Genomic DNA, 121,896 nt, shown 5'->3' on the forward strand with positions numbered 1-121,896 from the left:
CCTAAACTGGAGCAGGAAAAGAACAGAACGTTATTCTCCAAAAGAACATACCGGTACTCTCCGAACGCTAGCAAAAGCTACTCAGTTATTTTTACTTGGCACACCACCAGGTCCATTTTTGCTAATATAAAGACTGCCCAATTTCTCATTATTCCTGCTTTTCGCCCATCAGGGAACCTGTGTGCTTCACTTGAGGATGGAGACAGACTTTGCTAGTACAGCTGGCCTTGCTTTTTCCACAGAAGGGAGCCGGCTGTGTTTCTTCTGTTCCTTTTCAGTTGAGGGTTTCAAACAAAAGTACACGAGAGAGGAAAGAGTGAAGTAATAAAACCCAGAATTCTTTCACGTTCAGGGAAAGGCATTTCAAAACCATTAGTAATTGACCTGACAACTCCCTCTGCAGTCTTTCTGACCATGCTGTTGTGAAGCAGTGATGTAAAAGCATACAAACTCATTGCAGTTTTATAAATAGGCTGCGAGGTGTAGGAAAAAGTTGGTCTAGCTGAGATTTATGTAACACTGTGTGAAATGGGCACATAGGCAAAACTGCCTACAGACACAATTCCTTCCAGTAGTAAAAATAAAGACATTTTATTCCCCTGTCCTATATGAAACTAGGAAAGAGTTGAAACAGGGAAGCACGCTTTTCTGAAAGTTTGCATTCTTCTAGAAAGCCACAACCCTATACACTATGGTTACCAGATTTTTTTCAAGGAATCCGGGGACACTTAAAAAAACCCATGCTTTATTATTTTAGGAAAGTGTTGCCCACAGTTCTTGACCTTTTTTAGAGGGTGGAACCCCAAAGTTGTCGGGCGTTCACCTTGACACAAGGCAGGCAGAGAAGCCCATCTACAAACACACAAACGCCCAAAAGAAAGCGGTGAGGGGGGGGGGGAGATCGAGCAAAGGCGCACGCTGGTCTTGGTCTTTAAACAGGCATTAAATCACACACACAAGGCTCCATCTCTCTCTCTCTCTCTGTCTCACAACGCAGCACAACTCTTCTCCTCTTTTTCACCGCCTCAGCGCCTCACTCCCCCCCTCCAAATTGGGTGTGCAGAGCCCATAGCAGAAAAGCACCGCGGGCTCTGCACAATTTCAGGGCGAGCGTTGATCAAGGAAGCGAGCCAGAAGGAAGCTCTCTGGCTCGCGCCTCAGTTAAATAGCGCCCCCCCCCCGGCCAGTGGATTGGCTGGCTGGAACTTTGATGTGGCCGTCACCTCCGGTGCTGCTCGCTGCCATGGCGCCCACCATGTTCCCTTGCCGGAAGTCCCCAGGCATAAATCAGGGGACATTAATTAAAATCCAGGGACATTCCGGGGACAGATTTTGTCTGGGGACAGATTGGTGAATCCGGGGACGGATTCCCTGAGAACGTCTGGTAACCCTACTATACACACCTGGGAGGAAATCCAATTCAACTCAATGGGGCATACTTCTAAGTAGACGTTCAATGGGTTGCTGTGTTAAGTTTTTTCCCTGTCCCTGTAATCCCCCCCCCCCCAAAACCCCTATCCATCTATCATGGAGGTTCTGGTAATTTATCCTCCAAATTATGTGGCTCCCCACCACAAGAAACACTGCCACAGCATGATAGTGTATCAGCAATGTAAGAACACATTCACACATTCACAAATCCCTTTGCTTAAAGAAAGGGTGTCTGTTTGTCCTTGGTTGATATTATTGCTATAGTTAATTCTGAATATATCTGATGGTTCTTTGCTAAGAATAATACCCACCACCACCAAAATTTACTTTCAGTGGGACTTACTTCCTAGTAGCTGTTCACAAGATTGAAACCTTAGTAAACTGTACCACACCAACTTTTAATATTGTTGCAAACATCTGGTAAGGTCATCCGTTTATCTCCTTAAATGACCAATGAAACACACATTGTCCACCCTGAATTCTTCTCAGGGCAAGATAAATTTACATAAAAGATATTACAAAATCTAATCTGATACAAAGCTCTCATGGTGAGCAAATATCAGATACCCAAAAGCAACTGCTGATTCTGATTATTCTTTCTAAACACCTCTCAGCAGGTGAGGAAACATATAAATTCATCTTCAGAGAATGACTGCAGTGAATTTGTCACACAAACACAACCATCTAAAGTGAAGGACCTACAAAATGTATTAGAGTGTAAAGATGAGATGCTATCCTTTTTCCTATTTCCAAGATATTAAAATTATTCTCATCCAAGGTGTGTGTATGTCTTTTGTTTAATATCTTATCTTCCAGACATGGTCTGGGACAGAGTTCAATAACAAATCTTCTGTTCCATTTGGACCAGTTACTTAAAATAGGTTTTATAGAGAAACAGATTCCTCGGTATTATTCATGTTTATTCTGGATTTCACATCCAACAAGAATAACTGAATAAATGCATTTTTAGTAAGAAAACACCGGCAAGCACATTTGATGTCTTCCCATATGGTTTGTAAATCAGTGTTCTTGCACACATGCATACTCCCACTGCTGCTCTTACATGGAACATATTTTGTTAAAATAATCCTTCCCCCAACTCTGGCTCAATAGAAATCTCCAATCAAAACATATAAGCCTCCTACAGAATGACTTTAAGCACCACTGGAGCACTGTCAAAAATGTAAGGCATAATTCAATCAGTGGCAGAGGAATCCTTTCTGGCACCCAGGGTGGGACGCTGAGGGGTGGGACAAACCGCCCAGTGGTGCACACACGACGTCCATACGGATTGCACACATGCAGCATCCCGCATGGACTGTGCATTTGTGGCATCCCGTACAGTGTGCGCATGTGCAGCAGCCCACCGCTCGTACGGTGACCATATGGGCTGCTATGCATGCACACTCGGTACAGGCTGCCGCATATGCGCAGTCTGTACAGGCTACCACTCATGTGCCATCCATATGGGTTGCTGCGCAAGCGGCATACCATATGGTCTGCGCATGTGAAGCATCCCATATGGGTTGCCTCTCACATGGCGACCATACGGGCTGCCGCACGTGCGCATTCGGTACAGGCTGCCGCACATGCACAATCCATATGGGATGCTGCACATGCGCATGTGTGGCATCCCGTACAGAATGTGCACGTGCAGCAGCCCGTATGGTCGCTGTGCGAGAGGCAGCCCATACGTATGCCTGTATGGGCAGCGCGTGAGAGCGGCGGCACCTATACTGACTGTGCGCACCCTCGGCTGCTCTACAGCTGGGGGGAGGCAAGAGTCATCTTGTCACACACACACACACACACCAGAGTGGCACCCGGGGCGGACAGCCCCCTCTGCCCCCTCCACTTCGTATGCCCCTGAATTCAGTATCAGCAGATACAACTTGTCTTCTCACCCGGAGGGTCATCTAGTAGTCCAACCCCCACAATGCAGGAATCAAAGAGAAAAATGGAAAATCATATTTATCCATTCCATTTTCTCTGTCCATTACTGAATTACATAGTTCAGTAGACTCATACCAGACCAGTACTGCTAAATAAACTTGGTGTAGTTTTGGATATTATATCATTGTTTCCATGATTAATGCTAACTAGTAAATATGAAGCCATAGTATGTACAGTTTGAAGAAAAGAAGTCAGCTAAACAAAGATTCCCTCTCCCTGTGCATATGGTCACAGGAATAAGCAATATAAAGAGACTTTTGTTTTGATTTTTCTGCAAAGCAGCCTCTGGTGCATTGAATTCCCCTTCTTTCATTTGCCGAAATGAATTTTTGAGTTAGCTGCACAGGATCTATTAGAGGTCAGAGTTTTATTCTGGCTCCTTTCCTGCCCATCAATCATAGGTACAGCCCCTCTATGGACAACCAAGGAACACCAGGTAAAATACATGATCATAGATGTGCAGTTTGCATCATAACAGACTAGCAAATAAATAAAACAAAACTGTATGTATCCTGCCATACAGCTGTGGTGCCATCTGAAAAACCCAGCTGTCTAGCAATGGAGTGGCTACCATTTTGCTCCAGAATACTAAGTCCAGGGTAGCTCAGTCGCTATGGCATGAGACCCTTAATCTCAGGGTTGTGTGTTTGAGCCCCACGTTGGGCAAAAGATTCCTGCATTATAGGGGATTTTCCAAGATGAGCCTTTCAGCTCTGCAATTCTACAGCACAGTATTTTATGCCCCAGACAAGTAGGGGAAAGAGAGGATGAGGAAATTTGATCATAGACTTCCCGCATGCTGCCTGCTTTGGCTCTGTGTCTAAGGTTGTGCTTTCCTTCTTCTACGTTTCTCCCTTTGCTGCTATTGACAGAATTAATGATACGTTCTGTTAGCCTAAACCACACCGAAGTTGCTCCCTCTCTAACGGTCCAAGGCAACTGAGGTCAGCGGAGCTGCACTGGGTATTGCCTAAGAAGGTATTTTGTATGACACAACCACCTTGGCTCTAGTATAATGGCTCAATGTTTCGCTGTAGATCAGTGATGGCCAAACTTGGCCCTCCAGCTGTTTTGGGACTACAACTCCCATCATCCCTAGCTAACAGGACCAGTGGTCAGGGATGATGGGAACTGTAGTCCCAAAACAGCTGGAGGGCCAAGTTTGGCCATCACTGCTGTAGATGATCCTGGCAGGACCTCTGCCCTGACTACTCCTCAGATGTTTCAAAACAACCTACCCTTTTCCTTGACAGAAGGCAGCAATTTAACAAGTACATGCCCAACCATTTGACAGTGTGCAGGCTGCTACAGCACAACATGTTTATTTAGGAGGATATTACTCTTTAATAGAAGAATTGTGAAGGAGTTCGATAAGCCATTCCAAGCCAGTGGTTTAAACAAACACAGCACCCCTTCTCCTGTTCCTTCGTGTCCTTAGCTGATATTTCCATTCAACCCTTGCCTTAGTGTTCTTCACTTTGAGCTTCCAGCAAAGGAATTTGCTTCTGCAATTTTTCACTTGCATCAATTAATGGTTCAAATTGTAAAAAAAATATCAATTTTTCTAAAACGGGAACGGAGCCCAGAATTTTCATTCATGAAGTTACGCATCTTTCTTGATAAAAGAGGCCAGTTCTAAGAAATCCAATTTAGAACTCAAGACATTAAGAGATTGCCATGGGTTATAAGATAATAATGATATTGCTAAGAAGGGTGGGGAGGAACTTCCCTATTAATCTTCCTGCCCTTTCTGTAGAAATGAAACACATTTGGAGCTATTTAGCTTGGCTTTTAAGAGCTTTCCTGAAATAAGAGGAAATGTCTTTCTAAATATTTCAATTTTCAGGATGGATAATTGTTAGTTACATAATGGGAAGAGAAAGAAAGCTACAATCAAATCTGCAATTTGAACAAAGCAGGAATTTGTTTTTAGACATCTCCCCTTCTTACCAATATCCTAACTATATCCTATAGACTTGCAAGTAATTTACAATTATATTTGAGGTCTGGGTCTCATAATACTCTCATACTTTGTAAAATCAAAATGAGGTCGTTTCCTAACCCAGTTTTTCTCATTTCATTTCAGTACATGCAATCCCTCATATGAGATTTATTATATCAGTGCAACTGTTAAGACTTGCCTGCCAAGGGCTCTCTGGCATCAGGCAGTAATATTTTTGTGTGTGTGTGTTTGTGTTTTTTGCTGGGCATTTTGACAGTTTCAGTAGTCCTGCTTTGAGTGGATGTTGTCAGTGCTCATTATTGTGCTCAGTTGGGGTGGATATTTTTGTTTTTGGTGAATTTGAATGAACCATTTTAGGATATTTGTTTCAATTTTTTAATTATTTCCTACTTTGCTGTTCTTGTAAATCACCTTGGGATTCCTTTCTATGACACAATAAATAGATTAAAGTAAGCTCAGCCACAAGGGACACGGGTGGCACTGTGGTGTAAACCACTGAGCCTTGGGCTTGCCGATCGGAAGGTTGGCGGTTCAAATCCCCGTGACGGGGTGAGCTCCTGTTGCTTGGTCCCAGCTCCTGCCAACCTAGCAGTTCAAAAGCACATCAAAGTGCAAGTAGATAAATAGGTACCGCTCCAGCGGGAAGGTAAACGGCATTTTCGTGCGCTGCTCTGGTTTGCCAGAAGCAGCTTGGTCATGCTGGCCACATGACCCAGAAAAACTGTCTGCGGACAAACGTCGGCTCCCTCTGCCAGTAAAGCAAGATGAGCGCCGCAACCCAAGTCGTTTGTGGTTGGACTTAACTGTCAGGGGTCCTTTACCTTTTTTAAGCTCAGTCACACAATAAATACCAGCTTAAGCCATGGAAGAACCTTGACAATTAAATATCCTGCACAACTAAGCTAATGTTATGGAAGCCTTGTATTGTCCAATATAAAGATAGCCCTGGTCAATTCCAAAAACCTACATGAGGATTCCCACTAAGATATAAATGCCTCCACTGTTGATCACATACACATCACATTTAAAGAACTCACTCTCTGAGATTTGTTAGGAGACCTCTCACAGAGCTACAATTCCCAGCATCCTTAACATACAGCTCGCAAAATTATTTGAGGGAAGTCGTGACTGTTAAAGTGGTGTAAGAGTGCTTTAACCTTTGTGACCAAAAATACTCTATTGAACACAGCTAATGTCAAGATGAACGGCTATATCATCTTGCCAATTAGTCTGGAGTCTTTTACATTTCTGAGGCTAGTATTTATTAATGTGCTACTGCAGTGCTGAAAAATTTCCATGATTCACTCTTTCAGTACCACTTTTCCAAGTTTTCCTACTTTCTGGCTTTTACCCTTTTAGATTTGCCACAAACTTCTCCTAAAATGATATTTCTGGTTTTGGTTTATTGAAAAAAGCTGAAGCAGAGCACTTTCTTGAATGAGTTTCTACTTCTGCTGCAAATGATTTCCATTTGCCTGTCAACAATACTTCAATAGCCTCATGAATGGTATTATTTCATCCCTAACCTTTCCTTGTTCATCCAGGAATCCCAGTGAGTCAAGGAAACCCTTTAAAAGCCTTACTCATCTATACAGAAATATAGCCAGACATGACTTTCTGTCCTTATTATGTGTCCTGGAACAGCATTACTCAAGAAACTAGGTTGTGGAATGAAGAAAATAATTGCACAAAGCTTATCGTTGGTTCTGCATGGATGTTTGCTTTTACGTAAAGTGAAAACACAGTTTTCTGTTATTTAAATTAAGTTATAGTTTCGCTTTACAATTAAAAGTTTCATCACTGTGTGATTTCACAAGAAAGCTTCAACTTAGCTACTGCTTTCAGAAGACTATGGGGAGATGATTTGGCTAAAATTGAGGGAGCCAGGCAGTGGAACTTAACTGAGGGTTCCCTAATGCAATAATCTCACATCTGAATATACCCTATGTCTTACGTCTTTACAAAATGAATAGATGGGAACCCTATTTGAAACAGGAAGTACATGAACATGTTGTAGAACTCTCCTTCCCCTACTACCCCTTGCAAATTTCCATTACCCCAACATTTAGGGGAAGTTTAGACAGATGTAGTTTACCTTCCGAATGTTTACCCTTTCAGGAATATGGCACTCCCCTCTCTCGAGTGGACATTGGTGTCGATAGAGAACAGGGGCAGAATATTTTTCTAGTCTGGAAGTAATGTTGGGGGGGGGGTCACATGACAATGCTTGGTTGGAGCCAGAAGCCAAAAGTGGATGAGACCATGGATGATGGAATTCATACCTACATTCTAGCCATGCAAAATCCAAATGTTTCTATAAACATGCCCCTTTCCATTTCTGAAACAAGCAAAAGGCTTTATCTACCATAGTTCAACAACACATTTCAGCCGTGATCTTTGGGTGAAGTGTGATATAGAAATTCAGCAAACAAACAAACCAGTTGAAGAGGACATGTAACAAGGCCTGTGGAAGGTGCATGGCTTGGGAGTGTTCTAAGGAGTGGAGAAACCAGCGTTGTTATCCATATTCTGCTTCATGTAGTGTTGCTTCCAAGTACTTTTTTATCATAAGCATGTGACAAAGGAAAAGCAGGCAAGAATGAGGTATTAACAATAAACATGGAGTAGAGGAGACTTAAGTGATGGAATGAGCACAGTGAAGCTGAGATAAAGCTGTTCAGTTTCCTCCTCCAAAATCATCTCATCAACTGCACTACCATGGATACAAATGAGAGAAAGAAAGAGGATGTTTATATATTTCAGTTGGTTTGATTTGGCGGCCAGTTCTGGTTTTAAAACACTTTTGGAACTAGCTGTTTGGTTTACTAGATTTGAGAGCTGGTTTTAGCATCCGTTGCTCCCATTGCTCGGTCCCTGCTCCTGCCAACCTAGCAGTTCGAAAGCACACCAAAAAAGTGCAAGTAGATAAATAGGTACCACTCCAGTGGGAAGGTAAATGGTGTTTCCATGCGTTGCTCTGGTTTCGGTGTTCCATTGCACCAGAAGCGGTTTAGTCATGCTGGCTACATGACCCGGAAAAACTGTCGGCGGACAAATGCTGGCTCCCTTGACCTGTAAAGCGAGATGAGCCCAGAGTCATCTGCAACTGGACTTAACTGTCAGTGGTCCTTTACCTTTACCTTTCAGCATCATTTGACTGGCCATTTGAACTAGCGGTGGTCTGAACTGGCTGGGTTCAACGTGCATCCATGTGCAGCTATGCCCAGATGTTGTTTGGTGCAATTAAAGCTGGCTTGGCATTTCAGAGTGGGGGAAATATAGATTTTTCTTCGCAGAAGGCAGCATACAGTCAACTTCAACTGGATATGTAGCTCTGTGAAATCATCATATGCATTACATTATCAACAACTCCATGTTAACGGGGGAAATGACAATAAAGCATCAGCTGAGCAATGCTTCCAAACAGGAATAAAAAAAATGGGGGTGCGAACTTAAAGGTAGGGTTTTTCTGGAGGGTTTTTCACATCTCTCAGAACTAAACCTTGAAAAGCACACCTATCACCTTGTATTACTGATCCCTCTTTCCCCCTCTTTTGAAATCTTTAATTAGATTGGTGGCTTTAATCAGATTGCTGGCTAATTAGGTCGGTAGCATTTTTGACTAACCATCTTGAAATATGCCAAGGGTAGACATGATGGGGGTGCACAGTTACTGGGAAAATGAAAGGATAAATAAAAGCATTGTGTTGAACAGGTTTAATATTTTTTTCTCCTTAAAACCTACTCACTGCTTTCATGGGGGTGGGTAATGTGTAATTGGGCAGATAGTATTTTACAATACAACTCTTGAAGTAATGAGTTGTGGGTGTGCATGGGAGGGAGTGAATATATCCTACTCTTATATGCAGTCATTTGTCCTTGGCAATTGGGAATTTTACATAAAACAGGATCCTAAGTCCCACATGACTGTTGATCTCAGTTGCAATACTCCAAACTGTTTCAAGAGGAGGGAACACCTTTGAACCATCATTAGGTCTCTCGTAAAACTTGTACCAAAAGCTAAAATGGCTAAAATCAACATGACTAGCTAGCACCAAAGTTTCTCTGCCAGATATACTGCTAATTAAACTACAATGAAAACTACTTTGAATTGAGAGGACAAAAATATCTCAGTTTTCATTTGCACTTCAAATTACGCATCCCCCCCCTAAATTAACAGAGAATTGTGTGACAGATAATATATCATTTTATCTTCAGGATGTCTGGAGAAATTGGCTATTACTATCTATACTGTCAAAAAGATGCACTAGAAACATAAGCAATGATGCTTGAACAAGAGACTAGATGAAAGGGGGAGAACTGTAAGATAATGTAGTTTTGAGACGTATGTTCACAACATAATGCTGTGTTGTATTTTCTAATTCCGGTTGTAACTCATCAGGAATCAACCTGCAATTCAGCAGGATCCTTTGGAGTGGACAACAGCTGTAATTTTGGGGGCACAGCTCCTATTCACCCACTAGGACTTGGGCATGGCAAAACAACCAGTAGACTACAAGCATTATGTCAATGTCATCTATAGAAGGTATCTGCTACCACAAAATAGCTGCCACGATTTATCTGAGAACAGTTACTCCAAACACAATGCAATATTTTATAACAAACATTTATAATCCAGTTTGTAACAAAGAAATCCATCATATAAACAAATGAATTCGTCATACACTAAATAAATATCTCTAAATAGTAGGAATTAACATTTTAAAGTTTTTTTTTTCAACACAGGACCCGATCCGGCAAGTCCTTAATACACAGAACTCCCTCTGCAGTCACCCAGTTCAGTTAATGTTCTATGGTGCAATTTAGTCTGATCAAACAATGTAAATTTAGTCCAAAGGTGAGCACAAATATTTTAGCAGGTATATAAAGGAATAATTAAGACAGACTGCCAGGACTTATTTGCCATCAGAAATGAGCTTAGTTTTTCAAATACTGTGCACAGTCAAATGACACACATATATAGTCAAATTGTAAATTATCTGGAGTTTCAAACAAAGCTTGGCTTGGCTGGATAAATTAAAACAGAACAACATAAGAATGTGCAGATCCTGGAAAGTAAAGGTTTTGGCTTTGACATATGGTTACGCATTTCAATTTGAAGAATTTAGATCAGTAACTGGGGAACAACATAGTTCAGAGACAAAGGACTGAGTCTGTGAGTTCTTCTGCCTTTCAACATCTTGTCTAAATGCCAGAAAAATGAGTGGTGCCTAATCTGACTTCATATAAGGCGATGGGAGTACTGTGATGGACACATCAATCTAATGTGTTGGCTTACCCAGATCTAGCTTTTGCATTAGTGAAGTTTTTGATAAACCTAAACTTTTATTATGCATGCAAGAATCTATGAGAGTGTCATCTGCCAGAAGGTTTTACACCTCAGGCTGAGGTGTAAATGTCAGGGACAAACCCCTAGATGCTAGTTATTTCATGACAGAACCAACCTGGTTTCGATGAAGTGCGCAAGCAATGCAGGGACCAACATGTAGCAACATGTAGATTGTTCAGATCTGCAGGGAGATTCTGAGAGATGAAGGGCAGGGACAGTAAATCATAATTTAAGAAGAGCATCATAGGTCCCCAACACCGAGAAGAATGGAAGATTAAAATATGGCAGAAAATGGCTTTGGGAACCTGGTGATAATATTCAGGGGACAATGTTGCTCTGACTTAAATATTCTAATCAATTCACAATATTTTTCTAGTTCTTACATCTATGTGATGTCTCTCCAGTTACAATTCATGCTGGTTTAAGGGTATCTAGATCAGGCATAGGCAAACTCAGCCCTCCAGATGTTTTGGGATGACAACTCCCATCATCCCTAGCTAACAGGACCAGTAGTCAGGGATGATGGGAACTGTTGTCTTAAAACATCTGGAGGGTCAAGTTTGCCTATGCCTGATCTAGATACATGATTGCTAGGTAGGAGTTTGTCATTTTTAAAAGGAGTTTTGAGGATACACGTTTTAATGCCCATTCCCCTTCATTTCCTTACAAGCCTTATGAGCCCATTCAAGTGTGGCATTTGCTGATTTGTAATTCATTGGAAACTTATGGAAATAGGATCAAAGGTTATTATAACCGAAATAGATACAGATGATACATTTGAACTCATATTGTAAGGGGAGTTGCTTCCTTAAAACATCCATAAATATTATATGCTCAGATTCCCTGTTGTTTGCATTATATTACATATGCATCTTGATATATATTTTTTACATTTCTTGGATATGTCCTCTGGATTCTTAGAACAGTTTTGTTACAAAATATTCTACCTCTCTGTCATAAATGCAGTTTAAAAGAATTTGGGCAAGAAATGGTTTGAAATGGCTATTCCTTTGCTTTTGCAAAATAATAATAATACTAATACTAATACAAAAAACAGGCCTAACATTTTGGTATCTAATTGATTTTCCATTCAGCATTCCACCAATATACCTTGACATTTCTGTATTCTTCAGAGAGAGGTCTTAACACATTCCATTTCCTATAAATCTTCACTAATATAAATATATTGGCAAGAACTTTGACCAGCAATAGTCATTTCATACTTAAATAATTACATTTCCTTTTAAGTTTAACAAGGATTGGTTCAGAATTAATGCACAATTATAAAAAGACAATATTAAGTACCCTTTTATTTCCCTTTGTATCAAGTGCAGTCTTATGAAAGGAACAAAATATAAAATTATTTATATATTAGAGGCTCATTCTAAACAGAGACAAAGCAACATATTCTTGTCTTTGACAAAAAAATATGGTGTGTCTGTACTTTTATTATAAATAACCACACTGTGTCATGATTTCTTCTTGCCAGCAAATGAAGGACATTGGTTCAGAAACCTTCTCAGCATATGTAAATATTTGACTAAGTCATGCTTCCTTGAGAAAACACAGTCCAATTGCATTCAGAGTAGACGGTAATAAGGAGATCATTCGCGTACGACATTTAAGGTTCTTGGTAGCCAGTACCAGTTGCACTAGGAAAGAAAACCCTCAGTTTGTATGTGGTTTTTCCTCTTTTTTAAAAAAATAGAGATACAGTCAGTTATTTGTTTACTTTAAAAATTATAAAGATGAAGAATAATACTGTTTCTTTTAGTTCTCATATAAATTATAAAACTCAAGTTTGGCAGAGTCTCTTTCCCAGAGGAAGCATAAAGCACTTTTGTGGTATCTTCACCAGAAAATATTTGTATCACATTAAGTTTGACAGACATGATGAAGATTGATATGGAATCCTACAGCCCAAAGAGAACATTCTTCTGATGCAGCTCCACGTGACGGATGTGCTCCATGGGATTATTTGATTGCCATGATTTTACTGAGTTTATTGATCAAAGGGAGTAGAAAGACACCACACTGAATCAGTTCAGTAGGAATCTGTAATGTTCCCGACAGCAGACTCTGTTCGTTTGAGGTCAAAAACATATCCTTTGGAAGACAAAAATGGAGTTGTAAGAATGCAATAAACAAAAAGAAAGAAGGAATGAGGTAAAATCCCCTAGGATGGCAGAGCAAGTTAGAATGTCAGGAGAGTGTTCGGTTATACCTGACACCTAAATGTTTTTCTAGCCATATTTCAGCTAGTTGCATGGCAGAGGCAAATGTACTTGCTTTGGACCCCAAACACATCTTGTATTGTTTAGGATCTAGGTTGGGATCACAATGAACTGGATGAAATACATGTACAACTCCCACTTCTTGGCTCCTAAATGCCTTAAGTCCAGAATTTATTACTTTAGTAAAGAGGTCTACATCCTCAAGTCCCCAGCCTTGAATAGAGGTATCAAATCCACCAGCATTCACAAGGTCACTTTTGTAAATGCAGGTAATCCCAAACCCATAGTCCCTCCAAAACCCAGTTTTCTTTGTGAAAACAAAGTTGCTGTCCGCTGGAGGGTTGCCCCCATGTGTTACTTTGGGGTCATACTGACTGAAAATAATAGGATAATAAACCTGTTGTCCTTGAATGGTGTTAGCTCTACACCGCTGGAGAAAATCGGGGGTAAATATCAGGTCAACATCACAAAATAGCAGCAAAGTGTCATTGTCAAACTTAGAGGCGGCCATTTCAAGACCCAAACCTCTAGAGAAAACTCCCGACATTGGAATGACGGTCATGTCTGCCATAGGATACTTCTTTTGATATTCATTGATCAGCTCTGTGTGTTTGCTGGAATCCTGACCAGAATCAGAGTTGAAGAGAATGACTGCCAGCTTTACGTTCTGCTTGGAAATAAGGCAGGTCTTTTCAAAATTCTCCATAAATCTTAGGAATATATCGTATCTCCCTGTGAGAGGGACAAGAATGTGAATCTTCTTGTCACTGCTTCCCCCTATTTCTTTGGTGCCTTGGAATGATGAAAAAATGTTCAGAGAATTAGAAAGGAAGGAGAAAGACTGCATGTCGCTGTTCACGTTTTCTACCAGGCTTCTTACATCCAGCTCTTCTTCCTCTTTGAAAAATGGTTTACTAAATAATTGTTGAAGGTAGGCATGACGCCGAACTGGAACAGTGACTTTTCTTCCTTTGTGCCTTTTATACAAAAGAAGCAAATCCAGAATGTATTCCACACCATGCAAAGGGTCAACCCTACGGTATCCATACTGTATTTCATTGAAGTCAATCAGCCTTCCTCTAGATTTAGAGTTCTCATTGATCATTTCCATTACCTGCATTACAGTATCATCTAATGCTGCCCGCAGGATGCTATTAATACTCTGTCTAGGTGGCTGATTCTCAGCCATTGAGTAAAGCAGCTTTCCAGTCAAAAATTCCCATTCAATGACTTCATTCCTGTCACGTGGCTGAAAGCGGTTGAAAGATGGCATCATTCCAAGAAGCTGGTCATCTTTGTTGATTTCATCGTTACTGAGCTTGCTCATGAGGGCACTTTCCCGGTGAAGCTGGATGGTACGATAACGCAATTCTGAAATTTTACGGGCCAATATGTAATTGTGAAGCCTATACTGATAGGCTGGCCTTTTATTTGGATGAAGTGTAATGGCTGTGTGAATTTTGCTGTTGTGAAGATCTTGTATATAACCCTTCCGGTTGTGTTCATAGTTTTCATGGAACAACTGCTGCATCTAGAAAACAAAAATAATAACTATTATTAGGTGTGTTTCTTCCAGCTATGAGATATCAGGAAAAACAATGACTCACTTATATTAACTTATTTTTACCTAAATAATACGCTGTTCTGCAAGCTTGCTTTTCACCAGTGAATTTTTATTTTTTTAAAAAAAAGTTTTTTCCAACTACAGTATTTCTCTTCACTCACTCATGTAAGGAATAGAAATTATATCTATTTTACAGGAAAATTACTCTATTTTAGAGTACAAATGTGTATATTGGGGAGAAGGGTAAGGAGAGAAGAGGGAACGGGAGGACCAGCTAATCGGTTCTTCTAATCTTAAAATGTGAAAACACTATTTCAAGTACATTTTTGTAAGCGTCCAAGTCTCATATTTGTAGTGACCTATTATTGCTACTACAGTTGGGTAATCGTCTATACATTTCTGTTCCTACTTGTTATCAATTAATCAAAGTTTTAAAGGAAGTACAAAGTATATTAAAAAAAAACTCAGAAGAACAAACGTGTCAAGTTAGGAGCCAACAATCAGAGTGAGTCTAAGACGTATTACATTCAGACATATTGCCACTTGTTTAGTAATGAATTTATTAGAACCCTTCTACTCAACAGGGTCTCATCTCCAAGGATCAAGCAAGAAACTGCCTCTTAAGGGGATAAATTGTCCTCTGACCCCTTTATAGAATCTACAATAGAAAAACACATGAGAGACTGTTTCAAGCTCTGAATGAATGCAAGAACACCATCTGTCCTTGGAAGGAACTTTCGCAAATCTGTCGTCCATGATCTTGGAAGATAAAATGTTCCTCTTTTTGACAGTGCATCGGATTGCCTGTCCCCCCCCCCCCCGAATTAGGGTTGTTCGCTATGCCTGTCATGAGGTCGTCTGCTCTTGGGGCAGGGGCCCGGTAGGAATTTTGTCCATCTGGCTGATTGGCTGGGCCCATTTGGTTTTTGCCTACTGCGTAGCAAATCGTCACAACTTGTAAGGTTGTGGTTAGGCATTGGTTTATGGTTTGTTTGGTTGGTTGGTTGAGGGGCATGGATTGGCTGTGCCTGCCCCTCTAATGCTGCTGCTGCAAGGGATTCCGTTAAAGGAATTGGGGGCTAACTATTGCTTGTCCACTCTGTCAAGGGGGCTCGGGCCATAGCAATGAGCTCCTGGTTGCATTTGGGGTGAGGACAGGTTCCCTGCTCCGTCGCTACCCCCAAGTGTATTCACCTATTCTGACTTTCGCATCGTGCAGAATGTCAGTCTGTCCCCCATGGTGGGGGCAGATAGTCGCAACCAATGCCTAAACAACCACTCTCAAATTTGTATTTTAATAAAGTTGTGGCCAAAATTATGCCAAAAATCTTAAACAAAAAATTCTGTGTGATGTGTGAGTTATTGGGGTGGCCCTGGGGACCTTGACACGCAACTCTGTTCTCCATGTGAATACAAAAGACTCAAGCAACAATGCCAGAGGCAGAGGAGAGGCAGAGGAACAGATTCAGAGACCATAATGAATGGAGGATATTTATGCTAAGCTACTGAATGCACTGAATCCACTTCGAAATTAAGAGCAGTGCTAGCAACATATTTAGGTGTAACTATTATAGCTCAACCCCTTCATGAATCACTGCCTTGTTGTGGCAAAAGGGCTTGAATAACTCCAAGAAGCTATGAGCTATGCTGTTCAGGCCCACCCAAGACAGACAGGTCATAGCTGAGAGTTTAGACTAAATGTGATCCACCTGGAGAAGGAACTGGCAAACCACTCCAGTATTTTGTCAAGGAAACTCCATGGACATAAAAAAACGAGAAGCTTTGAGAAGAAAGTGAGAGTTTCCAAGGCATGCTCTGGTTCATGAGGTCGAACACGACTAAGACGACTAAACAACAGCAAAACAACAATTATAGCTCAAAGAAGAGCAAAGAAAATTTAAGTCCCAGGAACCAGACGGAGGCTCCATATAAAATCTGGTTCACAACTTTTGCCGTGCATACCCTACGGCTGCTAGAGCAATTGCACCTCCTTTAGCGCAGAAAAAAAATTAAGCAATGCTCTAGCTGCACTGAGTGAACCACTATGGCCTTTCCTAGCTTGCCTGGAACAATGCAATTGGTAGAGTCATGAAATCAGATCCCAAGGTACTTGTAAGAATCAACTTGTTCTGAATTATGGCCAGTCATGGCCCAATAATATTTGGCCTCCATTTCAGAAATACCTTTGTTTCCTTATACATAATAATTAGACATTCTTTCCTATAGTAGTCTGCATATCCAGTAAGCAGAGAACAGCCACTACAGAGGTTGTGGCTGCTTGTTTATTACAACAATAAATATTTATTAGCTGCTGATTCAGTAGGACCACACCATCTAGCATTATCTATTCAACTGCAAAAATGATGTTGTCACTTTCTGGGAAAAGTTCACAATACTTTTTCAAGTATGGCATTTCACACTGTTGCACTTTCTGTTTTTTAGTGAGTAAAAAGACTCACATAGTATAGCAGCCTTGCAGGGAGAAGCTAACCAGATATGCCAGAAGAAACAGTGCAATCCAGAAGGAAGCTAAGGAAGGCAAAACTAAACATGGTATTAATTGTGTTAATGAAATTCATGTGCATGCTTTTTGTTACGTAAATAGCAGCTCTGTGGACCCTTGGCACCATAGAAGGTTTGAGTTAGCCTGCTGGCTCTCTCCCTTCCATGGTCCTGAAAAAAAAATCACCTCTCTGAAGCTATTGTTTGCATTTCAAAGGAAGCTCCCATTGGTGCCAAAGGAGGCTTCTCTTCTAGTGCAAACAATAGCTTTCCTGAGGTGATTAATGTTAAATCACTTGCAGAGAGAGGCAGAGTTAAACTGCATCTCTTAAGACCCACCCTGTCCCAAGACTGCTCAGGCTTTTCCAGCTCTGCTACATACACTACAAAAAGCATGGGCATTCATCATCATTATCATCATCAATACTCGCTTTTGGATCATTCCTACTATTTATACAATTGTGCAGTTCTTGATGAATTAATATGAATAAGTTGAACCCCACCAAAAAATGTGGAGCATGTATATGCAAAGTTGTGTGTGCATATCAGGAAGGAGAGTGGCTCAGTCGATAGAGCATGAGACTCTTCATCTCAGAGAGGTGGGTTCGAGTTCCACATTGGGCAAAATATACCTGCATTGCAGCGAGTTGGACTAGATGATCCTCATGGTCTCTTCCAACTATGATTATATAGCATCTTCAATGCTCTCCCTTCTTAGGTGAGAATGTACAGTTCTAGGAAATTTATTTGCCTTGAAAGCAGAGATCCACATCTTCAAAGTATCACCTCCTTAATGTTTTCTCTCTCCTTAATGTTTTCTCTCTCCCTTCACACATGCAAGTACAAGCAAGTGCAGATTATTTTGGATATGGTTTTACCCCTTTGGTGTGTTTTTTAAAAAAATGTACTTCTGAAAAGTTCTGAGTTCTTCTGAACTTGCCAACAGCACCGCCACCACCCCATTTGTGTGATGTCCTTTTGTCTACATAAGTATCAGCACTCGAGACTGAACATCAGAAATAAAGGGAATGACAGCTGTTTTTTCTCTGTTTTGATTACACTTCCCGGCTTTCAGACTACAGTTAAAGCAACTCAGTATTTCTATGGATTATATTCCCATTTTCTCAAATGGGAAATCCTTTTAGCTTTGGGAGAAAACATTATTACAAAACAGAGCCCCGTAAGAAAAAAAAAACACAACGTTTTGAAAGCATTATTAAAAAGAGGACATTTCAAAAACATTTATGCAAACATGCAGAGGGCTGGTACAATGGATTTTATAAGTCTCCGTCCTCCTTTTAAACCATTAGAAACTTTGTTGAAGCACAGAATACACAATGATGCTGGGCCCTTAGGCAATACTGCACCACTACAAATCCAATTCTGGCCTATTGATTTAAGTCAAAAAATGGAATACAATCAAAGGCAATGTAGAAGGCTCCTACAGAGTGCAAAATTTTCTGCTTTTGACTTGTAGTGACCCTTTTACTTCAGTTTAAGTCACATATTTCATTCTAGTAATACATAACAATTTATGTGATTATCTGTAATTAGCAATGATTCATAGTATTTATCCTGAAAGTATATGACTTCTGAGTCCAGTAGAGGATTCCATTGTAAATGGAGCAGGATATTTTAATTTTAAGGTCACAATGCACAATCCATTCTTTGTCCCCCATAGAAGTTTAATTATCTACAACAGGTCAGAGATGGTGTAGTCCATAATCTAATAAACATTTTCTGCAGAATTCATTACCAGTATATAAAAACAAAATAAAAACTGAGAATCAAACTAAAAGCCAGTTCCCTTGTATAAAATATGTTAATCATTAAGTCAAATAACCTAGTTTCCCCCCAGTGTTTGATGCTGAAGTTTAGCAAATCCAAACCACTGTTTAAGTATTAGATTTAAAAAGCAGTCTGTGGTTTGCAGCTGGAACAGCAATGGCAGAAACTGCACAGACAACTCAGAAGACACACACTCTTTGTAGGCTGCTGCGGTTTATGGTTTCTAGCTATATAATATTCCTGAATGCATATTGCTAACTTGTACAATTACGTATTGGCAATATGTATCTGCTTCAGACAAAGCCCGAATGCTAAAGTGAAGCTCCACTTCAGTTTGGTATTTGGACCTCCTCCAAAGCGAACTGGGTTGTCCCTGAAGCAAGGGAAGGGCACTTTGGAGCTTTCTAAGAGCAGCAACTGCTCTGAAGTCCTGCATCAAGGCTTTATAAGCTGTCTTGATTTATGCATTTTTCAATGGGGGCTGGCACCCATTGGGTCTGGTCGGGCAGAAGACAGAAAAGCCAACACTAGATTGCACCAGACCCAATGACTCATTCTAGTCATTGTCCCCATCCTCCTCCCTGTTGAGTTCTACAAGGGCACCACTGAGACCAAGGAGGTGTAAATTGACTTTCTGGACTAAATAGAAAAAGAAGCTCTTCTTTGGAGACAGAGATAACCTGGCCACAGTTACCCAGCATAGGAGCCAACTCCTAGGGGCTGTGGGGGCTTCTGCCCCCACAATAAAATATTTGAGGAGGCTGGCTCCCCACAAAGTTGGTGGCCATTGCCATTCAATGGTGTGTGTGCACTGCATCATGTGATCAATTATGTGGTATGGGGCTTACCTGGGCACCCACAATATCTTATTTGACTCAGCACTCCTGTTACCCAGACTCTGGTAACTTCTAAGGTGGACTACTGCAAAGTGTTGTACACTGGACTACCTTTCAAGACTGTTCAAAAACTGCATCTGGTACAACACAGACACTAACTCAAACTGGTTGTTGTGAATACCTCTTGTCGGTGCTTAACAGTTCCAACAGCTCCTGATACATTTCTAAGTAAAATTCAATGAGCTCTATTGTGGAGATGTCCATTAGACTGGCCAGGAAGTTTCAGCAAGTGCAAAATTTTCAACTTACTCACTGGAGGAGCTGATCGCTACCATGTTACACCACTGCTGAAAGAACTGTAAGGTAAAGGGACCCCTGACCATTAGGTCCAGTCGTGACCGACTGTGGGGTTGCAGCGCTCATCTCGCTTTATTGGCCAAGGGACCCAGTATACAGCTTCCGGGTCATGTGGCCAGCATGACTAAGCCACTGCTGGAGAACCAGAGCAGCACACGGAAACACCGTTTACCTTCCTGCCGGAGCGGTTCCTATTTATCTACTTGCATTTTGACGTGCTTTCAAACTGCTAGGTTGGCAGGAGCATGGACCGAGCAATGGGAGCTCACCCTATCGCGGGGATTTGAACCACCAACCTTCTGATCGGCAAGTCCTAGGCTCTGTGGTTTAACCCACAGTGCCACCCGCGTCCCTGAAAGAACTGTACTGGCTACCAATTACCCAGCTGTATGCTTAATGGATAAATGCAAGGGTTTGAGGCTTAGCTTTAAGGCCCTACATAGTTTATGTAAGATCTGGGTGCTTGAAGGATTTTCTGTGTCTATGACTGATCGTATCTTTAGATGACCCCCTCAATCTGAGGAGGATGGGAGGCAGCTGAACAGATGACATTCACCAATGGATTCCGTGCCCCCCCCCCCCCGAAGGCTTGCCTGGCAACCCATTTTGCTAGCTTTTCAATTCCAGGCAGACCTTTTGCTTTCCCAGGCTTTTTATACATCTACTGAGTTTTACGACAAATAATATTTTGAATATTATTTTAGGGTTGTTTTTGCTCTTATATTGTAAACTTCTCTAGATAATGTTAACCGAATGGCAAAATATAGACTCCATTCTGGTGGCTCCATCTTAGCCACCAAAGGCCAAAGGGTCCCAGCTTACACAGAGACATGCATTGTTCACTAATTTGGGTAGCTGTGTACTGCATGCACTTGCCTGTTGAAGGGTTGTGTGTGTGCCCGTGCACACTCTCTCACACACACAAGTCAATGCAACAGTGTTAACCAGAAGGTGGGTGGTTCAAGCCTGCTCACCCAGGGACAGCTGTGGGCAAAATTCATACATTGCAGGGAGTTGAACTAGATCAGAGGTTCCCAAACATATTTGGACTACCACCCTCTTTTCAGAAAAAAAATATATTACCCAGCGCCCGCCTGGAAATTTACCTTCTTTAAATTACCACTACGACTTTAACTCTATGTTAGGTGTCATTACACGACAGATGAAACATGTGCAAATGCTTCTTCAAAACTGATTAAGTGGACTAGATTAAAAACCCATGGGAAGAGGGGACTGGAGTGACTTCAACAATAACAGCAGGGGAATGAAAGGGAAACTGGAACCATGCTAAAAGTTGTTAGAACACTGTCAATGATATCAAACTTTCTTTGGGAAACTCACCCAGGACTACAAACCAAAACTGTTTAACATATAGCATGGCTTCTATAACAAGATTTATCTTAGCTCAGAATTATTTTTCTTGCATACAGACACATGTTCAGACACAGAGGAGCAGCCAGTTCACAAATGAGGAACCGAACATCATGCCTTCTCTTTCTTCCATTGTTAGCACATAAAAAAATCAAATTAAGATTTTAGCCCTTATGGTGTAATCAAGGAGATTAAGTACAGCTTCCTCCCAGCTGATTTTATTAACATTAAAGTTTTATGATAAATTATGAACATCCCTAGAGCTAAACATCCAATTAAAATAGCATAAGCATGGCAGGATGTCTATTACAATGTTTTCTTAGAAGAAATTTTAATTATATTGCCATTATACTTTTCCAGTGCCATAGTTATGTTTGTTAGGGGATGAGATGAAAATACAGCATTAATTAGCATAAATGTATTCTTAAAGCCTTATAGAGAATCAGTCTTAACCAAAAAAAAAAAAAAAAAAGTAAAATCCAAGCTGGAATTACATGCTTCACAGAGACTGAAAATACCACATTTACAATTCCTCTTCCATCTTAATAGAGAATTAACAGGATGTTATGGATTGTCGCACTGTAAGGGTTATGAATTAGTTGCTACCGCTAATGAACAAAAGAAAACCCACAGACAATACTACATGATATATTAAGAACAGCTCATACGCACCCCACACCTCTTCTGTTTTACAGCTCAGCATATGCCAAAATTATAGGAGTGTTGCTCTAACCTACCCTTGACACAAAGCTGATCTTAATGCAAGGCTGATCCTACTGTGGATGCCACTATCCTGAAAGTGATCTCTCCAACGTCAACTATCATCAGCATATGAGTGACAACCAGTTCCAAATCTTCTGATGACTTCATCCACTGGCTTCAAATAAATATGCTGAAAACCTAAGCGGGGTAGAATGGATCCCTGAGGGCATCCCCTAACATAAATGCCATGGGAGAAAAGTAAAGCCCATTAATACTACTTTGTAGAATTGGCTTTCCTGGTAGGAATGGAACTAAGGAAAAATGGTGATTCCATTCTCCATCCCAGAGGGCCTATCCAGAAGAGTAGCATGGCTGATGGTATTAAATACCACCAAGAAGTCCAGCAGAATCGATTCAGCTGCTTTCACCCAGCTTCTCTGGGTAGAGGTCATCGATTACAGCAACCAAGGTAGATTCAGTTCCCAATATGAGTGAGATTTCAAACTGCACAAATATAGGTATTAGTTTCATCTGGAGTTAGTCAGCAACCACACAATTCAACACCTTGTACAAGAAACATCTATAGCCTTTTAATCTCTCTCTGTGTTACTGTTTCTGTTTATAACTATGGTATGTATTTTGGTTTTGGTTTTTTGCTTAGATCATAAGATGTTTGTGGGAGGTTCTATTGTAGAACTGAAAGATGGGGTGTAAATGTTCTCACAAACTAATCTTTTTATTTTTCCTCTTGGGGTTACATTTTCATTTATGTCCATGTCATTTCAGTCTGAATAGAATAGTCTTAATACATTTTGTGACTCATGAGATGATGTTAGAAGCAATGTAATCCCTAGGCTGATGGTCTAATACAGTAACAAATGTGATCACAACTCCTTGATATATCATAAAACCAGCAATCTTGTGCTTCAGACATTTCCAGTTATAAAGAACTATTGCTCTACTGTATGGTACAAATATTTAACTACATTTAGCTGCACTAGAGATGCTCAATAGAATCCAAGCGATATTAAGTCAGCGCTGAAATCTTATTAGAGGAATACAAGTTGTTTATTAGTCACAGTTCCACATCTGTCATCTTCTACCTCATATTTCAGTGAATGATACTTGTAAATTTGTTGTGGGAAGCAGACAGGATATATCAAAGAAATTTTCCAGTTTCTTCTTTGTGTGCATTACATAGATGTTGCTTAATCAACAAGGTCACTGTATTACTGCATAGAACATCTGGTTAATTCTGGGAATCAAGTTTTATTTCCTCCGACAAATCCACAACCCACATCTGTCAATTTCAAACCATATGGTTAATTAAAACCACCTCAACTGTGACCTTCTAAAAATCCATAGTGTGCACAATAATGAAATCAGTTGAAAAACATTATTTCCAATCGTATCATTTATTTCCTAGATTCTTTTATTCAATATTGACTGGCTCTGAACACTACAAGAAACAAGTGATGATGATGATGATGATGATGATGATGATGCTAATAATACCTTGCCCATTTGGCTGGGTTCCCCCAGCCACAGTCAAGTGATGTATACTTTTTTTTAAACAAATAAATAAACTTCTTTCAAAAGTTTGCACCATTAGTATTCTTTGAAAATCCCTTCCTTAGAAGGTTCACTGTTTCTACCAGGACTCAGTAACATCAGAAACTGAAAATTGTAATTTCCAGAAAAACTGCCAGTAGATTATGGGATAAATACTTTCTGATTCCAAATAAGTAATTTATAATGTAGTAAGTATGTCTGTCTATCTATCTATCTATCTATCTATCTAATCTATCTTCTATCTATCTATCACCTATCTATCTATTTATCTATCTATCTAATCTATCAGCTGTGGGATGAGTTAAAAAACACGCCCAAATCCTCTGTATTATCCCATCTTTTATAGCAAACTCAAGACTTAGGCACCATTTCATTAAAAAGCAAGTTGGTATTCTTTGAAAATTCCTTCCTTAGAAGGTTCACTTTTCTACCAGGACTCAGTAAAATTAGAAACTGAAAATTGTAATTTCCAGAAAAACTGCCAGGAGATTACAGGATATTTTCTGATTCCAAATAAGTGTAAGTGTGTGTGTGTGTGTGTGTGTGTGTGTGTGTGTAGTATTTCTATTCTATTCTATCAATCAATCAATCAATCAATCAATGATCTTTGGTATGAGTTAAGAAACACACCAAAATCCTCTGTATTATTCCCAAGACTTGTGCCACCAGGACTGAAGCCAGAACGGGGTCATGAGAAACAAGAGGAAAGTATCAGCATGCTTGAGAAAACGCTGGGGTTTACAGAAGTACAAAGAATGTTTAAAAAACAGTGGAGCAATGCAAAACAAAAACCAGTCCAACAAGGGCTTAAGCCCTGGGACTGGAAAAGATGGGTGCAATGGGAAGAGTCATGGGGGATCTGTGGATTTTCAAGAGTGCTGGGAATTGTAGCTCTGTAAGGCTTAAATGTTCTGCAAGGAAGGAATGGCAAACTGGAACCCTGAACAGGAGCAGTTCTTTTTAGGAGGAAGGATACACTCCTTTTGCTGCAAGAGCTACTTGTAGAAAATAATTTTCTCTAGAAATAAAAGGCACAATATTCTGGATAGTTTGATGCTAACAGTATGAACCCTTTCAAGTTTACTCATAAATAAGTTTCACTTTGTTCAGTGGATCTTCAGTGTTTGTAGGACTGCTGCTTGAGTGCAGAATTCTCTTCAAAATAAAGCAGTTTCTTCAAAGCAGAAGTAAGGGTCTGAATAATCTGCAAAATAGGCTGAACACAATATAACATTGCCACTGCAAGGTAAATAATTAATTGCAACCCCTTTCTTTAATATAAGCTACACAAGCATAAAATTGAAAGATTGTCACGAAACTGCTTATAGAAGAGAAGTGGAGGAGTAGGACCAGTGCCAACTGCATAAATTGTGCCTGGCCCTGGCAGCAAACCATTACTTTCATCTAACCAGTTATGGTCCAAGCTTACTATGATACTGCACCAATATTATCTTTTTTCAAAATAAATATTTTTTGATCCAATAAAACTGATTTATGTAAGATCAGGCTTTATCTAGGTTAACAAATAGATGGAATTGTATTTCTGTCTTTTCTTTCTAATCTACCTGTGATTCATTCTGTGGTTTGGGACAGGTTCTTTTCATTTCCAAAGTTTTAAGACAGCTTTTGCCACGCCAATATATGTATTTCCATAAAAGTACAATAGTGTAGCAGTCTCTACATTGTTGTTGGGGTTTTTTGGGTCAGGACAAAAATGTGGAGGAATTATGCATTTTGGCCAGTAAGGCAGACATTGATGAGGGGAGAGAGACTTTCTGATGGTCATCAGGCAATGGCTTGTCCACTCGCCTTGCCCCAACTCCAACCATGGGAGCCTTTCCCAAAGCATGAATTTGAAGACAGCAGAATCAGCTGGGAAGGGAAGAGTTCAGGGATATATTTTTTTAAAAAAATAATTTTATAAGTTGTGTGTCCTTGTTTCTCAATTTGATCGTTTTACATGGTTTTGTACGTTTTGTGGTATTTTATGCATTGTGATTTGTTGTTATTTTTAGATTATAGATTAGTAATTCCTTATTGTAACTGATAAGTGTAAACTGCTTAATTATTATTTGCTGATGTTTAATTTTACTGTTTACTATTAGATTCTAATAGCACCTTAGAGACCAACTAAGTTTGTTATCGGTATGAGCTTTCGTGTGCGTGCACACTTCTTCAGATACTAATGGATTCTTGAATATTGCTTTATTTGATATAAGTTGTTTGAAACTTTTCAATGAGTCTTGTGACACCTTAAAAACTAACAACCTTTTTGTGGGATACATTTTTATAGGCTAAAATCTACTTCAATGTTTCTTCTTAATCAGACTTCAAGATGAAACCAGAATTCTGGCATGGGAAATCCTTCATTTAGGACCCTCAGGATGAAATTTGATTTGACAAATGGTTTTATCATGGTTTGATCACAAGCAGAAATTGCTTTGTTATTAATATAATAGTGAAAACCTACGACTTGACAAGAAAATGCAGGACTAAATTTGTATGACTTGTCAGGAAATCTGTTCCATTGGGGTAAAACACTGGAGACAGGTTGGGGCATTAAAATGCAGACTAATTGGGGATTATATGCAGCTCCTAGAATTTAGTATATATTTTTATAATTGCTTTTCACTGCAAAATTGCCTCCAGGCCATTCTCTATTTCAATCGTGCTCAACAGCAACATAGATAGAAAAAGCAACTATGTTTTAATGGTCATTTCCCCATGGAAGATGATTGTGGTTAAGTGTTTATGTACAAATATTCTGATGTATACTGGTTACAGCAGTTAGCATGCTAATTGGGATTATAGACCAAGTATAGAACTATCATTTAACTGAGTGAAAAGGAGCTCCTGGATTAATAATGGAAATGTTATGTAAGGAAGCTTTTGCTGCTGGGAAAGTGTCTTGTTCAACATATACAGATACACTTGCAACAGCAAATATCTAAATATCTATAATAAATAAACACATAAAAAGGCACAGTAGGATGTTCAAAAACTGCTTTTAAAATATTGGCCTCTAGATTTTCTCCATAATTTATGTAGTCTATATTCATCACCCGCATTCTATCCATGCATCTTAAACCCTGAATTACCCCCTTAGCCCCTATTTAAAATTAAGAAACAAAACCACACACATTTTATTATTACTCATGGCTAGGAATTCCAATAACTTCATTTTCTCTGAAATGCCCGGAAAGTGATGCTGTGTCTTGGAAGGTCTATGCATGAAGAACTGACTGCCCATAAATACAGCATAATAAGACAGAGAAAATGAAAATGAAATAGCTTTCACTATTCCTAGTAAAGCAGACATCATCTCCTAGGTAAAAGAAAGCAGGATATGTTCAAGGAAATTTTGTTATCAACTCAATTAAGTACAATCTTGGCATGTGAACAGGCTTCCATTCATGTCTCATACACACCAAAGGTGGTTATTCAGATGGACCCTCCATTCACATGGACTCCTACATTACCACGTGCTCCTTGAGATATCATGGAACAGGTTGGTCTATACATAGAGAGGCTTTTTACTAAGGTATGCTGGACCCAGGCTGTTAGGTCACATAGTACTGTAGTCACAGAACAACTGCTTCAAAATTTGCTGAATATGGCCTTGTCAATTCAAGAGGTGAACTATGCCACTGTGTAAATAGCTTTGCATTTTTCGTGAGTAATTATTTGCTGCAGAAAGTGGCACCTATGAAGGCACTTTTTTGGACACCAATCCAGAATATATTGCTCTGAGAAAAGACACACATGCACACTCACACACATACCCTACAGTGCGGCTCTTACACAGCTGACGGGTGGAGAAAGTTCTTCCATGCATGTCAGCTGACATGCGGAGAAGCAATTTCCGCTACTGTGCACACCAGCTAGTTAGGTGCCTGAAGAGGAGGACACCCTCTTTGGGCTCTGGAAAGGGTCTCCGTGCAAGCCAGAAGGACTCTCCAGGGTGCTCTCCATTTCTGGGATCCACTTCCTGGCACCATGTGTGTGTGTGGTTGTGTACAATTAGAGCACACGTAAATGGGGAGCTGCTTGTAATTCACATAATTGCAAGTCTAATTCAAGAACTGCATTCTTAAGAACCTACACCTATGACTCTGAAGCTCAGCGGCAATAAAATACATTATCCATTCCAATGACATACACACATATACATTCAGCTGGAGGGAAACACAGTCCCTTAACTTGGGTGCTAGAATAAGAAAATTAGTTGCCTTGCTGGGTCAGCATCACACAATCACTGGAGTGCTGGGGGCAGGGATCTAAAATGTGGTGAAGAGCCCAGGGCTATGCTGACGTTTTCAAAGGTTCAGGGGCCCTTGCTCAGACAGTGTGGTGACAGTCATTTTCTCTTGTCTTTGCTTCAAGCTTTGGTCAACTCAGGATTTGTCCATTAAACTTAAAATAAAATAAAAAACAAGTAAACCTTTCTTCCACAATGGAAAAATGTGTGCAACTTAAAAAAAAAAATATTAGAAAAAATTAAATAAACACATTTCCCAGTGATTCCTGGAATTATATTCCCTGTATCACAAGTCACCTCAGAAGATGTATCAAAATTGTACTTTACACTGGTTAATTTCTGGATATGACACGCACTTTCCTTTTTGCTGTGAAGTTAATTATGACAGAGTGAAAGAGAGACTTGGCTATAAACTGGAGCAGTCTCAGAAGAAAGCTCTAAAGTCTTCACACCGAACAAAGATCCTTATATCTGAATGAAACCCAGTGGGGCAAGCAGCCAAAAGAGCAAACATTATACTCTGCTTTTACAGTAAATTACATAATTTCACAGTTACATATTCATCTGAATATATTACATCATAGTGCTGAATAGGTGCTTACAAATCCTAGCCTGTGATGGTATCAATAAGTCTTTACCTGGTTGAATGTCGCAGTTCATAATTTAATGTACAAATAGCAGTATGAAAGATTCATTTTCCCAAAACACATTAGGCTAGCACAACAGAAAGGTTTAAAAGGATTGGGATGCTAACTTAATATCTAGCTGGTGTGTTAATAAAAATGTTTGCTCTATGCTGCTATTGATGGTGGAAGCCACAAGGTAAATGAAGTGTATTTTAAATTAAATTCAAAAGCTGGTCTATTTGATAGAAAAACAGAAGCAGATATTAAACTTACAGGTAACAACGTTTTATAACTTTTTGGGTTTTTATACACTACTGGTGTGAGGGTATGTTCATGTCTTATACCATGATGAAGCCCGTGGTCTCTTTCTCTGTGAGAAACAATTCATTAAAGAGGTATTTGCCACCCTTGGGCTCCTTGGAAGGAGGTGCAGGGTACAAATGAAATAAATAGTAATAATAACAACAACAAATATAATCATAGAAGAATAAAAAGATGAAGACGAAGAAAAAAGGATCTGTCCATCATGTATTGTCCACTGTGAACTGCAAAAACTCTGTAAGATTGCTGTGATTGTTTCATTTTGTTTGTTATAATGTTATGTATTTTGTGTTTTTCTACTGTTAACCACCCTGTGCTCCTCAGACGGAGGGCAGTATATAAATTTAATAATGATAAGGATAATTATAAGCAAAAAGCCAGTCCTACAGATGTATGGTGGGTCACACCTCAGGTAAAGCCTTCTAAAACAGAAATGTCTTTAGTTGGGGTCTAGCCGTCATTATTCAGAGCACCTATAATTTTGCCTACTAATGGCCACTTACCGTCCTCCTGTTGAGCGGTGGTTGAGGCCAGATGTGGCACTTTCACTCTCACCTGCACACACCATGCCATTTTGCTGTTTTTCCCATCACCTTCAACCACCGCAGAGGCTCACAAGTTCCCGCCAAACCCGTCCATTCAAATGGGCCAATTTGTGGCAGCCCAGGGGGGCGGGGCATGGTGAGTGGACCTGAGGGAGGGAGGCTTCTCTCGGGTCCGCTCACCATCTAGTTAGCCCAGCCAACCACTCAGCGCTGCATCTGGTCAGCTGGGATCCAATTGGGGTGCAGTAAAGTGGTGACTCACCCACCCCTTGTTGTCTGTGGCGGTGATAATAGGGTACCCCGTTAGAGGGGTTGGGAGGGAAGTCTCTATCCAAAGAACCAGTTGCACAGGGCTAGCAGGCCTTCAGCGTTTGAGGGCAATCCGTTCAAACCTGTGTTTTGAGATGGATTTACCCCCCCCCCCCCGAATGTCATGCCTCAGTCCCCTCACGGGGGGCTGAGAGGAATACACACCCAATGCCTATGCCAAGGCTTCCTACACCTGAAATCAATGACGTTGTGGCCATTCAAAATCCCAGGCAGTTGCCGTGTCCATTGATTTCCCACTCAGTAGTTAGATGTGCCAGGTGGGAGTTCTGCGGTTTGGCACACAATTGATTCCAGAGAGCAACATTAGTAACCTGATTTTTAGTACAAACCAAGAGCACATCTAGGGCGTCTGGTACTCTCAACAGTGCCACATCTGAGGAGCGCCATTGGCAGGCAGGAATACGTGAGGTGAGGCAGTTCCTTAGGTAACCTGGTCCCAAGTTCTTCAGGGCTCCAAATACTAATAGCAAAACCTTCAAGAGCACCCAGTAGCATAAGGAGAGGCACAGTACCTCCCTCAGGAGAGGCATTATAGGGTGCCTGACAGGATGACCCAGTTAACAACCTGGATATTATACTGCGTTCTGTCCCAGTTACAGCTTCCATGTTAAGCCCAAAGGAAGCCTACATTTGAACCCCATTACTACCGTATTTACTTGAATCTAATGCTCACCTTTTTTGGCCAAATTACATTGCAAAAATTAAGGTGCGCATTACATTTGATGGCACATTTACATACACCAGCAAATGCTTTTTTAGGTTTCAAGGTTCTGAAAATTGAGGTGCGCATTAGATTTGATGGCACATTAGACTCGAGTAAATATGGTATCTTCCACATCAGGTAATTTCCTTATTTGCTGAAAATCTGCCTGGACACCGATTTCCTGCCCAATTCCCAGACATGTCCGGGAGAACCTGGACGTATGGCAGCCCTAAATTATGATTAAGTCATGACTTAACATTTAGGACTTCAAGAACCCACAAACTGATAGTTGAAATATATTTAATTTTGATTATTGCTAAATACTGAGATATCAGAAAGTATGAAGCCATGTAACAAAACCACCAACCCTCTTGCAAGCTTTTGCTGCCAGGTTTCTACATATAATGAGGAGGTAATTTCAATTAAGCATTCATATACTGGTGCTATTTACTCATCAAAGTGCAAGATTACCTTTTCTCTGCTCCTGAGGGTTCAGGGTTGCATTGTAATTACGGTGTCATTTGTTATATTTTTTCAGGTTTATGAAAGGGAGACATGACATTTCGTTGGCAAGTAGCAACAGGAACACTTTTATTGAATAGTTGGTCACCACCATGTGGCTTGAGAGCCTACTTGTGTGTGGAGTTGAGAAATGCAAGTTTACATTCCTGCTCAGTTGTGAAGTTCACTGGCTAATCCTAAGAAAGTTACTGTTTTGAATGCACTATTCTTATGGCACCACCACTGGGTGAGGCCCACAGATGGCCATCATTGACCATAAACATCTGTGTACCAGATCTCTTGCTCAGCCTTCCCAAACTAGAACTAGAACTCATCGCATCAGCTCCAGCCAGCATGGCCAATGGTCAGGGCTCATGGGGCTTATATTCAAACAACATATTCCTGACACCATGATGGGGACAGCTGTTTAGCTACCTGGGAGGAAAACTCAGCACAAATGATATTCCATCATATTCTCTATCCACCAGTCCAATTGCAATTCTAGCATCCATGGGACTATGCTAAGACAGCAATAATTGTGCCACACGGTTGTTCAGTAAAGAAAACCAAGTCAATATTCAGTCTCATTGACTTTCCCCTCTGTTTGGTGTATTTACTGTTATTCTGACAGGTCTCCATGTGCACAGCCTCAGCTGCTGAAAGCACACGGTTGGATTGGGGTCATCATAAAATATCATACCACACACTAACTGATAATTATGTATGACTGAAAAGCTATCCTCTAAACAGGCGTCTTACACAATTGCCTTGATGTCATAAATAATGGTGGGAGGAGGAAGAACTGCTGAAATAAAGCTGGAAGTGTATACCCTTCCTTTTGAAAATGAAGGAAAACATCAAAACTGTTGTAAAAGCTCTAATTGCAGGAATAGAGGCAAACAAGATCTGGAACAATCAGTGCTCTTCACTTCATTTTGTGACTCGAAACACCAATCAAAGGCTTTTACAGTTGAAAGCTTTTATAGACAGACTGCGGTGCACATCAGTTTTAATAAGCATACTTTTATACACTTCATTTTTTTTCATGTTACAAAGCCATAAAGTGTGAGCATAATTATCAATAGCTATTCCTAGCAAAGCACACTATCCAGCAAATGTGTTTTTTAAGAGAGAGAGAGAAGAAAAAAAAAAGAAAAGCAGGAACTATTATTTATGATCATAAAGCTCAATGTTAAAAAGAAAAAAGCTGAATGAACTACAGAAGGAAATGGTTCAAAATTACTCCTAGTCCATCCCCCTAAAATAGAAGTGGGAGACCTTTTTCAGCCCAAATACTGCACTTTGGGAGGCTACATGCCAATGGGAAGGGGGCAGCAGAGACAAAAGTGGGTGGCGTAATTGCATACCTTTCCACATTTCTCCAATGAAAATAGGGACAGCCGATTCCCTGCCCTCCAACATTTCTCTGATGAAAATAGGGAAAGTTGAACATTTTGGGATCAAATCAGAAAATGTGGGTGAGTAGGTGCATCTGTAAATCCAGGATTGCCCCTTTGAAAATAGGGACAATTGGAGGGTTTGCAAATTGATGTGACTGCTACCTTTGTACAACAGGCTATGTCCATTCTTTCAGTCACTTGCCTTTTTGTTCATTAATAGAAGGGGGCCCTTCACATACACAGTTACATGAGGACATGTTTGCTGCGTTGTGCTGCCATGCTTCTGGGGTGTGTGTGACAATATCACAATAACATGGCTGGGGGCTGCTGACTGTTTGAATCTGTACCATTTCTATCAGGACCCGGAGTATGTGATGAAGGCCTCGAAGAGAACAAGCAGTAAACAGCAGAGTCTGCTGTAGCTTTGTAATAAATTGTTGCAGTACTGGAATAACTCTGAGCTGTCCCTGTGTCTCAGAGCATTTTGTCTGAATCCTTAGAGCATCATCTTGAGAGTAGGCAGTGCACATTAAGCTGCACTACATAGATAACCGGAACCTCAGTCAATCAATTGCTGTGCTAAAACAAGCCCTATTCAGTTCAGCAGCTGGCAAACTAGAGATAATTAGGTCATTCTAATGGCAGCTAGACTTTCTAAAATGTTTTTTTGCCCGTCTTTCTGGGCCAATGAGAGCCTCATGCAGCTGTATGAATGAGTTTTGTCAGTTCAGCCAAATTCCTATTTCTGAAACATTTGGCGAACTTGACAGCTCAGTGGTATTTTGGGATATGTTTATTCATACGTCTAAACACCAGTCTATAAACAGCTTAAAAGCTGAATGAGTTAAAACCAGAGTACATATGCCCTAACCAACGTCCAAATTTAATTACATTGATTTCAGAGACTGTGAACTTGTTATAAAAGCTTAGTTACCTCCATCTGTATAGAAGACACTTAAGCATTTACAGAGCAGAACGGTACTACTTTAGAATGCCATCTTGTCTTCAATGTGGAATTTACATACATTTTAAGTTTTCAGGCTATTAGTCTAATACTACAATGCAAAGAGAAATCTAAGCAATGACAAGATGGTAACCTGCCTTTTGAAACCTAGACTTCAATGGGACTTAGAAAATTAGACTTGAGTTTTTTCTAATGAAAACTGATGAGTAGATATAGTCTGAAGTTTAACAACACTTATGCAAGCCCCAGCAAACTGTCCCACAATGGTAACTCCAGAATATCTGGTGCTTCTGCCTTCACCCATTTCTTTTCCCATTGTAAATATCCAAAGGTGCCAAGGTGTGTCCACACAAACAGTAGTCACAAAAAGTGATTCCAAGAAAGGCTAATAACTATGTTGTAGTGAAAAGTTCAGAAATAATGTGATGGTACAGGAATTGTATTGCAGCATGAGTTCATTATCAGAGAGGGATAGCAGAGACCTAGCTACAGGGCACTGCAGCACTATTTCAGCTGCCTTCCTTACAATCTTCTCTTGTCCTATGGCTCAGCTTACAAAACGGATGGCAGTGGTATTTGGACAGGGCTGATTCCAAAACGTTGTAACTACTTGCTAATTTCACATACAGGCACATTCAACTATGCTCCTCCAAAACTCTGGGAGAAAAGGGTTATAATTTCACCTCCACACCTGATATGATCCAGTTAATTGTCAGGGCCCCTTCCAGCTAATATGATTTGCATTTAAGGGGTTTAAGGGAGGAGGGGGAACAATGCACATAAAATGCAACTGAACAAGAACTGACCGGACACTACCACATAACTCTGTTCTTTGGAAGTATGCAATTATAACATTAGAAGAGACACAGAAGAGCATCTAGCCCAACCCCAACTCCCTGCCAGGGGCGCTGACTTATAAAAAATATTGGGGGGGCGGGGGCCCATAACAACTTATAAAAAATATTGGGGGGGCCCAAGACCTCCAAACCGCTGCTGCTGGGGGAACGAAAGGGGCGAGCCCCGGGCTGCCCCAACCTTAAGTGAACCTGTGAGGGCCCGCCCTTTACGGCAGCCGATTGGCTGCCGCCGTGGGCGGTGAATATTAATGAGCTAAGGGGAATCCCCGCTTCTCGCGGGGCTGACGCCAGCCCCGCGAGATTGTTGATGGGTCGAGAGCCCGCAACCCCACCCCCTCTCTAGATCGGGAGTGGCTTTGTTTTAACTCATTACTGAATGTATTTTAAAAGGTAACTATCATCAAACAAGGAAAATAAAAAATACCAACATAATTTTGTGATTTTACAAAGCATAATATAACTAATAATTTTCTTAAATTATTGGGGGGGGGCAGAGCCCCCCCAAACGAATTTTTGAGGGGGCTCGGGGCCCCTCAGGCCCCATGGAGTCGGCGCCTATGCTCCCTGCTCAATGCAGGATCAACAGTGCAGTATGAAACTATGGCATATCTGATAGGTGACTAGCCAGCCTCCACTTAAATAACTTCACTGAAAGAGCAGAAGTCTGTTTCATTATCAAATAGCTCTTTCTCCTAATTTTCAGCCAAAAATTGCTTCCCTTGCAAGTATTTCCAACCATCAATTCTAGTCCTGTCCTCTGTTGCAACAGGTAAAAAGTAACCATCTGCACAAGAGCATTTCAGACTTTTGAGGTCTGTTGTGTCTCCTCTTGTTCCTCTTTATGTAGGAACTTGAGTTTGAGAAGGCCCTCAGCATGCGGCCTCCACATGGTGGTAGATAGCTGCTCTGGAAGCAGAAATAGAGGACATGGGGAGTGGTGTCTGCAATAGTAGCAGATCTCTGATGAGAGCTACACACTGGGGGGAAAACACTATAAATACCGGTAAGTCAGAAATTAAATCGTTAGAACAAAACAAAACAAAAATGCTATGGAAAATTGCTCAGAATTTTTCTTTCTCTCTCTGGCACCATTTGGTGTTGCATGTTTATAATGCATTCAAAACACTGTTTCTTGACTAGTGTAGCTGAGTCTGTAGTCACTCTGCACTCATCAGGACAGTGGGGAAAATGGACACAGAGGAACAGCATAAGCAATGGTGGACTGTCCGGATGCTTCCTTCTGAGCTGGGTCAAGATTCCGCAGTCTCCTCAGAAACGCAAAGCAGCTTAGCCCTTCAAGAAAAGTTTTCCCTTGGGAAGGAATAATCTATCATTATTGGATCCTGGTTCTTGATTATCATCCCTGAGGGTATGGCTTTCTTTATGTCCAGGTTGTTACTCTGCTTCTAAGGATCAATACAATTTTTAAGAATAATGTTATGCCAACGATCACCTAATATACTTAAATAAATAATGAATCTTTATTTTAGGGATTATTAAAAAATAATGCCATTTTGAAGTCTTCTTGCAGACTATTCTTGAACATACTTTGCAAAGCTTTTTATAAGCACTTTTAAAGTGCTATTTATAAACCTACGTTAACAGCAATGAAACTCTTAGAATTCAAGCCACACACAGAGCAAGCTCGAAATGGAGTGATTACCTGGGGCGATTTAAAAGTTAACACTGGCAATCTACTGCTGTTTTCAAATCACTTTGCCATCATTTGCTTTTAGAGAAGCAAACTCTAAACGAACTCTTGAAGAAGTAAAATACTAGACTTCACATATCCAACCTGCCTTCATGCTTCCTGTCACTATGAGAAACAGGCATAACCTTGCCTTGACCCTGTCTAAGGACAGCAGGTATGTGCCCAATTTGCATAGGGGTGAAAGAGCGAAACTTTCACATAGGGGTGAAAGAGCGAAAATGCAATCAGTCATTCATTTGTATCCATTGCCTATCTTTATTCAAATACAAATAAGCCCCTACAGTAGTTAATGGATCAAAAAAGCCATTTTATATCAAAATATATCAAGGTTTCTTTATGCAAAGATTAATATCTCAGGTTTACTTGGTTGCTAATCAAATCATAGTTACCTAATTGGTTATCAAAACTGTACTACGTTTGATGCACAAGAAAAGCAACCTAGGATGGCTGTTTGTCTAATAGGAGGACTACGGTGAAGGAAAGGAATGCTTAAGTCATTTTCACCAGATGAGTTTCTACTCAAAAGTCCAATCCCCCAGATAATTTCCTCCCTGTGAGGAAAGATATGGGTACCCACACATGTTAACTAAAAACATAATAGGACTGAAAGGTGAAGCAGACATGCTCCAATAGTTCTTTTACAGCCCACCACATACTACTATAGCATCACATCTGCCTTCATGTACCTCTCCATGCAGTTAGCTGGTTAAATCAAGATCAGCATGGTTAACCTGCATGGTTTTATGGGGCAAGTAGCAGCAAAAATAAGCCATGTTCAGTGGAATATACCACCATCCCTTGCCCCATGACATATCAAACTAGTCACCTCTAAAGCAGTGTTTGAAACTTTCATTGTTCCAGACGCATTTTGTGACAGGGAATTTCATTAGCGCAAGCAGTTTCTGAGCTCTGGGTGCAGTACTGCGCCTAAGATTTCAGATTAAAAATGCAAAGTGGAAAGAAAGGAGGACCTTTTTCTGCCTCCCCACTTCCAGCTACTCTCTGAAGACTGGAGAAGAGACCCTCTTAAGAATATTAGGGGGTGGGCAGGGAAGGACTAGACCATGTGAAAGATGAACATAGTATTTCAGCTGCAGTTCATTAATTTTCAGCTTTGTATTCTTGTTATAAAAAAGTGTGCCTAGATGTTCCATTGTTGCACCCATAACCTAGGTTTAAGGTGCCATTTATCTCTTAACAATTGTATCTCAGTTTCTAACACTGCTCCAAAGCTGCTTTTCAGTTTAAGAAAAATTAATGAGAAAACATCACACATATCCATGTGTAACTTTGAATTTGATCCTCGGGTTTAGAAGTTTGGGGGTTTTTTTATGTTCGACAGTTGTTATTGTTTTGGCAAAGTGTTCTAAATAAAATCTAATCTAACGCAGTGTGTACTATCATGTAGGAATTTGTCTGTATACATATCTTTCAAGCTGAAATACTGAACACTATATATTCTTGCGCAAGTTGTCTGCTGTGGAACGATGGCCAAGCATCCTGTTTCAAAAACAGGTTGCTGTGAGAAGACAAAAGTCCAACCATTCTCAAGCCCCGAGACCTGTTTCATTAACTCAACTGCCAGAGAGATGGATTTGCAGCTTGTGGAAAGAAATAAAACATTTGGTATCTGCCACCAAAGACAAAATGAACCAATTTTATGGTTGGTGGTTTTTATTTGTCTAGTATTTATTTTTTTAAAAAAAGAAGGTAATAGATCTACTGCTCCCATTATTTTACCAACAGGCAGGCTCGCTCTCTCTCTCTCTCTCTCTCTCTCTCTCTCTCTCTCTGTCTCTGTCTCTGTCTCAAACACACACACACACAGACGAGCTGGACAGACACACCAGAGTAAATAATGTCACTACAGCAATATGGTAAAGAGCTGACAAACCTTGAAAGGCAGCCTAGTAGCTGCAGCACTCATTGCTGGGGGGGGGGGGCTTACTTTCATCTTAGAACAAGTCCAAGAAATATCTGGCTTGCCATCATACTGTGATGTCTGTCTGAGTCGCTAGAGGGCACAAGACTGAGCTGAGACTTGAAAGATATATCCTGCAGCAATCCACTTCATAGCCCAAATGGGTCACTTTGGCAGGGGGAAGGATAGAGACTGAGGCACTGCCAAGACCTGTTGTGGGGTTCTCTTCTCTCTCTTCTGCTTAGCAGGAGGGAGACGGAGAAAGGGAGATACAGTGGTTCCTCAGTTTAAGTACTTAATTCATTCCGGAGGCCCGTACTTAACCTGAAACTGTTCTTAACCTAAAGCACCACTTTAGTTAATGGGGCCTCCTGCTGCTGCCGTGCAGCCGGAGCATGATTTCTGTTCTCATCCTGAAGCAAAGTTCTTAATCTGAAGCACTATTTCTGGGTTAGCGGAGTCTGTAACCTGAAGCGTATGTAACCCGAGGTACCACTGTATCACTATTCTTTGGTGGGAAGCTGTGGTTGGGAGAGAGCATGGTCTAAGGTAGGGCAGATATTGTGAATCTTTTGTGGGTTCAGAAGAAAGGTGTTAGGGAAACTGAGGCGTGAGGGGGGTGCAAGATGGTTGTGAGGGAGAAATGAGGCAGGCAAGTAGGAGATATGATCCTGGAGAGGGAATCTCTAGGGAAGGAAAACTGAGGCATGAAGAGGAAGTTGGCAAGCAGAGAGACACCCCCTAGTAAAAAAAATTAAGTAGTGCAAAAACTGTGACCCCCCCTTTTGTTTCAATAAGAAAAATGGTTGGCAGACTGCATCCTTAGATGAAATATATTTCAATTCTTAGCATGTTTCTCTGAGAACAGCTATTTCTTTCATTTTTATTAAACCTGACATAACAGACCTAAAGTACCAGCTTCGTATTTTCATTCACTAAACATTTTAATCTATGTTTGGTCCTGGCTTTTGTATCACTCAAATATAGAAGTTGATTTCTTTGCATACTGTGGCTCATAGCAGTCGACATTTACATTCTGTAACCCAAGTACGTATGTGTTTCGTATCAAAACCCAAGCCTTTTTATCAATTAGGAAATAAAAGTGGAAAGAGCCTAGCGTCACAAAATTATTTACCGACTCATAAATTCAGTTAACACCAGTGGTACTTAAGAACGCATAGGAACATAATTGATGTCTTCATTTTTAAGTGAATGTATCACCAGAGAAAGCAAATGCATTTTGACTACCAATCAGTGACTCTAAATGGAAGCCAAAGTATTTTTCTCAGTCATGTTTTCTCCTTAGAGTCCAGTGAAAAAAATATGGCAAGACTCGTGGAAGGGCTAGTGAAACTCAATTTCAGATTCCTATTGACATATGTGACAACTGTTCCCTTTGCAGAAACAATGGAACAGAAACCAACACAACCATTTTCATGTTAGAATTAATACAAAATTACCCCCCTATGTACTTTGGGTATACCAATGCATTGTACTAAATCACTCATTGTGTTTTCTGTTTTATGGATCTTTATTCCATGAAAAATGCCTGTAGTGCTACTACCAATGCTGTAAAGGGAAACATTGAAAAAGAATTACCAGATCTACTATACAGGAGTAAAATAAACTTCACTTATAAGAGTAACTTTCACTGACTGTACTGCATCTGTAAAACCTTAGAAATGCTAAAAGAAAATATTATGGTTTTGAGAACATATTGCAAATGCTGCAATATAAGAAATCCACACTGCTCCAATTTGCAGTGCATTTGCTCTACCTAAAGTATAATATATATATTTTTTAGGAAGTGAGATAAACATCAACTCCACTAAATTGACTTCCTTTATGTGCTACAGGCACTGAGATGACCAGTAAATAAAAATCAAACAAGGTGTGCAAATAGGTTACCAAAAGCAGAAAGTTACTCCAAGGGTTCTAGGAAGTTTCAAATATCAGGCTGTGAGTTAACTAGTTCTGAATGAAAATGTGAAAGGCAAGTATCTGCCACTTCCAAAATCTTCACTAATTACTACTGATTTAAGTGTCCTTAAGCAAGCAACATTGGAGCAGCAAGTAATATCAATGACAACCTGATTCAGTTGTACAACATATAATATTATGCTCCATCAATCAGACTTAAAGCATTGCTATGATATTTTTAGTCACACTAGTATCGTATTGGACTGAATATAAGCAACACCTGAATATAAGCCACACCTTTAAAATTGGGGGGGGGGGGAGAGAAAGTCAATACCCAAATAGAAGCCGCTCCCTTAAAATTCCACAGGCACTCACCCATTCCGTTTTACTGTATGTCTGTTTCAGCAACGATATCGTAAAAGCCAATTTTTGTAAGGTCGCAGATTTAAGCCGCACTTTAACTTTTCACGGTCAGAATTGGGGGGGGTGAGGCTTATATTCAGGCCAATACGGTATTATTGAATGAACCACCCAAGTCCTTAGAAACACATTTTAATTCTCTGTGATGATAGAAAGAATGAGTATTGAGAAACCAAGTGTAAATTTGCACTGAGTTTCAGGTCTCCTTTGAGTTCTGAATATAGAACAACAAATTCTGCTAGTCTAATTTGCATTCATTCAGTTTTAAATTAATGCAAAAAAAAAAAAAAAACACTGTAATGAATTGTAACAGTGACAAATAATACATGCTGAATAAAGAGACAAGCCCTGCTGGATGATCACATATCAACTGAACAAGCAGAGATATGAATGAGTCACTGACCATATCCCCCTTTGTGGAATGATTAAACAAACCAGGAATCCTGCAATTAACCATCGTTTTCCATTTTGCCAAAGCAGGAAATTGATTATATACCAGCTTCAGAACAAGGCAGCATAAACTGTGATTTAATGACCTGGGACTCAGCTACACAGGTAAATTTATAGCACTATATATGCGTTATAAAAATGTGACACCAGATGGCACTGTAGAGCAGAGATCTGAATTCAATGAAAATTTCCATTGGAAGCTGTATTTTTTAATAGCGGTTTTTTTCCATAGCATTTTTTTATATCTGTGTAGATCCAGCCCTGGTTTCCTTCAAATAGTTTCTTGGTTTAGATGCAAATAGAGAGCTAAGCCATGTTTAACTGAAAACCTATTGATTTAATTCCTGCTTGCATAAAGGAGGAAAGATGATACAAGGCAGACAAAAGGTGGTTTCATCTCCTGCCTTATTAATGCAGTCATGGTCTCAGTGTAGATAAATGATTACTTATAATTCAGCGTTTCTTAGACAACAGCCTGGCACTGTTATCAACACTGTCTCCGTGTGATTCTCATCAAAGGTCTCAGGGATGAATTCACACAGAGAATGATTATTCTTGGGTGATTCCAGTGATTGCAAGGGGATAAAAGAAGTTGAACTAAAATAGTGGAAATTGCTACCGTAGTGTAGGAATTGCAACTGAGGAATCCAATTTGAACAAGACATCAAACATGTATCCCCGGGGCACTCAGAGAGAACAGTATTTCCTACATCTCTTTTGGTGCCTTTGGGAAAAATAGGTACACAATAGTGATCTAATCTAATTAATTCTTTGAGACATTTGCATAGAAATGGAAGACGTGAACTAGCTATTACACCATTAGTACAGCATGCAGCTCTGTGGTACTTAAGAGTAAACCCAGTTCCTCTGACCTCACAATGTTACATCCTAAAATAAACTGAGCACCTTAAAATAATCAACAGCTCCACTAGTTTCTATGAAACTATCTGCATTGAAAGAGAGAGAGAGAAATTAGCATATGTGTGAGATTAGAGGGAAAATGTAATTTTGTGTAAGCAATAAATCAAACAAAGCCCTCTGAAGTTTCAAAGAGATAACATTCTTGCCAGAAACCAGTGAAAAGTACATCATTTCTGTAAAGCTGCTATGGAAACTGTATCACACCATTTCTAATTAATTGCTATTTTGAAAATAAGAACTTGTCCTTTAGATGTGTGGAGCTATATCATGAAAATATAATTGTAGGAGTTGTCTTCATTGCAATACAGATTTAGAAAGCTCAAATAAAAAATTATAGCTGCCTAATCACCTGTTCATTGTTTTAAGAATGTTTGGCAGTGTGTAACACACCAACTTTAGAAAACTAGAAAAACACACACGAATGTATCTTAATCATCAACTGCCTTTATATAACTTCTTTTTATCTCAGAGTTCTGAAATATATATGACATACCAAGATTTAAAATTTCAACCTTTATTTTAGTCATATTGTGGATTTCAGTTAATTTGGGATGTTTTAATAAGTTGTGTTTTAATCATATTTTTTCTCAATTTATCAGGTGCCAAATGCTCAGGTAGACCCAGCTTTATTTCTTATGTGCTGAAGCCAAAACAAAGTACAGTAGAAGAGTTTCCTTTTGGTTTCTCCAGCATTTCCTACCCCCACTAGTAATCGATTGGCTGCACTTGAACCAGATCCCACAAGGCTGACAACAGCCCCAGATTGTGTTCCTATAGATCCATTCCAGGCATTCGAAGTTATTCAGCAACATCTAGCCATGAGGATGGAAGAATTTTGCAGATCAGTGTTTTCCACTCCTCCTCCTTTAGTGGGTTATAGAATGGATAAAACACAATGCGGAAATTATCGAAGCATCTCTTTATTTTCTGCAGCCAGCAAAATTCTTGCAAGGATCTTAGCAAGCCGTCTAACTATATCCAAGGATATCCTTCCTGAATCCCAAAATGGTTTCAACCTTCTAGGGGTTTGCTTGCCTCTTGTCTGTGATACAACTCCTCCACCTGGAAACCTATGTCCCCACTGTGGAAGGACATGTGGATCCAGAATTGGCCTCCAAAGGCACTTACGGACTCACTGTTGAGACAGTGTTCATGGAAGGCAATCTTACTCAGCTACGAGTGGTCGCCAAAGAAGAAGAAGACTTTAGTAGGTAGAACATCATCAATCTATGCTACTTTAAAGGAACTAATAAAAGGTTAAGAACCTATTTATTCTAAACTAATTCCCCCCCCCCCCAATTCTTGATATAAATGAAAAGCAAGATCCATCACTAAAATTACAGAAGCATATCAGCCCTTTCAATTCTTAGTACAGTGGTGCCCCGCAAGACGAATGCCTCGCAAGACGGAAAACCCGCTAGACGAAAGGGTTTTCCGTTTTGGAGGCGCTTCACAAAACGAATTTCCCTATGGGCTTGCTTCGCAAGACGAAAATGTCTTGCGAGTTCCTGCGGGGTTTCCCCCCTTTTTCTAAGCCGCTAAGCCGCTTATCAGCTGATCCACTAAGCTGATAAGCTGCTAAAAGCCGCTAAAAGCCGCTAAACCGCTAATAGCGCTGTCAGGGGTTCAGAAGGAGAGACACAGGAGGGGGAGCAAATGGAGAGTGAGGAGGAGGAGTACGAGGGGGGCGCAGGCAGTGACAGTGGCCAGAGTTATTCCACAAGCCTCTCTAGCGAATCGGAGGACTCACAGAAGGGAGCGCCGGTGGCCAGAGCAAGGGAGATTCCAAGGGAGAAACCTCAAGAGGGAGGGGCCAGCGGGGAGTCCCTGAACAGCAGCTGGAGATCAGGGCCAGCGTCTCCACCAGAGCGCAGTGGGGAGGGGGAGTCCCAGGAGTCGGGACCAGTGTCCTCACCACCAGAGGGAGGAGAGGAGTCAGGTTTGGCAACACCCACATCAGGAAGCGGGGAAACGGTCAGAAGGAAAGTCACCGGCTGGGCGCGCGCGCCAAGTTCAAATGTACAGGAGCGCGGCACAGCGGGGAGCCCGGGAAGGGAGCCAGGTCCTAAAGCCCGCCGGAGGGAGGGGCAAGACTCAGGAGGCTCCGCGTCAGAGGAGTCCAGGAAGGAGGGAACCCCAGAGGGCAGAAGGACCCAACGCAGGAAAGAGCAGCGCAAGAGGTGGAGCCGGGCTAGAATCTTAAACTGGTGTGGGTGGAGCAGTGAGTCAGAGGGGACTTAGCCGGTCTAGCATTAAGACGTGGGTCTGCGCGCCCAGAGCTTGGAAATGGAAACTAAACTTCAATAAAGACTTTTGTATATAATATCCACTGGGCGTTGGTCCTCTGTGAGCTGGGACCTAGCGGCAGTCCTGACAAGCGCTAATCTGCTAAGCTGTCAATGGGCTTGCTTCACAAGACGAAAAAACCGCTATATGAAGAGACTCACGGAACGGATTAATTTCGTCTTGCGAGATGACTGAACTTAACCCTCAGCAAAATGACCTGATGTTACAGCTCTTGCGTTTGTGACTGAATCAATAAGGCAAGATATGAAACCACCTTTTGTTCACCTTGTATGTAACATCAGCTCTCCTTTATGCAAGCAGGAATTAAACCAAGAGGTTTTCAGTTAAACAAGAACTGAAAAGGTTTTTAAAGGAAACGAATCTGAGCTGTCTTGGCAGTGCTTCCAACTTCTTTAGCATTTATCTGCTGCTAAAGTAGTCATTATAAATATTTCACAAGCCCATCTCTTCCAATTGTATTTTCCACTGTTCCTGACAGTCATGTGCAAAGAACGCTTCACATGATTTCAGATGTTTTACCACTGCACACAGAAAACATCTTCAGCAGCCCAAATGACAAATCTGCTTTACACTTGCTCCAAAGAACATACAACTTGCATTTAAAATTTCATGCCCAAGAGTTCATAAAAAAGCAAGCTAGAGAGTGCCTGAAAAGTAACTATCAAGGCATGTTTAAAGTTGCCTCCATCAATATTTTAGGTAAGCATACTAGAGGACTCTGGAATACAGTTTAAGTGGATGATATCAGCCTATAAGTGACCTGTGATTGCACTTCAGTACATAACTTCCCATCTTTCATTCATGCATTCCAAACATTTTTGAAATGGCAGTTAAATCCCAAGTTTGAACCCAAATGGTGACGAAACCTGAAACTTCTGCCAGTAAGTGACTAGAGAACCCCCTCTCTCTATCTTGCCATAACGCAATTCACAAATTCTCAAAGATCTCTAAAAAATACCAATAGGTGTTTTCCTTTTTTAACAGTTTTCTAAAATATAAATATAGCACTTACTTCTCTGGTGAGCAACTAATCACTTTGCTACTTAATCTGATACAAACATTCCTTGCTGTGGTGTTGTTGTTTTTAAGATATCGCCACCATTTCTTAGATAAGACTATCATTTTTAAAGAAAACCATTGTGCTTCTTAAGCATGGGTAGGCAAACTAAGGCCTGGGGGCCGGATACAGACCTTTCGCCTTCTAAATCCGGCCTAGGGATGGTCCGGGAATCAGCGTGTTTTAAATGAGTGGAATGTGTGCTTTTATTTAAAATGCATCTCTGGGTTATTTGTGGGGCATAGGAATTTGTTGTTGTTGTCCCCCCCCAAAAAAAAAAATATAGTCCAGCCCCCCCACAAGGTCTGAGGGACAGTGGACCGGCTCCCTGCTGAAAAAGTTTGCTGACCCCTTTTCTTAAGGCTGCCATGTTCATACAACTAAGTGATTGTCAAAATATTTATTGGATACCAGCCATAATGGAATAGAAGTAGACATATAACACCTAATAAAGTAGGAAAACACTTACACTGTAATACTTTGCTATTTGAAAATGCAGAACGAATACAGTCTGCTTTTGTAGTATATAGGACAACAAAAGACACAATTATTCTTTATTCTATGTGCAGAGAGTGCTTAAGAGACTGAATGGTTAGAAATACTCAAGATACTTGAATGCACCATAAGCATCTTAACATCTTATAACTATCCATTCATTTCATATGGTAATAACAAGTGAGAAGTGGAATGAAGGACTGAGACCCTTACAATACTGTATCAGCAATAACCTGCATAGTTAAAATATTCCAGTTCCAGTTGTTGAAAAGGAGGAGGAGGCCTTCAGGCAGTGTAAAAATAAACCTAGGAGCTATAGTCTATAATATTTTGTATAACCGAAGATATACAAGCCTAATCTATTGACTGCATAGTTATAAACAAGCCTATGTTGTTCTGCCTGGCCTTTGGCTTGGAGCCAATTTTATTCCCTCCCCCTTTTTCTTCTTTCTTCTTTTTTCCCCTTTCTCCTCCTGTGATGAAGCTGCATTTTAATATTTTATTGTTTCAATATTTTAATGTTGTATTTTAATCTTGTTTTTAAGTTGTATTCATTCAACTTGTTTTTATTATTGCTTCTTAGCCGCCCTGAGCCCGGCCTTGGCTGGGGAGGATAAATAAAAATTATTATTATTATTAAAGCTGCTTCTGCGTGCACCCCATTTCCACAGGAATTATTATTATTAATATATCTATATATACGCATCACTGCCTATTAATTGACTTGTAAACAAACATTTTCCACTAAAAAAATTAGTATGTATTTCAATTTGAATTTATATAAATGTATCCCCAAACTATTAAGTCAAGGTTTCGTCTACATTAAGGTCACTTCCTAAAAGCACCCCGTTTGAAATACCCTGCATTGGAAAATATTTATTCGAAATAGCAAAGCAAGAAGATAAAGTTTGTTTTGATACATTACTGCTTTTTCCACAGTGAATAGATGGGCCATTAGCCTGATCCAGCAAGCCACTCTTACATTCTGATGACTCCTTTTTGTAGCATATAGAACATAAAGAGGCACAACGTTTGTTTGTTCTATATGCAAAGAGTGTTTAATAGACTGAACAGTTAGAATTGTTTCAATTTCAAGGAACTGGAAAGACTATAAGCCCCACAGGCGGGTGGTTTGGTAACCCTGCCTGATAGATCTTTATCATATCTATTGCTCAAAGCTATCCTATTAAGTTAACTGATTTTGTTCTGTATTTCTATCATACAGTAAGTGTCCGGTGTCATAACGCAGTCAGTGGGGGGCAGGGAAATCTCCCCCAATTGCTGTTGGCACACCAGCAACTAATTGCATATCCCACTAAAATTCTTGGTTTATGAGCGCGCACGCGCTCGCGCGCGCACACACACACACACACCTAAGAAACAGAGCTATTTTTATGGGAAATGTCTGGATTTTCCCGGACACTTGCCCGATTTTCACCCAGACACTACTGCCGACCGCAGTATTCCAGATGCATCCGGGAAATTGTGGCCATATGGCAACCCTACTTAAAACAAGCCTTTCTGCCCACAAAAGCACTTTCTCTTCCAGATGATAATTTGGGGACAGGCAGAGGGGAGTTGACAAAAAATAAAATAATGTCTCTTACTTCAGTTCCTACTTGAACACACCTGCATGCACAGTTCTTTAAACAAAAGTCTACATGAGCACATGTAAACAGATATGCTTATGTAAGGAAGCATAGCATAATTAGGCCTGACCTATTTTCTTAGCGCATTTTAAGTTATTGCTAGCTACCCCTTCCTCCCTCTCCTCCTCCCCCTCCGACTGCTTTCATTCCAACAAGTTTCCCCTTCATTTACTGGAGCTTTCTAAACTATTATATGGGTCTGCAGCAATAGGAACTGCTTAAAACTTCCCACCTCTTCTCCACATCAATTAAGAATACCTTTTCAAGTCTCATGAAATGACCTTCCAATGGTTACCATTAGGAAGGGAAGGCAGGAATCTTTGACAAGCGAACAGCTTCAAAAATTGCAAGTATCTCCAGAATCTGTATTCATTTTATTCAGATGAACAGTGAAATAATTGGGTTCACTTGTTCTGCTGTCTAATGCCTGTTCTTTGCGTATGAAGACAGAATATAATCTGCTCCCTGCTCTGAAAATGAGATCTGGGTACCAGCCCTGATGGGTGGAGAAAGAAATGAGGCTTTGTAGTAAAGAGGGCATTGCTAACGAGATTTGTAGCTTATTGTGACAACACTGATGACAATATCTGAAGAAATAATATTTTGGATCTTTTCTAGAAAACATTCAGCATTTAGAAAAACTACCTTTATTATTTTATTAAAATGCTTAGATATCATATTCTACAGTTTTTTAGGATGATTAAATGCAGCCTCTTTTGCAACCACTGAAGTGGGGTGGTGAAACATGAAAGCTTCTCAAATATTCCACTCATGAGAGGGCAGTATTTCATATACATGCCCACTACTATTTATAGCATGGTTTTCGAACAATGCATTTTTTCTGGGCTCCATGAGTTCCTTTTCTCCGATATCAGCATAGAGAAATGCATTAGATGAAATCTTCACTTCCCAAAAGTTATGGAAACAGAACTACTGGGCACATTTATTATGCTACATTTTCCTCTGTATGTATATCTAGTCACATGTTCCTTCCTAAATGTGGTGGCAGAAAGATATGACCCCAAGACCTGTCTCAGTGACCTTGTCAATGTGCAGCTGACTTAGCTGGTCATCACTGTGCTGCAAACTACCACACATGCATGAACTGTGGATATGTAAACTGTAAGGCTGGTGGTCATGAAATATGTGGTCAACAGCACACTTTAAGGGGGAGGGAAGATGTCTGCTATATTTGCCACATGACAGTGCTATCAATATCCCCATGGATATTCCCTCCATTTTCCATCACGTAGGAGTATTCCATGCATGGGTGATAAGATGAAGCATGAACTTATACATGCCTACTTGAAAGAAAGTTCCTCCAAGTTTAATGGGACTTACTTTCAAATAAAAAAATACTGTATTTGCTTGAATCTAATGCTCACCATGTCGGGCCAAATTACGTTGTGAAAATTAAGGTCCGCATTAGATTCAATGACACATTTACATTCACCAGCAAATACATTTTTTGGGGTTTGAAGGTTCTGAAACTTGAGGTGTGCATTTGATTCGATGGCACATTAGACTCGAGTAAACATGGTAGATTCCATCCTTTAATGATGCAACCTCTTCAATTTTATATGCTAAGTAAACACACACATTTGTTAATGCTGCACTTTTTGCATACGATACTTAAAGCCTTTACTGAGCTTTGCTGAAAATTTTGCTGTTAGGTTCACCATTCCTATGCCTTGAACAGAGCAGCTCCTAAAGAAATTGACTCGAAAGATCTTTGGAGTATGTGTTAAACTTGTAGTGATGGATTTCCCATAAATCTGTTAAATGCTGCACTTGTGAAATTGTTCTAGTGCTGTCACACCAACACCAGTATTATTATTATTATTATTATTATTATTATTATTATTATTATTATTACTGGTTTTAAAACAAAAACAAGAACAATTAGACAATTATCCAACACTACATCTAATGGTGTTTGTTCTCTCCACTGACTTTACACCTAAGCTTACACACTGAATGTTCACATTGTTGTCTTTTTAAAAGTTTACAGATATTGCCATTTTAAAAGTGGAACACGGGTGCACTTTCTCCTTGACTTTCCTTAGTACCTATAGCCTAATTTGCTACTAAGTTTAACAATAAAGTGGATTGTTCTTAGAATAAAGGCACACATAAAAAAAATAAGATTATGCCAAACATTTGTTCTCAGCTACTTACATCTGTTGCTTCAACAGTAGCGGAAAAATGGGCCTTTGCCAAACTAACGAGTTACAGAACAAATGATCTGTTCCCACCATCTGCAGCAAATAAGAAATCAAAAGAAGCTGGGGGGGGGGAGAGAGAGAGACTAGCGAACCAGCAATTTTTGTTGTTGTTGTGTGAAAAGGAAAAAACACCCATGGTTATCCATAACAGCAGTCACTCATAAAATTTCCCACCTAAATAAGGTCCAATCATTTTGCTGCCTGAAGCAGAACAACCAATTGTGCCCCTTTCCCACCAGGAAAGTAAATTGTGAGATGGGGAGGGAACTTGATTCGAGGAAATCCAAATGATAAAAAAATTAAAAACAACACAAATTTTCAAACTATGCAGATAAGCATATATAAAAACAATTCAGATTCTAGAAAATGAAATGCTGGGGGGGGGGACTATACACATACAGTGGTGCCTCGCAAGATGAAATTAATTCGTTCCGCAAATTTTTTCATCTAGCGAATTTTTCGTCTTGCGAAGCACGAAATCCCATAGGAATGCATTGAAAATCAATTAATGCGTTCCTATGGTCAAAAAAAGTCCAAACAAAGCCAAATTTGGTACAACAAGAGTTTATTAAGTGCTCTTTAAAGTCACACATACTGTAAAGAGCATTTCAAAATTCAAACCCAGAAATTTTTTTTAAAACAGCAGAGTGGCCCAATGTTCACAGAAAATCATAAAAATGCAGAAAAAAACACAAGCTTCCAGATTCTTGCAAACCCCTCCCCAACTGTTCCCCCAGCCACCCAGCACACAGAAATTCAAATCCAGATTTTTTTAAAAAAAAACAACAGCAGAGTGCCCCAATGGTCACAGAAAATCATAAAAATGCAGAAAAAAAACACAAGCTTCCAGATTCTTGCAAACCCCTCCCCAACACCAAGTCCTTGAATTCCAAACACCCCAACCCAAAATCCAAAACCCCCCAAAAAAGTTTTAAAAGCTTAACATACCAAATGCCTGCAAAAGAAGTTTTGGAAAAGCTTCAAAAATCACCAGAGTCTTTAAAAACCTCAAAAAAAGGCTACTATGTACACTGCGTTCTATGAGTTGCTCCTCGAAGTCAAGTCGCAACTGTATTAACAGTGTTAAGAAAAAGGAAACAAACTTGCAAGACGTTTTCGTCTTGCGAAGCAAGCCCATAGGAAAATTCGTCTTGCGAAGCAGCTCATAAAACGGAAAACCCTTTCGTCTAGCGAGTTTTCCGTCTTGCGAGGCATTCGTCTTGCGGGGCACCACTGTATGCTTGGAAGAAAGCCTCACTGAACTCCATGGGACAGGCAGGAGGCAGGGCAGAAATAGGATAGGGCAGCAAAGTTAAGTATGCCCACAACTGTAGAACTGCCCTATGTGAAACTGCATTAAGCAGGCATTATTTCCCTGCTGATGAAAATTTGGATCCTGAACCTTCTGCAAAAATCAACAAAAGAACAACATTTAAAAGTAATTTTAATTTATGGCAACAGCATATTCTTTCCCTGACAGGGTAGTTGTTGCTTGTTCTTATTATTTTCTCTTGCTACCTACCTACCTACCTACCTACCTACCTACCTACCTACCTACATTTATTTGTTTATTTTTACTGTTTGGATTTTGTTGTTGTTTCAAACATGTGTTTGCTTCTGTTTATGGAAATGCAGACACAAATCACAATAAAATCATTCACAATCTCCTCCTCCCCAAAGTCTTCCAGTGCCTCAAGCAATCCTCTTAATCTTGCATGATGGTTGAGTTAACACTGCTTAAACCACCACATAACAGTTCAGGTGAATCTTATATTATTCTGATGGCTGATTAACCTCCTTGGCCACTTCTCATACCTTCATGTTTAAGTTTAAAACTAAAGATCACATCTTCCTACATCTGAAGGACCATATCTCCCTCTATGAGCCTGCCTGCGCTGTGAGATTTTCTGGAAAGTCCTTTTTCTCTTGGTCCCACTAGCTTCGCAGACACGTTTGGTGAATACAGGTGAGAGGGCCTTCTCGGTAGTTACTTCAAAATTGTGAAACCCCCTTCCACAAGAGGCTAGACTGGTTCTCTCCCCGATTTCCTTTTGCTGGGAGGCAAATACTTCTTTGTTCTAAAAGACTAACTGGCTGTTATCGCAGTCTTCTGAGGATGGGTGTTGTACTTTTGTGTGTGCTTTTAAAGGTTTTGAAATGTTTTAGTGCTGTCCCCCCACCCACCCCCCAGTGCTGTTTTTAAGAGAGTTATTTTGCTTTTGCAAAGTGTTTTGCAGATAAAGTCGCTCAGATTCGGAAGGAGGTAGACTCCACCGTGGGAGCAGGGGAGAGTGCTAGAGTCCTGTCTAGTCATGTTACATGGGATCAATTCCAAGCTATTACCTCCGAGGATGTGGACAGGCTGTTTGGACGAGTGAAACCGACCACCTGACTCCTTGATCCCTGCCCATCCTGGCTAGTAAAAGAGAGCTGGGAAGGGCTGGGCGATGGGCTCTGTGGGGTGGTGAATGCTTCCCTCTGCGAGGGAAGGACAAACCTGGGTTACTGTTCCGGTAAGTCTAGGGAGAGCTCAACAACTGTGGGGTTTGTCTAAAAAAGGCTCAACAACCTTCAGGGTGTCCTGGTTTTTACTTTTTGAAATATGGCAACCCAAAGCACAGTACAGCAGCAAAATGATAACATGATTGGAGAGGGGCAAAGTGGCTGATTGTCTTTTCAGGTCCTTGTACGTTTTGGCTTAGCATGATGTGGTGAAACAGCAACTGTCTTTCTCTACAAGCAAAATAAAAGTTTTCCATCTACTCTGGCTTTTGTGAAACAGATGGTGCTGACTTTTGACTGATCCTTTTTATATATATATAAAAAAAGAACTGCTGCTATTCCTATTTTTGCTTTTACTGTTGCTATGGTTTGTGTTTCACATAGATTCTATGTGGTATCAAGCAATTTACTGTATAAATGAAACTAAAAAAATAATAAAGATTTTGTTCAGCTGGCTGAAGAATATAGCAATGGGAAGTTTGGGTTTGTTGCTTTAAGCCAAAATTGAGTCAATTCCCATACTGTGTCACACCTCATAAATCAGGTAATCCTGTGAATGATAGCCTACTTTCTCTATTAAAGGAAGTATTCACATGAAAGTTGCAGGGAAAGTGAATTACAAAGAACCTTTTTATCTTCAGAGCAGCATATGTTGGGTGTCCATTCCCTCCTATAATATTCATATTCTTGATGAAGCCCTTAACTATCATTATTCAAGGACAGAGGGAAACAATGAGGAATTAATACAATTCACAACAATGACTTTAATTATGTTATATGTGAATGACAGTGTTGTTTCAATTACTGACCCTGTTAATTCAGAAAGCATAATATGAATTTATATTAAATAATCTGGATATAAAGTGAACGAAGAAAAGTTTGAAATATTAACAAATGTATCTTCAGAACAGTAACCTCAAGAGTAAACATCTCTAGAGAATAGAGGGAGAATCTACTACTTAAAGGGATGCGGGTGGTGCTGTGGGTTAAACCACAGAGCCGATCAGAAGGTCGGTGGTTCGAATCCCCGCGACGGGGTGAGCTCCCATTGCTTGGTCCCTGCTCCTGCCAACCTAGCAGTTTGAAAGCACGTCAAAGTGCAAGTAGATAAATAGGTACCACTCCGGCGGGAAGGTAAACGGCGTTTCCATGTGCTGCTCTGGTTCGCCAGGAGCAGCTTAGTCATGCTGGCCACATGACCCGGAAGCTGTATGCCGGCTCCTTCGGCCAATAAAGCGAGATGAGCGCCGCAACCCCAGAGTTGATCACGACTGGACCTAATGGTCAGGGGTCCCTTTACCTTTACCTACTACTTAAAATATAGGATGTTGTTAATGCCACAAATTGATTAGTATTTGTAAGGGTAATAGTTGGCATCCATCTGTCTCAGGAGACATTGGAAGAGTAACTGCAGGCCCGTCTTATCCATAGAGGCTAGTGGTGCAGGGCGCCAGGTTCTGGAGGGCGCCAGGCGAGAGTCCAGGGAACACCGAATGAGCACACTGAGTGAGGGTGTGTGCACCGCTCCCGCCAAGCATCAACTCAGTTTTTTCCCTTTTAGCCTGCAGCCTCCAAATTCTGCATGGTGGCAGAAGGCTAAAAGGGACAAAACCGAGCCAACGCTCAGCGGGAGTGGCGCACGTGCCCTCACTCACTCAGGGCAGGCCCACTCACTTGGTGTGCTGCCTGCCGTGGCCACCGCAACACGAAGCGGCCAGCTGAGCTAAGAGGCGCCGCATCCAGCCTCTGCCTCTTCCCCTCCAGAGGAGCCACCCTCCAGCTGCTGCCTGCCTCCTCCAGCCCTTTGGTCAACAACTCTGGAAAAAGGGGGGCACCGGAGGGATCTTTACACTGTTGGTTTCTATTTCCCTCACTGAGCAGCAACTGCAGTCACAAGACATTGTTTTGCATTCCACAGTCCAAGTTACTGTTGGATTCCCACGGGAATGGGAGACTGGATGTGACGTACACTGGTTTCCTGTTTTTCACTGTTCTCTCGGTTTCTTTGTTAGAGAGACAGTTGCTTCTCTGCTCTCACAGAGGCAAGATGCATGTTTGTATTCTCTCAGCATAGAGTGGAAATAAAGTTAAGAATGTGGCACATACTGCTTATCCTTCTGCTGTGTGGAATACTCTGCTTGGGCTCAAGATAAGACGAGCCTGTATCAGCTTCAGATGGGCCGAAGCTGCTCAAAATCTCACATACACCACAGCGCCAGATATGCTTAAGACGGCCCTGAGTAACTGAATAGTTTTCATAAGGGCAATTATAATCTAGTGGCAAAATTTGATGAAAGAGGAGGTGCTGTGGTCCAAATAGAAAGGCTTTGCAGGCTGAAGCCAAGCAAAAGGATGGCAGTTCCCCATCCCTGAAAGAATCCATCGATATACACACACAATAGTTAGCTTAAAGCAGGATGCATATGCTTCTAGTCTCCTGATCTGAGACGCACTGGAGACACAAAGAGGAAAGGGGAGTGCTAAATCCAAAGGCTTCAGCAAGCTCATTTCCCATAAGGCTAAACAATTGTTCAGTGTGGCTTCTGTTTCGGGAGTGTGTCTATGATTGTCGCTTCAACCAGAAGGGAGATTATGGTAAAGTATTGAATGTGTTCATTAAGCAACGGAGTCAATACAGGTAACCATGTTGTGTTTTATTAAGCTTCTTTTTCCATTTTGTGCATCAATATTATTGGCAGTCAAAATGCATTTTTTAAAAGTGCAGTTCTGTTTTTATTCATTCATTCGCTCATTATAATAAAAAATCCCCCCCAAAAAAGATGTATGAATCATCATAAAATGATTTAGAGTTTCACAACTTCCACTTGTGCAATGAAGTTTCCCCTCCTTCTCATGCCTCCTCCCCTGCAAACCTATACAAATCTGCTCTGGGGGTTCCCAGTTCTCCAACAATGACTCCGCTCATGCAATGACTCTTATGAATTCAAGTCCTAGTAATATTTCAAGTGAGAGACTGCTACAAGACTGCTACAAGAAAATCTTTAAGTGTGTATCTGCCTTACTTCCCACTCAAGAATATTAAATACGACAAAGTTAAATAAAAGATCATCCAGGCATTAAAGAATAAACCAGTTTAGACTAGGATTATAGGCCATAACTGTATTTGCATCATAAAGTTACTCTGAGATTTCTTTAAATGAATGTGCCAATATTCCATGATCACTGGGTTCCTTGTTCTGGTTTAAGCATTATACATGGAGGAGATTCATAATTTAAAAAGAGGTTACTGTGAGCTGTAAGTAAAATCATGCTACATTATTGTGAAAGCTTAGGACAGGTTGCAAAAATTCAAGGAAGTCAGGGGTTCTGTGCTCTCTGAGTTTAGGCAGAGCAAGATGATTTGAATGTTTGTGAATAATATCTGCTCAGCATGAAGAATTATAAAGCACCACCCTTTCAGATTTTCAGGAAAAAAGAGGGAGGGGAAGAAAGAGCAACAGAAGCTAGAAAAAAATGCTCTCACACTTCTTAAAAGATGAGTGAGTTGCAAGGACACCATTCTTGATAAGGCACATTCTTGATAACCCATGGCGCAAAACACTTTCCTTTAAATAACCAGGGGATGCCATCATGTATTTTCTGAGGCCAAGAGACTGATATGCACAGAAAAGAAATTGCAATATGAAGTTTTAAAGCTTGGGAGCATAACATTTTCTCAACATGGAAGCAGCAATGTAGTAAGAGTTCAAGACAAATAAAATAAATCTAATATGCTTATACAGTTGTGCAATCATTATTATATTTACCAATTAATCTCTGACATAAATCTATCAGTTTTGCCCCACTATGGATAAATGATGCTTCTTAATTTTCATCACCATGCCAGCATAGTGATGAAAACTAGAGCATGAATGGTGCAAGTCTTGTTCTGAAGCCAACCAATTGCTGGGTAGTGCACATAATCACGCCTATTATGTGGCAATGCAGGTTGTGAAGGTGGCTCATTTGGCAGCTTGCATATAGAAGTTAAGGGACGCAGGTGGCGCTGTGGGTTAAAGCCTCAGCGCCTAGGACTTGCCGATCGAAAGGTCGGCGGATCGAATCCCTGCAGCGGGGTGCGCTCCCGCTGCTCGGTCCCAGCGCCTGCCAACCTAGCAGTTCGAAAGCACCTCCGGGTGCAAGTAGATAAATAGGGACCGCTTACCAGCGGGAAGGTAAACGGCGTTTCCGTGTGCGGCTCTAGCTCACCAGAGCAGCGATGTCACGCTGGCCACGTGACCCGGAAGTGTCTCCGGACAGCGCTGGCCCCTGGCCTCTTAAGTGAGATGGGCGCACAACCCCAGAGTCTCTCAAGACTGGCCCGTACGGGCAGGGGTACCTTTACTTTTACCTTTATATAGAAGTTATGTGTTTTAGCCACTTCTTTTAGCCACTGTTGATTTTAATTGTCTTTCATATGCCTGTTTTTATCAAGAATGTTAGTGTTTTGTTCTCTATTACTGTAATAGCCTCTTACATTTTTCTTGGTATGCAATTATGTTAAATAATAAATAAATCAGTCCCTCCCATCAGTATTCTTTCTACCTTTTTATACACTCTTTCTTTCTTGAAGACCAGCTACCATGAGAGGCATTACCCGCAACAGGATTACATATATAATAATCCAGATTAGAGCCACAACCTCATAGTCGCCTTTGACTGGACTTAGAAGTCCAGGCGTCCTTTACCTTTTTTATATATATAATCTAGTACATTTACCATAATTCCATTTTCTCAGATGCCAAATACAGCATCTCATAATACTTAAGTCTCTGCTGGCAAGGAGCTAGAAAAAGAGTCTAAGGTTAATTGAATTTCTAACAGCTACCAAAGCAAGTGAACCATTACATAACACCAAACCACCCATTTAAGATTTCATTTAATCTTTCAATTATTAAATTAAGGATAAACAATGCACTACTGGACAATCATTACTGTTGAAATGTGATCTTATTAAACAAGATAGTTTTAACACAATTAACTGCACGGGTAGGGGAATATTCCAGCATTCTAAAAGCTATAGTTTAACAATACAGGAATGAGTTGCAGTGAACCTCTGGCTAATCTGCTCCAAACACCAGGAGAGCTTGGAAGCTTTTGCTTCTGTTTTAGATTCTTTTCTTGACATGCTGCCCGATCCTGGAAAAACTAGGATTCATCTTGACTATGGCAAGCTGAAGCAAATGACTTCAAAACCAGTTTAACCACAATCTATAACCATAGGAAAATCCTTGCCTACAGATCATCATTAAGGAATAGAGACCTTCACCATACCCTGGGGCTCGGATATTGAAAAGTCCAGAGAGCAGTAAAGCACATTTGCACTGAGCCATGGTTCGGGCTTATTGTCACTTGTGAAAGCAGCCGCCATTTCTGTTTAAATCCTGAATTGCAGGGGGTTGGACTAGATGACCCTTGGGGTCCCTTTCCAACTCTAAAATTCTATGATTCTAACAAAGTGCCCTCTTATTTTAACCATTTATAACTCAACGTAATACAGTTAAGAGACAGAAATAAAATTTATTACTAGTACTACTTTATACTTTTCCCACTAAGCTATACCAGAAGTATGAAGGATATAAACTTGCTCACATCTCTTTATTATTAATGCCTGCAAGTAGAAAAGCAAAATCACTTGTACTCTTACAATTATAAATCATTAAACAATGTTGCACTTCCCTTACATAAGTCTGACACATCAGGTGAATTAATCAGAATTTGGTTCTATTCCATTAACCCTGAAAAAAAGATAAACTGTACAATTACCTAAACCCCCGACGTTCGACTGCAATTTGTAATGAAATGCCAACACTGCTTTATTAGCCTCTTTTCTTCAAATCACGAAAACACTTCATTTCTGAAATATTTGCTGCCAGTAAAGTTATTCAAGCAATAATCTTTGTCATATACATTTAAAATGTTTTTCTTGTATCCAATTAATGAGTGAGAAACCTCCACCTCAAAAAGGGCTACAGACTTACAGAAACATGTGTAAACACAATGAAATTACAGTTTAGAACTGAGCGGTCACTGGTAGCTTTAACCACTAGGACAGATTATTTGCATCATGTGACAGTGAGAGCTTTTTGGCTTTTATGTTTAGTTTGTTAGTTATCTGGGAAAGAGTTATAAAGCAGTCAGCCAATATGGTTATGATGGGACATAACTCTATGCCAGGGTTTCCTAAACTGGAGTTTCCAGTTGTTTTTGGACTATAACTCCCATCATCCCTAGCTAGCAGGACCAGCATTCAGGGACGATGGAAACTGTAGTCCAAAAACAGATGGAGACCCAAATTTGGGAAACACGGCTCTCTAGTGTTATATGGGTCAGACTTAGATTCTTGAGTTCATCCATGTCCTTTCTTCCTCCAGCACAGACATGAGATGGGAAGCTTTGTTTTCCATTTTCAGCTAGCTACAGTTACTTCCCATGTCTGAACCTGGCTAGTATTAACTATGTAGGTAAAAGGTAAAGGACCTCTGGATGGTTAAGTCCAGTCAAAGGCGACTATGGGGTGTGGTGCTCATCTTGCTTCAGGCGGAGGGAGCTGGCATTTGTCCGCAGACAGCTTTCCGGGTCGTGTGGCCAGCATGACTAAACTGCTTCTGGCACAACGGGACACTGTGATGGAAACTAGAGCGCACAGAAACGCTGTTTACCTTCCCACCGCAGTGGTACCTATTTATCTACTTGCCCTGGTGTGCTTTCGAACTGCTAGGTTGGCAGAAGCTGAGACAGAGCACCAGGAGCTCACCTAGTCATGTGGATTTGAACCACCAACCTTCCAATCGGCAAGCCCAGGAGGCTCAGTGGTTTAGACCACAGCGCCACCCGCTTCCCACTTTAGTATTAACTATAGTTTAGGGCACTAAAGGCTATCTTATCACTTTCCAGATGTGGTTGTCCAGCTCCTATCAGCCACAACGCCCAATGGTCAGAAATGATAGTTTGAGTCCAAAAAATACTGAGGGCCAAATGTTAGCTACAAGCCAGCTAAACACTGTGGCTTCACACTGATCTAAGTACCATCCACTACTGCTTTTTTTAGCAACGTATGTACTATATAGGAGTTTTATATTATTCTACAAAAGAGAGTAGGACTTTCATGTTGCTGACCAGTGGGAGTATTTCACCTATGGAAAATGAAAATTAGCATTGCGTTAATAATGACAGTAAAAGGGTAATGGTGTATGTCTAGCAATAATGTGAATTATTTGTCTTGCTCAAGCTAATTCTCTTGTGTAACACAGACTGGTAACAACAGATGAGCTGCAGAAATTATATACATGCTATTAAAGTGCTAATGCATTCAAGAAGTAGAAAACACTGCATAGTAATAAAGCTTGCCAAATTGCACTGTCAGTAAGTATCATTTAGGATTATGAACAGTTAATCTTGTGCATATATGTTTGTGTGTATGATATATATATATTCAGCTAGCTAAATCTTGCAATGTAGCTAGCTATAATAAAACGTTCTTTATTCTCCAGGGTGAGGAGCTAACCCTAATGTCCTGGGCCAACTTGCAATTCAGATAATTACATGCTACCTAAGTGTATTACTTTTCCAGTTTAAATCACACTAATCATCCCTCATTTCGACTCCTTGGATTTTGTGCAACTTGCTAGAAAATGCAGGTTTATTTAGTCCCAGAAACATATGGTTTTGCTGTGTTTTATAACCTGGGCTTATCTTATAAATAATGTAGATAGTACATGCAAAGCAATAATGCGATTGTGTTGGGGATTCAGTTGCAAAGACGCATGTCAGAACTAGCCATTTCAGGTGTTATGTTTTGTTTTTAATTGCATGACATTCTCTTTGGGAGGGCTGTGCCACAGTAGCCCCAGGAGGACAGCCTCTACTGGACACCACTCCCTTTGCAGAATTAGGTTTACAGTTTCGTTGTGCTTTGCAGCTGGATGCTATGATGATTGCTATAGCCAGAATCATCTTGGTCCAGCTTAGGCTAGTGTGGCAAATGAGCCCTTTCCTGTGTTGGTGTGTAGACCTGGCCACCACGAGACATTCCTTAGTTGCACCAAAACTGGCTCATTGCAATACACTTTGTATATGGCTAGGTAAAGGTAAAGGGACCCCTGACCATTAGGTCCAGTCGTGGCCAACTCTGGGGTTGTGGCGCTCAACTCGCTTTATTGTCCGAGGGAGCCGGCGTACAGCTTCCAGGTCATGTGGCCAGCATGACTAAGCCGCTTCTGGTGAACCAGAGCAGCGCATGGAAACGCCGTTTACCTTCCCGCCAGAGCAGTACCTATTTATTTACTTGCACTTTGACGTGCTTTCGAACTGCTAGGTTGGCAGGAGCAGGGACTGAGCAACGGGAGCTCACCCCATTGCAGGGATTCGAACTGCCGACCTTCTGATCGGCAAGTCCTAGGCTCCGTGGTTTAACCCACAGTGCCACCCACGTCCCTCTGTATATGGCTACCTTTGAAGCAACTTCATCTATTTCAGAATACGACACTGAGGAAAATTGTGCACGTTCACCCAAGGGATACTATTCACAGATGCTGGGCAGCAACAGAAGAACTGGTCTTGTCTGAGCTGGTTCCTTGCTTGTGGAACGCTCTCTCCAGGGAGACTCGCCTGGCACGTTCGATACGTATCTTTAGGCACCATGCAGAAACACTCCTCTACTCCCAACCCTTTATTTAATTAGCCAATCTATGGCTTTAAACTTGGGGGGGGGGGCTATTGTTTTTGTTTGTTATTATGTGTTTTTGTGTTTTTACAGTGTAACCCACCCTATAATCTTCAGATGAAGGGCCATATATAAATTTAATAGATACTAACAATAATAATAAATGTATAGTCTGTACTCATCCTCATAGTTCATCTGGCAGAAAAACAACTGATGTGATGTAGGTGTGCAGCGGGGGGGGGGGGGAGGCATGAGTTGTAAGACTACTCCATTCATCTTCCTATTCACCTATTCAAAGTCTTCCCCCATCCATGTTCTATGAGAACATTTTATGTAACTCAAATCTTAGGGTGAAAGCTTGCTCCTCACAGAGCATGAACCAGTCCCCAAAATGAAATATGAGAAGTACCACTTAATTTTAATTTTTAAAATATTAATATTAAATATTAAAATATTAATTAGATGGGTTTACAAAATAATCATTGGGGGCTTGATCAGGATATTGGAAGATTTAAACTACAAGTGTTGGCTTACTGTCTAATATTTTAGACAGACACATAAACAGCCAATCTTTTTTTTTAAAAAAAATGCAGCATCTTCTGTGACGTTGCTTTATATTTTCTAATTGCTGTATTTACTGAAATTACATTATGTGCATGCAAGTATAGCAAAATGTGATAAGAAAAGTGATTTAAAGACACATGTAGTAAGTAAGAGGACAACTCTTACAATGCCATTCAAGAAATAAACTGAATAAACAAGGTGTGCTTAAACGTATGCCACAGGCCCGCTTACTTTAAATGGCCAGGCGGCATTGCAGCCTGGTCACGAACCTGGTTAGCAATCCAGTAGCCAGCTGAGGAGGACTGTAGGCAGGCCTGGGTCTGGGGATTCCCCGGGGGTGGGGTCAACCAGCCAATGGGCCTTGCTTGGGTCCGCCCCCTGGGGCATAAATTGAGGTGAGCCCAGCACTCTCCACAGTGCATATTTTAGTTAAAATGCTCTGCTGAGTGAAAACAAAAGCCGACAAATGACAAGACGTGCACTCATATGCACAAGCGCACATTTCTGTAGCAACATTTGTGTAAAGAGGAATTTAAGCACGGCTGTCTTGGCAGAGAACAGATTTTGACTAAAGAGAACCAATACTTGCCAAAAGTCAGCCTCCTTTCACTTTGACATATATCCAAGATGTTACCCTTTAGGTTTAAACTATTCAAAGCAATTTGAAAACTTGGGTTAACCCCAGGCCCTACAGCCTTGAAATTAAATTGCATCATTGAGAGAACTCATTTGTAATATTCTTCAAAAATCATTCAGTATCTTGAGGGTGTATCAGTTCCGTAGGTTTTAATTCTAGTGCTACATTTTTAGAAGGAAATATATAATATGCACAATCAACAGAAGCTTATAGAGACTATGAATTGACACCAGCAAAATCATTAAACTCAAAGTGAAATCAAATGCATTAATTGTATGGATGCAATTAATTTGCACTTTTGTTTTTTATGTAAGTAGCAGCTGTGGAGAAGCCCAACTCGCCCCAGGACCACGAGAGTAGAAAGGAAAAATCTCAACAAGCTGCAGATAGCAGCTTCAGGACAGGTCGTCTTCACCATTGTGGTGGGGGGAGTTACACTGTCTCTTTCCACCTAGAGGATCTGTGAGCTAGCCAAGCTTTTGTAATATGTCCAAAATGTGCACATTAATACAGTCCATGGCTGGATCTACATAGACATCTAGAATGATTTCAAAATGATCTGAAATAGATCGTTTTAAAACATCACAGGACAGGCTTGTGGAATAAAACGATTTTACTTAACATTGCCCCTCAAATACCATTGGCTGGTGGTCAGCGTTAGAATGCAGAAAAGAATGTAAAATGCTACAAAATGATTAAAAGAGAAGTGATATAACATACAAGGTAATAACACATTAACAGCATTATAGAAGGACGTAGTCTGCCTTTATACATGTTATAACCCTTCCATAATGATCCCTTAATGTTATAAAGCAATTGGTGTAGATGGGTCTCATGTCTAGTCAGGACTTTTACTAATGTGCACTTCAACACAAAATGCACTGCTATAGACCAGATCTAATAGGGATTTGGGACTGTTCTGATTCAATAGTCTAATGAAAAAAGACACTAAAGGGAAAACTTTCTGTATTTGACAAAAACGTAGCAACGCACATCATTTTTTCTAATACTATAATCCTCAAGATGTCCTAGCTTTTCACTTGGGCTTAGAGTTTCTGCTGACCTTGCCTTCAGAAGGGCAGAGTTTAATTTTTTTTTAGTTTACAATTTGATCTATGCTACACAAAACCTTAACATATTGTAACAAAGAGCTTAGTGAACCTATGGAGTAGCGAGAAATATTTTTGGTGTGTGCATGCTAACTCGCACTACCCACTAACAGAAACAGGAAGAGACAAGTTAGATGAGTAGCAAATAAAAAGCTCTCCCCCATCCTTCAGCTATTTCTGTCGTTTCTGTTCTACTACTCTAAAGTTTCCAGTTTTATGGATTTTCTTCCACTGGGTGCATGTTTCCAAGTATCATAAAATGTGACAAAGTGCACGCACGCACACACATTTGTAATGCGTAGGTGTGCAGCACATACTACAAGTGAAGATCACATTCCACTGGACAGTTCTAATAGTTTCCTTATGTCTACTTTGACCCACAGAAAAGCAGGCTATAAGAAGGATCAAATACTGTTAATATTCTAATACAGTGGTACCTCAGTTAAGTACTTAATTCATTCCGGAGGTCCATTCTTAACCTGAAACTGTTCTTAACCTGAAGCACCACTTTAGCTAATGGTGCCTGCTGCCGCACTGCTGGAGCCCAATTTCTGCTCTTATCCTGAAGCAAAGTTCTTAACCTGAAGCACTATTTCTGGGTTAGCAGAGTGTGTAACCTGTAGCATATGTAACCCGAGGTACCACTGTATTTTAAACATGATTTGCATGCCATGCTAAGGCAAACCTTGGCTTAATGAAACCATGCAATCAAGTGGGTTTCCAGATAGAAATCTGCACACTAATCTAATCTAAGGTTTGACTTCGTGTGCTGTCCAAACCAGGACTTATGGATAAACTCCGTCCTTCTTAACCATGAGCTGTAGCCGAGAACAAACCATAGTCACACAAAAGAATATTCTAACCAGAAAGGGCTGCAAAAGCAAGTAGAACATATTCATGGTGCTCTCCCACCAATAGAATGCACAACTGCTGTTGCACGCACCCTATCTACTCAAGAAGATTGGTAGGGACCCTATCTAGCAGATTTGGATGAAACACAGAGAGGCTGCCTGGGAGATGAGAATCAACATGTACACTTCTTCACATGTATAGCTACCCCACAAAATCAAGCAAGCATATATTGAATATGAGTAGTTTTGAAATACTTGCACTGTGCTTGTCAATACACAAATTAATTTTCGGTAGGTCTATTGCAATGCAAAAGACAGATGCCTGGTCCACAATATATATTTGTCATATAGAATATTTTTTTCAGAGTGGAATGAACACTCCACTCTTATTTTGACACACACACAAAATAACCACACATCAAAACACCCTTCAACTCTGAGAAATGAATACATTAACCACAAACTCTCTGTAGATGTTGCGGTTTCCTGCACTGAACAAAGAATGTGAAGTTTATGAGAATGCCTGTTACGGAGCAATGTTACATTATGGATGTCCATCTGTCATGGATGCTTTAGCTGAGATCCCAGCATTGCAGGGGGTTGGACTAGATGACCCTTGGGTCCCTTTCAACTCTATGATTCTATAAACACTCTCATTTCTTTATTTAAAAAAAACAAAACAGAAGAGAATAGTACTACTCTCTAGCTGAGTGCCTAATCCAATCTCTGTTTTGTGCAATGAATAATATGTGTAAATGAATTTTCTAGGTGAACAGATTTGCTGGACCTTCCATTGTAAAATAAAATCCAGTTTGCAAGTTGTTTGCAGTCAGCATATTCTTGTCTGTTAGCTTTATGATTGAAGCTCAGTGCATGCAGAATGTAATGGTAGGTCGACATGGCAAGAAAACAGATGAGAAAGTCTAATCTGGGAGAATGAACAGCTGTGCAGCCACAAATTTGGCACTCTTTCTTCTTCTTCTTCTTCTTCTTCTTCTTCTTCTTCTTCTTCTTCTTCTTCTTCTTCACAACACCTCCCAAGAGACAGCTACTCTAATATATCCTTAGCTTTTTCCAGGAGCCTGAATGAACCTTCAATCCATTCTGTAGATATTACTGTACATATCAGTATTGGAAATAATAAATTGCTACCCATTAGGAAAAGGGCTCTACTGTTTTGGGGGAAGATCAAAAGTACTACTACTTCTGGCAAACCCAGAGGTTCACATGCTTATGGAGATTTTAAATTTGCTTTTAATTTAATTATTTTATTCATTTTTGAGTGTTGTGCCACAGGTTCCATGCTGTGTTATGAGCTCCACAATTTCAAATGTGGTTTGCTGCAGAGCACAGGGAGCTACTGTCTAAGAAACGCTAATCCGAAACACCAAACTGTTCCTTTAGATCCTGGCCTTTATATCCCAAGTTACATAAAATATGCAGTCATTACTCTTTAGTGGAATGCCTAGCTTCCTTCTAAACATGTTCATTATTTCTGTCTCCATCTTTCTGAGAAATCTGCACTGAAAATGCTGTCTGCAATGGGGAAAAGGGAGAGCAGTCAACAGTATTGGTATGTAGCAAAAAGTACATTAAGATTACAATAAAAAATAAGGCAGCAGGTCAAGCCTCCACTGGTATTAGTTGGCTGTTAATAAATATAACCAACTGATAACAATGAAGTTAGTGTTGCCACACCTCCAGGTGTTGGGGGTGGTGGTGCTTGAATCCCCAGGTGGATGAGAGTTCCTTTTAAAATACCGTTATTTTTCGCTCTATAAGATGCACCAGACCATAAGACGCACCTAGTTTTTGGAGGAGGAAAACAAGAAAAAATATATTCTGAATCTCAGAAGCCAGAACAAGAGGGATTGCTGCTCAGTGAAAGCAGCGATCCCTCTTGCTGTTCTGGCTTCTGGGATAGCTGCACAGCCTGCATTCGCTCCGTAAGACGCACACACATTTCCCTTTACTTTTTAGGAGGGAAAAAGTGAGTCTTATAGAGCAAAAAAATATGGTACTTTTTCAATTAAGAATAATGTGCATGCAGCTTACAAGCTTCAGTTTGGCAGAAGCCAGCTCCAAAGTATTGTGTAGACTTAGGGTGGGAGGGGGGTCCTGCCCTCCTTCATTCATTCATCCCTTCTCCCAATTAACCTCCATCTCCTGGACTTAGTAGTCAGAGGGAACAGAGAGGAAAAAGAATAACTGGGCTAAGCTCAAGAAGAAGAGAGTTATGAGGTCCCATGTTTGCCTGGTGTGAGGTGTAAGGCTGCAGAAGGAAGGAGAACATCTCCACCACCCACAGCAACTCCTAGATACTGTAGTCTTTTTATCAGAAAGGGGCCTTCTGCTACCCCTGTGGTACTTTTGACTCCTTGCCCCTTGTGCCTTAAACAAAGATCTTGGGGAATACATGGGGTGGGGTGGGTAAGTGGGGTGTTTAAAGCTGAAGCTGGGAAAGTCAATCTGCTTTGTCCCACTCTCTAGATCTGCCATCACATCAAAATATCAGGGTCTGGGATGCTCCTGACCTGGCCACCCTACAGTGAAGCCCCGAGAAAATTATATATATAAATATATATATATATATATATATATATATATATATATATATATGCAGGTTTTGGTGTCCTCGGGTGTCTTCCCGTGTAAAAGTTGGGGTGTCTAGGCGACGTTTCGACGAGGTCTCACTCGTCATCTTCAGGCTGGTGCTTTCGGCTTCTTGTTACTGGAACAGAGCGGGATCTCAATGTTTGAGTTCCTATAAATACTGTAGAGGGGGTGTGGTGTCTAGCCTCCAATGTTCTGGGCAGAGAGGAAGTTCCCAGGCTAGTGTGCCTTTTCTTCTTTTGTTCCTTAATTACTTGAGAGATACCTTGAGTGATTTCTTGAGTGATATCCTGAGTACCACTTAGGTGGGTCATTAGGTGTGGATTAGTTGCTAAAGTCTTTGTGTCTTGACCTCTTGAACTTTGTGAAGAGTTTTCCTGAGAAGATGGCTGTATTGCACTTAGTTGTGCTTTGGCTTGGCTTCGTGTATAGGGGCGAGCTGTGGTTTTGTGGCTTGTGTCAGCCAGATCTGTGTAGGGATTGCAGGGGGGTGCAGCATCCGGAGGTGCCACCATGTATTGGCTACTGGATGGTGTCAGTAATTCATCTGTGGAGAGGGTCTGGGTTTGGGTCTGGTGTGGTTGATTGGTGTTGGCGTTCTGTGTGCCTCTGGATCTGGTGTCAGTTTTTGTGGGGAGGGCTAATTTCCAGATGTCTGGCAAGCGGGATGTGTCGTCACGCTTGTTCATGTTGTGAGGGTGTTTCTCTATCTCGATGGCTTCCATGATTATTCTCTTGTGGTGATGTTCCGGATGCTGCACCCCCCTGCAATCCCTACACAGATCTGGCTGACACAAGCCACAAAACCACAGCTCGCCCCTATACACGAAGCCAAGCCAAAGCACAACTAAGTGCAATACAGCCATCTTCTCAGGAAAACTCTTCACAAAGTTCAAGAGGTCAAGACACAAAGACTTTAGCAACTAATCCACACCTAATGACCCACCTAAGTGGTACTCAGGATATCACTCAAGAAATCACTCAAGGTATCTCTCAAGTAATTAAGGAACAAAAGAAGAAAAGGCACACTAGCCTGGGAACTTCCTCTCTGCCCAGAACATTGGAGGCTAGACACCACACCCCCTCTACAGTATTTATAGGAACTCAAACATTGAGATCCCGCTCTGTTCCAGTAACAAGAAGCCGAAAGCACCAGCCTGAAGATGACGAGTGAGACCTCGTCGAAACGTCGCCTAGACACCCCAACTTTTACACGGGAAGACACCCGAGGACACCAAAACCTGCATTCCTGTACCCGTGAAAATCTACGAAAGCATATATATATATATATATATATATATATATATATATATATATATATAAATATATATATATATTTGCAAGCGCTTTAAGGGACATCATCATTTAAACTTATATACCACCCTTCGTCCAAAGATCACAGGGCAGTTTACAATATAAAAACACAAAAATACATTCCATAATAACAAAAACAATACCCCCCACTCACTCAAGGCCATTGATAGTTTAATTAGCCAAATGACGTCTGTTTGGGCACTTGCCTTAGTTCAGGGGAAGCAGTTCCACACAAACATGCAGTGTACAAACAGAAAGCAAGACAGTCACAATGCAACAGGTTTAAAAGTGTATACAGTAGTGGTACTTGAGTGTAAAAAACAGCAAAACAGCTGCTGTACAAGTCATTATTACTTCTAGTATTTGGAGGGAGGGAGGGAGGGAGGGAGGGAGGGAGGGAGGGAGGGAGAGAGAGAGACAGACAGACAGACAGACAGACAGACAGACAGACTCAGGAGATTATGTAGAAACCAATACATAAATACACACTACAGCAGCAAAGGAAAAAATAAGCTGCCAAAATCTCATTTTGCTGGAGCTTTTCTGCCCATCAAAATGTCACAATCCTTGTAACATCGCATTGTTTATCAGTGTATCTTACTTTTTGGTATAAGGCATACCTAAAAAACTGATAAAAAGTCACAAAAGAAGCAAAAAATAAAAGAAATTAAGAGAGTGAGTTCTCGCTCTCCCTCCCTGCCCGAACTACAATAATTATCCATACAAATACTTTATTCACTTTTCATTTACAGCAACAACCATAGTAAAAGTCATTGTTGCTACGCCATATCTCTTTAAAGACAATTGAAAGACCTTTTAATTTGCTGAATATGAATCATATACGTATAAACCAACCAGTTAAGAGTTCTAGATTAGAATATTAAAGCAGTGCAAACAGTATCATATATGAAAATTGCCCTGAAGGGTTTGCCTACACAATTGGCAAAATAAAAAGCTGCATGACTTTAATATTAAAATACCCCCTAATAATAGTTTACTGAATGGAAAACAAAAAATACTTTTCCAAATTAAAAACTGGAAAAGTAAAAAATGGTAAAGAAATTTTGTACAACAAAAGAAATGTCATAATTCTAATATAATTGTGTCTGAATCCTAAACTGAAGCTGCAGCAAGCTGCTGAGTATAGAAACCTTGATTTCTATTTTGGCTACACTTTGCTTGAGAAATCTGTGATGGGTTTTCCTTTCCCCTGTGATCTCTCCACCATTCAGGCTGTCAAAGCAATACCCTGCAACTCAGACCAGACACTGATTCCTCCTCTGCTTGTGCAGCTATTTGAGGAAGGTAAACAAGGAGAAGAGAAGGCTCTTTTTCTTTCTTATTTTAGCTTCTCCAGCACAAATTATGGTTGGGGTTACCGGCTTGGTGACCTCCAGATATTATAGACTCCATGCAAGCTGTCGCTGAATCAGAGAAGCCCTGCCCTTTTCCCGAAGCTAGTAACGTGCTACTCAGAGATATTGAGGCTATCTGGAAACAACTATCTGGTCTCAACACTTACAAGAATTTTCATACTGGTTCAGTTCACATGTCACAGTAAACCCATGAACATGCCTATCTGAGCTGTTTTGTTCCTCCCCACTAGCGCATGGAAGAAACATACCACAATCTCTGGTTTGTCCCTATATTCTAAACAAGGATTGTTGTTTGTTTTCCTAAAACAACCTTAAGTTTAAACTAACACTACACCAGGAATCATGATTTGCTTCATGGTTTGTTCTTCCCAGTACTAAGAGAGAGAAGTGCAATTGGCTTGTGCATATTAAGCTATGGTTTGTGGCTCAGTGTAATGTGCATACAAGCCAGATGTCACCACTAGCACATTTGCAAAGCTAAGCAGGGTCCAGTATGGTTTCAAACTGGATGGGGGACTGTGTGTTTTGATTCCTGCATTGCACAGGGTTGGACTAGATGACACTGGGCATCCCTTCCAACTCTATGATTCTATGGGAAGTCTCAAATACCTGCAGTTTGTGTAATTTTCCTATCAAGGGTTGGATCTAGACACATCAAACAAAGCATTTCAGGAAAACGTATTGTAAACCTCATAATGGAAAACCATGTTGCCAAAAGACGGATGCCACAGTGTTATAACATATTTTTAAATGCCTATTCTTTCATAATGTAGCTGAGTCCAAGGCCTAGTTCTCAACGAGGTGCTGAAATGACCAAATACTCTGAACAAAAAAAATCAATAAAAAATAGATGTAAAAGGCCAGCCTTCCCACTGACATGTACTTTTATCTGCAGAGGGTTGTTGTTGTTGTTTGCAAGAAGAAATATATCAACTAGAGCTCCCATTTGCAGTCTGTAGTACAGGCCCAGACACAGGTTTAGTATTTCAGTAAGAAGTAGGCCTGATATATTTATAGGATGCACTTATTAATTCAGAAGTGCAGTATATCATAGCAAATTCTGCTTACCTTAGCAGCTTGTATATTAAATTAACAAGCTTATGCATCATATTGGCTCTAAAGGACAACTGCTTATTATACAAGATTGCCAGGCTGTTGATGCTGGCACTAATAAATCAGTAATCATGCTGACTAGGAAATAATTGAAAACTCATCCAGGCCATTTTACAGTTTCTTGTTTTTATTTTTTTAAAAAAAATTCCCTACGCCCCCACCCTTGTTAAAGGAAGCAAAACAAATCCTGGCTGTGTATATGCTGTACCTTCAAAGCACCTTATTTCCCTCAAAGAATTCTGGGCACTGTAGTTTAACCCTCACAGAGTTACAATTCCCAGCAACTCTTAACAAAACTACCGTGCCCAGAATTCTCTGAGGGAAATTTTTATTCAAATGTGCTTTAAAGGTATAGTGTGAATGCAGCCAATGAAAAATGCCTCCACAATGACAAATGCTTTATTTCATTTCCAAAGTATTGAATAGCAAGGGAAAATACAAAAGCTCAACACCAGTTTCTTAGTACTGTGCAAGGTAGGCTATGCACCATTTTAGTTTATAAATAACTATTAAGAATAAAGTATCTGCTGCAGCAGCAATCAACTTCTGTACTACCAAGATCCACCACGCAAATGAAACCAAGTTTTAATATTCAGTATATGCACATACATCACCAGGCGCATTGAGTAGGGCCCAACATGGGAGGGAGCATTCCACATGCATGACAGCCAATCCTGCCGGGACACACAGGCATTCCTTTGAGGATCGCCAGAGCGCCTTCCCAGCAGGGAGGGTGAATATCCTACAAGATGATCCTATTCCTATAATTTTACGTGGTTCTCTAAACCTCCCTCTAAAAGTGTACCTCTACTGGAACCCACTTATGTACTCTTGAACTGATTTTGTATGGGGACATTAAACATATCTACATTTCATTCATAGTTAATAATTGTTTTATATGTCTATTAAATATTAACAGAGTAAAAATAACGAGATTGTAAGCTCATCACTGTACAATTAAGGCTATAATCCTATTTCCACTTCCCTGGACATAAGCCTAATTGAATGCAGGGGGGTCTTACTTCTGAGTGCACATATATAGGATTGCAATCTTAGCTACATTCGTTTCCATAGGGCAGGTAAATCTGATCTCTGCATATAAAAAAAGTTTTTAAAGATTTATATTTCTAATAGTAAATTATATGAAGACTTTAATTCATATTTAATTAGGAGTATTTAAATATATTATATTTAATATTATCATTTAATACAGTTCATATAATTATGCAGTAAGAATCACATACTTCTTTAGTTTCCTTGCCATCAACAGCATAAAGCAGCACATTTTCACTGGCAAATGCATATTGCACAAGTTGTTGTGTGAATGGATAAACGCTGCATGCTGTTTCTTTCACTGAAGATGACCCAACTGTTGTTTGCTTAAAACAGTTTAGAAAATTTCAGGACTGCATCTGCTGTATGATGAGTAAAGCATGACACTGATTAAGTTGCCTCTTCTTAAGAAATGTAGCACATTTGACAGAAAAAGCAAAAAATGACATTAGCAAACGTTCTAAAGATAGAACAACTTCTGCAGTTTTTCATCTTACAATAACCCTTTGTCAGATATTATCAACTAGGTCACTCTTAGTCCCAACTGAAAGATCAGAGGATCAATCTGTAGACCTCTAGACTCATTTACTAGAAGAGCAAATGTTTCACCCTTAGAAACAGGATATAAATGATTGCTTACTTTTGCTTCAAAGGCTATGTATAAGAAGATTTCCCCAAATCCCAATTTCTAAACTGAGAAGAAATATAAAGTTTAAAAGAAATTTATTTGCAATCACTCTTGTTTATATTATGTTTTCACAACTATGCAAATTTCATATGAATGTGTAGTTAGCTGATGCTATGATGTTATAACATACAAAAATTAGCACAAAGAACATACGAAAATTAGTTTCCTTCTATTCGGCAGTTTTTACCAGATTTCAACTGCATCTCTGTTGTTTATCTCAACACCAGATATTCTATCTATCTTGTATCCACATGCAAAAGAAAAGTAACAGATAAACTGAGTGCCTTTAGACTCCTTACTCGATCTAGGCAATTCAGATATCAAATTTTATCAGTACTTCTGACAGAGGAACCAGATAAATATCTGTATCCGCACTACAGATGTAGTCTTCACTGACACATAAATCTCAGCTGTGGTAAGGTCCAGGTTCTAAATATGAGCCCTGCAGCTTCCAGAACTGATGAGACCATAAAAACCGTCAGCAATTTGAACATTGCATTTTTAGTGCAGTTCCAGAAATAAAAAATGTGTGATCTGGGGTAAATGTGGAACCTAACAAAGTATTATTTCAGAACTTTTAGATTTGGAAGTTATGCTTTTCATAGACACTGCAATCTTTTCTTCATAGTTTCCAGTTGCATCAAAAATCAGTCAACTTTCTTCAAATGCCCTCAGAAGCTTATTTTTCTTCTTTTTTTTTTTTAAAAAAAGGGTGTTCTATCTCCATGAGCTTTGGGAAAAGAGGCGGATTTTCAAAGTACTTGTTCAAATGTTAGGTAACTGTGAATGCAGAGTTTAAAATGGGGGGTGATATGTTGTCCTCTTCACAAGAAAAAAAAAATACTGTATAATCCTTATTTTATGAGATCCCAGAAGTAAACTTAAAAAAAAAAGATCATTTGGATTTATAAATTATTCTCTACTGCATCGTGTCATGTTTGCTTTGGTTGATAGATCCAGCTGAGAGAAGATGCCATAAAAGATTTACCTAGTAGTACAATGTATCTAGCACTCTGTCTCATAAAACAGCTTTTATTTCATGTTTCAGAAGAGCAAAAAGAGCCCAGGTAAGTTTATTTCTAGCTTCAGGCAATCAGTGATTGATTTATAAACTGAAGTGTGAAGATTCCTATAACAAAATATTGGATTCACAATATAACCCTCTAGGTGCTACTAGGCATCTGTTGGGTTTTTTTTAAAAAAAATGTATTTCTACAAGTTACCGAGTCCTTTCTTTGCCCACACATGCCCAGGGGAAGTCTGTGAAATTATCCAGTAGCATGAATAAGCTACTGGATTCATTCTATAAACAATTACTGTTTATTTTATTGCTCTGTGGAATTTTATCCCGATATTTGGTGTTCAGTTTTACTGTTCGTCACTGCTTTGATATTGTCTTTATGAATAAGGAGTGTACAAATTTGTACAAATAAACAAGTAAAAAAATCCATTTCCATGGAGTTTAACTCTTGCTCCAATCAATTGATGCTTATTTTTAATTTTGTCTTCCCAAAAAATATTTATGACTACCATCTCCTGGGTCCCCTTCTCTCTGTCTTCCTAAATACAGTACACATTCTGTCTCTTTGGGGCATGTTTCCATTCAATGTTTTCCCTGCCTGCTTTGGCCCTTCAGGGCTTAGCCCTTGGATTTGATACATCTCTTCTTCTGTCACCCTGCACTGGGTGACCTCATTTGTTCTCTTTCTTTTAGAAAGAATCTCTATGCCTGACTTCTCTCATTCTGCAACTTAACATGAAATATTGTATCCCAAGCCCACTTTCTACATTGTATAGCTTCTATGTAAAGTGTTTATAAATATTTTTTTATTATGTTAAGGTGATACAATATTGGCTACTACGTGTATTGCCAACACGATACTCTCCTTCCCACACTTATTCTCTTCTCTTGAGGTACAGCATCACCCCATCCCTGAATTCACGCAAGCTATTCACCCCCTCACAAATCCAAGCAGCTTCCAAACCCTGTGTAGTCTTTCCTTCTCACAATGTCCACTATACAACCATCCCTCCATATGTGACTGTTAAAGCACCAAATGCAATTCCCATCTTGATTGCCTTCCATCCTACATGGACACTGAGGTCCAGCGCCGAGGGCCTTCTGGCAGTTCCCTCACTGCAAGAAGTGAGATTACAGGGAACCAGGCAGAGGGCCTTCTCAGTAGTGGTGCCTGGCCTGTGGAATGCCATCCCATCAGATGTTAAGGAGATAAACAACTACACTACTTTTAAAAGACATCTGAAGTCAGCCCTGTTTAGGGAAGTTTTTAATATTTGGTTGGGAGCCACCCAGAGTGGCTGGGGAAACCCAGCCAGATGGGCAGGGTATAAATAATATTTATTATTATAATTAGTATTATAATTAGTATTTATTACATCTTCCCTCTCTAAGCAGTTCAGAATGCCTCTCCAAACGTAACTGTCTTTTCTGCCATTATGATAGCACAGCATAGTCAATATGGTGTGCATACATTGCTGAACTACTACTCCCACAAACCCTAACCATGAGCCATGCTGATGAGGACTTGTAGATGAGCAACACCTGGAGGGCACCACACTGTCTACTGATGTGAAGATGTCTCTTCTCTATCTGGCTGGTTGCACTGGTTTCCTATTCTATTCTGTGTCAAGTTCAAGGTTCTAGTCATTAACATAAATGAAAATCTCCCATCTTCTTGATTATGTTGCTACATCCTCGACTCACTGGTGCAACTGAACGGAGCAGAATTGAACTCCCTATACATTTTAATGCTGAATTTTGCAAGATTGGGGTGCATATGCAACCAATCCAGCCACACCTCCACCTGCTCCACACCTTCCAATATGGGGAAATTGGGTGTGGTTTGGGGTAAATGGGCTCACAGGCCAAATGGGAAGACCACCCTTGATTTACTGTATCCCTATTTCTCAGTAGTTCTATACAGATGTTTTCATTTATGTGTTGACACTACATGTGGAGAAAAGAGCAGGGCCACTCTTGCAAGCCACACAGCCCAACATATGCTTGCACGAAGCATGATATTTGCAAAAGGAAAGTCTATGGCAGAGGCAGGGCGCACAATGTCAGAGAACTGCTAGCAACCACAGTACTGCTTTCTCCTCTATGCAAAGCTCAGTATATGAAGTTACAGATAGGTAGCCGTGTTGGTCTACCATAGTCAAAACAAAAAAATTCCTTCCAGTTGGACTTTAAGGTGCTACTGGAAGGAATTTTTTTGTTTTCAGTATATGAAGGAAAACTTCTACAGAGGGGCAGTGTTGGTCCCTTATCTGTGAGGCTCAGTCCCGCCCCACAAAACTCTGCCCCCCAAGATGGTTCTGATCCCATTATGCACCCAAACATCCCCAAGAAAAGTGAGTGCAAGCAGCCCAGAAGCAAAAATAAAATCTGGAAAAGGCCCTGTTCCTATGCACACTGGGAGATTCAGAAATCCATTTCCTGTGTTTGTCTCGAATGGGAACAAGAAAAAGTGTTGTTGTCCCTTCAGCCCTTAGTCAACTGCCCTTGTTAAAAATTAGTTGGCTACCAGGGTACTAACCTCTCCATCAGTGTTGTTTGTCCCTTCCCTCCGGATTGACATTTTGTTTTGTGCCGTGGCTACAGTGGGTACCATAATTGTTGCACTAACAGATGTGTAGTTGCAGTAGTAGTATAAATAGTAGGTGACTTTAGGCTGGAATTGCTTGCTTACGTCTATTCCATATTTAACAAACAACTCTTTTAGTTCAGCACACAAAAGCATCACAACTACACATTATGTGCTTCTGATGCATTTGCTACTTGCTTACTAAAGAATAAAGGATAGGGACTTAATAATCAAACATTATCTGGATCATCCTACTTCTTCTTCTTCTTCTTCTTCTTCTTCTTCTTCTTCTTCTTCTTCTTCTTCTTCTCTCTCTCTCTCTCTTTGAACAGCAGTACATTTGGGGCTTTTCTTCCCAATCTTCAAATGCCATCTGCTGTTCCACGACTTTCGTAAGCATAATAATTCCTTTAAATCCTTAAAGGTTGGCTACTATCAAGATCAGTTGAGTGGTTTATATGCAGTTTCCCCAAGTCTCTTTAATATCCTGTTTATATGTGTAAGTAAGATTTTTGTTGTTTCTCAGTTGCCCTCTTAAAATCCACTCTATAAGAACTTGGGGAACTAAAAAACATACACAGTGGCTATATTCTGACATTATGCCAAACTATTCTATATATTGCCTATGTTATTTAATTATTTAGTATATTTACGGAGCACTTTTCAACATACATATGTCAACATGCCTGCTGCACAGAATGCCATTAGACATCATTTATGGTGGAAATGTAAACGGGCAAAGGAATTCTGGGAGATGGTGTGCAACGAGTTAAAGAAAATCTTTAAATTTACTTTCCCCAAGAAACCAAAGAAAGTTACCAAAGAAAGCCTACAACCTATTCTTATATGCAGCAGCAGCAGCATGAATAGTATATGCAAGATACTGGAAATAAAGAGAGACCCCAGGGAAAGAACAATGGCTGTATAAACTAATTGAATATGCAGAGCTTGCCAGCATGACATCTAAAATAAGAAATCAATATGATAAACAGACGAGGAGTGAATGGGAGTACTTAGGGCAATATTTATACAAAAAAAAAGGACCTCAAATATAAATTCCAGGTAGGGGGTACTTTGTGATCAACAGTTGACAATTTTAAAGATATGAGAGTGTGGAAAACAAGGTGAAGGAATTAATGTATATGCAGCTAAGTAAGATGTAAAAAGAACTGTCATGGAATGCTGGGTGGGAAGTCAAACAGAACTACTGTATAAGAATGGAGGAAAGGTGCAAATGTAAAACTGGAAAACTTAAAAATAAAAAAGAATGCCATTAGACAGACCTCAAGTCATTCAAGTCTACTATATTAACATTTATTATTATGAATCCAGACACAGAATTCATTTTAAACATTCATGCCCGGTAGTCCTGTTCATAATCCTAAAGCAGGACTACGAGGCATACACTCAGCTAATTAAATGCTTTCACCTGTGTTGGCAAACATTGCCTACAATTCTCTTCAAGGAACAATGCACTATAAAATTCATTCCGTCAAAATAATGCAGTGTTTAAAAACAAATAGAAGAAAAAGCAGAGAACCAAAAGGGTGACACCAGAACTGTGTCAATGCCAAAACCAGGTCTGAAGCCAGACTTAAATAGCTTCACCCAAGAACACTTGAAGTTGCACACTCACAACCCTCTCAAGTGTGTTCCCCATCTGAAGTTCACTGGCAAACCAGGGGTATCAGAGAGGTCTCTTAGGAGCAATCCTGTTGAAGGCCCTTTCCAGTATGCCATTCAATAATGAAACTAAAGACGGGGTCCTCTGACATGCCAACCAGGAAATTCCTTGAAACGTTCAGGAGGGTCTTTGAGAGTCCATAAGTCTCTGGAAATGAAGCATTCTAATTGTTTCCCTACCTCTGTGCAGGGGACGGCTGTCACTGTGAGATCAAACCTCACCAGGAAATGGTCAGTTCACAACATAACACCTCTAATATGGAGCCGAGACTAGCCCCCCCAAAAAACCCCTAACCTAGGGAAGTGACCTATGAAGCGTGTTGGACCAATAATGTGCTGGAATAGTCCCCCAGTTATCATCCTGAACTCCCAAGCTGGGCCTAGCACTGCAACCTTAGTATAGAAACTGAAGGACATACATCCCACACTACTGTTTGGGGATATTCCAATAACATTTCAACCAGCTCTAGCATGCAGAATGTTTGGAAATAGGATGGGCAGTACACCAATAAGATCTCTGTTCTTTCTCTGTGATCCAATAACTGATAAACACACACTTTTCTGTTTTCAGCAATGGCCTCAGCAGTACAAAGGAGAGGCAAGACTTCAACAGATCCATACAGGGAATCTCAAATAAGAACAATGCTCAGATGATGCTTCAGCAGCAGTCATTCACAAACTGAGTCACAGAAGCGACTTTAGGTAGGTAGCTTTGCCTTCTGTGAGAGGTTTTTTCATGTATAAGACACCCCCTATTTTGGGGGACTCTAAATTAAGAAAACACCCCTCAACACTACCCAAGTATAAGACAAGCCCCAATTTTAAATCTAATTTTTTGGTTAAAAAACAACAACAACCTAGTCTTATACATAGAAAAATGTGGTAATTGTATCCTTATTTGGCTGACTGAAGAGACTTTGTAAGAAAACCTCCATTTCCTGCTACTTCTACCCCAGACTGCTACTATAACTAACCAGGTATCAATGTGAAATGCAAAGAACTGTTACAAGTTAGTGCCTCATAGTCAGACGGTCTTTTCAGTTTAGTACTGGCAAACGCTCAGTGAAATATCTCCCAGTTTATTAATTCATCACAGTCCTAGGCACTCTGTAGGAGACAGCATGTTCTTGAAGAAAATCTTAAGCCAAAGTCTAATCCCCATTCTACAGCAGACAAGTCACATACTTTGAACATTTCTTCACATGGATTCAGATTTCTTTCATATCTGATGATTGGTTGACATTTTCTCCATAACTTGGAACATAAAAGTACTACATATGCCACTCATATGAATCTGCCTTAAAATACGCATTCCTTGTCTTCCATATTTTATGTACCACTGTCATAGGGACAGCTGTTCGTTTCCCCCAAGGCAAGCCTATAAGGAAGCCAACAATTGGCAGGATTTTTATAATTTTGCCCCATCCAATGCTGCAGAACTTATACACACGCTCAGTGCTTTTTTCCTGGAAGGACGTTAGGCGACGCATACCCCTAAACATTTTGTGAATTAAACTTTGGCTTCATTGAGGAGCAGTATTTCAATATTAGCAGGAAAAGGAGAGTACCCCTAAACAATTTTTAAGGGGGGAGCACTGCACAGGCAAATGTGAAGACTACTAAAGTAACTGCAATAAATATTGCCCAGTCAATATGAAATATTAATCAGTGGAAATGTACATGTCAATGGCTTGAATAAGCCTATAATGCTACCTTGTCATAAAGCAGTCTACCTGATTTAGCATGCTAGTTAGATACTGCATATTCATGAAGCAACAGAAAGAATCTTTCATGCCTTGTGGTTTTTATGCCAGTAAAGAAACTCTGAGGTGGGGGAGATACATGACTACTGTTCTCCTAGTTCAGAAATGTCTATCTGCAGGAAGAAGCCAACAATCCTAGAGAGAGCTGGGACTCCCTTACCTCCGCATACAATGTTTAGATCAAGGAAACATCTTCAAAAACTGTGAGTGTTTATGTAAAGATTCAATAAACCACCATGAAAATGGTTGGCATAGATGACACCCCTGGTTTACTTTCTCAAGAGTCCCATTAAGGTCAAGACTGTCCCTTCTTCATACTTTAATTATAAATATTAGGCAGCCAGTCTGCCTTTTACAGCGCCAACAACCACTGCTGATTCAGACACTGTGCCCTAATTGTTCATCAGCTTGTCTGTGCAATTGGCAGGCACTCTCACCTCTGCTGAAAGTGAGAGGCAGAATGAATTTACTGGCTCCCTTGCAACCATCCATATACTGTCCAAATTTTTCAATGCGGGATTGGTTTTCCATGGAACTGGGTCATCTGCAGAGTATAAAGCCAGAGCACTAAGAGGAGCAGTCTGCATCCTATCTATGTGTTTAACTTATAGCCTGTCTTTCCTCCTGCATACATTGAAGCAGGGTTAGCAACATACATCCTGGACTATGACATACTGAAACACACCTTAGCAGTAAACATGCACACTGCACAATTTCTTGATGATGCTTGGATCCCACAGCAACTTGAGATTATGAGGTGAGGTAAGGTAACCAATGACTCAAGACTATCCTTCTGCTATAACTTTAGCCAAGGTCAAAGTGGAGGTCCCTTTTAATAGTCTTCATCCACCAAGGAGTCTGGACCCCTATCACTCCTCCTTTCTTTGCACAAGGGCTTGTTGTTGTTGCTGTTTAGTCGTTTAGTTGTGTCCGACTCTTCGTGCCCCATGGACCAGAGCACACCAGGCACTTCTGTCTTCCACTGCCTCCCGCAGTTTGGTCAAACTCATGTTAGTAGCTTCAAGAACACTGTCCAACCATCTTGTCCTCTGTCGTCCCCTTCTCCTTGTGCCCTCCATCTTTCCCAACATCGGGGTCTTTTCCAGGGAGTCTTCTCTTCTCATGAGGTGGCCAAAGTATTGTAGCCTCAGCTTCAGGATCTGTCCTTCTAGTGAGCACTCAGGGCTGATTTCCTTCAGAATGGATACGTTTGATCTTCTTGAAGTCCATGGGACTCTCAGGAGTCTCCTCCAGCACCATAATTCAAAAGCATCAATTCTTTGGCGATCAGCCTTCTTGATGGTCCAGCTCTCACTTCTATACATCACTACGTGGAAAACCATAGCTTTAACTATATAGACCTTTGTCGGCAAGGTGATGTCTCTGCTTTTTAAGATGCTGTCTAGGGCTAGGAAGGTCAGTTTGTTGATATATTCATGGGTGATATAGCTGTATCTATAGGATGCATAAGGTGTGTTTAGAACCACAAGAATGTGGGAATTTTTTAAGGCCTTGAACAGTAACTTCATCCATACAAAGGAAGTAAAATTCAGGAAACAAATGGGAAAAGTACTACAGTATAGCATGAAATGATGTTTTGAATAGAGTCTTTTGCTTCTTTGGAATCATGACAACAGAACATCAATGCTATTGGGAAGAAAACAGGTTGGTTCTTACAAATGAAGGTTCTTAACCTGGAGCTCCATTTAGTTTAAATCTCATCTGTCCTCTTAGATCGGTGAGCAACATGCATTATTTTAATTTGTACAGTAACAAAGTATTTTCTGTTCTGTATGCTGCATTTGAAGCATGCAACAATGGTGTATTTATGTTCTCATTAAAGGGTAGAAAATATTTCACCTACGTTGAACTGATTGCTCAAACAACTAAGCTTTTAAAAAATCACGCTAAAAAGTACTCACAACTATGATTCAGCTTTCTTGTTTTTGATGGATATTTGGTTTGGTGGGATATTTAAGATTATTAAATGCATATTAAGGTCACAGGAGTAAATTATGGCATCATGACACAAAGTCATGCCCAGTGCCTAAAACTGTTTTAGAGTGTTTCAGTTTTTTCTATAAAAAAAAACCTGACTGTGGCAACCACATCGTTTATGTCAAAAGTGTCTGCCTTGCCAAGAGAAAGGGAGAAGTCTGCCAGTGCTCATGAATAAGGCTTTAATATCCACCAGAAAGCTCACAACCTCTGAGAAACATACTTATTGCCACATAAAGGCATTTATTCACTACAAAAATCCATGTCTATGGAAATGTTTACTAGCTTTTAGAAGTAGTTTTCTAGCCATAATATAATCAGAGCCAGAAAGAGACAGAATCCAGTGATGTGATACATTGCTATTTTCATCTAATTGATTGCATCAGCAATATAATGTCTTTTTGGCTACAAAATAATATACAGTGGATGCTCGGGTTGCAAACGTGATCCATGTGGGAGGCACGTTCGCAACCTGCAGCGCCATGTCTGCACACTCGCAGGTTGCAATTCGGTGCTTCTGCGCGTGAGCAAAGCGTGCTTCTGCACATGCGTGGGTGCCGAAACCCAGAAGTAACCCGTTCCAGTACTTCCGGGTTCGGTACTTCTATCATGTGCGCAACTCAAAAACGCACAACCTGAATCGTCTGTAACTCAAGGTATGACTATATATACACTTTCACTACAAAAACCAGCACCTTTGTTTCCCCATTTTCTATCATGGAATATTCAACTTTAAGCCCACTTCTTTGACTGAATACACTGACCATAAGCTAAGCTTACAGTGCCTGAAAGAGGGAAGCACATAAAGATGTGGCTTCAGCACCCCACCCCAATTTCTAAGTCCTATGTCCCTTGTCACATCACCACACTGACCCCTCTCTTCAGCTGACAAGCTTCAGGGGTGGGAGAAAGACTCCTTCCCTCTGATCTATTCCTAAAGCTACAAAAATAGGTCCAAAGTGAAGTTGAGTTCGAGGCTCACCCACCTTTCCCTCACTCCATAGTTTAGCTGTACACATGTGTACAGAAATATTTCCTTTTATCCATCGAGAATCTTCCACTATTCTGCGTCGCTGAGTGTTGGGAAAGAGGAAAGCAAGTTCTATCTATCCACTTCTCATATTGCTGTGGATTTCTGTCAGCTACCAGTGAACAAGGCCAATAACAACAACAACAACAACAACAACAACCTGGGTATCTATTTGGGCAGTTAGGAAAAGGTTTCTGCCTTTTTAATAGGAAACAGTGATCTGAGCATATCGGTTGTTTTTTTTAAAAAGTCCCAACTCCTAAACCTATATAGATTTCCAAAAATGTTCAAAAGGGTGATGAGACCATTATGGGATTAAAACCATGCTTAGATTTGTAATCCCATAATCACTTTTTGGAAATGTGCTTTACTAATCCTGCTTCTTTTCTTTATGCACATCAATGCATCTTGGTGCATATATTAGTTATGTAGAGTGCATATTAAAACTAAAACATTGCTATAATAACATTACAGAAACAGGAAACATTACTTTCTGAAGCTGAAATAATGGTATTGTTGCAAGTGTGAAAATGATTGCTTGCAAAGTAATCTATTGGGCTTTCTAACCACGCAATCTTTTTCACAATGACAAACACTGCAAGTTGAAAGACAGAAAAGGGCTGCAATCCCGTACACAGGTAGTATGATTTTAATGGGTTTTATATGTTCACAAAACTATGTGTTGGATTGCAGCCATTGTTTTAGGACTCACAATCCACGGTTCCCCTGGAAACCTCACGAGAGCTATTTAGTAATTTTCAGTCCTATTCTAGCAGTCTCTTGCAAACTGCATCAAGCTATATGAGATAAATAGCACCAGACTTCCCACCCTTGCTTATTCTTAAGTAAAACTGACCCAAATATATTTGGTTACTAGGTCTAAGGCTACCCTTCTGCCTGATACAGAAGCTCCAACTGGTGAAAAAAGCTGCAGCTAGCAGCTACACTGTTGATGCGGACAGACTGTTTCCAGCACATAACTCCAGGGCTGATCATCTTGCATTGTCTGGCCATACATTTTGCAACCAGGTTTGAGGTTCTTCATAGAATCATAGTTGGAATTGCAGGAATATGCAGTTGTCCCATGCAGTAATAGAGCCTGCAACCTTGGCATTATCAGCACCATGCTTTAACCAACTGAGCTATCCAAGTCTTGTAATAATTCACAAGGCCATTAACAATTTGGGTCCAGGAGACCCTTATATCCCTGCCTGATCACTGAGGTCTTCAGGGGAGTCAGTGGTGGTGGCCCACCCCCATGGCTCAGATGCAGAGCCTGTATCCACCAGGAGCTTTGCATTCAATATCATGGGCTCACTTTTATGGAACTCCACTTCAGCTGAGGTCCACTGCCTGTTGAAATTCTGGCACCTACTAAATACTTTTATATAAAAAAAAAATCCAGCAGCCAATTTAACTGAATTTTAGTTTTATAATTTTAACTGATTTTTATTGGTTTTGTATTGAGCTTCTTGTACACTATACTGTAATTAAGTGGTATATAAATTGTCAAAATAAATGAATTTTACAGATCCCCTCCCCCCCAAAAATCAAATTGGGCCTCTTTTTTATATAATATAAGACCATGAAAATGACCAGGATGTGCAATGCTAACCGTGGTCCAACAAAACGTGCTTCTAGCATAACATTCATAATACAATGATGTCTTACCTAAAAGATGTATCTATTCTAAAAGATGAAAGAGCTTTCCTGAGCAAGGGAAAATACAGAAGTGCTTTCTTGAGAGAACAATTTAATGTGCTGTCTTCAGCAGTACTTGAGGGTTGTTTTAAGAGCATGTTATTCCAAAATTGTATGAAGAGATGGCAATAATGAAACATTCAATGATATATTGCTATTGTGCTGTTTTTTACAGAAATTTTGATAGAGTGCCACCTTTTCACGATTATCCCAACTAGGGCATTCAGCTGATTAGGTGAATGTTCTCCCTGCAGAGACCAAGGTAAGCTAGTGACAGTAAAGACTGTTGTTAAAATAAGGGTTGCTCTGAACTTTAATTTGTATAAGAATTTAATTTGGACATTTGATATGCTTATTTGTATGTTTCTACTTAGTACACATTTTGCAATTGTGAGAGATATATATTTATCTGCACTGGCAAGATCTAGGAATATAACACTAATTTCAGTTACCAGTGGTCCTCCTGACTAATTTACAGAAGCAATAAACTAAGCAAGGTTCCTCTTAGAATCAAATTAAAATAGCTTTGCACAATGTTGCAGTAAGATATAACACATTTTTCATCCATATTTTTCTACCACACTTAACATTTATTTCTGCCAGTGTTTCACTTAATATTCATGCAAGAAAACACCATGTACTACTGTCAATAGTTCTATTTATAACTACAGATACTTGGTTTTTTTTTTATTTTAAAAAATCTTACTTTTCCCCATGCCCCATAAGCCTATACTATATGTGTGTTTTTGGCAAAAGTAAACAAATCAAGAGACCAGCATTTGCTGGAACCTAGAAATAAATAAAGATAAAGAGACAAAACTGATATTATGTGCTGCTTTAAAACAGGGACATTGAGTTACCCTTGGTTTATAAAGTGCACATTGTCAAAATATTTCTTAATTCTGACACCTCCCAAATTATAACTGGCAAATGTGAACATTGTAGCACCTTTGCACAGGTCAACGTATTAATAAACAGTACACATCAAGTTCTCACAGTGGCCAACCAAATGCCTGTGGGGAACCCTCAAGAACACTTAGGGGTTAGATCTTAGCACAAGAACATTTTCTCCTCCTGTGTTCTTCAGCCACTAGTATATGGAAGCATGACTGCAGGGGCAGAGCATAACCATCATGGCTTGCAGCCTTTGGAAGCCCTCTTCTCCATTCTCTAATCGCCTTCTCCAGCCATCTAAACTGATGGTCATCACCTTCTCCTCTGGCAGCGAGTTCCATAATTTAACTATGTGCTTTGCGGGGGGAAAGTACCCTCTTTTATCTGCCCTGAATCTTCTGGCGTTCAGCTTCATTGAATGTCTACAAGTTCTTTTCTTGTTAAGGGAGAAAAACCTTTCTCTAACTACTTTCTCCATACCATACATAATTTTATAAATTTATATCATGTCGCATCTTACTCGCCTTTTCTCTGAACGAAAAAATCCCAAATGTCCACAAAATGGAAGATGGCAGGATCCCCGAGGACGTGCTCTACAGGGAGCTGGCAATCAATCAATCAATCAATCAATCAATCATTATTGTGGTCAAAGACCAGACAGCAAAGTTAACAACAGCAACATATGCCACATCCACATGAACAAGTTGATGTAATTAAAAATTCCCTATACAGTGGTACCTCGGACTATGAACAGCCCTGTTAACGAACTATTCGGTGAACAAGCTCCGCAAAACCGGAAGTAGGTGTTCCAGTTAGCGAACTCTGCCTTGGTCTATGAACGGAAGCTGAACTGTGGAAGGGCACTGGCGGTGGGAGGAATCATTAGGGAAAGCACGCTTCAGTTTAAGAATGGTTTTGGTTTAAGAACGGACTTCCAGAATGGATTAGGTTCGTAAACCGAGGTACCACTGTAAACTTGTTTGCCTTAAAAATAACACTCCTTCAGCTAAAATCTGTATTCTGGAGATTAAAATCAGTACTCATTCGCCGGCCATCATTGTCACCACAACCTGTCTTGTCCTCGGGGAGCTGGCTTCAGGCACCAGGCCCATTGGCAGACCAACTCTGTGTTGTAAAGATGTCTGCAAATGCGACATGAAGGCTGTTAACATCAACCCCACCATGCAGAAATCCCTTGCAGATGACCACAGTGTCTGGAGACAGTCAGGTCATGAATCCATAGCAGTGACCAGAGATGGAATAACTGCTGGGAGGAGTGCAGAGAGAAAAACTACCACAGTGCATCCGCAGCAGCACAATCATCTGCCCCAGCTACAACAAACTATGTCTCTCCTATATCAGTCTCTACAACCACAGCAAGCGTTGCAACCTTCCAACAGTTTGACTTCACCCTCAAAGGCACACACCTCCACTGTCTCCCAAGAAAGACAGATAGCACCTCTGTTTGTCTGGATTAAGTTTCAATTTATTTACCCTCATCCAGTCCATTACTGATGACAGACACTGGTTCAGAACTGACACACCTTCCTTTGTTTTAGGAGAAAATGAGAAAACAGAGTTGGGAGTCAACAGCATACTGGTGACACTGAAACCCAAAAGTCTGGGCAACATCTTCCAGGGATTTCCTGTAAATGTCAAACAGCATGTAGAGACAGAACAGAACCCTGAGGGAGGGACCCTGAAAGCCAAGGCACTGAACAGGAGTCCCCCAACACCATACTCTGGGTTCATTCCTCAAGGAAGGAATGGAGACACTGTACAGATGATTATGTATGCCATAATAATAACAATTATAACAAATAAAGGCTTGGCATATCTCGCTTTGCATGTCATGAGTCCATCTCATATATTAGTTTCACCTTTTAAGATGAATTACTGAAATAAATGAACTTTTCCACAATATTCTAATTTTTTTAGTTTCACCTGTATAACTATGCTTCCAGTACTGTACAAAGCACTCCAAGTGCAGTCACACTATAGATCTGTGTAACAGCATTATGGTATCAATAGTTCTCACTTCCTTTCCTAATGATCCCTAGCATGGATTTTGGCTTTTCCACAGCTAACACACAATGAGACGATGTCTTCATCAAGCTTTGTACTACAACCCCAAGGTCTTGGTCCTCATCAGTCGTGGCCCGTTCAGGTCCTATGCACGTATATGTGAGATTAAGACTTTACACTTGTTTACACTGAAGTGAATTTGCCATTTTCAGTTTGAAGAAGTCCATCTCTTCTTGTTTTAATGATCCTGTACAATTTAGTATCTTTAGCGAATAAGGCCACATTTGGATGGCCTTGGAGAAAAGACCAAAAAAAGCCCTCATTTGGTATCACCATACGGTACTTTTTGCATCCTCCCATAGACATGTGCCCAGACCCCAAGATAACGATCAGATGCTCTCCTCTGGGTGCACCCACAAAATGAAGCAAATTGAATGGCTTTAAAGAAAAGGGCTTTTTCAGTGGTAACACACTGGTTCTAGAATGCCTTCAACAGAGAGACTCATCTGGTGCCTAGTTTCTGGTCTTTTCGCAGCCAGGTGAAAACTTTTCCATTTCCCCAACTTTTCCAACTTTTAAAAATTTGGTTTAGTGCTTTAGAGATCTTTATCACTAGTCTTCTCTGTTGCTGGTGTTACTTTGGTGTTTTCTGATGATTTTATGTTCCTGAGGCATATAATAGTTTGTTATTTTGAATATTTTCTGTCCTCCACCCAGAAAAATTGGTTAACTGATGGTATAAAACAGTTGCAAATAAAATTAAAATAAATACATCCGAACAGGGGGACTCTGCCTTAAAGAACTTAAGAAACCAGGATAATAAACCAAGATTGCATACATACAAGAATTACTAATAAAGTACTTTGTGTCATGTTTACTGTGCTAGTCTCTCCATCTGATCACAAAGAAAATCTTTCCATTCATTCCACAGTTCCAACCTCCTACAATTAGATAAATCCTCTCTGTTTTTATTTTAGAAAGCAGGAATCAGAGTGTATCTTTCTATATAAAGGGGGGAATGAGTAAGTTCCTAAATCCAGGAAAAAAACACTCTTACAAATGGAAAAGCCAACATATACAATCACAGTCTTCTTTACCTCTAATGGGAGAAAAAAAGATTATACCGAAGAGTTTCTAAAATCCTACCTATGCTCCAGGACTAATCTGAAGCCACCAACAGGTCAAAATTAGTTTGGGCTGCTAGGACTGCACCTCAGGCTAGAAATCAAAGAGCACAGATCTATTCTTATACAATTATTTTTGCAGTATTGCTCCTATGTGTGTCCTTCTTCAACCTTTTAAATTAAACACCTTATTGAATTATGACAACTAAGATGTCACATTTTATAAAATAGGGAGACGCTCCAGTAGTTGTCTAAGCTGCAAGTTTCTCAAAGCGAAGAGGCCCTCTGCTTTATCATGAAAAACTGCTAGGTTCTTTTTGGAAAATAGCTGGATTCTGCAAACCAGCCAGTGTGGTGTAGTGGTTAAGAGTGGTAGTCTCCTAATCTGGGGAACCGGGTTCGCGTCTCCGCTCCTCCACATGCAGCTGCTGGGTGACCTTGGGCTAGTCACACTTCTGTGAAGTCTCTCAGCCCCACTCACCTCACAGAGTGTTTGTTGTGGGGGAGGAAGGGAAAGGAGAATGTTAGCCACTTTGAGACTCCTTCGGGTAGTGATAAAGCGGGATATCAAATCCAAACTCCTCTTCTTCTTCTTCTAACACCTCTTGCTGGGGAAGCATATCTGAAACATTTGCTCAAGTTACCACTTTTAAGATCTAAGCACTGGCAGCTGCCATTGCCATTTTGTCCAACAGAAGTGAGCTTAAGTCTCCTTGGCACATAAAATTAAAATGCTATTGATAGTGTAATTAATCATTCAATATTTCTGACAAATGTTTTATTCCTAAAAACAAATGAGTAATTAAAAGAAGGCTCACATTTTTCACTGCTGTAACCTGAAGGCCGAGTCTTTGCTCTTTCCTCATGCAAGTTCCCTCCTTCTTTTAATGAAGTATGAGCAGGCAAACTATGGTTAATGTTTGTATTCAAACCACAGTGAGCACACTTACCTCAGTGTGGTTTCAAATTGTGATATTGTAAAGGGACACACTTGGGACGCAGGTGGCGCTGTGGGTAAAACCTCAGCGCCTAGGACTTGCCGATCGTCAGGTCGCCGGTTCGAATCCCCGCGGTGGGGTGCGCTCCCATTGCTCGGTCCCAGCGCCTGCCAACCTAGCAGTTCAAAAGCACCCCCGCGTGCAAGTAGATAAATAGGGACCGCTTACTAGCGGGAAGGTAAATGGCGTTTCCGTGTGCTGCGCTGGCTCACCAGATGCAGCTTGTCACACTGGCCACGTGACCCAGAAGTGTCTGCGGACAGCGCTGGCCCCGGCCTCTTAAGTGAGATGGGCGCACAACCCTAGAGTCGGACACGACTGGCCCGTACGGGCAGGGGTACCTTTACCTTTACCTTTAAAGGGACACACTTAATAACAAAATCAAGATTTGGACTGAAATGTGAAGTGTTTTGAAAGCAGTAGAACTGATGTTCCACATCCCCAGTCCAAATTATTCTTACTAAATGTTGTTGTATTTAAATAATTCTTAAATGTTTATTTGCCTACAAATGATAATGCCACACATGTCTTCTTAGGAAAAGCTTTCCATTTTTTTTAAAAAAATAGACCAGAAAACCATGCCTTAGTGAAACCACAACAAAGGAAAAGAAAAGCAGGTAAAGGACCCCTGGACCATTAAGTCCAGTGAAAGGCGACTATGGGGTGTGGAGTTCCTCTCACTTCAGGCTGAGGGAGCTGGTGTTTGTCCACAGACAGCTTTCCGGGTCATTTGGCCAGCATGACTAAACCACTTCTGGAGCAACAGGACACCGTAATGAGTGCCAGAGTGCACTGAAGCATCATTTACCTTCCCGCTGCAGCAGTACCTATTTACTACTTGCACTAGTATGCTTTCAAACTGCTAGGTTGGCAGAAGCTGGACAAAGCAACCACAAGTTAACTGACCAGCGCTCCTTTACCTTTACATTAAACCACAACATACCCTTGGCTAAAGCAGGATACTAAAAGATGGGGAAAGGCTCTCCTAGAGTATCTTGGTCCTAAATCATTTAAGGCTTTAAAAGACCAGCACAAGTATCTTAAATTGGGCTTGAAAGTGGGCAGATTATATCAATGTAGATTTTTCAAAAAATTATGGAACAACTCTTTCTACCCCCATGAAAATTATTGCAACTGGGTTCTGTACTAATGAAGCTTCTAGATCAGGGGTCTTCAAGGTTTACCTCGCCTGGGCCATTTCACTCTAGTGGAGATCCTTCCATGGGCCGGATTGCGCCCACGATTTCCGGCATCTGCGCAGATGCGATTTCTGGCGCCACAGAAGCGAGTCCCTGCACTGCACGCAGGGACTCGCCAAGTAGGCAGCTTGGTTCGGGGGTGGCTTGTGGGCCAGTTAAACGACCCCCATGGGACACTTGTGGCCCATGGGCCTTAGGTTGCCTACCCCTGTTCTAGATTGTCTTGAAGGGTAACCACACATATAATGCATTACAGTAATATAGTAGTAGGTTACCAAAGCCTGTCTCACTATGGCTAGGCTATCCTTTTCCAGGAACAGTCACTTTTGGCGAACCAGCTGAAGCTGGTAAAAAACACTCTGGCCACCAGGAGCCCAAGTAAATGACAGATCAAGGAGTACCATGAAATGGCATACTTGTTCTTTCTGGGAGAGCAAAACTCACTCCAAAGCAGAATCAATGCCAATTTCCAGGACACAAGAGCCACCCACCTTCCCTCAGTCTTTTCCTTCTGTTTACGTACTCTCTTCACTCATTAGAGTACAATGACAGAACAAAGGAATGCCAAATTGTTGTTTTAAGATAATATTAACATGTACAAGTGATGTCCACAAGCCTCAGAGCAATATTTGGCTCTATGCTGCAGTTAGGCTATTGCTGTGTTATAGGCATAAAAATGGGTTCTTGTTCATTAGCAATTTTACTAGCTCACTAGGCCAACACATTCAGCAAATAAGCATCAGCTTGCCTAATAGTGCAAGATATTAAGCTATTACGTTCTGTAACTAATTTATCTTAACCCAAATACCAATGAAAGCCAGCTGGAAAAGCCAATACATCTATGAGAAATAATTAACATATATTTAACAAATACAAAAACTGTTAGAGAAACAATACATATGGGGGGTCAGGAAGCTTCACAAGTGATATTGCAAGTGAGTTAAGCTTCTATAGTTGCGTTTTCCCCCCAGTATGGCCACAATGAGACAGAACTTTAAACAATAGATATGCATTATGTGAACGAACAGCAGCAAGAAGGACTCATATGCTCATCTCTCCTATTCCAGTGTGTCTGGAAGGAGATTGGAAGCTTCCATTTTCATCCTAGACCAACTTTGGATCAGATGTCATCAAATCCTGAACTGGAGAGTCTAAACTATGGCATGTTGAAACAAAGTAGCTTAATAAAAAAACAGTTTGAAGTTATTAATTTCAGTAAGCCACAGTTACGCCTAACCACAGTTTATGCAGGTTCAAATGTCACATCCAGCTACAGTTAATCTAAAAGGGAAGCAAAAGTTTCATAACTCCTTGCAGCCATGCATGAGGGAATTTGTAAGCCTTTTTGCAGTATGTTCATAAAACTACAGTTTAGCAAGATGTCCAAACTATCCCATAATTATGTATATTTACTATAAGGACTCGAAATCTGATGGTACTAGTACAGTATAGTATATTTGTAGTCATGCTGCATGTCTGAGAATGGATGCAGGAAATAAGTACAGTGGTACCTCGGGTTAAGTACTTAATTCGTTCCGGAGGTCTGTTCTTAACCTGAACCTGTTCTTAACCTGAAGCACCACTTTACCTAATGGGGCCTCCCGCTGCCGGAACACGATTTTTGTTCTCATCCTGAAGCAAAGTTCTTAACCCGAGGTACTATTTCTGGGTCTGTAACCTGAAGCGTATGTAACCCGAGGTACCACTGTAATAGAAACTTGTTAGTGGAAAGTCAAAATGAACTGATTTCATTAACCTGGTATTTACTGAGATAACCTTTCGCTAACCAGGGTTTTTAATTACCTTTGCAGAGAAAAATAAAAACAAATCAGGTTCATGAATTCACTCTACTCTATATGGCACAGCAGCAGTTTCTGCAGGGAGATCTATGCTGTAACTGTGGTTTGTTAAATCATACCAAACCAAACCAAACTGATTTTGAAACCATATCTTCCCCCACCCCCAAAAAAAACAAACACACTGCTCCTCTACTCTTAAACAGACATCCCAATGCAGTTTCTTTTGTTGGAATTTGCTATTCAAGCAAATACCTCCGGAAAGTGAGCCAAGTCACAAATGACACATTCCTCATCTTTCTACCTTGAACAACATTAAGACAAACATGGGGCCACGGTTGCCCATATTCTCTGCCACACAGAAAGCAGCTGCAACCAGAATGCTGGATTAGATAGACAAATTATTTTCCTAAGGCTGCAAACTAAGTACGAGACAAAAGATGATAACAAAGTTGTTGTCACTCTGAACTAGCTTGGTTTGTTCTCGCTGACATCATTACCAGGCAAAATCTGACAGCCGTCACCTAGGAAGACAAGGTTCTGATTTCAAAGAAAAATGTAACTGAAGCAGTGGCTGTGAAGAAATTATGTACCAACACAAAAGAGCAAGGCATTTACAGGGAATATTCCCACTCTGTATGGCAGTCACATTTTCAAGCTAGAAATGTTTGACAGTGAGTATCAGTCTTGTTTGTGGCATGTTCCAGGTATTTGATTCAAAGATCCTCCATCACAGAGTTGCAGTGTGTTCAGAAATTTCCATATACGACCCAAGGTTAAATGGCCGTCCCAATAGTCCCAATGTTTTAAGCCTTTTCGGGTCTTCCCCTGAACTATGTACCATTAATACGTATGCTCCTGCAAATTCAGTGAAATCCTGTACTTAATTTAGCATTACACCATTAATCCCAGGGGATCTAGAGAAACCGTGTGCTGATAGTCAACATGAAATGAAAAAGAATATATCTAAAATGCCAGTAGAGATTCTTCTCAAAGGATTTATTTTTAAGGTCGGCAAATAATCTGCACTCACTTTAAATTACTTTCAGCAAAGGCCCACTAAAGACAATGTAAGTACTTCAGCATTTGCACACTGAAAATGTAAATGTACAGCCAACCAAATAAAAATGGTCACATTCTCACTTTAAAAACCAACACATTATGCAAAACGATACATATTTAGGTTTAGCTACTAACATGAATTAGTAGCTAACTAACATGTTAGCTACTAACATGAGTTTGACCAAACTGCAGAAGGCAGTAGAAGACAGGAGTGCCTGGCGTGCTCTGGTCCACGGGGTCATGAAGAGTCGGACATGACTAAACAACTCAACAACAAATACGTATTTACTCAGATTAACCCCACCATATTCAGTGAGATTTACTCCAAGGTGGTTGTGCTTAGGACTGCAGTCTGAAATAATGAAGATGAACTCACAAGTAAATGTTTTGGATAAAGAAAGAGCACATCATCTTACTTTCCAAAGCTCAAAACAGATTCTTGAATAATGCCCTGAAAAACTCCTGAAATTAGTGTTTTCCTCCCAAAGGTCACAACTCAATTAAGGAGTTTCATTGAAATAATTATAAAGCTGATATTTTACATATTACATTTTAATATATCATACTGGTTTTAATATATTTATAGAACATAGATGTTTAGAAGTCATAGGCTTTACTTAAAAAATACATTCAATCAAAAGAACAGGGTACCCTTAGCTGAAATTTGCTGTATAATGCACAAATCCAATTGCTCTTCTGCGTTTTGTTTTTCATGGCACATAACCTCTTTCATTGGCCTATTTAAATTGATTTTTTTCACCACTTAATGAGAGAGTGACACAGGGGCAAGCATATTCTAATACTAAACCACCAGCACAAAAACATGGATCATATGCATAATAAAAGTTATGACTGTTTATGTCATCCATTGATGCTACGCAAAATCTAGGCATGTCGCCTTGCTGAAAAGTTATAGGGATTAATAACTTGATCCTGACCGGACTTCCGGGTCGGCGCCATCGCCGAATGGCGGGCTCCCTCCGAGCTCCGGAGGGAGCCGGCTTGGCAGGGGCTGGGTCCTACCGCACCGGCGATGCGGGGACCCTTAAAAACCACGGCCAGATTGAGGCCGTGGACATGGAGACTCGGCTGGCACCGTTAGCGCTCTCCCGACTCGTGAAGGAGCCTTTTTAAAGGCTACGGATCGGGTGCCGGGGAGAAGCGTGGTGCTTTGAGTTCTCTGCTATCCCTGCCGAGCGCAGCCGCATGCCATCCGGCGGAGAGCACTGACTTCTTCTATTGAAAATTCGGCTCTAAAGAAGAACCCGTGAGTAATTGGAATATGGACTAAAAAAAAAAAGGGGATAAATTTTTAAAATTCGGAGCGAACGGGGGAGGTGGAAAAAAGGAAGTCAGCCCACCCCTAAATTGTAGAAGAGCCAAAACAAAGGACTGGACAACTAAGATCGAGTGTAACCTTATCTTGTCGAATTAGCAACTTCGCGAGGGAAAATTATAAGATTGAGCTGGAGGAGAAAAGTGGAATTGTTTTAAAAAAAGCAACCCCCCCGGAATCCCTGGAGCGATTCGTGAAACTGCCTGGAGAAAAGTGATGGAGGTTTTGACAGCTGTCAAAGAGCTGTCAAAAAGGAAGATTAAAATAGAGACTTTGTTATGAGGACTTTGCCGGTTATATTTGTTACAAATTGAATACAAACTGTTTTAAATATCGGTCAACAAGCTACTTGGTCTGGTGGATGTGATTCTGGAAGGGAACTTTGTTACTGCAATCCACCTAGAGGAGCCGAGGGACATTGCATGTGTTTTTCACAGGAAATGTGAACAGCTGAATGGAACTTTCAATCTCCTGGGAAACTGCAGGAATGGAACATTATTTTGTCTACAGAGGTCTACATACTACAGGAAACAATGGAACTATTTGTTGGAAAATGAAAGGAATATGATGCAATGCTTTGCTCCATGAATAACAAACCTCTGCAGAGATACTAGAAACTTTTGGAAAAAGAACATTTCTGTGGGAGAACAGAGAAAAAAAAGGAGGAGAATGATTGATAAGAACAAGGAAACAACAAGAACTGGACAGAACTGGGGGAACATTTGGGATATTCAGGTTTGACAAGCTTATGGATACAAAATTGGAGTTTTTACTCCTGGATATAAAAACCTGGATAGAAGAAATGGGCCCTTATTTGATAGACTCCTTCTATGATTGGACATCCGTAATTAAAGACTGGCAAAGAACCGGAGAGATATAGTGTAATGTGGGAACTCCAGGAAGATATTAGAAGTGGAGGGATAGGTGAAACGCAAAGGGGAAAGAGGGGAGGGAAAATTGGAATCCAAAGGCTGTAAAATTATTATTCATATTTATCTTATTTTCATCTGTACTATGTTTGAAAGGGGGAAACCCGTGGAAGGGTATAGATCGATCTTAGGGGATGAGATTTTGGATAAATTGGGTTATTGATGAAGAGTGTAATTTGGGGATAAGAATTTGTTGAATTTAATTGCTTATTTGGAAGATTTGGAACACAAGAGGGGGTAGGGAGGGGAAGTCCTAGTTATTGGCAATAGATTGGATTTAATTTGTTTTGATTTGTTTTAATTTGGAAAACCTTAATAAAAATTATTATAAAAAAAAAAAAATAACTTGATCCTGACCACGCTCACACAGATGTTTTCATTTAATTTTGACAAAACATATATCAAATGTGCATAGGGCTTCAAGCTTGGTACACATTTTCACAACTGATTTTTTTAGGGTGGGCTACGGATGTAGAAATCAGAGTTTTTCTGCTCCATGTATATTAAGCAGACATACAGTAGTTTCGTCACACCCCTAAATTGGCTCCCCTCATCATAGTGGGTTGATGAGAATGGACCTATATCGCAGGGGGAGGGGCAGGAAATGAGCTTGAGGCAAAGCAGTTATGTTTTAAATGGCCACTTCTTCCCAACCCATCCTGCTCACTCAGCTCTCACCTCTGCCATTGTTTTAAAAAACCACTCCCCCCTCTGTTTCCTTTATTCATCCGCCATTTTAAAACCTGCCTTCTCTTTTGCTCTCCCACCCCCCAGCCTGACTTCATGCAAATCCAGGATTGTGATAGGGCTCTACAAATCCTCCAGTGTGGGGACATATCCTCCAATCAGGACTGTGTGATGACAGCTTTAGACTTCTATGTATATTGGAAGACGTTTAACTTTGAAAACCACCATTACTAATCCACTCTTCCTTACCTCATACGACCAGACACACTGAGTTCCACCAAACCGCCGAACACATCGGCCCACTTCCACATCCTCGTGAGTAGTGTACATTTCTCGAAGGCATTCACCTATATGTGGCACCATCCTCCTAAGAACTTCGCGGCTGAAAATCATCCCAGGTCCTCCCATGCAGAAATTCTCTCCTGGCTCAAGGCCCAGTTTTCCAAGTTCTTCAATATTCCCCAGTCCTGTCTGGCCCAAATAGAGAGGTTTACTGCTGTTCAGTGACCGAAGGAACTCTTCCAATTTTTCCCCTGTAAGAAAAAGGAGAGGAAATATTGTTTATGCCACACAATCATGAGATTCTGTCTTTCAACATTACAACTATAATCACTTGCTCTAACACAGCAATTACCTCTCTCTTCCGCTTCAACGAAATTAAAGCATACCAAGGCAAGAGGAAGAGAAGGATAGTAGGACTTTGAAAACTTTCTACATGCTACTGGGGCCATGACTGCCTGTCATATTAAGTCAATGTTTATTTAGGACACTGGCTTAGTCCCTAGAACCAGTAAAAGACACTTCTGCTTACACAAGGGGAAATCAGATTCCTACCATTTCCTACCTCCATCACCCCCAGTTGCATCCTCCTACACTGGATTTCAAACTTCATGAGCAACCTTTTCAGGATCTGCAGTGGGGTAAAGGGAATGGAAAGCCCCATTACGCAAGCAGAACTATGAGTTCTGTGGATATAAACTAATTCCCAGATTCAAGAGTTAAGTGGCAAGCTTAAAATACACCAATGTCCGCCATCCACTTTCTCCCCACTTGGTTACTGATGCAACTGTACAGTGGTGCCTCGCAAGACGAAATTAATTCGTTCCGCAAGTCTTTTCGTCTTGCGAGTTTTTCGTCTTGCGAAGCACGGTTTCCCATAGGAATGCATTAAAAATCAATTAATGCGTTCCTATGGAAACCGCCTTCAGACCAGGTCCGGGGACAGTCTGTCCCCCGACCTCTTCTGAAGGCCGGTGGGGGGCGAAAGTCTTTGCTCCCCCCCCCGCCTTCCCGGGACAGCGGAGACTTCTTCAAAAGCCATCCGGGATAGCGGGAAGCGCTTCCCTGCTATCCCGGACTGCTTTTAAAATGCTGGCGGTGGGGAGCAAAGCCTTTCGGCCCCCGCCGGCCTTCCTGGACCTCTTCTGAAGGCCGGAGGGGGGGGAAGGCTTTGCTCCCCACCGCTAGCATTTAAAAGAGGTCCCCGGAGATTTCCCTATGGGCTTTCTTCTTGCGAAGCAAGCCCATAGGGAAATTCGTTTTGCGAAGTGCCTCCAAAACGGAAAACCCTTTCGTCTAGCGGGTTTTTCGTCTTGCGAGGCGTTCGTCTTGCGGGGCACCACTGTACCTATTTTCCCTTTCTCTGTGACTGTTACCATCATATACACACTGCTGAGTTTCTGGGCATTCAAGGGCCATTCAAGCCCCTGGGTGGAAGAAAAGTATACCGAAACTTAAAATAGTTCGGTGATCCATTCGTCAACTAGATCCAAAATCAATAAAGGGAGGTAAGTAACTACAACAGTGGCACAAGAAGAATATGGACAAAGTAGAGGAATTGCCCAAGCAAGCAAAGTTGGAGCATGCACCTTTTAAAAAAATGTTAAAATGAAATTACCGACATAGACGTGTATTTGCAAGGATGAGATCTGTTTATGACAGTGATAAATAATGCAAGTTAAAATAAGGGAGTATAACTATATACTTTCCTTAAAATAAATCCCACTAAAATCAATGGAATTTAATTCTAATTGAATATACTGAAGCGCAAATTAAATTTAAAATAGAGGGCAATAGTTATATGCATAAATGAACTTTATAAAAGGGACAATGACAATAAAGATATCGTATAACCTTTTAAAGGGGAAGGGCCATGAAATGTAGCAGTGTATTTGCTTTACATACAGAATGTCCCGGGTTCAATGCCTGGCATCTCCAGACCTTCTGCCTGAAATCTTGAAGAGCCAATGCAAGTCTGTGCAGACAGTACTGAGTTAGATGGTTTGGCTCAGTTTAAGGCAGCGTCCTCCATTCCTCTTTTGATTCTGTTGCAGGCTACCGCAACGTCACTGTTGCAGAGAAGTGTTATAAACTCAGATACTGTATATATGCTAGGCACCCAGTGGCTCCTTAAACCAGAGTTACAGTTGCCAAAACGCAATGCCTGGTTGCCATTTTTGGGCAAGATGCCTCAAAAGTCTATTTTTCAATACTGTACGACCTTTTGGTTCCTGAAATTTGGACTGACTGTGCAGATCAAATATCACGGGCAGAATTCTACAGGATGTGTTGCTAGTGTGTGAAACCAGTCAAGATCCAAGGATCTCCAGGCATGCACCTTCAGATGGTGGCGACGTCAGGCACCATCCTGGTGGTCCAGATATCTTCACTTGGTCACAACTGACTGATAGCCAGGTGCAATATGTGCCTAGCACCTGGCAAATTTTGAAAGCAGCTGCAGAGTCCAATGTTATGTATTAAAGTATTATTATTATTATTATTATTATTATTATTATTATTATTATTATTATTAAGTTTAACCTTGGTGTAGAAAGCAATTTGAATTGTCAATAAGTACGTTCCCCTGCACTTGCATGGCTGAATATGTTAACTTGAAAACTGACACTTGTAACAAAGGCCATTTCATATAAGGACCCACAGTTTGTTTGTTTATATAGAGAGCGAGAGAGAGAGAGATTATCACAATGCACAATTAAATGATTTTTATTCTTTTTGCAGTGTAACTCAGATTGATCTACTTCATTACCAATTTTCACAGTCTCTTAACATCACTGGTAATATTGACCATTATTTGCTACATAATAACAGTGTGTGACATCCAACCTTAGCCATACTCAGAACATACCCAATGAAATCAATGGACTTGAGTTTCTCAAGGAAGTACTGCAAAACCTTGGGCACTGCTTTAAAATTTCTCTACTCAAGCAACATACTCTCTGGATTTACAATAATAAAACATATATACTGTCAGCAGCCCAAATGCACTCAAAGGACGTGCATTCCCATTTGCAACAAGTGACACATCCATCCACTTCAGTGGGGCTCAGGTAAGCATCCTAATGCACATAGAGATGTGCACCTGGAAGTAAATCAGCAATGTGCACAAAGGGAGGGTACTTATGCATGCAGATTCTGTCCTGATGAATCTGTATAAAGGTTTTCCACAATGCCCTGCTGCAAACCCAGACCAGGAATGTGACAAGTTGCCTATCTCTATTAAGAGCTAAAGAGGGGGAAAGATTGTGAACAACAACAAAAATGCACTGAATTAAGCAACAACATAACATATACTTTGCAATTTTTTTACTTTTATCTTCCTTACATTTTAAAACGGGGGCAAAAAATATTTAAAGTCATTAAAGAACCGAAGCGTTTGCATTCCAGTTCCTAAGTTAAAAAGGACAGCAGTGGATAACCAACATATAATGCTACCTGTATACTTACAAAGGGTAAGATGAGGATGGACTGCCACCCTTAGGTAGCAAAACTGAGTGATGCAAGAAATTCAACTGTAGCATACTAAAAAACAACAATGTTGAATTCCTATCAACCCTAAATTAACATATCCCTAGCGTTTTATTTCACACCATGTAAACTAGATTGATTGTTTATCTATCTTCCACCCTTTTTCCCTGACAGGAGCTTAGGCAGGATTATTTCTTTTTACTGGAGAGGCCAGAGAACAATTATGTTTGTACAACATTTGACAGGTTTCAGCACCTTTTGGTTAACTAGTGATTAACTCAAATGTAAGTTCCACTAGGTTCTATGTGCTTTACTACCAGTAAATGAGTCTAGGGTTGCAGCCCAAGACATATTGAACTGTGATTGTGTTCCTAGAAGGCTATATTCCCAGTTGGTCATAGAGTTCACAAAGGGGCATAGTTGAGCAAAAAGATGCCTTGGTTCCATAACTGATATTGATATTCCTTGAAAAGTCTTGAGACCAGTCAGTTCCTTTTGCCTTGTAACTTAAAGAAAGTTCCGACTAAAGAACAACACTGGTAACCAGTGCAATACAGAAATATGAAACCGATAACATCTGGATGATTGCACTTTGACCATTTGCTGTCTCTGTAATGCATAAACAGTTACTTAAGTGAAACTAAGAACTTTTTAACCAAATCAGGGACTGAAGTGAACACTTCAATCTTATTTCTAAGAGGAAATGTTATCAACATTCCTTACTACTTATGGATGGAGGAAACTGATTATTATGCTGACAAGCACATTACTTCTGAAACACATGCTCCTTTCTGCATTGCCCACAGAGCTACGGACACCAGGATCTCAACATGTCACTTGCGCAACATGCCAAGTGATCTTGAAAATAAGCAAAGAATTGAAAGATAATTCCAATATTTGTTGTTAATGACATTAAAGAAATGTTTACATGTGGCTGAGTACAAAAATATAGGCTATGCTTTCTAAATCTAAAAAAAGAGAATAGATTATGTATGGATGAGACATCATAATCTTGTTTTACACCCAGTTATTGGCATGAATTATTTCTTGCACTTTCAACCTCTTACCTTGTTCACTTCTCTTCCCTTCAGCCTGTCACAACAATGTATATGCATCCTACAACTTTCTCTGTCCACTTCTAGCTTCACCTTGCAAAACTTTCTGAGACCATAAACTGGTTTGTCTTTATCCTTAAGCAGTGGCGTAGCGTGGGGGGTGCAGGAGGGGCCAGCCGCACCGGGCGCAACATCTGGGGTTAGGGCAAATCCACGGGTTAGGGGGCGCAAATCCATGGGTTAGGGGGCGCAAATTACTTGCCTTGCCCCGGGTGCTGACAACCCACGCTACACCACTGTCCTTAAGCACTGGATTCCAGCTGTTCTGCTGGAATTCATCACAAACCTGTAAATCCTTAACAAGCTGCAAACCATTAAAGTTTTCATGCAATTAAATACCACATCAGACTGCATATACTGCTAGGAAGAAATCCAACTCATCCACCTTCTACCAGTATAACTTTTATAATAGTCTAATAATAATACACAACAAAATAGTCCTGAAGCTTCCTGGCTGTTGCCACAGGTCTCCCATCACACTTTCAAGCAAGTCACAGTTTCTGTGACTACAGTACTTCAGAACATTTACTGTGAACATCACTGCTCTTGATAATATGTTAATGCAGGTAAAACTCCAAATTTGTAGAAATAATAAGTGAATGTGTGTATTTCAATCAATTAAGGCCAGGGGGAAGACTGGGTTTGTTTGTTTTCATCCCACACTGCAGGTGACTTAAGATTCTTCCACAAGATGGGCTCTCGGCCAGAGGAAAAACAGAGCCTAAAACTCTGACAAACACTGACAGGTCTAAGCAAAGTCCTGGAGTTTGGAAGGTGGGGCAGGGACCTGCATAGGCAGGTGTGTGCTCAACAAAACCACTAGAGATCTAGGAAGCCAGCCATGCTGCCACACTCACTTCTGTTTTAAAAAGGGGTCATTAAATGGCATAACTTTCCAAGTTATTTATTGCAGGTAGGATGCAGCAGAAAGCTACCCAAAGCACCTGAGATTCTAACCAACTTGTTGAAACCTGATGCAACAAACAGCTTTGCAAAAAAAGAAATACATCTCAGTGTGTACCTTTTTGACAACTCTGCAAGGTAAGCCAACTGGAGAAAGGGCCGGAATAGGATAGGAGCTACTCTTAATCACTTGTAGGTTGCCATGCAGTGTGAATGGCCCTGGTACTGAAATTTGCCCAACCCCTTCATGGGGAATTTGGTGGGTGATCAGGCACCCAAGGCACCAGCACCTATGGGCTGTAGCACAATCCTATTCATGTTTGCACTGACATCAGTGGGGAACATCACTGCCCTAACGCTCAGGATTGCAGGACACGTTTAAGACGCCACTCCAGAACAACTCCTAAAATGAATGGCATAGAGTCTCCACTCTAGCATGCCCAGAAGGCCTGGTGGTCTACAGTTTCACACATGCAGGCATCTACCGAGACTTTCTCAGTGGTGCGCCCATGCACTCTGCCCATGCTCAGGTCCGCCTTGTTTCACCATACTTCACATGGTTGGTCAGAGCTTAAAAACCCGGAAACGTCAGTAGCAAGTCCCGGGGCTCAGCCCTTCAGCCCCGCCATCCATCCACAGGGCTGCCATAGCTTCAGGTGTTTTAACACTGCACCCAGAAAACAGCTTGAGCATCATTTAGCAGGCCAAACAACAAATCTACTTCACACTTGCTCCAAAGAACATGCAACTTGCATTATAAATTTCATGTCTATAAAAATATGGGGCAGCCATAACGTCTAGATTTTCAAAGACATGACCGAGATTTCAAAGGCGGAACTGACTTGGGAGGGGGGATTTCCAAAGTCAATCAAAAAATCATTTTTGGGTGGAAGCTCAGCAACTTTTGGGTTTTGTCTTTAAAAAACTCAACAACTTTTGGGGGTTTCCTTTAAAAAGAAGCTCATCAATTTCGGGTCTTCCTAAAAAAACAAAAACACTCAACAACTTTTGGGGTGTCCTGGCTTTTACTTTGCGAAACAAGGCGCCCCTCTCCATCCCTCCCCTTTTCACCTTTGATGTAGACGTCGTCGTCGGCGCGCATGAACCACTCGTAGGCGTCCAGGTAGTGGTCGTGCATGTACTTGAGCATCATGAAAGACTTCTTCTGCGGCGGGTAGGAGTCGTCCACGCCGGGCAAGGCCACCACGGGCAGCGGCCGCTCCCCCCTCGAGGCGGCCGGAGGCACCGAGCCTTGGCTGGAGAAGAACTCCACCCGGCCGGGGATGGAGGCGGCCCACGTCCGCTGCGCCGCCAGCGCGCGGCTGCCCAGGTACTTCTGCGCTGTCATCACCCCGACGTAGAGGAAGCGGCCGCGGGGCGCGCAGCCCGGCGCGCCCGCGTAGTCCCCGCTGCCGTTGTGGCTGCTGCTGCCGTGGCGCCCGGCGCCTTCTTCCTCTTCTTCTTCCTCCTCCTCCTCCGCCTCCAGAGGCGGCGGCGGCGGGGGCGACGGGTCTCCTTCTCCGGCGGCTGCCACGGCGAAAGCGGGCGCGGGCTGGCCCTCCGCTTCCCGCCTCTGCTTCTCCGCTTCAGCCGCCTCAGGGCGCAGCTGCCTCTTGTCCGCGGGCAGCGCAGCCGCGCGGCCGTAGAAAGCGCAGAGGCGGCCGCCGACGACGCCCGCTCCGGCGGAACTCACGCCGCCGCCGCCGCCTCCTCCTCCGCCGCCGCCTCGCCTTTTCCTCTCGCTCAGCTCGGCCACTTTGGGCGCGACGAGCCACGAGGCGACGGTGAAGCCCAGCACCAGCCCCAGCGCCACGCTGAGCCACGGGCGCCGGGAGCGCGCGGCCATGGCGCTGGGGAGGCGGGTGGCGGCGTCCCGAGCTGAGGGTCCCGCTGCTGCTGCCGCCGCCTCTCCGCCGTCACCACAGAGTCCGCTTCTCAGCGCGCAGCTGAGGCAGAGGAGGAGGAGAAGGCGGCGGCGGCGGCTCCGAGCGAAAACTTCTCTCCCGCCGCCGGCGCCGCGGAGGCACACGTCGGGCTTCGCTGGCGGCGGCGGCGGCGGCGGCACCTGGGCGGCGGCGGCCCCTCCCACGGCCCGGCCTCCTCCGCGCAAGGGCGGCAGAAGAAGAAGAAGAAGCGGCCAGTCAGCTAGCGAGCGACCGCTGCTGTTGCTTCTGCTGCTGCTGGAGCCGGGCAGGGAGGCCGGCGCTGCCGCCGCTCGCGCCGCCTCGCTCTGCGCCGCCGGCCGTGGATTCCGAGCGCCTCCCTCAGGAAGGAGCGGCTACAGCCGGCGCCACTCCCACGGTGGGGCGGCGGGGGGGGGGGGGCTGCTGCTACACGAGACTCCTCCGCAACGGCCTGTCCGCAAGGGAATTTCCCACAGAATTCCCAGGCCTGCCATACGTCCGTGTTTTCCAGGACACGTCCAGGGATTCGCCTCTGAAAAATGGCGTCCGGGATTATTATTAGATTTCATTTCATTATTTTATATATAGAGATAGTTTCTATTGAGTTTTCCATTTTTACGTCTCACCACAAACATTTTCCATCATATACTCTATATTCAGTTTCTTCCCTCCTCCTCCTTCCAAGGTTCATTTCATCCCCTATAAAGGTAAAGGGACCCCTAACCATTAGGTCCAGTCGTGACCAACTCTGGAGTTGCAGCGCTCATCTCGCTTTATTGGCCGAGGGAGCCGGCTTCCGGGTCATGTGACAAGCATGACTAAGCCGCTTCTGGCGAACCAGAGTTGCAGCGCTCATCTCGCTTTACTGGCCAAGGGAGCCAGCGTTTGTCCGCAGACGGCATCTGGGTCATGTGACAAGCATGACTAAGCCGCTTCTGGCGAACCAGAGCAGCGCACGGAAACGCCGTTTACTTTCCCGCCGGAGCGGTACCTATTTATCTACTTGCACTTTGACGTGCTTTTGAACTGCTAGGTTGGCAGGAGCTGGGACCGAGCAACGGGAGCTCACCCTGTCGCGGGGATTTGAACCGCCGACCTTCTGATTGGCAAGTCCTAGGCTCAGCACCACCAACATCCCTTTAGCGCCACCTGCGTCCCTATAGTTATAATCTGTGGGTTGCCATCTGATTTTATTCTGCTCCAAATATGATTTTAAGCTGTATTTCAATCAATTGATTGATTTATGTTTTTAATGTATCATACTTTGATGTTCGCTTCCTCTGAGCCCGGTCCTGGCCAGGGAGGGCAGGATATAAATAAAAAAATGTATTATTATTATTATTATTATTATTATTATTATTATTATTATTGTTAACATCCATTCCTGCATATTTTAACTATAGCCACTCTTTATTACTTCTCGACTCTTGCAACACCCACAAATGTCACTTGCACTGTCAATTTTGTCTCATTCTGCCCACATTTTCACCTGTGTGCTATGGTTTTCCATATACAGTGGTACCTCTGGTTACAAACTCCGCTAACCTGGAAGTAGGTCTCCTGGTTGCATACTTTGCCCCAGGATGTGAACGAAAACCATGCGCTGGAGGCCCCATTAGCGAAAGCATGCCTCAGGATAAGAACAGTTTCAGCTTAAGAACAAACCTCCAGAATGAATTAATTTAGTAATCAGAGGCACCACTGTATCATTTCCCCACTCATCTTTAAATACCGGTTCTTCTTGCTCTCTCATTCCGTATGTTAAACCTGCTAATTCCAGAAATAAACCAGAAATAGGCCTGGATTATTTTTCGGAAATTGGGCAAATGTTTGAAATGTTAGACATGTCTAAACCAGGCATGTCCAAAGTACGTTTCGGGGCCCAGTCCAGCCTGGGTTTAATCCGGCCCCTGTGGCAGTTTATTTTCTGAGGTAAAATTCTCAAAAAACCTCCACAACTTCAAACCTAAAAAAAAAGCTCAAAAACTTTGGGGGTAAAATCATTACAAAAACTCAACTTCAATCCTAAAAAAAAGTAAACAACTTTGGGCAACAACTTTGGTCGGTCCTTTGGTTGGCCCTCATGGTCCTTCACTTTATCAAATCTGGCCCTCTTTGCAAAATGTTTGAACACCACAAAGCTCAACATTTGTTGGGTTTTCCTTTTTTAAATAAAAAAAATTAGCTCAACAATTTTGGGTCTTCCTAAGAAAAGCTCAACAACTTCCGAGTGTTCCTTTTTTAAAAAATTGCTTTTACTTTTTGAAATATAGCAACCCCAGAATTAGTCTCCCCGCAATGCTTTTCTTCCAGTAACTCTTTGCGCCCAGAGTCCAGGATTCCTCTTGTACGTCGGCGGCTCGTCATTTCTTCACAAATGGTCTCACAAATCCCTTCTCGCCACCCACCGCCTTCTTCATCTGCACCTTTCTTTCTTACAAAATGTGTCGCTTTCAAATGGGGAGAAGAGAGAATGGAGAGAAGCTGAGAGGGGAAAGAGGAATGGTCTCCATCTCCTCCCTCAAACCAAGTAGAAAAGAGAAAGAGCTGAGAGGTAGGGTAGTCATGTGTCTGGAAATTCCTGGACCAATACAAAACGCCGCACCCGAAAGCAGTGTCCGGGCCGGAATTGGCATTAAGTGTCCAGGAAAATCTGGACATGCAGCATCTGACGTCAGCAGTGCCATTTTTGGCGATTTCTCTCAAAGGCAGGTTAAAAATAACTTATAAATGCCCAATTTATTTACGAGAAGAAAAAGTTGCCACATTTTTTTTGTAAGTTTATAATTTTTATTTTTAACAAATAAACTTTTCAACAAAACCATTGAAACAGTTCTCACCTATCAGACCTCGACTTCCCTCCCCCTTTCAGTAGTTCCATGAATTTACCCTCTTCTTCTGTATATCCCAATTAACTCTATTTAATCTTTTCCTCATCCATTTCATGTGTTTTAGAAACTGCAAGTTTTTACAAGAGTTTTACGATTTGTTTGTAAATATTCAATAAATGATTTCCATCCCTTAATAAAAAGTTGGTTGTCTTGATTTCTTATTCTTCAGGTAAATTTCACCATTTCTGCATATTCCTTTAATTTCTGTAGCTATTCTTCTTCCGTCAGGACTACTTCTTTCCATTTTGGGGCAAATGTCATTCTTGCGGCAGTGGTTGCATACATAAATAAATTTCTGTATCATTTAGGTAACTCTGATCCCATAATTCCCAAAAGAAAAGCTTCCCAAAATATAGTCCAGCCCCTCACACGGTCTGAGGGACAGTCAACCAGCCCCCTGCTGAAAAAGTTTGCTGACCCCTGCATATCCCTTCTCACTTCCAACACATATGCAACTTTGACCTACACATTTTTGCCAATCTACTTGGTGTTAGATACCATCTGTATAACATTTTCATATGCATGCTGTAAATTTTATACCCATACATCCACAGTCTTCCCCATGCCTCACTTCTATGTTGTGCTCAACAAAACAACAAACGAACCCCAGCAACTTTGCCCCCCCCAAAAAGTTCAGCAACTTTGGACAAAACTTTTAAAAAGCTGAACTGTTTTGGCTAATCAAAACAGACAAACGAAAAACCTCAACATCTCTCCCCCCCCAACTCCCCCAAACTTTTCTGTCCAGATTTTCACTTTTTGAAAGATGGCAATTTCATCACCTTTTAAAACCAATTTGAAAGAAAGTGGGAGGACTGTTGCATTCCCTGACAGCAAAGGGAAAAAAAAATCTGGGTATTGAAGCCTCTGAAGGCACTTGGGAATGACTCCCACTGAACTCAATGTCTCTTACTCCTGAGTAGGCACAAGACAGCGCTGTGGGAGTTATTTAGGGTTGCCATACATTCAGGAAATCTCAAACATGTCCTCCATTGGGGGCCTACCTGCCCACCTGGGGATATTTTTACCTTTTATAGCAAATGTTTGGGATTTGGGGGGGTTGGGTTAGGGTTGCGACAAGGGTGCGGGCAGCTTGGGCTTGGCTGGCCAGGGGGTGAGTGGGTGCCCAAAATAAGCTCAACTGCTTTATGGATGATTGCTGGAATTTTACCTCTTGGTATATGGTAACCCTGTATTTGGGAGCACAGATGATGCGCACTGCTGTCTTCTGTGCAGATCTACATGAGAAATACCCTCCAACATTTCTCTGAGTCCTCCCCAGCTCTACCTGGGATTGAAGCTAGAAGAGAAAAGAGATCCCTTGTTTCTGCTTATGGAAGGGAAATCTCATGCTTCTCTGGGAAGAAGGGACAATTGGCTATGAAACAGATTGTGACTGTAGTGATGATTATATGCCTTATGAGTAAATGGCTAGCATTTACTTTAGGTTTAATTGGGGCCAAGGGACAGCACCAGATCCTGTTTTTGAAGCAAGGATCAGTCCTGGGACATGCAACATAGTAACAGGGGGCTTCCGAATACAGTGGTACCTCGGGTGACAGACGCTCCAGGTTACAGACGCTTCAGGTTACAGACTCCGCTAACCCAGAAATAGTACCTCGGGTTAAGAACATTGCTTCAGGATGAGAACAGAAATCACGCGGCGGCGGCGGCGAGAGGTCCCATTAACTAAAGCGGTACCTCAGGTTAAGAACAATTTCAGGTTAAGAATGGACCTCCAGAAGGGATTAAGTTCTTAACCAGAGGTACCACTGTATAGCCATGGAGTAACCACAGGCATCGGGGAAAGGGTCAGGATGACACCTCAGCCAGTCCACACATGCCAGGGAATTGGAGGAAAGAGCTTCTAGGGGAGAGGTTGTGGCTTCCCAGCAGCTTGAGGCTTCGCCACTCACCGTTTTGAAACCCAACCACTGTGTGGTTTCACAGAGCAAAGAAGGAGAGGGCATAAGTACTTGCAGCCCTGTAGCATGTTGGCCAACCAAAAATAAAAAGCATAGTATGGCATTTAGAGACGCTGCAGGCATGTGCAATGTTACAGTGACAATGGTTGGGTGTGTGTGTGTGTGTGTGTGTGTGTAAATGCTACTCTTGCACTGGGACCTTTAGGATGGGACAGGAGATACATGGTGCTTTCATATACTTTCATAGGGGAGAGTGGGGAAACAATACTACCTCTGGGGATTGGGAACAAAGGAAGAAAGAATGATTGGACCAGTACGACTGTCTCCAAAGCAGCAAACAGATAATGCTAACAGCGCTGCAGACTTCAGGACAGCAAGGAGAAAGAGACAGCATTTGGGCAATTGAATTTATTAGGTTGTTTTATGCTTCCTATAAAATGAAACTGTCAAATTAAACTGTGGAAAGGGCTGGAGGGCAACAGAGGATGTGTAGGGGGCAGAGAACTGTACTAATTTCATCTCAACAGGCACTAAAATTACTGAGCAGAAATTGTACAAACAGTGTGCAGTAAAGCCTATAAGAGGACCTTGTACTAAAAAAAAGATGCATGAGATGCACATGACTCTGAATGTTGCATGCCTGTGCCACATTCACTCTCCCTCTAGCATTGTTTTAGGGATGAAAGAAGTGGAAGCTTAAGACCATGGGTAGACGAACTAAGGTTCTCAGGCTGGATCAGGCCCAATTGCCTTCTGGATCCAGCCTGTGAACGGTCCGGGAATCGCCGTGTGGATCACCAGCATGTGCGTTCTTTCCCTCTCTCTCACCCAGCGGCGGTGGCGGCTCCTCCCTCCCTCCTCCTGGCTTCTCCCTGCCCTGCCTAGAGGAGGAAGGGGGCTGGGCTTTGTTGGTGTCAGCAGCAGCAGCGCTCGAGTGGCTGCCATTTTAAGCAGCCCCTCTCTGGAGCCCTTTCGCTCACCGCTCATCATCCCTCCACCACCACCATCGCCAGCCCCTGCTGCTCGCAAAACACAGGTAAGCAGCCACCAGGACTTGTGGTAATTTTGCTTCTTCTTCTTCTTCCTCTTCTTCTTCTCAAAATATAGTCCGGCCCCCCACAAGGTCTGAGGGACAGGGGACTGGCCCCCTGCTGAAAAAGTATGCTGATCCATGGTTTGGGCTTAGTGTTCCATTAAGGGGGGCAACCTGTACATTTACCTGTACACAAGAAAAGCATGACCCCTGCTTAAGACACTGACACACCTACTTAGAATTGTAGAGTTGGAAGGGACCCAAAGCATCATCTCGTCGAACCCCCTGCAATGCAGGAATCTCAGCTAAAGCATCCATGGCAGATGGCCATCCAACCTCTGCTTAAAAACCTCCAAGGAAGGAGAGTCCACAACCTCCCGAGGGAGACCGTTCCACTGCTGAACAGCTCTTACTGCCAGAAAGTTCTTCCTGATGTTTAGTCGGAATCTCCTTTCTTGTAACTTGAAGCCATTGGTCCTACCATCCAGAGCAGGAGAAAACAAGCTTGCCCCATCTTCCATGAGGCAGCCCTTGAGATATTTGAAGATGGCTGTCATATCTCCTCTCAATCTGCCTTTTTCCAGGCTAAACTTACCCAGCTCTTTCAACCTTTCCACATAAGTCTTGGTTAGTAATTGAGAGTAATTTCTTAGCCTGTGGTTTCATACATATTGTTACATCCCAACATCCAAGTAGTGAAAGATTCCAGGGGTTCCAGACGCTTATCAGGGTTTGGTTTCCTTGGAATGAGGGACAGGAGAGACGGTGGTGTCTTGATGATATGTACATTTACACATATATACAATCTATGCCTAAGATGGAGGGGCTCACAGCATTGACACTCCAAAAGGTCTTCTCCCATAGTCACAGCCTTGGAATCAAGCATCTCTCTCCCTCTCCGATTATGCTATTGTTATTTATTGTTTGTGAAATATACTCAGAGTCCTGTAGTGATTTCATGCTCTTTATTGCAGCTTGTAAAACAGTGATTGAATTGCCCCCCAAGCCTCAGGCTTTTATATACATTATTTACACAATGAGTCCCGTCTGATTGGCTGATTCTGCTTCCCTCCTGGAGCCTGATTGGTCTTTTCCTGCAGCCAATCAGTTGTTGCATTCTACGATCCTTCCGGCCTAATAGGCTGATTATCTTCCTCCTGGAGCCTGATTGGTCTTTTCCTGCAAGCCAATCAGTTGTTGCATGCTAGGAAGGCTCCTAGAATGCAACAACTGACTGGCTTGCAGGAAAAGATCCTATTGTTCTAGGATCCAAGCTTAATACATAACAGTTCATAAGCCAATTGGGGGTTCCTTCTAATAAAAAGTGGCATAGAAATCAAATCAAATCTCTCAGCTTCTGCCTGCAGCTTGCTTCCAGCTCAGCTTACACACAACTCCTGGCTATTGTCATTCTACCTAACAGCCAGGTGATGGGGAGAAGGAACACCCATCTTTCCTCTGGCACAGAGCAACTTCTTTCGTTAATCTAATGATGGTACTTAGGTTGCCCCTACGTCCATTATCCCAATAAGAAACTTGCTTGGCTAGTTTAAGAATGGAAACCTCCATTAGATTTTAAAACCTTGCTGAATTCAGGACCCCAGGAATTATAAAGGGCTCAGGCATCAGACAAACTAATTCCCACCCACCCCAAACTCACAACATGTTAGCAAAAGGAGGAAGAGGTTCTAACGTTGCAGGAGTATACAAGAAATGGGCTATCAGCCATCTCTAGCCTCTGGGATTTCTTAAGTAGTAGATCAATAGTATCAAAGTCTGAAAAAAGATCCAATGTACTTTATCTATTTCTCTGTGACATATACAGTCTAAGTGTGAAACATGACTCGAAAGCCAGTTTCCAGCACTTCAAAAATATCCAGGAACTGGAAGGAGGAAAGGGAGAATTTGGTTTTCTCCAACAACCTTGTGCCATTCCTGAGTTTTGGTGGCGTAGCCTAGCTTTTGACTACTTGCCAGCCGACAAAGTAGACATGAGTCAAACCCCCAACTTATTTCCAAATACAATTAACAGTGGCACAGTTAGGTAATTTTGGAATCTGGAATTAATAGTCTCATGCTCTCCCCTTTAGATGGTAATGTGAAGTTACTTTACTTACTTCAAAATTTAATAAGCCAGCCCTGCTGAGTTAGGGATGCCTGGACATCTACCCCAGAGTCCTGCCATGACAGTGTGACAACAAGTAACAATCAGTGACAGTATCTCAGATCTCATATACAACACTTCTTCATTCCAATCAATATCTCCCCAATTCATCATGCAGAAAACAGACATTTTTTATTTGTCAAAGAGGTGGCAAATTCTGAGGATGACTCCAGGCAGAGACAACCCGAATGCAACAGGCTGTTCACTGGCTGGAGCAACTGCCTCATATGACACTTTGCAGATTCAGTGGCAGCAGAAAACAACAGGTGTTTTCCAGCACTGCCAATGTGTCCTGACCCCCTGGCCTACCTGGCAGACAGTATGCCAAGGTGAAGTCCCAAGTGCAGAATCCAATCCACACATCAAAGTTCCAAGTCCAGAAGTCCATCCTTGCAAACCAAGTCCAAAGATCAGGAAATGCAGTCTGGGGTCAGTCCAAGTAAGCCAAGGTAGGAGTTCAGTAGCCAATCTCAAAGTAGAAACCTGTGAAAGTCCAAAGAGAACACAGGCGAGGTCCCTCAACATGGGCCAGTTGAGCAGATACAGTACCTCAGCTCTGCTGCCTTCTGCTTGCCCTAGCTGATGAATCACATGCCTCCTTCCCAGTGTTGTAGCGTGGGTTGTCAGCACCCGGGGCAAGGCAAGTAATTTGCGCCCCTAATCCGTGGATTTTGCGCCCCCTAACCCATGGAGTGTGCCCCCCAGATGTTGCGCCTGGTGCGGCCGCCCCCCCTGCACCCCCCACGCTATGCCACTGCTCCTTCCCAACCTAGTGAGCTAGTGAACTAGGCTGCAGCCCCTGGCCAGTCCGTTTCCCCGCCTGCTGTTGCCTATGTCTTAGGACCCACCATGTTCGTAGGGGCGGGGGCCTCCCTGGCTCTGGCCAGGGGTCCCGCTGCTCAGCTTCCTGTGGACTAGCCCCAGCAATAATAATAATAATAAAATAATAATAATGAAATGTTATTTATATCCCGCCCTCCCCGGCCAAAGCCGGGCTCAGAGTGGCAAACAACAATAAAAGTAACACAGCATTCTAAAATCAATTCATTTTAAAATCAATTCAAAATCAAATTAATGGCAACCATTCAGCTAGAGTTCTGTGAGGATTACCAAAGGAGGGGGTCAGACTGTGCCTTGGCCAAAGGCCTGGTGGAACAGCTTGCAGGCCCTGCGGAAAGATGTCAAGTCCCGCAGGGCCCTAGTCTCTTGTGACAGAGCGTTCCACCAGATCGGGGCCACAGCCGAAAAAGCCCTGGCTCTGGTTGAGGCCAGCCTAACCTCCCTGTGGCCTGGGACCTCCAAGATGTTTTTGTTTGAAGACCGTAAGGTCCTCCATGGGACAAAAGGCCCCCTGCAACGTTTGGCAGTGAAAACCCTGTGTTTCAGTGCATTCCACAAAATGAGCCTTTGGCACTCTAACCCGCGGTCATGAACTGGCAGGATTTCAGAGAGTAGGAAGAGGATCCAGGTGAGGGGAGCAGCTGGGAGTGTGTCACACAGAGCAAGCTGGGTTTGGGGAAGGAGAGGTTGTTGTTGACAATACTCATAGGGTGACAGAAGATGAGGAGGGGATGGAGATCAGTGCGCAGGAACCAGGGCAGCAGGACACACCAGCAAAGCCTGAGGGGCCCCTGTCTCTGCGAAAACAGCAGACTCTGAGGCATGGGGAGGAGTGGGAAAGGCACTCCAGGGTAGAATCTACACATGTATAAAAAACACTGTGGAAATGCTTAAAAAAAAAGTTTTGTAAAATACATTGAAATTGCCATAGCTAGCGTCACATTTGTATATTGCACTTTACAACGAACTTGAAACTTTTCCTTTGCAGCTGAATAGCTGAGTCCTAAGAGGCAGAGGAAGGGACGCGGGTGGCGCTGTGGGTTAAACCACTGAGCCTAGGGCTTGCTGATCAGAAGGTCGGCAGTTCAAATCCCCGTGACGGGGTGAGCTCCCGTTGCTCGGTCCCTGTTCCTGCCAACCTAGCAGTTCGAAATCACATCAAAGTGCAAGTAGATAAATAGGTGCCATTCCGACGGGAAGGTAAACGGCGTTTCCGTGCGCTGCTCTGGTTCGCCAGAAGTGGCTTAGTCATGCTGGCCACATGACCTGGAAGCTGTACGCTGGCTCCCTCGGCCAATAAAGCGAGATGAGCACCGCAACCCCAGAGTCGGTCACGACTGGACCTAATGGTCAGGGGTCCCTTTACCTTTACCTTTAAGAGGCAGAGGCAGGCAAGGGTCAGGTGGGGCTTGCTAGCTCTGGAAGGAGATATGTGATTCCTCAGCTGGAGTAAGCTGGGAGCAGGTGAAGGTCATATACCTCATCAAGCCCAGATGCTGCAATCAGCACACAGAGTAAGAGCTGAGCTGCTATGTCTGCTCAACTACCTGCTCCAAGATCTCTGTGGGACTGTGCTTCAGTTTGGACTTTGGATTGAGCCTGGACTGGAGACCTGACGTACTGACTTGCTGCCAGGTAAGCCAGGGGTTCAGGACCTGAGGGGACCAATTACAAGCCCCATTCTGAGGTTCCTCCCTCCCTGTGGTGTTAAAAACATAGAGGGGGCTATGTGGGCAAGCCTGCTCACTCTACTCCTCTATCACATTCCCAGTCATCATCATCCACAAGTTGGGAGGCAACTCTCTGTAGCAGGTAGCCTCCTTCTATAAAGGTAGGCTGCTTGCTCATTTTTGAACCCTACTTTCACGCAAGCTCCCCACTGCAGACAGTTGCTCTCTAGCTCACTGAGGATAACTGGGAAGGGGATGGAAGTGGGTGAGTGAGCCCAATTCCTCTTTCATATTATTAATGCTGTCCTGAGAGGGTGGAGGGTAGAACATGACTTGGAGCAATCAGGTGAAGAATAATACTGTGATTGATACTACCTATGAATCTATCACCAACAGTACTTTAGGTAAAGGCAAAGGGACCCCTGGCCATTAGGTCCAGTTGCAGATGACTCTGGGGTTGCGATGCTCATCTCGCTTTACTGGCCGAGGGAGCCGGCATACAGCTTTTGGGTCATGTGACCAGCATGACTACGCCGCTTCTGGGGACCCAGAGCAGCACATGGAAACACCGTTTACCTTCCCGCCAGAGCGGTACCTATTTATCTACTTGCACTTTGATGTGCTTTCGAACTGCTAGGTTGGCAGGAGCAGGGACTGAGCAACGGGAGCTCACCCTGTCATGGGGATTTGAACCGCCAACCTTCTGATCGGTAAGCCCAAGAGGCTCAGTGGTTTAGACCACAGCGCCACCCATGTAAACAGTGCTTTAGGTAAGCAGTAATTCTGATACCACACCTGGTATTTAAGAGGAATGCCATCCTATCCAGAGCAGGCACAATAAATCACATGGAACAGACTTTCTATTCTTAAGAAAAAAGGGGGGGGGTGGATCAATAACTGTGAATAGCTGCTTGTTGTTTCTTTTACAACAAGCCTGGAATTCATGTCCTAAGTCACTGGTATTAGAGTTTGGATTGCAGCCCTAGTAAATATTCATAATCTAAGAAATGCCTATGGGAAAGTAACTCATTGGCAACTCTTGAGTACAGTAGATGGTTTCAGGTTTGCACCCTTCAATGAATGTTTCATTTTCTAAAGTACCATCCACTTTGATTAAGTACAGCTAAAGAAATCAGTTGTTCTGATTGCATTTCCGGCCCATAGAATAGATTGCAAACATTAATAACACAACAGCCTGTGATATCTAGAGAGGGCTAACTTGTAAGGCCAGGTTTTCTTGCATGTTTTGTGGCAGGGGTCAGCAAACTTTTTCAGCAGGGGGCTGGTCCACTGTCCCTCAGACCTTGTGGGGGGCCAGGCTATATTTTTTTAGGGGAGGAAATGAACTAATTCCTATGCCCCACGAATACCCCAGAGATGCATTTTAAATAAAAGGACACATTCTACTCATGTAAAAACACGCTGATTCCCGGACCGTGCACGGGCCAGATTTAAAAGGTGATTGGGCTGGATCTGGCCCCTGGGCCTTGGTTTGCGTACCCATGTTTTATGGGTTTGGAGAAGATAAGGATGGGCACATCCTGCTTTGTGTATTAGTAGTAGTATTACTATTTATTCTGTAGTGCCCTTCACGGATCACAGGGCTGTTTGTAATATAAAAACACAAAATACATAACATAGTAACAAACAAAAACACACAACCCAGACACACAGTTTAAAAGGCCATAGACTCTTTAATTAGCCAAATTAGGTGTTTCACATACATTGAATAAGTCTCTTCCATCCCATTTTCTGCAGCTTTTTAAAAATGTACATTCAGATTGTATGTGTTTTCTGCTAAAAAGCACATTTATATGTATTCCCCCTCTAAAATAAACATTTCCTATGCCTCCCCCCCCCCCAGCATGGGTGGCACTGTGGGTAAAACCTCAGCGCCTAGGACCTGCCGATCGTTAGATCGGCGGTTTGAATCCCCGCGGTGGGATGTGCTCCCGTTGCTCAGTCCCAGCGCCTGCCAACCTAGCAGTTCGAAAGCACCCCCGGGTGCAAGTAGATAAATAGGGACCGCTTACTAGCGGGAAGGTAAACGGCGTTTCCGTGTGCTGCGCTGGCTCGCCAGATGCAGCTTCGTCATGCTGGCCACGTGACCCGGAAGTGTTTGCGGACAGCGCTGGCTCCCGGCCTCTAGAGTGAGATGAGCGCACAACCCTAGAGTCTGGCAAGACTGGCCCATATGGGCAGGGGTACCTTTACCTTTACGCCTCCCCCCTAAATTATGCATTTTCCTATAAAATAAAAATTTTGTACACTTCAAAAAAAACTGCATTGAAAAATTCAGAGAAGTATGCAATCAAATTTGTGTACAAGTTCAGGAACTGCAAATTAAGCCAGTTTGCTTTAAAATGCAGATTGAGGAAAATTCTCAACCATCCCTCGCCGAAGAACAATAGACGCAGCCTAAAGTGTAACTGCACCACCTTGTGAAGCAATATTGTGGCTGCAGCGGCCTTTCTGGATGCGTTTAGGCTTGTCCTCTTTCTCAGCGCAGGCATTCTTATTTATAAAGGTAGGGAATCATTTTAATAGGAGGACATCACAAGCCGCTGTGTTGCTATATTTCATGAGGTTAGTTACTGGACATTCCATTAGAGTACTTGAAAGCATTAACTTGTGTTCGCTGCCTTCTTGCGTAATTTAGCCAGTACAAATTGAGCAAGGACATTAAAAAGCTCTTAGGAGCAGGGATTTCTTCCAGCAAGAGCCTTCTCTCTTTGGCAAAATAAAAAAGCCCTTACTTTGGGGGCTCTAGGCCAATAATATTTTTAAATGCTGAAATAAACACATGGGAACATCTCTGGGGAGAAACAAAAAGGACATAGATCTTTTGCAAAACTTTCACAAATGAATGCATTTATTGTTGTGCACCGAGTGTTATTTCAACACACCCCTGGGGTTGGATTCTTGCCATAAGATTGACTGGGGTTTCTTGTGAGGCGGTTACACTGTCATAAGCAAACCTGATTTTAGAACTGTTGATCCCTAATTTCATTGTAAAACAGGCACATATAACTAATGTTACTGGCAGGAGGTTTCTGTCCCTTTCGCTGCCCATTCATTCCTCCAGTCTTACCAACTCCTTTGCCTAGGCAGTGAATGTCAGCAGACGTATGTTCTCACTTCTGTCCAGATCTGGATCTGTGACTGAGCCAGGGCTGATTTTCAGCCAAGGGATGAGCTATGAAACCTCTGGAATATGCAATGTAATAAAGATAATTCCCGGGACTGGAGGAAAGGACTCTAAAACAGAGGGGTTGACTTACAGGCTTCTCTCATTTTAAAAACAGAAGGCAGAGCCACAGGGCGACCTGTTTAGAGACAAATGCTTCCCCTTGTTCCTCACTGTTCTGTTTATTCCTTAGCCTCTTGTTGTTGTTGTTTAGTTGTTTAGTCGTGTCCGACTCTTCGTGACCCCATGGACCAGAGCACACCAGGCACTCCTGTCTTCCACTGCCTCCCACAGTTTGGTCAAACTCATGTTCGTAGCTTCGAGAACACTGTCCAACAATCTCGTCCTCTGTCGTCCCCTTCTCCTTGTGCCCTCCATCTTTCCCAACATCAGGGTCTTTTCCAGGGAGTCTTCTCTTCTCATGAGGTGGCCAAAGTATTGGAGCCTCAGCTTCAGGATCTGTCCTTCCAGTGAGCACTCAGGGCTGATTTCCTTCAGAATGGCTAGGTTTGATCTTCTTGCAGTCCATGGGACTCTCAAGAGTCTCCTCCAGCACCATAATTCAAAAGTATCAATTCTTTGGTGATCAGCCTTCTTTATGGTCCAGCTCTCACTTCCGTACATCACTACTGTAGTCTCTAGGAACATACAAAGTCCACATACAAAGTCCACTTTCAATCACTCTAGGAAGGAGAGATGTACACTTCAAAATTCAGGAGTCAATGAAAGATGACCACTTCTTGGTTGCAGGTCTTCTCTGGTAAAGGAGTTAGAATAAGATCAGGAAGGAAAGGAAAGCCAGGGGGTGGAGGTCTCTGTCCTTCTTGATGTTATTGGACTCTAACACCCATCAACTCCAAGCTCTAGCCATCACGGGCAATGATCGGGGAAGATGGGAGTTGTAGTCCAACAACATCTGGAGAGGCATAGTTTCTATAACCCTGATCTAAGCCCCAAACTCCTGCTAATGTTGCAATAATCCAGTCTAGCCCAATATCCAAGTCAACTTTTTTGTATGCTCTGCACAGTGCCTTTCCATTGGGCGTGGAAGGTATTATTACAAAAATAAATAAATCGGAAAACTACAGTCTGGTTGAGTGTAGCTGGAAGGGAACCAATGAGATCCTAGATCCTGAAGGAGTGTCTTCACCCCCACTATTTGCCCCAGACAATGAGATCCAGCTCCAAGGGCCTTCTTGTGGTTCCCTCGTTGCAAGAAGTGAAGTTACAGGGAAGCAGGCAGGGAGCCTAATTTGTAGCCGTGCCCTCCCTGTGAAATGCCCTCCCATCAGATGTCAATAAAATAAACAACTATCTAACTTTTGGAAGACATCTTTAGGGAAGTTTTAATGTTTGATATCTTACTGTGAACTCGGCTACACAGCTGCAAATAAAACCTTTTAAATGTGTTGTAAAGTGCAATATACAAATGTGACACAAGGTGGTGGCAGTGAGCTATGCCAAATTCAATGTATTTTGCAAAATATTTTTTAAAATAGCATTTTCACAGCATTTTTATATATGTGTAGATTCCACCTGTCCTTTAATTTGTTGGAAACCGCCCAGAGTGGCTGGGGCTATCCAGTCAGATGGGTGGCTTCTTCTTCTTGTTGTTGTTGTTGTTGTTGTTGTATGAGCCGGAGTCCCTTCACTCTCTGTTCACTTTTAGGTGTGTAGAATTGGTGTGGCAAGCACATGGAATAGATTTTAACAAATGTGCTAAATGACTAAATATATTCAGGATGAGTCGCAAAAGACCCTGATGGGAATCAGTGTTGCCAGATTATCAATGGAAAACTCTCATCTCAGACCCTTAAAATCCCTATGTTTCGTTCAGGGTGGCTTTCATATTCAGCAGGGAACAGCATCCCCTTCTCTTTCTCTCTCACAATAGCACCAAAAGTTGCTGGGCTTTAGAATAGTGCTTGGGACAGCACTCCATGGTGATATTCCCCCTTCTTGCCTCAGGCATATCGGTTATTTCTCACACCTAAACTACTTTGAAGTGATGGACGATAACACCACACATTTGAACTACACCAATTCTTTGTACACGGGGCTGTCCTGAAGACAGTTTAGAAGCTATAATTAGAGGTGGGGAAGAAAGGCAATTCCGTTCACATTTAATGGACAATCTACCTAATGTGCATTTTCTGAAACAATACAAGAACTAAAACAAAGCCGTCCTTTAAAATTTGCCCTTTGTTTAGGCTTTTTGGTATGTTTTAATTCATCCTTCCAGCTCTTCCTGTTTTCCATCCTCTGCTAGTTGTTGTTGTTGTTGTCAGGGCTTTTTTTTAGTGGACCTCAGTTCCGGCACACCTCAGGTGAGTGCCATTGCCTTTCTAAGAGAACAAAGGGAGGTGTTCCTGGTGAGTTTCAGCACCTCTTTTTCTAGAAAAAAAGCACTACCTTGTTTCTTAAAAAAATCAAAAATGCTTTGGGAGGTTCGCTGTAAAAGCGATAAAGAAACATCTTAAACAAATAAATATTTATTTAAACAAATAAGGTTCTAGGTCAGGCATTGGCACGGGCTGCCAGAGCTGCTTGCCAACCCTGATGCTACTCAGCATACAGGTAGTGGCCAGCACCATGTGCTTAGTGATGTGCCCACTCTTAGGGTTGACATATTTCAAGAAGTAAAAACCAGGACACCCCGAAAGTTGTTGAGGTCTCCTGGGACAAGGCAGGGACCTGAAGAGCTTGCGTCTGTATGTCTTAAAAAGGGAAGCCTGCGAACAGCGACAAGAGCAAGCAATTACCCATTTCTTGGAGGAAACCCTTATTAAAGAAAACACTTTTGATCCTGTTGTGTCGCTAGGTGGCAGGATCGTAACGCAGATTAAGTTTAGGAAAAAAGCTGTCGAGTGGCTTCTTATCCTATTTCCCCACCTTCCACGAGATGGCAGCAGCAGAACTAAAATGTGCTAATAATGACCTTAAAGGCGGCGGCCCTGGAGGGAAGGAGGGAGCCATGATTTTCATCCCTACTGTCAAACGCACAGAAAGAAGCCCTGTTAAGAAATGCTCTCTATTGGCTGCTTTCCTGGAAACTACAGAACTTTTGCTTTTTGGTCTCCACCCACCAACCTCACTAATGTATACAAATACATTTCCTTTTTCAAACATTGCTTGCAGTCTACTTTAAAACAAGTGGGCTGGAAGTAGAGAGCTAGATAAGCAGTTATTTTGTGTGTGTGTGTGTGTGAGAGAGAGAGAGAGAGAGAGAGAGAGAGAGAGAGATTAATGCTCCATTGGTCTTGTAAATTCCATGGCACACTTTGTATTTTTATTTTTTTTAGTCTAGCATGGATTGAGACCTAATTTCTACCCTGCCGTCTGAGATAGCAGCGCCATTACTTGCTTAGCACGCTAAGCGTATTATTGAATCGTAAATTATTCTCGAACTCCTTCAGTGTGTGGGTCTGCTCCAGGGTCTGCTATGGAATTCCCATTTCAGTTCCACATTTTTTGCTCCGCTCGCTTTGATATGTCAGAACAGAGTGACAAAACCAAACGCAACACCCCAAGAGGCCCTGATGATACACCCAGAGATAATGGATTTGGAGTGTGATGGGCTCTGTCAACACTCCCCTTAAAGAATGGTCCCCTTGTGCAAACAAAGTCAATTACCCTGACCGTTGTTGTTTTCACACAACACACAAATATGTCAGGGGTCAGTCCCACAGAGGGGAAAAAGGCCGAGTGGTTCTGTGTGTATTCAGAAAACAGATGGACTGTATTGCAGTTGGAGAATTTCAGATTGTAGACTAAATACCGTATTTTTATGTGTATTAGAGGAGGTTATTTTATTAGAAAATCATGCTAAAAGCTGTGGGTCGTCTTATACACAGATTTTGGAGAGGTGGGACGGACGATTGTTGGATGCAGCAATGTCTGCTGGCTATTGGCTGCTGCATCAATAGGGTGGACGATTGGCGCATTATTTTGGCATTTGATTGGCTGTGGCTGTCCTGCAGGTATGTGATTTCTGGCAAACCCCGCCCCCACGAAAGCTCAACAAGTCTGGGCAATCTCCCCCCGTTTTCTCAATTTGAAGTCCCCCAAATACACGGGGGCATGTTATACACAGGAAAATACGGTAGTCTTGTTTGTGTGTAGAGGGGAGGTCTTTTAGATGGTCATGTGAATTACTTAAAAAATGTGGTTTCTCATTATTGGGGAGGGGGAACCTCTTGCTCATTCTGCTGAACAGTCCTGCAAACAACGTGGGCTGGATCCAGACACATCAAAGAAGCGCTTCAGAAAAATGCGTTGTAACCTTTATAATGAGAAACCGTGTCGGCAAAAACGGAACTCCACAGCGCCATCTGGTGTTGCGGTGTTATATTGCCTAAGGAACACTTTTTCTTTACCAGTCTAGCTAAGACCTTGGTAACACTGCAAAGCTCATAGCTGTCAACTTTTCCCTTTTCTTCCGAGGAATCCTATTCGGAATAAGGGAATTTCCCTTAAAAAAGGGGAAAAGTTGACAGCTATGAAAGCTGCAGGGCTGACCTATCCCACAGAAAGCAGGGGGCCCTGTGCCTCAGTTGCTGTGTGTGCCTTTGACCACGGCAGTGAGTGAATGCCCACCTAAGGTTTGCAGGCAAGGTGCTTCTGGGAAGTAATTTTCTGTGGCAGTTGCCATAGAAAAAGACATGGGAGCGGTGTCAGGCACGGCTTTAAGGGAGGAATCCTTTCTGAGAGAGTAATGGAGGAGACTAAAGTGACCTAGGAGACTGAGCCCCAGGGAGCAGAAAAAAGAGGGTTCAAATTGGGAGGGAGAGATTCTCCGAAGTACAGCCCAATTCTTCTTCTCTTATCCTCATGTAAGAAAAACAAAAACAAAGCATGTCTTCATTCCGCTTGAACCCAGGGCTAGAAGGAGCTGCAGGAAAGGAATTTGAGTCATGTGTGCAATAACTCTTGCATGTGGCTCCCCACATCACACCTGCACCAGGCTTCGTGTTAAAA

At 41.6% G+C, this 121,896-nt stretch overlaps 1 protein-coding gene across 2 annotated transcripts; it reads right to left on the minus strand.

Moving 5' to 3' along the window:
* Positions 1 to 9,958: 9,958 nt before the first annotated feature.
* On the minus strand, positions 9,959 to 103,536 carry CHSY3 (chondroitin sulfate synthase 3). Of its 2 annotated transcripts, XM_083702276.1 has the most exons (4): positions 103,013 to 103,387; positions 102,377 to 102,779; positions 95,772 to 96,055; positions 9,959 to 14,462 (listed from the first exon to the last, which is right to left on the minus strand). In XM_083702276.1, exons 2-4 carry the CDS (start codon positions 102,651 to 102,653, stop codon positions 12,900 to 12,902), a joined length of 2,124 nt encoding a protein of 707 aa, XP_083558402.1. In that variant the 5' UTR covers positions 102,654 to 102,779; positions 103,013 to 103,387; the 3' UTR covers positions 9,959 to 12,899. The 2 variants fall into 2 exon arrangements, with proteins under 2 accessions (XP_083558402.1, XP_083558401.1); XM_083702275.1 differs by having other exon boundaries at positions 102,377 to 103,536.
* Between the last annotated feature and the right edge of the window lie 18,360 nt (positions 103,537 to 121,896).

The sequence above is a fragment of the Podarcis gaigeae genome (genome assembly GCF_964106915.1).
Source record: "Podarcis gaigeae genome assembly, chromosome: 11".
Classification (NCBI taxonomy): domain Eukaryota; kingdom Metazoa; phylum Chordata; class Lepidosauria; order Squamata; family Lacertidae; genus Podarcis; species Podarcis gaigeae.

What these genes read in the sequence shown, in the direction of transcription:
- CHSY3 (XM_083702275.1), bottom strand. Translation starts at nt 103,151, where the DNA reads ATGGCCGCGCGCTCCCGGCGCCCGTGGCTCAGCGTGGCGCTGGGGCTG. An exon ending in CGACGACGTCTACATCAAAG is followed by an intron (nt 96,056 to 102,376) that starts GTGAAAAGGGGA and finishes TTTTTCTTACAG; the next exon opens with GGGAAAAATTGGAAGAGTTC. An exon ending in AGTGTGTCTGGTCGTATGAG is followed by an intron (nt 14,463 to 95,771) that starts GTAAGGAAGAGT and finishes TTTGTTTTCTAG; the next exon opens with ATGCAGCAGTTGTTCCATGA.